We start from the raw sequence: 144,179 nt of genomic DNA on the forward strand, positions 1-144,179 counted from the left end.
TTCTCCCGAGGACATCATGTCAACATCTGAGGCAGACTCTACGGAGGATAGTGGCCCTGGAGAGATGGCGATTAGTGGAGGCTCTTCATCATAGTAGACAGCTCATTGGACCAGTTTTATATACTTTTTGAGGGTGGGTGTATCTAGGACTGACTGTTAGGTTTACTCTTTTGTTTTTGTATGGGTAGACCTATTGTATAGGAATTTGATGATTGTATACATGTGGCTGAAGCCACCACAGTGGACACCTTTGCTCTGGATGACACTATGTATTTTGCAAAACTCCCATATTTTGGACAGCTTTAAATGATGAATGCACTTATGTTTAATCTTGTTATTTGAAAAGAAAGCATTAGCAAACTTTATTTGCAAAGGAGTTTACCGACCGTATCTTATTTTATTGTTTTCACGTGACGACCTAAAGTAATGGCTGGCATACCTTTCCTTTGAAAAAGCAAAATATTTTAGATGTTATGTGTGATCAGAAATAAATGACTTAGAGTTGTGAACTGGCCATTCAGGACTCCATGGCGATGATTTTCCTTCTGAACTTAATTATTGGGAAATAGAGAAAGAAACGGAAAGGAAAAAAAAATTTCCCATGGTTTTTGTTATTTAAATCATTACTAATAAACCAGTCATTATTTTGGGGACGCCACACGTAGCCATAGGTTGTTTCCCCTTGTTGCTAGAATATGGCTTCATCCTCTTATTACTGTTTCCTCTAAAAGGATGGCTTCTCTATGGTCCTCCAAAGCCTCTAGCTTGCCTCTCCTTCATCTTGTCCTCAAATATTCTGCACTTTGTCACCAGTTGATTAAAATTCGTGATCTACATGTAGCTAACTGCCTGTTGAATCTCCAATCGAAGCCCATTCTCAAACTGAGCACATAAGTCTTCTTCGTTCCGAGCATCTTGGTATTGAGGCCAATACTGTAGAAGTTCATTAAATTTGGTCGTGTATTCCCCAATGGCTCTTGCTTTTACTCTGGTCACTCATATTCCTCATTTTCTCAACCCAAGCTTTCCCATAAGTCCTAAATGACATTTTAAACTAGGATTAACTCACTTTAGCCTCCAATTTACACTGAACCCAAATTTAGCTTTTCAAACCCTCAAAGCCTCACACTTTTCCACTCATATCACTACCATTCTCACATTTAACCCTAGGTTAACTCTACCCTTCATCTCTATCAGTTTTCTATCATCAATTTCAACACACAACCATCATAAAGCATCATCATAAAACCCTAAAACAGAATGGGTATATTTGACTCACATCAAACATGATAATTTTAGCATGCTTTCAACAAATTCCTTCACAAATAACTACCATAAGGCACAAACCTAGTAGAACTACCCATCATATCTCCCAAACACCCAATACCCACGAAATCATATGAGAAAGAAGTCTACCCAAACCTGAAATTTGACGTCCCACAATGTAGAGGTGCGCTTCACGACTCCGAAAATGACTTCCTTTTGCGATTTGGAGTAGAAATGGTGAGCAAAGTTTGGAGCTTTGATGCGCAACAATGGTGGATGAGAAGGGGAGAAGAAAAGCAACGTGAGAATGAGGGAAAAGCTTCTGAATTTTTGGCTGAGTGAGGTAGGAGAGAGAGAACGTGGCTTTGTGTTTTAAAAAAGGCTTCCTCTCTTTTTTTTTCTTTTCTAAAAGCTATGCCACATGTCTCCTTTTGTGTGGAGCAAAAAGGGGCCCACTTTTCTCTTGATGTGACCCATACTCAGCCACAAGAAGAGAAATATCTGATCTTTTGAAATGCTAAAATCCTGCCTCAGTTTGCGTGTCGTTTCTCTGGTTCCAAACCCTCGCGTTTCTCTTCACCCGTCGGGGCCCGTTTTCGAAAGTAAGCAATATATATATATCAAAACGCTCAGAATGAAACCCCGAGCATGGTTCAGAGGTTGGTTTTGTTAAATTTTAAGTTGCACGCTAAACGATAATTTTTAGACTAATTAATTGAGAATTAATCTATAACTGTCCAGTTATGGATTTCTCTTCGTTAATTAGCCTAACCCGCGTATCTTTCCCCCAATATACCTACTTCTACCAAGAGTATATATACTTATGCACTGAATAATACTTATATATAATTATTCAAAATGCATCGCTTACAAAATTCCGGGTAGAAATTTCCAGGATGTCACATAGCGCAAGTCTCGGTTAAGCATCTAAAGGCAAAGGACCTTATATTCTCTTAAGGTGTGGATATGGAGCACAGTGAAAATGAGGACGTGTAGCCCTCTAAAGGCGAGGGCGTGCAGCCCTCTGCAGGCGGGGATGTGCAGCCCTCTGATGGCGAGGACATATAGTCCTCTAAAGGTGATAGGTACTAGTACCCAAGGGTCCACCTTTATGACAAAGCAAGAGATCGACTCATCGAGAGGGCCAGTCATCCAAAAAGATTGGACACGAGATGTAGGAAATCTATGCAGTTAACATGATTTTTAGGGATGCAGACGCATGAAACCTTTGTCGTGAAATTTGGTAGTGCTGACCTCATATGAAACAATGCAATGCAATGGAAAGTTGTACAATGTTCATGACATTCTTTCCCTATTTTGTGATTTTGATTTTGATTTAATTTTTTTGGAAAACACAGATTGATTGTCCTTTTGAAAAAGGTGATAATTCATGCAACCTTATCCTATCCTTTGCAAATCTCTCTAGGAACTCCCTCAGAGTGTATGTTCTATTTGATTTAGTCACTTGACCATTTTGGAGTGACGGAAATGGAGCCGTTTGACGTTTAAACAATCTATTGAAATTCCAGGGTTTGTCTCCCCCCCTTTTTTTCCAATTTAAAAACATCGACAGGTGAGAACTTTTGATCTGCCCCTATGTTCACTTGAGACTCATGCACGATGCCCCTCATTGCCCCAGTGTAAGGCTTTGAGGTACCAATTGTTATCTTTCGTCATGACCTTGTAGCTGGGAACCTATTGGGTGAGAACTTCTAATCTGCCCCTAGGTTCGCTTGAGGTTTTTGCATGGTGCCTTTCATTGCCCCAATGTAGGGCTTAGAGGTACCAATTGTTGTCTTGTCTTCACAACCTCGTAGTGAGGAAGAATGAAAGATGCAGTTGATTCTTGCAAAAAGAATTTTCCAAGGATGAGAAATAGTTGAAGGATTTTTCAGTTGATGGATTAAGTCAAATGACTCCTATGTAGAAGCAAGATGTTTTGATGTCTTGATGATGCTAAAGGATCAAGTGCTTCTAAGTTTTATTCAAGACAAGAATCCAAGAAAATCAAGATATATGATCAAGTTGATCTCTAGAATCTTTAGGAAGAAGTTTCCAAATTGAAAAAACAAAAGGTTTGACCAAAGAATTCTATCATTTCAAATTGATATTTGCTCTCTGGTAATCGATTACCAGCAGCTGAAAATGTTTATAACAATCACTAGAAATTTGAATTCAAAATTTATAACGTGTAATTGATTACACATGGATGGTAATTGATTACCAGCAGTTTATTGAACGTTTTAATTCAAATTTTTAAAACCTGTAATCGATTACACAAGTCTTGTAATTGATTACCAGAGGGGATTTTCAGAATATAATTTCCAAGAGTCACATCTATTCAAATGGTTTATGAATGGCCATCAAAGGTCTATTTATATGTGACTTGTAAATACGAATTTAAAGAGAGTTTTCATTGCCCAAAAAGTTTTATCCTCTCAAAAGATTAAGGGTTTTTCGGAACTGAAATGTCTTATCCTCTCAAAAAGATTCCTTGGTCAACCACTTCATATTTAATAAGGAATTTTGATTGATCTTCATTGTACAATCTATCTCTTTTAAGAGAGGTCTCTTCTTCTCTTCTTCTTATTTCTGAAAAGGGATTAAGAGACCGTGGGTCTCTTGTTGTAGAGGATTCCTGAACACAAGGGAAGGGTTTTCCCTGTGTGGTTCAGAGTTTGTAAAAGGAGTTTTACAAAGAGAGTGGAAAATCTCAAGTGGGTTGCTTGAGGACTGGACGTAGGCACGGGAAGTGGCCGAACTAGTATAAATCAAGTTTGCATTCCTCTCTTCCCTTAAACTTCTTTTATTTATTGCTATTTATCTTTTGCTTTAAAGAAGTTTATTTTGAATTGTCTTTTGAGTAATTCATGTTAAGGGTGCATTGTTAATCCGAAAAGAGAGAGTGAAAGTTTAATTGGGGAATAGTCTTCGTATCTTAATTCAACCCCCCTTTTTCTTAAGGTAACTGAGGCCATTTGTCCAACATCCTATTCTTGATAACCCACTTCTCTCTAAAAAGACAAACTTTCCGGAATGATAAAACGAGGACACATGAACGTCTTGAAAACACAGTCAATCAAATGCTTTTTTTTTTAACTCTTTTTTTTTTTTAAACTTATTTTTTTTTAACTTTACTCGTTGTTTTACGGCATCCCCTCCAACGTGAAAGACGAGTAATCTCTGATTGAACGGTCTTGGAAGTCCAAACTCAGGAGCACAGGTCATTTGAGAAAATAGACCAATGGCTTGCACCCACATTCCGGTGAAAGTTGAATAAGCAAAGATGCGTTTGTGAGAGGATGAGGGACAAAGATATCAACTTTATCCATTTCATTTAACATTGTAATTGTGGTTTACAATAATGGTACAAACTCCAAAATCCTGATGAGTCATTAGAGACATCTCAAAATTGCCCCATGTGTGGCATCTCTTGTCAATGTCAGGATTTACACGCGATTCTCCTCAAATTTCAGCCAGCCCGCATCAATTAGACCTTGCACCTTACGCTTCAGAGCCCTACAATGCTCAATGGAATGCCTCGGGGCTTCTCCGTGACAAGCACACGTTGCGTTCGAGTTGTATTCTCGGAGAAATGGAGGTTGATGAACCTTGGCTAGGGTTATGGCTACCATTGAATTATCAAGTAGATATGGGAGAAAGTCAGCATAGGACACTGGAATTGGGGTGAATTCTACAGGCTTTCTCACTGCAAAATTCATTTCTTGGTTGGTGTTTTTGGTTTGTGCTAAAGGTGGTGTTCGTCATTGGAAGTGCGGTAGACAGACTTTGTGGTTGATTTAGGGATTGCCTTTGTGGATAACTGGGCAGTGGGTAAGGAGAAGGTTTGTTATTGGCTGAGTAATGACATTGTTGGGTTGGTAGGGGATTTTCTATTTAGGAACGACAGTCGCAGCATGGGTTTCTCCTTCATTCTCACCCTCTTCCTTTGCCCCGGTTTTCTCATTCGTCTAAGCAGGATGATTAAATTTGCCTCTTTTCAAACCCGCTTTGATCCTTTACCCGGCGAAGACCAAATCCGCAAAGCTTGAAGGTGTGTAGCCCACCATCTTTTCATAGTAGAATACTGGTAATGTGTCTACTATCATTGTCCTCATTTTTTTTTTTCCGTCATTGAGGGTGCCACTTGGGCTGCCAGGTCTCTCCACCTTTGGGCGTATTCTTTGAAAGATCCGTGCCCCTTTTTGCACATGTTCTGTAGTTGCATCCTATCCAGAACCATATCAAAATTGTACTGATACTGCCTAATGAAGGCAACCATTAGGTCCTTCCAAGAATGGACTCGGGAAGGCTCCAAGTTAGCGTACCAGGTAACAGCTACCCCAGTAAGACTTTCTTGGAAGAAATGTATCAGAAGTTCCTCATCTTTTGCGTATGCCCCCATCTTCCGACAATACTTCTTTAGATGGTTCTTGGGGCAAGTAGTCCCCTTGTACTTCTCAAAGTCCGGCACCTTGAACTTGGGAGGGGTGATGATAATGGGGACTAGGTACAACTCTTCTAGGTTAGCAAAGGCATAATCTTCACCTCTTCAATGGCCTTGAGCCTTTCCTCTAGATGATCCAACTTTCCCATTTTTGCCATAGCATGAGGGTTTTTACTTGTTGTGGAATGCAAGAGGTGTTGCTGGGGATGATACTGAGGGCCCTCTAAAGGGTTCTGTAGGGGTATACCACCAACTGCTTGCCCTTCAGTGGCATATCCGAGGCAAGGCTCGAAGTCGGCTAGATTGTGGTGGGGAATTTCATGTGTCTCCCCCACGGTTTAAGAGACATGTGCATGATCATTTTGGGGTTGTGGGCTCTCAATGGGTATAGGAGTGGAGTTATTGACATCCTCATTGGGAGTGTACGCCACATTGGGTGGTGTATAGTTGGGAGGCAGGCCATATGGCGGGAAGGCGTGCTTGTTTTGATTTTGCACATCATGGGGGCCGTCCCTACTTCCCAAATCTTTGCCTACCATATCTAAGGTTGGATGATTCATTTGGTTGAGGCCAGATGGGGGCATCGGGTTCACCTTAGCAGCAGTGCTGGTAGCGGCAATTGTAACTGCATTGGCTTCCATTATCTTCTTCATGCTCATCATGGCCTCCATCATTGTGGCCATTTTCTCTTTCATGGCCTCCATGTCGGCCTTCACCTTCTCTTGCACCTCCTCTGCTTTACCCATTACTCTAGCTCTAGCACAGGTTCGGTAAGGGCGCCGTAAAGCGGGTTCTTTTCTTTTTTATAACAATGATTAAGTTCTCTTCTTTTTTTTAAGGAAAGAATGCAATAAACAATGCAACCAATGAAAAGCATGGATGTATGCGAATGATGCACCGTTGAAGTATTATGAATTTTTACACAGGATATGGGGTTGAATCAATTTAGATTTTCAACATGGTCCATGACATCTTCGTCAAGGTGAAACTGGAAGTAACAAGGACATCGACAGCCCTAAATGTGTTTGGCAGTAGACGAAGTAGCGATGTAACACGATCCATCTTTTGCCCCAAATTTTTTGCAAGATGGTTACGTCCATACGTCAACTTGACTCGATGAACCTTTTCGTAAAAGCACGAGCTTGGTTCAACCCCATAACCCAGGGAATGACAATTTTGATCGCCAATACTTCATCAACATTTCATAGGGATGAAAGACTCGGGAATACGCATGCTATGCATGGAAAATGTAATTATGAGATTGAGATGCCGGAAGAAACATCCTTTCTTAGTTAACCATGCATTAGGTACCATGTTCAATCATTTTGTTTTTAAGTGAAATGGGTTTATGATCCCAACATGGTTGGCTCATGGTACCGAATATATGCAACTAAGAATGCAGCGTGAATTTTCGCGCTTTCTTTTTTGTTTTTGTCTTGCAGGGGAAAACGCAAGGGTCACGCATGAGCAAACATGTAGAACAAAAAGTATGTTGAACGCATATGCATGATGATGCAATGATTCATGCAAAATGTGAGGCTGGAATGTGATAACGGACAAATGCAGAAACGATATGTTCATTATGATGCTGAAGAAATGTTTAGGCGATGCATGATATGAATACATTTACGGACACGAGAGCCCGGAAAATCATCTCTCCTTACTTGCGCATTTGGGGGCGTAGTACCCCATGTGTGCAGTTAAGAAGATGATATGGATCTTCCGACTTCCCACGACAAAAGACGAGACCTACATACAACGCATGTGTGACGGCATGATGTAGATGTGCAACAGGGCGATTTACACAGCATGGCAATATCCTCAAATAATCATACAACAAAGGCGTACATGACATTTAGGTTATATGCATGACAGTGTTTAAAAGGCACGCAGCGTGTTCGCTTCGTGCCCCTATTTTAGGGACCTATAGGATAATATCTAGGGGTCTCTAATAACTACTCCCAATGATCCATATCTCACATGGCTGTTTTCTAGAGGTATCATCACTCAAGATAATAATATTGCGGCAGTATGGAATACCAGCGAAAACACATTATAAAGAGAGAAAGCTCTAGACGAGGTTTCACTATTATCAAGCAAGTCGGAGACCTAGCATGACCATAGATTCACCTCCACTCCTTAAATTCCCATGGACCCGGGTATAGGGCCCCTTTTTTTTTTTACTCAAACCCGTGGGTGCTTAGAATGCGGTGTAAAAATGTGGAAAAGACAGCATTTATTATATTTACACAGTTCAAAAATGCACACACAAAGTTTCACAATTCCACAATTTCCTAAAATAGGCCTAACTCACAAAAACAGTCCCTAGTGGAGTCGCCAACTGTCGCAACAGTGCCCTTTTGCGGGCGAGCGAGGCGAGGCTCACGGGTGCGCTTTCCAAAGGAGGAAAGATGCGCGGAGTCGCCACCAACGTTTATTTGTGGAAAAAATTGGAAAAACCGAAGGAAACCGGTCAAAAAGAATATTCCAAGTTTGGGAGTTGTATTTAAGTTTGAGGAAGGTATTAGCACCTCTCACGTTTGTCTTAAAGGACAACAGCCTATTTTTTAGAATTGTGTGAATTTGTGTTACCTTAACTTTTATTTACTTTTTTATTTTTGAGGTCGACAAAAGCGGGGCTCTTGCTCCTACGTACCCTTCATCGAAGAGGAAATCAGACCTACGTAGTTCTTTTTAAGGGTGAATCATGCGATTCTTTTTACTTGGAAGGTGATCATTTTAAGGCGTTGGACCTTAAAAATGATCCATTTACTTGGTAAGAAAAACTGAGATATTGAACTTTCAAATCCTTTTTAGCGATTTTTTGTGGACGAGCTTGACTTTGCGAATTGATTTTAGCCTTAGTTTCACTTTAGTTATTAGTCAATTCAATTAAGAAAGAGAAATCCCAAAGAGAAACGTCTGATTGATTTTTTCGCTTTATTTTACTAAAAGGTATTTTTTGATTATTATATTATTATTTTACCTCTTTTTTTATTTTCAATGTGGTTACGGCATGACCGAACGGTCGGATTTCATTTTAACAGAAATTAACGGATATTACAAATCAAATGATCAGTGGAAATTTATTTTATTTTTTGATTAGGCGAGAAATGGCTTAAATAAATGACTAAAGCACGTGAAAAGGGGGTACGGAAAGTAAATGAAACGAGAATAAAAAATACACAAAACAAATGGGGACCACCACGGGTACATAGAATGAATTGAAAAGCTCGATTAGGGGTACTTACCGGTTGAAGACCGAAGAAAAATGAAGAACGAACGATGAATGTCGAAGAACGGTTGAAAATCTTCACGTAATTACCCACGGAAACGTTACGGAAATGTTACGGAAGCGCCTCGGCTTGGATTTTCTTCACGGAAACAATTTTCCTTAGCAATCTTAAGTGAATACGAAGTGCCAAGAAGGTTGAACCCCTTTCCTCTTTACTCCTCCCCCTATTTATAGCAACATAGGGGAGGAGCATGCCACCCAGCTCGCTCAGGCGAGCCAAGTTGCTTCCTCCAGAAGCAACCGCCTTCTGGAGAAAGAATCTAGAAGGCCCAAGTGGGCCTGGTTACTATTTGCACCCCTTTTTTTACTAAATACACCCCCTTTACTTTTTTTGGTGATTCTTTTTCTATAACGTTACGAAACATTACGAATTTTGTAACAATACTTATTTTCTTTCCGTAAGGTTATGGAACCTTACGGATCATGTATTTATTCTTTTTTAGCTTTTGAAAAAGTTACGGAAACTCACGGATTGCGGAACAATACTTCCTTTTGGTTTCCGTCACATTACGGAATTTCACAGATTGCGTAACCACGCTTCCTTTTGATTTCCGGCACGTCTCGGGACTTCACATATTGTGCAAAAAAGGGTGCCAAGTACCTCGAAGCGGTCAATCAAAGGTTGTATGCCATCAAGCAATAGTCCCCGGACGAAATTAGGGTATGACACCATGTACAACTGTGTCTTTTTTGTGCAGGATTCCTGATGTAAGCTCCATTGGAGCTTGTAGGCCTAGGATCTTCTTCAGCAATGGATTCCTTTGCTTCTTGGAAGATGAACGGCAGTGGAATGGAGAAGGAAGAGAGACAGGAGACGCCACTTCAAGGAAAAGATGAGTCTAGAAGAAGCTCACCACCATAGGAGGCCATGGATAAGAGCTTGGAGGAATAAGAAGATGAATTGAGGGAGAGGAAGAGAAGAGCACGAAATTTTGTGCTCTAAAAGAGCTATGAAATCTGAAGTTTAATTTTCAAATGATCAAAGTTCAAAAAATGCACACAGATGGCCTCTATTTATAGCCTAAGGGTCACACAAAATTGGAGGAAAATTTGAATTTCTATTCAAATTTTACTTGAATTTGAAATTGAATTTGTGGAGCCAAATTTTGGAGCCAAAATTTCACTAATTGTGATTAGTGAATTTTAGCTATGGTTCAGCCCACTAATCCAAGATCAAGTCCAAGATTCTCCACTAAGTGTGCTTAGGTGTCATGAGACATGTAAAGCATGAAGGACATGCACAAAGTGTGACTATATGATGTGGCAATGGAGTGTAGCAAGCAAATACTCACCTCCCCCTCTAAAATTTAATTGTATTGGGCTTCTCCCAATTCAATTAAATTTATTTCCAACCACACATATCAAATATTCACTTAATGTATGTGAAATTACAAAACTACCCCTAATACAAAAAACTAGTCAAGGTGCCCTAAAATACAAGGGCTGAAAAATCTTACATTTCAAGGGTTCCTTACCTATATTATGGAACCCTAAATACAAGGCCCAAAAATAATGAAGCCTTAATCTAATATGTACAAAGATAAGCGGGCTCATACTTAGTCCATGGGCCCGAAATCTACCCTAAGGCTCTTGAGAACCCTAGGGCCTTCTCTTGCATCTCTGGCCCTATCTTCTTGGAGTCTTCTATCCAATGCCCTTGCGGGGTAGAATTGCATCATTCCCTCCCCCTTGAAAAGGATTTGACCTCAAATCCCGAGGTTCTTGAAACTCTGGGCTTTTTTCCTCAACACCTGTAAAAAGAACAAAAACATATGAATTAGTGGTGTTTGGTATGTTGAAGTAAGGTAAGGTCCGAAAACCCATTTCCTGGGCATCTTCCCATGAAGGAACATGGTTCCTCACCAACTCAATGAGTGGTGCTACAACTATAGAAAAATATGGGACAAACCTTTTGTAAAACTTTGCTAATTTATGGAAGCCCCAAATTTTTCTTCCACTTGGTAGAGTGGGCCACTCAGGAATGACCTTTATTCTCTTAGGGTTCATGGGAACCCCTTGATCACTATTTAAAAACTTAAGAAAAGTAATGCAATAAAACATACCTTTTTCTGTATTTTCATGTTGATTATTCCTACCAAAAACTATGACAAACCTAAGGTGTCTCATATGAGTACCTAAGTTTGTATTGAAACTAAAAATAAGAACAAACCTACCTAATGAGTCCCTATGTACACAAATCATTAAGATGTTGGGTGCACCAGTGATTTTACAAAAGATTTTTGCACCACTCAAAGCATTCATCATACCACCAATTTTAGGGAGTTGGTGCCTAATAATACCTATTTTGGGCCCCTCATAATCATGGTTTTCTTGGTGGGGCATTGAGAAGTAATGTGCCCTTTTCCAAGACATTTAAAGCACTTTATGGAGCTAGTCTTCTCTTGCATACTAGCCTTAAGGGGTTGCTTTTCTACTGTCTTCCCCTTATCATCTTTGGGCTTAGAAGGTGTCACCCCTAAGATGTCTTGACCTTGGTCTTTCTTTGGATAAGAGTGAGAGCCATAAGATTTTGAAGTAGACTTCCTTTTAAGTTGTTGCTCTACCGTTATTTCCCAATCTAAGTTAGCCTCTACATTGTCCTTCCCATGGAAGTATAGGAGGTTAATGTTAGCCTCTTGAGGCTTTTTTTCCTTTTCTCTCCAATGGGAGTGAGGTCTAGGATGTGCCCTATGCCTTCCTTTATAATAGTCACGAAGTTATTCACTTAGGCTCTTGCAAGAGTTATGACTACTATAGGAGGCATCTTTTTCTTTTCTTAACTCTTTTAGTATTTTCCTTCTTTCTTCTTCCCTTCTTTTTGTTGGACCTTGTGGCCTCAATAATCTTAAGAGGGATAGGCTTAGAATGCAGAAGAAGCAACAACAATCAATTTAATAATGTTCTATAAACATGCAAGGCAAAATTGATTGCAATAACATAAACAAGATAAGGGAAGAGAGAATGCAAACATGATTTATACTGGTTCGGCCACAACCCGTGCCTACGTCCAGTACTCAAGCAACCCACTTGAGATTTCCACTATCTTTGTAAAATCCATTACAAAGTCTGAACCACACAGGGACAACCCATCCCTTGTGTTCAGGAATCCTTTACAACAAGAGACTCACAGTCTCTTAACCAATCTCATTGAATAAGAAGAATGGAAGAAGAATTCTCTCTTCAAGAGAAGAATATTACAATGAAGATCATGTAAGAATCCTTATAGATTTTGCAAGTGTTTGATCAAGGATTTCTTGAGAGAGCATTTGACAATGAAGTTCTTTTGGAATCTCTCTCATTGTCTTTTGAGAGGATAAGACATTTTTTCCAAGCAAAACTCTCTCTCTAAAATTTGTGCCCAAGTCACCTATTTATAGGCCTTTGATGGCCATTCACAAATCTAATGAAAAGATGTGACTGTTGGCAGATTTTCTGAAAACTTTCCACTGGTAATCGATTACAATGTTTGTGTAATCGATTACACAGTTATAATTTGAAGGGTTATGACTTTTGAATTTGAATTTCCAAAGTTTCGTTGCTGGTAATCGATTACAGACATATGGTAATCGATTACATGTTGAAAATTCAAATTCAAAACATTTTTCAACAGCTATTTCTCAACCCTGTCTTCTGGTAATCGATTACACTTCCTGGTAATCGATTACCAGAGCCTTGCATGTCTTGAAAGCACTTTGTTTTAAGGCAAGGCTTGGTCTTTAGTGAATCTTGAAACAAGGCTTTGTTTGTTGAAGCAATCTTGAATTATTCTTGAAGCAAATGCTTATCATTTGAAGCAGCCTTGTTAGATTCTTCTTTGACATCATCAAAATCATGTATACATACATTCACACTTTTCTCTCTTGTTTTTCTTTCCACAACTTAAGGAATCTCAACTCATCCAATATCTTATACAAGGGGTCCTTAGGAGTAGAACCCTCACCATTAACACTAGATGAAGAATGAAGACTCATGTTGGTTCCTAAGTTATGGTTCTTTCTTGTTGGGGGTTTGAAAACAAAAGGTAAAAGAAACTATGGTTGAAAATAGCCAAAATAAACACTAAAAGAGGTGTGAAAGATAAGGTAAAAAATAATTGGTAAAAGGCAAGCTATCAAGGCGGATTGACAATGGAGGGTAAAGGAAATAAGCTATGAAAGTAAGCAAAAAATTAAAGTGCAAGAAATGCAAACTAGGCGGATCCTAAGAGTGTTTGGATGACCTCATTTAAGGTTCCTAACAAAATACTAACTATCCTAAGGGAAAATTGCCTAAAATTATTACACACAAATGGAAGTAGGGTGACCTATTTGGAGGCTCCCAACTTACTTCCAATGAAAGGCCTTTTTGTTACAAAATTTGAAAGCAAAGCAAATTGCCAATTACAAAATTACAAAAAAAAATTCCTCAATTGTGGTGGCTATTCTCTCTTTAGTGTTTCACTCAATTTGGAGTACTTCTTAGTCCAATAGCTCTTAAGGTGGTTGGCCCCATGCTTCTTGACTCAAATTCTTCAAGGTATGGCACCAATCCTCCTTTCCAATTCCCTATATGGCAACTCACAAGCAAGGAAACAAAGAGACAAGCAATAACCAAAGACCAAAAAAAATGAAATGAAAGCTAAACCAATAGAGTTTCAACAAGACAAATTTTCAAGGATTATTCAAAAATTAAAGCAATGAAAAGCACACAAAATCAAGCTAAGACTCAAAGAGAAACTTAGAATGGCTCTAGAGTAGAGTAAAAAAAACTAAAAAAAAAAGAATCAAGAAACCTCTAGTTTTGGCACTTGTTTTCACAATAATTTTCAATTGAAATTTCATAACTAGGATTGGTATAAAATAGGCACCAATTATAGAACAAATTTTGAGCCAAAACAACAAGCACACTTCCCTTTCACTTTTTTTTTCCTGGACACTGATTTTTCTGCCAAATTGTGTGATTTTTCTTATTTTATCCTTTAATCCAAATCGCTTGGTTCTTTTTTTATAATTTGGGTCCAGATGTCTAGAAAATTCAGTAAAAATTTCAGCTCAAAACACGTAGTGACCAATTCCCAGTAATTTATACAAGTTCGTATGTTAAAGCTGCCAGCACCAATGATTTCAACCTAGAAATCAAGAGTAGTGTTTATGTTGCTTAAGGTTTGGATAGTTACAATTTGTGTTTTCTTATGCTGAATTTTCTTGAATAACACAATTCAAGAGAGCTTAAGACTTATTTGATTCACAAATCCAGCCACAACTCAGCACCACAACTCAACTTCATCATAGGCATCATGTAGGAATCTTAGGAAACAAAAAATAGTTCAACAACAAGACTACTTCTAGGAATTGATTTAGAACATGTTATGAACTAAATAACATGCATTAATTAGACTCAAAATTCAAAAGATAGGCTAAGAATGACAATAATACATGAACAAATGTATCTAGAATTCAATAGACAAAATAAAAATTCAACACAAACTTAGAGCATAATGTGACAATTACTATGACTAAACATGACTCTAAGACAACACGGATTAAGTGATTTACACTTAGATTTTTGTGTTTTTTTTCTAATCAATATTTTGGAAGAAAATTTAGATCTAAAGGTTCAGCACAAGAATATTATGAATGAAAATTGATAGAACCTAAAATCAACACAAAAACAAGATTCAAGAGTAGATCTACAAAATTTGAGCCATAGAAATGCTAGAACAAGTGTAAATCTAAGATTTAATCGGTTAATTTTTTTTAATCTACTCTAAACAGCACCAAACGACAAGACAATGGAGGATATACATGGAGAATAAGATAAAGAACAAGGAATTAAAGAGAATTCACCGAACAAAAAGATAGAGGAAGCAAAAAAACATCACCTAGATGAAGATGTTTTCGATACCACATGATGTAAGCTCCATTGGAGCTTGTAGGCCTAGGATCTTCTTCATCAATGGATTCCTTTGCTTCTTGGAAGATGAATGGCAGTGGAATGGAGAAGGAAGAGAGATAGGAGACGCCACTTCAAGGAGAAGATGAGTCTAAAAGAAACTCACCACCATAGGAGGCCATGGATAAGAGCTTGGAGGAAGAAGGAGATGAATGAAGGGAGAGGAAGAGAAGAGCATGAAACTTTGTGCACTAAAAGAGCTCTGAAATCTGAAGTTTAATTTTCAAATGATCAAAGTTCAAAAAATGCACACACATGACCTCTATTTATAACCTAAGTGTCACACAAAATTGGAGGGAAATTTGAATTTCTATTCAAATTTTACTTGAATTTGAAATTGAATTTGTGGAGCCAAAATTTCACTAATTGTGATTAGTGAATTTTAGCTATGGTTCAGCCCACTAATCCAAGATCAAGTCCAAGATTCTCCACTAAGTGTGCTTAGGTGTCATGAGCCATGTAAAGCATGAAGGACATGCACAAAGTGTGACTATATGATGTGGCAATGGGGTGTAGCAAGCAAATACTCACCTCCCCCTCAAAAATTTAATTGGATTGGGCTTCTCCCAATTTAATTAAATTTATTTCCAACCACACACATCAAATATTCACTTAATGCATGTGAAATTACAAAACTACCCCTAATACAAAAAACTAGTCTAGGTGCCCTAAAATACAAGGGCTGAAAAATCTTACATTTCTAGGGTACCTTACCTATATTATGGAGCCCTAAATACAAGGCCCAAAAATAATGAAACCTTAATCTAATATGTACAAAGATAAGCGGGCTCATACTTAGCCCATGGGCCCGAAATCTATCCTAAGGCTCATGAGAATCCTAGGGCCTTCTCTTGCATCTCTGGCTCAATCTTCTAGGAGTCTTCTATCCAATGCCCTTGCAGGGTAGGATTGCATCAATTCCTTTGAGGAGCAGGTGACACAGGGATCCTTCGTCCCCCATGTACGTCAGGATGTTCTCACCGCTGCTATTGGACGTCCAGAGCACCCTGGACGTGTCCGTGCTACTGGAGCCGATTTCACCATCAAGCAATATTTTGGATCGGCTCCATGGACGTCCCGTAGCTCTTCCTCCCTGCCTCCTTAAGAATTGCAGCAGTTGACCGAGCAAATCAGGGACTAGCTAGAGGAGTCGATCACAGAAAAAGTGACTCGGCAGCTCATGGCATCGTTCACACCTTCCTTGCTTGGCCAACACATCTGGTCAAATCTTTATCACTGCAGGTACTTTACTCTTACTATATGTTTCTTTTTTTTAATTAATTCATTCATCGTTCCTCAAATTAGGCCATTTAACTTTGTTTCATGAACAGGCAGCTATGTCTACGGCAAAGCCACCTCAAAAGCCAGATCCGGAGGTCACTGATTCGCTTTATCTGATGACATTGACTATCCCAAAGCTTTTCTTAAGGCCTTACCAGGTTACATGGGATGCTACCAAGTTTTGGGTCTTTAATCCAGACTTCCTGCTCTACATAAAGCACAAAGACCTCTCCGAAATCGCACACGGTGCTCAATGTCTCAGCATATCAGTGTTACAGTTGTGGATTCTGTAAGTCATTTTAGATTACTTTTAATTACCTAAGTTATTGCTTTCAATTCATAAATATTTAACTTTGACTTAACATAAATAGGCATCTGACTGAAACAAGTATGCGATGTAGAAGCAAAGCTTCATGATGAATCAAGATTGATTCAAAGATGTTTTGATGATAACAAAGATGATGACAAAGGTGATGACAAAAAGCTCAAAGGTCAATCAAAGAATGAGTTCAAGATGTTCAAGATAGAATCAAGAACACTTCAAGATTCAAGAGGAAAGTTGATTTCAAGAATCAAGAATCAAGATTCAAGGATCAAGCTTTCAAGAATCAAGATCAAGATTCAAGACTCAAGATTCAAGAATCAAGAAATCAAGATAAGTATGAAAAGGTTTTTTTCAAAAACTGAGTAGCACATGGATTTTTCTCAAAACATGTTTACCAAAGAGTTTTTACTCTCTGGTAATCGATTACCAGATTATTGTAATCGATTACCAGTAGCAAAATGGATTTGAAAAAGTTTTCAAATGAATTTACAACGTTCCAATTGATTTCAAAAAGTTGTAATCTATTACAATGTTTTGGTAATCGATTACCAATGCCTTTGAACGTTGAAATTAAAATTCAAATGTGAAGAGTCACATCCTTTCACATAAAAGCTTTGTGTAATCGATTACACTGATTTGGTAATCGATTACCAGTGATTGTTTCTGAATAAATCAAAAAGATGTAACTCTTCAGATGGTTTTTGACTTTTTCAAATTGGTTTTAAGTTTTTCTAAAAGTCATAACTCCTCTAAATGGTTCTCTTGACCAGACATGAAGAGTCTATAAAAGCAAGGCTTTGTTTTGCATTTTCAATCAATCTTTCTATCAATCCAATCAATTTTATACAATCCTTTACAAGCCTTGAATCTCTTTGAACTTCTTCTTCTTCTTTGTGCCAAAAGCATTCCAAAGTTTTCTGGTTTTCTAAACCTTGAAAACTTATGCTATTCATTATTTTCCTCTCTTCTCCCTTTGCCAAAAAGAATTCGCCAAGGACTAACCGCCTAAATTATTTTTGTGTCTCTCTTCTCCCTTTTCCAAAAGAACAAATGACTAACCGCCTGAATTATTTTGTGTCTCCCTTCTCACTTGTCAAAGAATTCAAAACGACACAGTCTGAGAATTCTTTTGATTCTCCCCTTTCCCTTATACAAAAGTGTTCAAAGGACTAACCGCCTAAGAATTCTTTTGTATCCCCATTCACCAAGTATCAAAGGTTTAACTGCGTAAGATCTTTGTCTTAACACATTGGAGGGTACATCTTTTGTGGTACAAGTAGAGGGTACATCTACTTGGGTTGTTGACTGAGAACAAGAGAGGGTACATCTCTTGTGGATCAGTTCTAATGGAGGGTACATCCACTAGGTTCAAAGAGAACAAGGGAGGGTACATCCCTTGTGGATCTTTGCTTGTAAAAGGATTTTTACAAGGTTGAAAGAAATCTCAAGGACCACAGGTCGCTTGGGGACTGAATGTAGGCACGGGTTGTTGCCGAACCAGTATAAAAACTCTTGTGTGTTTGTCTCCTTCTTCCTACTCTTTTACTTTTCGCTGTGCACTTTAATTTCCACTTTTACCTTTGGTTAAGTTTCTCTTCTACTCCTTATTCTCTTAACAACATAGTAAAAGCCTTTGAAGAGTAAATTTTTAATTAGTAGAGGTTTAGGAATAATTAATTCAACCCCCCCCCTTCTTAATTATTCTGAGGCCACTTGATCCAACATGCGAGCGGGGAATTCGGATATCTATGGATTCCTCGAGCCACAGTCCATTCAGAGGTTTGGGCAATCGCAGCTTGAGACTGAAAGTTACATACACTACTAGAAAAATGGCTTTTTACGACAGTTATTAAGTGCATTTAACGACGGTTGTAAATCATCGTTGTATATAACGTCGTTGTAACGCAACTATTTTTTACGACGGTTATTACAATAACCGTCTTTGAAAGTTAAAACAATTCAAAGACGGTTATTATGTAATAACCGTCTTTGAATGCAGTGTCTGGTTCAACATTCAAAGACCGTCTTTGAATGCAGTGTCTCGTTTAACATTCAAAGACGGTTATTACGTAATAACCGTCTTTGAATGCAATGTCTGGTTCAACATTCAAAGACGGTTATTATGTAATAACCATCTTTGAATGTCGCGTCTGGTTCAAAATTCAAAGACGGTTATTACATAATAACTGTCTTTGAATGTTACATCTGGTTCCACATTCAAAGTCGGTTAGTACATAATAACCGTCTTTGATTGTTACATCTGGTTCAACATTCAAAGACGGTTATTATGTAATAACCGTCTTTGAATGCAGTGTCTGGTTTGACATTTAAATATGGTTTTTGGATAATTCTGAATTCCCCACATAATCACTAAAATAATCTTTCAATATGTGTTATGACCCATATTTAGAGAGATCCTCAAATCCCATGCCTTCAACGGGCTTCAAAAATTTCTGTTCCATGAAAAGAATATCCAGTAGCCATACTTAAATACTACCAATGAGGAAATAAGAATATATTTCTATTTTACTTTTATACAACAAGCAAAGGCAACAAGTCAAGCTCTTCATATTTCCACTATAAATTTTGAAGATACATATCCTTGAAATCCTTTATAGTAACAGGAAATGTTGTTGAAAACATCAAGGTTTGACAAGTTGTAGGAAGAAAATGAATCAGCTGCTCTATAGAAGATTGAAACTCTGGGGACAGAAGCTTATCGGCCTGACAAACCCAAAAAGCAATCAGAAGCCTCATATTGATAAGTAACTGTTACTACTAAAGACATAAATCTTAATGTTACTACTAAAGCCATAGATCATTGATGTCATTTCTTTTTATGATCAATAATAGTTCACTCAGATAAAAAATTTCAGAGGGCAATCCAACCAGACAAGGAGCCATGCAAAACAAGGTAAAAGTGTCGTGCATTTCAGTTCTGAAAAGAACAGAAGCAGCAGCACATAGAAAGAAGGCCAGCAACACCACAACAGGACCTCACAATCAGGCTAGACAGACAATGGGATCTCTTTGATCTAGAGATGCCAAAAGAAGACAGGTTCCAGCAATACAAGTGTTATCAATGGCATATCACGCAAAATGACAAACCAATAACCCAGTATATCATATAACAGATAGTGTTGCAGGCAAATAGCAGAAGTCTTATTCACATATCGTTTGAAATTCATGATATATCAATTATTATACATGTATTGAAATTTAAGTTGCATGAAAATAAAAATTGGAATAATATTAACTCAAAAAATAAATGAACCAAATTAATAAAGCATTTACTGAAACTTGGAAATTTAAAGTTTGAATCGATTCAAGTCAACACAGCTGGAAAAACACTCAATACTAGTAAAAAGCCAAATAAAAAATTTTAGAACATAAATTGATGAACATAAGCTTTGTAACTCAAGTTTTGAAGGGTGGAGGGGGGACTGAGTAGAAAGTTAAAGGGCTTAGAAAGAATTATTAATTCCCTACATTTAAATTTTGTTAGCAAATAAGTACCTCAAGATCTCCAAAACTTGTATTATTTAGTATCTTCAAGGAACATTCAATCTTTTTTGCACGTAGACACAGTTGTAACTCATGTGATTCAAAATAAAATTATAATACCATGTTCTCGTGAAGCTTTGTAAACATGGTCTGAAACTAGTAAATGGGGAAAAATTAGACAATACACAGACTGAAAATACAAATATCAAGCCAAGTCTAAAGAGTTGTGGTTACTTTTTCGAGAAGGGTGAGGAATAGGATCTGAAATAAAAATAGGTACTATTGGAAGTGCAAATATTCAAGATATATGATGAATAGAAGTCCTTAACACAAAACATCCTAAAACGATATTTTAGACATGATAGGATTTCATGACCCCACCAAAAAAAAAATACACAACAGGATTTGATCTAAGCTACTGGGATTTATTTGTAAAATTCTCTGAAAAGCACAAGAAGCATGGAGACAAATTCTCAATCATCAATAAACAAATTTATCCCAATATAAGAATAACATTATATTTAATACAGTTATTAACTACCAGAACCCAGGCCTTAGTTTTGAAGCTTTTATTTCAGATGCTGATGATGCTTGATGAAATGAATAAAATATACTTGTCAAGACTTGGATTGAACTATTTAAGTCTGCATTATAATAAGTATGTATTGGCAATATAAGATTTGGCAATGCATTTGATACCTCTCAACGAGTCTCTCATTTTTTATCACTTCTAGTGAGGCAATTGCAACTGCACTGGCCATTGGATTTCCACCGAAGGTACTGTGAACAATAACAGAGAAGAAGAAAGCTTCAACATTATTAGTCTTAGCTTTCATACTTTAATAACATTGAATTGTATTGTACTAAATGAAATTATTGGCTAATTACATAAACAAGAAATGAATGCAAAACAAAAAGCAAAATTTCCAGAGTACACAAAGGATGGAATTTTTTTATAAAAAAAAGAAAAGCAATTGAAAGTTCTTAAACGAAGAATTCAGTTTAATAAGAAAACTGAGGGCTCTTGAATAGGTTCGTCAGCCTGGAGACCTTCCATCAAATAGGAAATGATTTTACCATCCTTGAAGGATCAAATATTTTCTTTAAGTGCATTGAAATAAAAATAGCTAACTATTTAATGTGCTGATGATGCTACAGTTCCTGTCCTGAACGTAGGTGCTTACATCCATAATGACTTTGCAATGGAACATTTTTTTTTATCAGCAACAATGGAACATATAAGAATCCTACCACAATAATAATCCCAATATTCTAATAATATTTATCTTTATTTTCAGATACTTCCTACCATTAGAACTTATGAGCACACATAAGTACAATATGAATGACCAAGCCAATGTTTGTAAGTATCATCAGCTACAAACTCCAAAGAATCACTTATGGGAATTTACGGTGCAGTAAATATTCTCATCTCAGTCAATTGTTTCTCTTTTGGAAATATAAATGGTTCTGTTCACAGATAGCTTTTGCAAATGGAGTAGTCTAATTTTGTCCCATGATCCTATCAACTTGAACAGAAGTAACATCCCTAACCCAAAATAAAACAAAGGCTTAAATGCAGTTTTGGTCCCCCTATTTTGCTCAATACGCAATTTTGATCCTTCCATTTTAATAGAGACATTTGGTCCCCCTGTTTTAAAAAATCTGCAATTTTAGTCCCAATATTTCAAAATAAAGACATTTGGTCCTTTTATTTTAGGAAATTCACAATTTTGATCCTCATATTTTTTTTAAAAAAAAATTACCAATTTTGGTACAGTCTTCAATTTTATTTACGTTTTGTTTCATTTATTTCTTACATTATAATTAATTAAATAATTTTTTGATGATATCTTGAATGAATATGTTAGGTCTAGGATTCAATTGCATCAAAATAAAATAAAAACGTAGGCAAAATTGAGAATTTGACTAAAATTAAAAATTTTATAAAATAGGCCGGCCAAATGTTTTTATTTTGAAATAGGGGACTAAAGTTGTGAATTTTTTTATAACAGAGGGACTAAATATCTCTATTTTAAAATAGAGGGACCAAAATTGCATTTAAGCCTAAAACAAACTATATACAATAAGATTCCAGGTTCCAACAGAAAGGAGAGTTGTGTCTCTTCACATGATCTGACAAATAAAGGGCTTTAAGGATGAAAACAGATGCCCGTCATAATCCAGAAGTTTGACAACTACAGACAAGAAAATGCTAAACAAAAGGAGCAAACTAAAATAAATTATAAATTTATAATAAAATGAAACCTTCCATGTTGTCCCGGTTGTATACAAAGCATCACATCTTTGTCTGCAAGAACTGCACTAACTGGTATAACTCCTCCACCCGATGCTTTCCCTAGTATCTGAGTAAAAAGACAGTTAAAACAGTTATGCATGGTGGTATAGAAAGGAGATAGAACCTTAAAAAAGATGGGGGAAAAAATAGTTTGCACTTTGCAGCAGAGGCAGTAAATTTCTCATTTTCTTGAAAGAAAACACAAAATTGGGTGGCCAAGTCTTTCAAGTGGAAGGTAGTCAAATGCATCTAAATCCAACTGCATACTTGCTAAGTGCAATGGCAATTTCCATTGTCTATGATTCAAGCATGTTCATAAAATATATATTTATGGAGCTTCATCTGTCCATCGTGGCTAATGACTTCTTTTTGCTCCCAACTCCCTACAGTGAAACTGTTCTCCTCAAATTCAGGAACAAATGATGGACTAGTTGTGATATTTTCTATTTTATGCCACTGCAAGAACCATGTACACTTACTTAAATTGCTTTAAAGGTTGTTCTAAAATACAAAGACAGAAGTTAAAATGGAAGAAAAACTACAAGTTGAAGAGCTCAGCAGCCTGCGATCATAGTCAATATCATGTCCACCCTTTTCTCCGTGTTTTTTTTCAGAAGTAGCTCCCCTTTCACCTTGGAAGATCTAAAGTGAAGTTTCCTTTTCCTCCAAGAAAGGATTCGGTGTTTTGAATTCTGATGCTCAACCTGATCACATGTATTATAATTCTCAACATGTGCACCCCCATAATCAGACTTTTGGCTACTATAGTAGATCCAGCACTCATGTTTACCATTAATAGTTGAACCTGAATATGGTGATCCTCCTGCATAGTTTCCAAAGGCCAGAGTCTCATAACTCAATGAATGTCTCACACAAGAATCCTCCTCATTCACCTCTGACTTAATTGCAGCATCATTATCCAGTGAATCCACGTCCGATGTATACCTATTTTCAAAATCTTCACTTCTGTTGGAGCTCCTACCATCACTTCCTTCATCTTTGGAGCTTGCCTTCTTGGCTCTTCCAGTTGATACATAATCAGCAAAGAATTTTACTCTTCTCAGACATAGTTGATGAAGGAACAACAGAACAGGGTGATGAAGGAACACACATAGTTGATCTATGCACTGCATCCAAATATTCTTGAAGGGCCTCCAGTTTCAGTAAACTAAGAGACAACTGAAAAGAAACACAAATGAAGTTCCATATAATTTCCCTTTTTGGATCAGGGAAGTAGGTTGTGCATCTAATCCAGTTAGGCAAGAGAATCATTAAAAGTAATTATAATGAGTAAATAGTGCATACACTAATGGTGTAAAGGTTTTTACACTATCATTTAATCACAAAACATCATGTATGATAAGTTTGCTGATTTTTACATTAACTAAGTTATACCAGCGACGACTTCTTATTGGTTGACAGTGTACAATAACTTACATTGATAGTGCATAAAAATCGAACTCAATTATAATATTCTAATCAATTTCAAAGCATAAAAAGAAAAGGAAGGAGCAAAAAAGAACTTAAAAAAAGTGAGAGATTAGTAATATCATTGGTGCCAAGGACATTCAAATGAACTACAATTTCAGTCTCTTTATCTACAGTTGCAGGAACGTATTCAGCCAAGTTTATTGATGTAACACCAGCTACAGAAGCTCTGGTTTTTTGCCCTTGCTTAAATACCTAATTCAGTACAAAAGAAAGTAAAGAAAATTCAAACTATTATATAAAAGCAAGATGAGGAATTGGATCTTAGTTATTTACTCCAAAAATTAAATTAAATTAAATTTCAGCATAAATAAAATTCTTGGTTGAAATACTGTAAAATGCTAGTCAAACATACAAGAGTATGCAACTTCATTGGTAATAACACTGTAAAATAATTTTTTTTTTTAAAAGTGAAAGATAAGAATATTGAACTGAAGGACAAGAACTTTTTCTAAGAAAACAAAACCAAGAAAGATAATAGCTCATGAATGAATACAAGAATCAGATCCCAGAATAATTTTTTAAGAGAGAATTGTCATAACAAATTGTTTTATTAATCCTAAAAGATAAATATTTTTTCATAACAGAACCAAAAAATCAACTAATAAAAAATTGTCTTTCCAAACACAGTGACAATTGATAGCATTTGGTAAAATGGAATGGAACATTTAGGAGTAGGACATGAGGTTAAAAATGATATATATTTTAGTTCCACTAAAAGGGTGAAACCAAAACGGAATAGCACAAGATGCTCCATTTTGTTTCATCCATGTGTGAATAAAAACATTTCATGTGCTTCATGGCCCATCAAATTACTTCATGTTCTACAAGCTCATTTAAGTCATTTGGCCATAAATAGGTGATAGATAGATCAATAACTGATCAGAAAAAGTTCCTGCCAAGAAAATTCTATTAAATCACATTTCCATTCTAAAGGATGTCTTTCTCCTTTTTTGTTCTGCAAGATTTTCTAGTGACAGCTTGAGTCAAGACTAACCCCTCCTCTGCCAGCTATCTTAAGGGCATATTCTCATGTCCAGGTGCATTTATAAGGGAATTACTTCCCTTACGTGTTGGTAAGTTTCACACCCAAGAAATCAAAAGTAAAAGCTTGCCTAATAAACAAGGACACAACAAGAGACAGGAATCTTAAAAATATAAATATAGATACACATGCACGGTAAAAAATTTAAATTATAATAAGAGGTGACAAGATCATTATACAATATATAAAATTAACATAAAAACATAAATGTTTAATTAAAGAAAAAATTAATATTTAATAAATTACTATCATTATTAGTTATTGCTGTTTTCATTTGTGTTTAATTATTTGTATTACTTTTTTTCTATTCAAACTAAACCTGTTCATAAGGCAATAAAAATTCTAAAGGGTCAGTCACAGTTTTCTGCAATCTCTGTCTCTTACGTATTTGAAAGTGTGTGTATATATATATATATATATATATATATATATATATATATATATATATATGAGATAAACTTCCACCCGTTTTTCATGTCTTAAAAACTCGTGCCTTATTAAAAGAGAAGGGAAGTGCCATTTCAAACACTAAAACTCACGAGTGCTGTTATATCTTTGTATCATAAAGGGAAGAAGCTGACTTCGTATACTTTAAGGTGACCCTCTCTTTCCAGCACTTCTGATATATTTTCAGTTTTCAGTTGGAAAATGCCTTTAATGACTTTTATGAATCACATTGAGAAATAAATATATCATGTGTTTACAAGGTTATGTTATGTTATGTAATTAGTACATATTTACTCCTTTGAGTTATATTGTTACTTTTTTTAATTTAAGGATGGAGTAATTTATCGATGATTCATTTCAGAGGTAGGGATTGGTTTCAAGCAAAATCCTGAAATCATGCTTGACAAATGTGCAAGCAAGGAATGCCTAAAGGGGCATTTCACCATGGTTCCTTCATGTTCTAATTCTACCAGCTACCAAGCGTATCCTAGTCCCCAACCCAAATAAAGTTCAATTATAGCCAATGGCCATCAAAGAACCTTAATTTATGAAACACCTCCAGAACTAAGAAAGGCACTGTAGTCTTGTTACTGCTTAAAAGACCAATGATGACAACCCAAGATTTAATATATATATATATATATATATATATATATATATATATATATATATATATATATGAAGAAATTTCAATATATGCGTAATGCATGGCCAGTTGTGTAACAACCAAAAAAGGAACTAATATTATTATAATTGAAATAAATAAATAGTAGAAAATAAGAAACAAAGTGGATATTATAATTTTAACAAGGAACTCACACTGGAGACTGTTAGCATAAATTTAACAAAGTGGTTCCTTCCACTTAATTTCAACCACCTTGGACTTCACCTCCTCAGCTTTCTCCATACTTGTTGACCCTTCAAGCCTACGCACTATGAAAACTACTTCAAATTTCTTAGATGAGAGAGGTGGCCATGGAGGCCAACTCATCATTGTCACCACCATTATTGGTTCAAAATTGGAAACTTCCAAGTTCAAACCAAGACCAACAGAAGTGGTACTACTGTGGAGAGACCAATGGCAAGGAGATTGTGGGGTGGAAAGGAAAAGACTGTTTTAAAGGGTTACCTGAACCAAAAGTTTGTATCTTTTCAAATGGATTTGAAAAGTAAATATAATCCCAAGTTCATAATTGCAAATATGAAACCCATAATTCACAGAAGGATCCTCTTTTTTAGGTCCCTATTTAGTAATACAACAAAAGACCTGTTGAAACTTGACAATATGCTAAATCAATCAAGAAATTAATCATTCCAAATGTTTTCTTTACATGCTAAGTACTAACTACATGTGGCTGACTCGCTAACAACCCACATTTTTTTCCTGATAGTCTGATAAATCATTGACAACAATCATCCTTGCTGAATCCATCAAAGAAAAGACAGAGCAGGGTATGCTATGCCTAAATTTGAGTCTCAGCTCTCACATCTGAGCATTCTAAGTATATCAAGTTCAAACACATACAAGTAATATCTCAGTAGAAGAGCACAATCAACATCCAAGGACCAAATCCAATACCAAATTGCAAAACAATTGAAATCACAAACAAACAAAGAAAATTACTCCAATAATGTGACCAACTGAGACAAGTTTGCATACCTCAAATTGTTCTAAGGTAGTATAAGAAGATTCATTTCCCAACTTCTTCCTCACAGTGGCAAAGTCCATGGGATGCTTGATCACATCGTGATAATCAGGAAGCTACATGTCAAAAACAGAATTTAAACTTCCAACTCGGGTGTCTTCCAAAAGCAAGATTAACAACTCAAAGGAAAAATAATTTGACATACCTCTTTTGGATCAACAAGGTCTGCAAACACACCATAAGTGTCTTTCCTGCCATCATCGATACCCCCAGTAGTCCCAAGTCAGAAAACAAAACAGTACCCAAAAGGATGCACCGTAATGCAATTACTCATCGCCATAAACAGTTAAACACCAAAACCAAAGAAGAACTTTAAAACAGGAAACAAAACATACTTCTGAAGCTTGTCAAGTATCAATTCCAGAGTCCTCTTATCAGGCAATGGAATCCCAGATTGAAGAATCACCGGAGCTCCTACCAGTAGAAAAAAAAACAATAACAAAAAAACAAATTGATGAGAAAACACACAAAGGACGATGCAGAAACAAAACCACTAGTACCCTTTCAGCAGTCATCACTTCTTCTTTTCAAATTATCTATATATAATATAGAAAGAAAAAAATCACACCCACAACCACAAAACAAGTACCCCAATTAAAATCACACGAACCTGAAACAGGAACAGAGTGGAGCCCTTTCGATTCCACTTTTCTGCCCTTTACCTGTCATCATTAGAAACAAACAAACAAACGCACACACAATTAATAGCGTCCAAAGGCCAAACACTTCACTCATCACATATATTTATATAATAGAGATTGTGATAGAGACACAAACAATACAGAGACAGCTACAGAGAGAGAATATAAGCATAAATATACATACATATGCATAGAGAGAGAGCCTTGAAGCACGGACTCTAACACAACACAACGACATTCTAACTAAAGAAAATATGGATAAATATAACAATATTTAAATTGATAATATTTGTCATTGTTTTGCAAAACTCTTACATGCAGGTTGGCAGAGTACACAGTGGATGTGCGCAAGAAAGAAGTAACTATTAAGGGAGATTTCATAGCAAATTGCAATTTCCAGAATGAAACCATTAGCAGCAACACCCTGCAGAGTGCGAACGATCCACCCAAGTCCCTGTCTACTTTTTTAACTCACTCTGACCAACATTAATAAAAAAAAAGGTATATCCTAGTTACGAAGTTTAAATTATAAAGCTCACTCGTGCCGCAAAGAAACACAAGAGGCAACTTAAGCACTCAAATTTATGCTACTTGATACAAGATTAATTCATTTGTTTTATAGACCAGTTTAGCCATTTTTTGTGTAGGGAAACAAAATGCCTTAACTTATTTTCCCTTATATCATCACATGCTCCTAAACACAACCAATTAGAAACTTAAAATAACATTAAAACAACTTCTACAAGGATTTTGTAGGCTTTGGCAATTTATTTTATGTATCTTGAATATTTAATTGGTTGTGTCTAATAGGCACTAAAATTGCTCTCTTTTCCTATAGGTTTCTTAGAAGTGATAACAAATAGATAAGAGAGGAATTAGAGAGAATGCAGGCAATCAAATTGTAGATTTGCTTTGTTCGGAGATTGAAACTAGTTAATTAGACTTAAGGCAATATATTCTTAGCTTAGTTATTACATATTAGAAAGTAGAAAATAAGAACTGCTCACGGTATAGACTACCATAGAGAACCGATAGTAACCATGATAAAATTGACTAATTGAGATCGTAATCATACGTGAACTTTTTTTTGTTTCTCAAGCTTCAAGGAGTTGTTCAAATTCAAAGAAATCAATGTCAAATTAGACTCAGTAAAATAGATTCAAATTTACTAAAAAAAATTTATTGCATATATAACTAAAATTTGATACAATCAAATATTATGAGTTACGTAAAATTGAATTAAATTTTTCTGCTCATTCTGCTGTTAACAAACCAAGTTACATGTTGGCACTGCTTATTTTCTGCTCTAAGGATGAAGAAGCTTTCAAAGAGTGTTTAGTTGAGATAATTAATAAGGATGAAGAAGCTTTCAAAGAAGCCATATTTGCTGCACTACAAGAGCTCTTTGATCTCCCTCTACAAACAAAGATACTCAATGTGTCTAAGAAGCCTTATCATGGTTATGTTGGGCAATATCCTATGGTCCCACTTTTTGAAAGTATGGGCATTGATGATGCAAATGTCTATGAAAATGTAGAAAGCATGACAAACATCATGTGGCCTCATGGAAACCCAAGTTTTAGGCATGTACCTATTAAAATTTAAAACACAGTTTTTGTAAACTATTCCATTTTTTCTTTTGCCTCTTTCTTAACTTGTCTTTTAAATTTTGTAGCAAAACTATACAATCCTTCTCTGAGCAGCTATCAGAGTTGGATTAGATTATCAGGAAGATGATTTTGGAGAGTTTGGGTGTTGAAAAGTACTTGGATGAGCACATGAACTCAACCAATTATCTTCTCGAGGTTATGAAATACAAAGGCCCTCAAACTAGTGACACAAAGGTTGGCCTCACAACACACTCAGACAAGAACATAGTGACCATATTGTACCAAAATGAAGTGGAGGGTTTAGAGGTGCTACCTAACAATATAGGTGCAAAATTAAAATAAACACATACTGTAGAAATGGAGATGATAAAATGATCAAATTATTACAGAGTGACTTCTAAATCCTTAATTGCGTCATGATTCAACTAAAATTAGAATGTGTTTTTGTATACTAAAATTAAATAGATAATAATGAGAATGGTAAACAGGTAGATAAAAAAACTAAAGAATATATAGCTAGTTATATACTCTTGATGCAACTTACATGGTTTTCAAACTTTCTATTTCTCCAATGTAGTTTGGAATGGGACCAGTTATTAAGCAATTCCTCAATTCCCTGAGTAACAGAAATATGATAGAAGCCTAAATGAATTATATAGTTCTTCGCGAAAGAGCAGTTAAGGTTTCAACTCACAGTCTTAGCAAAAGTTTCAAATTCTTCAGATTAGGAAATGTCATAGTTGGTCCCTTCAAATCAGATATCCTTCTGATATATAAATGTTTCATCAATGAAAAGAAGATGTTCCACTATAAGAGATTGCATTCCATTACGATTGTAAAATGCACACAAAATGTAATAATTTTGGAATACTCTTAAAAGGACAAAGTGCTCACAATTCTGTCAAATTTGTCAAGTAAGATATGACAGAAGGAATTGGGCCGTCCAAGGATGTGCCCTGCAAATCCCTACAAAAAGTTTTCTTACATAATACAATGCAAGTTAATCATGATATAACTTTGTTTTATTGAACAGAGAAAAGGTCATGGAAGAACCAAAATTTAGACTCAATCTATCAAGTTTGGTCTAGTTCCCAATAAAATTGGGTATTTTCCCAGATAAAGTGTTCCCATTTATCCTACTGCATGCAGAAAATGTTGTGTTATTTCACAATTTAACAAACATAAAATAAAGACTAACGGAAAAAAATTGCATCACATTAAATCACTTACAACTGAGTGAGATTCTTTAGATTTCCATATGTTTCTGGTATTATCCCTGTGAAATTATTTGCACAAAGAAGTCTGTAGATTCATTTAGTTAAAGTGAAAAAAAAAAGGAGTTAGGGATGTGTGGAGAAAACAGTATGAAATTGTAGATAATATGGAGACAATTTAATGATTTAAATTGATTATGTAAATCAAATGAAATTAAAAAAATGAAACAAATAGTCTCACAATCTCAGCAAGTTGCTCATTTTTCCAAGGCTCGGGGGAAGAGGTCCCTCAAGTTGATTATCTTCCAAGATCCTGTAAACATGGATTACAAATATAATTATTCCACCTCCAGTTTTAATCAATTAGCATCATAGTTTTCTCAAACGCTTACAGAGGATGATATAACAAATTTGGTGATTCACTGATTTTGGAGTCGTTTGCCTAGGGACAGCTATTCTGCCTACAAAGCAAAAGCCTCAACAAGGAAAAATTAAACTCATTCACAAATAAATAAAAAATGTAAAATTACCATGCTGTGTCGGGATCCTTTGGCTCACAGAAGGGTCTATTCTTGGAAGAGTTGTGTACCTGTCCTCCCCATCATTCACTCTAAATCTGATAGAGGCAAAGAAATCTCATTGCCAATAAGAAGCATTGCTTCTTTACAGTTATAAAAGAATAAGTATGTACAGGAGTTAGAAATTTGTGAATTTTATGTCTGATGTCTTATTAAAAAAAAGAACAAGCGGTATAGCAAAAATGTAATTATTGAAAACCTAAGGGTCTTCCCTTGCTTGATATCGTTCCATCTGCCATTAATGACAAGAAATTAAAAGAAGAAGTTCCATTCTCTCAGTCCAACAATTTTGTAGAGACAACAAAACACAAAGTTTCATAAATATATTTCCAAATAAATACAAGCCAATATAGTGACATTTGTCTCAGTAATGTTCACAATAACCAAAAAATTTCCTATGTCAACTAAGACTTTGTACATTGATTGCTTTGAACTTTAAGAAAATATGCTGCCCATTTCTGGCGAATCGTTGTAATTGTTTCATTGTCTAACGTCGTTCCATCAAGAAACCACTACAAAATATGAAGAATACAAAGGGTGTATTTAATGAAGATGTAAAATGAATGAAAATACTACTAAAATAGTAATTTGAAGATGTTAAACCGAACATACCATGCTCCAATCATTCTTTAAACCCCCACCGACGATGTTCCACATCCAATGCATCACGTAGTAGCCACACTCATACCCTCCGCTTTGAACATGGCTCTACATTCAATATAAATAATAATTCGATCTAACAATTGTATTGAGGTTATCATTTGAAGATCAATACTGGAAAATAATGATTAATTGCATCACTAACCTTGACTTCAATCCACTTAGGAGTTGCTGGATTATTTGTACCATCCGCAGTTGTGTTTGCTAACTTCATTTCACTGCTTATAATAATAGCATGATCAACATCTATACGACGATAACAAATGGTTGACACAAAATATTACACTGCATGATATGAGGGACAATACAAAACTTTACTTGTTAATTGCAGTTTTGATATGAGTATCAGGCTTCTTACGTAACGAACAAAACCATGCAACAACATTGATCGCAGGACACAGTACTACCAGTTGCCAATGGCCCCTACAAGAAACAAGTATTAGGTACGTAGAACTTCAACATTATTTATAACCATTTGAATTAATAGTACTTACTGATTTAAGTAAGCTCCTAGGTACACCTCTCGTTGCGATTCCTTGAGCCATGCTTGTAAGTAATGCTCACATTCAACACGTCGATCCTTTGCATTGTGTATCGATTGTGGCTCAAGGAATCCATACACGGAAGCATGACCCAAAGTTGAGCTCCACTCATCCAAAAACCTGCTTTGATAAAATATACATAAAAATTGATACTGATGCATAGCATACAAAATACTACTTATCAATGAATCATATTAAATTTACTTACATCATCCATAACTGTAGTATAGATATGTTCAAACATTTGTATCCAGCTACTATTTCATTTACATCAGAGAATGTCAAGAAGAATGAAGCATCAACATTTGAAAGCCCAAATTTGCTGCCATCCCACTTCAACTCAACAGCTGTGTCGTACATGAAATATAGGCTCTTAATCAGTTGACGCAACGGATCATGGTCAAAATCATTCGTCCACCTTTCATTTGTTTCAGGAAGTTTCTTTGGACTAGTATCGGACTCCTAAATGTGTAATGAAAACAACAATTTACATAATGTCACAAACTAACATATATTCATGTAAACATGTGATGCAGCAAATATAATAACACCAAATTTACCTCATGTGACACTTTTTTCACAAGATTTGTTGGCCATGCAATGAATGTTTGAAGAGCATGCCTGACATATTGAATCTCTGATGTCGGGAAGGGCACTTCGGCGTCACCTTCTATAACTTTGTCAACACTCACCCTTACAACATCATCAGCATAAGTGACATTGTGAATGGCAGATCCCCCCTCACATATTTTCCCCAAGGCCACCAACACTGTAGTATGTTGTCGTTGCACGTATAACCCCATAGTGGGTTTTAAGCTCACATTTTTGTCGCCTGATGGGTCAACATCAGCAGTTTCTACATTACTTCCTTTAGTGCTTAGACGTGCAGCCAATGCCTGTAAATCCACCTCAATAAGGGAAGAGTATTGTGATCCCATCTGACTCAACTGAATGAAGATCTGACTGGACAACTCCTTCTTAAATTCCTCCAGACTCCTCTTGTGTTGTTCTTCATATTCATTCCTTACTTGTTCCTTTATGTTTCCAATAATGTCAACCCACTGTTGCTGCATTAGTGTTGCTGAGGAACTACTCGATGTACGTGTTGCCCTACCATAAAATTGAGTAAGGGTCATAACAGATCCCGCTGCACGAACTCGACCTGGATGTTCCGGTTTGCCAATGGTCGTATTCAAGATTTCATCCCGACCATGGGGAACAAAACTACCCTGTGTCGTCTGCTCTTCTAACGAGTCCTACAACAAGCACAACATATTGAAAGAGTTAATGAGGTAGTAATTATAAAGCAAACAAAAATTAGTTCCAAATTGATTATAATCATGCTGCAACTCACAATTCTATCCGAAATTTCTTTTGCTGCCTTTGATGTCATCTGGCCATATTGTTTGGTTCTAGCCATTTTCCACTTCACGTGCCTTTTAATGGGAGATGGGGGCTCCTCCAGATCAAACAATGGATTCTCAGTCAAAAGTGCCTACTGTTGTCTTTGCTTTGTTTTCTCATCTAACAATTTTTTCTCAAGCAAGTCATAACCCCCACGAGACAGTATGTGGAGGCAGTCATTGTAGTTTTTACTCTCCTTTGCCTTTTTCCGAATTTCCTGTCATTGACAATATATTATTTGCATTTATTTAATTATTAAAAATGTACATTTCTAAAGAAATTTAAACTAAATTGAACAAACATGTTACCTGCCAATCCGGGGTCTTGCGACTTGCAACAAAATCATCCCAAGTTTGTTTATCCATACCATATTTTACTAAAGGATTTTCTTCCTGTCCGGCTTGTGTGTCAGCATAGACAAATTTAGTGGTTAGCGAAGACTTAAATTGCCTCCATCTAGTGCCCACCGTGGACATTACTTTTTTCTTGGCCTTTTCAGCTTCTGGGATATCAAATTTAGCCTGCATTACATATTCATCATGTCAATTTTAGTGCATGTAAACATTTTTTTTGAAAATAAACTCAATGTCTCAATACATCAAACTGTTAACGTGACTTACCAAAATGTCCCCCCATACCATGTCCTTAAGAGTTTTTGGCACATTTTTCCAATTGCTGTGGACAATGGGGATCTTTTCTCGAGCTACAACCCCTAAAAAACTGTGGAACTTTTGCTTCTCTGGGCCTGATGCTCTTCCAGTTGCAGGATCCACATTAACTATTGGTCTAGGCTGATCTAAACTTCTTAAAGTCAGCCTTCTAAGATGTGTGCTTTGTCGTGTCTTCTTAGGTTGTGGCTCCGAATTACCATCTGACTGCGGAGGGGACCTTGGCAGTGTCACCATGACGCTGTCCAAATGAAACAAATTTAGATTAATTTGGTAGGATTAAAAATAGCATGTACGCAACACAAAATAAATATGAACATTACATATAACTCAATAACAAATAAAATAATATTGTAACATTACATTGATACAAGGCGGTTAAGGAGCAATGTTCTCCCATAAACCTTCAGCATGATCATGACGAATCGCATGTACGTCATACACCTCTGCTTGTTCACATATTGAAGGCATTTTTGTGCAAAAATGAGGAGTCTCACAAATGTCAAGGGATGCATCATGAATTTGTTCCCTAACACCAATTGGCCTTCCTTGTAGAACCACTGATAATCTACGATTATTTGGATCTTGGATGTAAAACACTTGTCTAGCTTGTTCTGCCATAATGAATGGTTCCTCCTTGTAACCTACCTTGTTAAGGTCTACTAAAGTGAATCCCATTTCATCTCTATGAACACCGGTATTTCCATTAACCCATTTACATTTAAATATTGGCACTCTAAATTGATTATAATCAAGCTCCCAGATTTCTTCAATAACACCGAAATAAGGCATTGAGGCTTCAATTGGGTTGTTATCAGATGCTCAAGAAAAGTGCTCAGAATGAGCCTCCACAATCACCCCACTATTCTGCACACTACTTTTATCATCTTGTGACTTTGTATAGAACGAATAATTGTTTATGTCATACCCTTGCCAAGTAGGGACATTTAGATTCGGACCAATAGCCAACAATCTTAATGTTTTGGAAGCATTGTCATCACTCATAATTTTTTCTTTAAACCAGTTCATGAAAGTTCTATTATGCTCTTGCAACAATTTCATCATGTTCAATTTTGGGTTAATAGATGTCAGATATTGTTTGTGAGTTTGTATGTATGGAACGACCTCCTGTGTGTTATTCAAGATATACAAATGCGCTTGTGACACATCTTGTCGACTCATGGTAACAACATTGAAGCCTCGTGTCCCTTGACCTCCTCGTGTTCGGTCATGACGAATTTTCGGTACCCCCACAGCTTCAACTGTTTCCATGTACTGTGAACAAAACTCAATAGCTTCTTCAGCAACATACCTTTCTACAATGGAAGCTTCTGGTCGGTATTGATTTTTGGTATATCCCTTCAACATTTTCATGTAACGTTCAATTGGATACATCCACTGCAAAAAAACCGGACCACATAACCGAATTTCCCTCACAAGATGAACAATTAGGTGAACCATGATGTCAAAAAATGATGGTGGGAAATACATCTCTAACTAACAAATGACAATGGCAGCCTCATTCTCCAAGTCATCCAATTGATGAGGATTAATGACTTTACTACATATGGCATTAAAAAGAAAGCACAAATGGGTTATGGCAACTCTAACTTTGTCAGGCAAGATGCCGCGAATCGCAACAGGCAATAATTGTTGCATTAAGACATGGCAATCATGAGACTTCAAGCCAACCAACTTAAGATGATTGAGGGCGACAAGGCTCTTGATATTTGAATAGTATCCTTATGAAACTTTGACATTCTGCAGACATTGACAAAAACTTTTCTTCTCTGCTGTTGACAGTGTGTGGCATGCTGGGGGTAAATATGTTCGCCGACCTTGTGATATGGGATGCAACTGCTCTCGTATTCCCATGTCAACCAAGTCTTGACAACATTTTAAACCATCCTTTGTCTTCCCTTTAATGTTAAGAAGAGTACCAATTAAACTATCACACACATTTTTCTCCACATGCATAACATCTAGACAGTGACGCACATATAGACCAGACCAGTATGGAAGATCAAAGAATATTGAGCGTTTCTTCCACATGTTATTGGGAGATGACGTCTTCTTCTGGGACTTGCCAAACACGGTTACAATGTCCTTTACGCGATCATGAACTTGGTTTCCAGTTAATGCTTCCGGGGGGCCTTCATTCTCCTGACTTCCATTAAAAGCTTTTTTCAATCGTCGATAAGGGTGAAAAGCTTTTAGAAATCTTCGGTGTCTGGTATATACTGTCTTCTTTCCATGCTTGAGTTGGATGAAGCTTGTGTTTTTCTCACAGATAGGACATGCATGATACCCTTTCACACTGTATCCACTTAAATTTCCATATGCTGGAAAATCATTAATAGTACAAAACACCATTGTGCGTAACCTGAATGTCTGCTGCACATTTGCATCCCACACATCTACCCATTTTTCCCACAATTGTTTCAAGTCCTCGATTAATGGCGTAAGATACACATCAATATCATTCCCTGGCTGCCTTGGACCCGCGATCATCATACACAGGATAATGTATTTACGCAAAATGCACAACCATGGGGGAAGGTTGTAAATCATCAGTAAAACAGGCCATGAACTGTGGTTGCTGCTTAAGCTACCATAAGGATTCATTCCATCAGAAGCAAGAGCAAGCCTTAGGTTCCTTGGCTCATCCCCAAACTCTGGATACAAACGATCAATTGTCTTCCACTGCGGCGAATCGGCAGGATGTCACAGTAATCCATCAGATTTTCGGTCATCCGAATGCCATGAAAGGTTTTTTGCATCATGTGTATTAGCAAACAATCGCTTAAACCTTGGTATTATTGGAAGATACCAACACACCTTGGCAGGACGACAATTTTTGGTTCCTGCATCATCAGTTAATTCATCATGTTGCACTTTGTATCATGATACCCCACACGTGGGGCATTGCCGTAGTTCTGCATACTCATTTCTATACAATATGCAATCATTAGGGCATGCATGGATCTTCTTGTACTCCATTCCCACTGGACACAAAATCTTTTTGGCCTCGTAGTGATTTTTCGGAAAAGTGTTTTGTTCAGGAAGCATGTTCTTCAATAAGACCAGCAATTCAGTGAAGCTTTTATCACTCCACCCAAATCTTGCCTTCAAGTTTACCAAAGCTAACACTGCTGACAACCGCGTGAAAGATGTGCACCCCTGATACAATGGTGTGTTGGAATCACGTTCTATTGTATCATACAAAGGTGCATGCACTTGCTCAAAAGTCTCTTGTCCAAGATCACGGATCATTTCCTCTATACGCTCTCTGTTGTCTTCGTGAACCGCCTGAGACTGAGAAACAGTTGGAATGTCGGTCGATTCCCCATGCCATATCCATTTTGTGTAATTCGGAATGATGTTGTAACATATCAGATGTGATCGGATTTCATCAACTGACTGTCGTCTACCATTAAGACATTTAACACATGGGAAAAAATAATTGTCCCTCAAACTTTCAGCATTAAGTTGCGTAAACTGTAGAAATTGTTCCACCTCGTTCTCATACTCATCACTGATGCGTTTTGCTTTCATCCAACTTCGATCCATGTTTCATCTTTGCTATTCATGACAATCAATAAGTTATCTGTGATGCATGCTAAACTCACTTTTTTGCATTGAAGGTGTGGCCCTATCCCATTCAGGAAGACATTTTTTATAGTTGAATCAAACGTACAAGTAAAATCTCTTTTGAGTGATTTGATGAAATTTTGGCAGCATTTCGCATTGGTCTTCAAGTACACAAGATGAAAGCGGTGAATGTGTGAACAATCACCGCGATCAAATATGCACCCGAAGAACAATGTCAAATGCAGTATACCGAAATTTCTTCAAATCATTCAAAAGATAATTTACCTCTACGTATGATTCAACTATAAAAATATGTCATCCCAAACTGTCCAAACGAACAATTCAAGAATCAATACATCGATTAATTCAAACTATCCGTATTAATCGATGTATCGAATCTCGAACGGGCAACTAAGGTTCACTCATAATGCAACTAACTAGTAACATGAAACAATACCGATATTTGAACAACGACATGTTACAATCATACCACTTTTTAAAAATAGAGACATACCTCGAAAGATGCTCAGTGTCAACGACAACGAGTGCAGGGATGCAGTTATAGGGAAAACACTAACACAAATGTTGTAATGACGACATATAATATGTACCATCAATGGGGGAAACTATCAGCTGGATCAATCATACTCAAATAACAATGCATCATGTTTGAGGTTTATAAAATAGTACAAGCAGTAAAGAGGTTTATTTTAAGTGAAATAAGGATAATTTAAATATTTTGTCAAATGGAAACAAATTAAGTTTTGGCTAACATCTTAACTTGACCAGAATAGGGAAAAGCATACTCGTGTAAGCTATGCTTCCCCCTTTAACAGCTTCAAAATTCTATAAGCAGCACACTACTGTAATTTCAGTTCACTCATGTTAGGTGACATCCCTAAATTGGGAATCTATAGCCTGGCCATGCTTAAATGCTTATAATTTTCTAGATGTTCCAGCTTAAATGTTTTGACTGTTCTCAGCATGAGAATTTACTTCTCACAGTGGTCAAACAAGTGTGCTGGGTACAACTATAAAGATCTGAGTCAATGAGGTTGTTAGGCAAGCTTGTCTCTGGACCCTCTCTTTAAATTTGACCGTTTCACTTTTTCAGATGCGCTGCTGAAACATTGAATACACTTAAATTTGCTCAGAGAGCAAAACTTATTCAAAATAATGTGAGTGCCATTCTATGATCAGTCTGAATTTCTTTCAAAGGAATGAATCTCATCAACCTATCACTATACATTCCATATATTGTTCTTGTAGGCTGTGGTGAACGAAGATTCTACTGGGGATGTAATTGCTTTACAACATCAAATTCGACTTTTGAAGGTGGTATCAGTTATTTCTTGTAGTATAAGTTTTATGTGAGTTGCTAATTTAACTAAAATGATAAATTTTTGGGCCAAGAAGAGCTTTCTATCCTCAAACGACGTCAGAATGTCTCTAGGTCTTTGTCATTTTCTTTGTCATTATTAGTGCAGATTAATTTAGGGGCATTTTTAAAAAATATGTGTACAATACTATAGCATAGCATGGGACCATTCATGTCATATAGTATGGTCCTCATCAATTTTTCTTCTCTCAAACGTTCTTTTGCTCTCTCTGTCTAACATTATCTTCCTGATTTCATGTTCATCATTCCCTATATTTTAAAAATTGTGCACATGCGAATTCAGTTTATTTACATAGTAAGAGGTATTGTTTCCTGTTGAGTGTTGACTAGTGTTTGTGCCCACCTCAGGTTAAGCTAGATTCTTTGTTTTTTGGATATCTGGAATTTTGGATGGGTATGTGTGTTAACCGATTTTGGTTGGTTTATCTGATAAACCCTATCAACTTAAACTGTACTGCACGTTGTTTGTCTGAGCTATTACAAAATTGTTTGAGAGTTTGAGGATAGCATAGCATAATTTTGATTCCTTCACATCCTAAGATTTTGATTCTCCTAGATAAATCTTCATTATTTCGGAGATTCTTGTTAATTTTTTTCTTTTGAATTACGTGGTTCATTTTAATATGGAAAAAAGATTTTTGGTTGAGAATATTCTGCAGACGCTGCAGCATAATTTTTCCTTAAGTTGAATACAGTTATAAGCTTAGGCTTTGACCGTTCTTAATTACTTCTTTGTGGATAACTAGCTGCTTTCCTGAATCATGAGTATGTAGATGTTGGAAAAGAAACACCATTATGTTGGTTACTGTTTCTACTCTTTTTTTTTTGTGTGATTGCTTCCTCTCCCTTTCTATTAGAAATAGCTGTTTCTAGCTGCTATTGATGTCATATATTGGATGGGGACTAACATGCTTGATATTGTGATTCTTGTAGGCAACATCAATTTGTTATTGAAAAAGTTAATTACCAATCAAACATAGTATTTGCCTATCTCTTTTTTGGCAAACATAGGCTTTGTTGCCACTTAAAACAAATCAACACCGTATTCATGCAGTGCCTAATTAATGGAAATTCACTTCTCATACTCCTGTTATACTACTACATAAAATCAAACGATGTTAATCAACCTCAACAGTGGCTTCTTATGGCAATGGTCCTTCCTACAGTTGTGAAGGTTAACAATTCTATTATTTTCCCTTTTCAATCGAATTTTATTGGATAGTAGAGATTAATAAGCCAGGGAGCCCATTTATTTCCTCAATTAGTGTTGTTAAGGTTTTCAAAACAAAATTTTAATGCAATTTTTTTAAAAAAAAATATCTTAGTTCTATATTTGTGGCATTATATGTTGGTTTGTATGGACTTTTGTAATTATTATAATTGTCAGAAGCCGTCATCTTTATAATGCCACAAAGATTTTGTAGTTTTTAGTTTCAAATAGGGATTCAAAGTTTCTAATTTCTATATGTTTATTTATTAGCCTTATAATTTATTTTTCTGGAGTTTTATCTGTAAAATTTGTACCACCTATCCTTTTTCACATTTATTTTTGGCTTTCTTTTGATGGAGACAATATATGCACCCCCATTGGCGAAAAGACAACTTAGAATTGGTGGATGTATTAGGAGTACGTGGCGGATATGCTTGCAATTTTATTATTTTTCCCTAGAATTCTTTAGCTTCAATTGTATTTATATTCTATGATCTGAAGAATATGTTCCATAATTTTCTATATATGACTAAAATGAGGACAAAATTTTAATGTTACCTTTGAATTTCTGTATTCGTCAGAAGTTTCATGTGGCTAACAGTTTAAGCCCACTGAACCATCAACAATAAAATATAGTTTTCTTTGTGTGTGTGTAATTACCTGATATGGTTTTCACATGTATAAATATGAATAAGATTTACTTTTCGGTTATATTAATTTGAAAACGATTTTTGGTTGTCAAATTGAATCAGAGATATTTATAAGTCCAGGTCTTTAAAATGCATCTACTTCACAATATTTTCAAGTCTGGTATCCACTGTACTTGTTTATAAATGTGTGGTCAATGGATTTCCTTTGACACTCTTACTTTTTGTCTTTCAATTTGGTTTGTGATTCTGAAAATAAAAAAGTAAAGCCTTTTGTGGAAAAAGAAATAATGAATATATGGTGATGGGTTATTGTAAGTATTTGTTATTATGCAATAATCAGAACCATAATCATATGCCGTATGGATTATTGATTTATAGTAGTTTGCTACATATTTCCCCCATGATTCATTAATTGAAAAACATTTCATTCATATATAGAAGATTCTATTGTTATTGTGGGTTACAGGTTGCTACTCAGCATCTAATGATTTTTGTCTTGGTATTACTGTACACACTGTAATTGTTCCCTACCTAGGTCAGAAAATCAAAGTTTTACTGCCACCCTAGCAGAGTCATAGCATCCTTTTAATTAGATTCGATTAATGATAAGTGTACACCCCATTTTTTGGGTGTATGAATGGAAAGAAGAGAAAAGGAAAATAATATATGTGAATTAGGAAAAGAGAGATGGGAAGAAAAATAAGGTGGAAATGAGATGGAAGACAAAGTGAGCAAATGTTAAGTATTTTTCCTTTAGATTCTATGACTTCTGTCCCTAGTGAAAATTGATTTAAACGGTTTGATTCCATGGCTTGCGTTTTGTATAAAAAAGCAGAAAATTTATACTGTAGAATTTAAGATTGCACATATATGGAACTGTGTAAATTCAACAAAGAATTAAGAGGCTATTTGTTTTGAGAAAACATTTTCTGTTTACACTTTTAATTACAAGCCTACATTTTAGTTAATAGGGTTCATTTTCATTTCAAATCGAGTTAAGTTATAACTTTGTATTGTGTTTTGATTTTTCAAAGAGTTTCACTTGAAATTGTGTTATTTTTTCTTTTCAATCCCTGTCCTGGCTTACAAAATGATTATTTTAATTATGTGTCCAGTTATATATGTTTTCTTTTGTACTTTATCATAATTGGAGACTATGTACCTGCTTTCTCTATATATGCTAAATCTTATCTAATCTTAGCAGGTCATATTGAATATTTCATCATTGTGAACCACTTCTTTTGATAAGACATTCAAATAATGATTGATATGGCTATATTTTTAAATTTGATTGTCCAATTGTTCTGTCTACAAATTTTTAGGCAAATGATTTAGCATCTTAACTTTTGTCTGCTAAAGAAATTTCTAGTGCACAAAAGTTACTTAACTTTACAGTGAAACTAATCAAACTAATTCAAGTTTTTTTAGGAAACATTACAATTTAGGATGTATTTGTATTTGTGGTGATTAACCATTTTCAAGTGACATTTTGGAGCTCAGTAATTAAGCATCAAACGGAAGTTGGGGACAATAGCTTAATTCATGGTGACATAACAAAATCTAACAAAGTGTGGTCAAAGGTTCCAGCAAAACCGGTAATTATGAATGTGTTATCTAATTGATACTCCCCCCCCCCCCCCCCCCCCCCCTCAAAAGTCAAGTATTATCGTTTCAGAATTGACAATCACTTCCATCAACACTTACAAGCACAATTTTTATTCTTTAATTTCTTGTTTGCTCTCATCATCTTCTTTGTTGTCCTCAGTAGGTATTTGCATTCAACTTACCAATTATTATTAATATTGATTCATGTATTATTAATATTTGATTTGTTCCAAGTTTTAGCTGTGGAAGAAAACCTCTCTTATAGCGATGCAATGTAAATTTGGCCCTCCCAATATCCCATGATGGTGAATTCTTGTGCACGGGTCTGCTTGTGGCTAAACTAACATAATCTACCACTAGTCTCCTAAAAGCAACTTATATAATTGTTAGCATCTACATGAAGTGACCATATAGTTTTTTTCCTTCAAATATTTATATATTCAAAATCATTTGTGTCTCAGTTGCATTCATTGGATACAACTCTTGCGGGTGCTTTGAGAAGGGAACAAATAAGTATGTCCACCATACCATACTATAGTACTATGTGAATTAATGTAAGGGTAGCTTATGAAGATAGGATGGTATTAACATCTCTACCAGAAAAAGCATGGCGACTAATTAACAGGTCACTATTTCAACCAAACCAGGACAGGATAAAGAGGGGGATTTTGACGAAAAGCTAATAATTTCATTTGAAATTTATTAAATGCAATTATTTTTGAATTAATTCCCAGAGTAGGAATTTTTATGACTTTTAGGTATGAAGTCATAAAAAAACTGATGTTTTTTTTATAGTAAAATGGTAAAAAATCCAATGATTTTAGTTTTTCTTTTAATATTTATATAAAGCTGTAAAATTTTCACCACTTCAAAGTCGTGATTAATTTTGAATGATTTTAAATTTATTTTAATTATAATTTTATGTTTTGATTCTACTACTCTATTTTTCTATCATGCATCGTGTATGTTAAATTTGTTGTATAAGTTTATTTTTCTCTCTCTTTTTTCTTTTAACATACATATTTTTAATATGTTAATCAATCAATATAAAAAAATGTATTTACATAAATAATGAACATTGTTTCTTTTCTTTTATATTTTTATATCTGATATTATTGTGTTTCTACTACTCTGTTTTTGAAGATAAGTATATGATACAACTGGTTTTATTTAATATTTTTTGTAAATTATTATTTGTTAAATTTAGAAACGAAAAGGAACCTAAATAATTAAAATTAATTCTTTGTCCATTTTATCTAATTATTATTGATTAAGAAAATATTAATTAAAAAATAATTAATGGTTAGGAATAAGAAATAAAAGTCGATGGATTATAAAAGAATTAATCATTTTAATTATAATTATTATTTCAACGAGTTTAAAGTCATAAATTATAAAAAAAATACTAATTATAATTACTTTTAATTTTAAAATAATTGAAAAAATAATCATTAAATATAAAATTATTTAAAATTGTTAAAAATTATTTTAAAAATAAAAATATTAATCACAACTTTAATAATTAAAAAAATAAAATTATTTATTTTTTTACGACTTTACTATTATAAAAAAATGAAATAGTAAATTTTTTTTATTATTTTATATTCAAAAGTTATAAAAATTATAAAAATTCCTACGACTTATACTTATTTAAAAATTAGTTAAAAAAATACTCTTATTTAACAAATTCGTACGACTTATATATTTTAACCTTTTTTTCCCCTCTCAAAATAGTGATGTGTGAGTGCTTCTGTTCATGGATTGCAACTAAGAAACACCCTTGATGAGTTACAGGAATGTAGGCGCAATTTAAATTATTGCTTAGAGGAGAATGCAAAACTCAATAGGTATTATTTTTGTACTCCTTTTGAAGTCCATTTGGTTGTATGCAAGCAGATTGGAGCTCCAAATTTTGGCTGTAAAAATTCTAATGTTTTTATCGCATATTTATACAGGGAAGTAGACTCTCTTCACTCAATGTTAAGCAGCACAAATAGTACAAAGGTAGTCTTGTTATTCTGGTTTAACATCTGTACATTTTGTCCTTTACTATATTGTACAAATAAATAGGAGGAGGAGCATGTGAATGTTTGTGTGGAAAGGCTTATGATGAACTCAATCATGTGAATTCTTTTGGAGTTGGACCTTATTTCATACACATTATGGTCTTTATCTTCAAATTTATTGTTTCTTTACCCCTTATTATGTATGATAATTCTGTGTCATGTGAAATAATATTTATTTTTTTCCGTTAATGTTTTCAGGTTTCTACCAAAGGACCATTTATTGAAGCTTGGGCAGTTCCAAGGATGGGGGTTAAGCATGAAACTCATCTGTCACAACACACAGATGATATTTTAAATCTGCAGTTGGATTTACATATAATAAATGTCATTCTGAAGGAAGAGAGGTCTTTCCGTGGCATATTGGAAGAGCAAAAAACATGCTTAAATCAGGATTTTATGATGGCAAAAGACAAGCTTGAGCAGAGAAGCAAACAATTAGAAGATGCAAAGGACGAGCTTGGAGAGGCAAAATCTGTCATTGCAGCAAATATTATCTATCAAAGAGATAGAAGAGATGAGGAACAATAACAGCCTTTTTATGGAGCTTATGGGGAAACAAGAGCATGAAATCATGACCTTGAAGAACCAACTTGCATCTAAAGAGTTCAGAGATAATTTGCTTTCAAATAATCCAGAGTTTGAAAACAAGTCCCCCTTACAGGTAAAACTCAGAAGGATGCATGATTGTCTTGAAAAAGCAAAGCAACTGAACATGTCGTACCAAAGTGATCATGCATTCCAGATATCCAATGAGGAAGAGAGGGATGAAATCCGTCGGCAGGCAGAGGCTGAAACTGTTGAGGTAATTGTCTGTATGCAAGAAGAACTTGCCCAGCTCCAGCATCAAGTAAATGATAGTCATTTGAAGGAAACAGAAATGAAAGAGAGTATGCTGCATCTGGAAACTAAATTGAAGGACTTGCAAAAAAAAATGCTTACTACTATTGATGATAATAGAAGTTTAAAGGAGGAGCTTGGCCAAAAAGATATAGAACTGACATCACTGGCAGAAGAATGGGAACTGTTAACCTCTGAGATTGAAGAGGTTCTTCTTGATGGATGTGAGGCAATAGTTGATGCCTCTGAAGAACTTGGGAATATAAGGAATTCATTTCCACATAAAAGGATTAGGATTTCTGAACAAGTTGGCATGATAGTTAGAAAAATTTCTGAGAATGAATTATTAATTGATGAACTTAGAAGATGTTTGGAAGATGCAAGAAATAAAAGAAGTGATATGGAGTGTATGCTGAAGTCCTTAAGAAGTGCAGCGTTAGTCATTACTAAATCTTGCAAGAAGGACTGTGCTGAAAATGAAAAAGAAATTCTCCTATTGACCTCACAATTGAGTGAAAAAACATCTACTGTGACACAACTGAAGGAGCAGTTGACTATTTTTATTCAAATCCGCTTTCTGTTGAAGAACATATAGTTGACCTGACTGACTTACAGTTGGTCAAAAGTGGAAATGATACGAAAGACCTAAAATCAAGAAAAGTTGGCAAGAATGTGCTTGAAAGAGATGCTACTATTAGGCTTTTGAGAAAAGAAATCGAATGTGCTCTTGAAAGCTTAAAAGAAGTGCAATATGAGATGGCCAGATTACATGAAGAAAAAAAAGAGATGTCAGTGTCTGAAAAGAAGAGTCGGCAAAGCATAGAGTGCCTCACAAATCACATACTTTTCCTACAAGAAGCTATGTATCACTTTGAGGAGAAATCTAAAGTCAAGATTGATGTACTCAGTCACAAACTTAGAGGCCTGGAGAAACCTCTGAAAGAAGCCAACTCCCATTGGTACCAAAGGAAAGAGGTACAGCGTTGAACCTCTGTTTTCATTTTTCCTCTATTCCATTCTCTAAAATAAGAAATTTGTGTTTGCTTTATGTCATTCTTAGTGTTGATTGTGCATTTACTTGTTTTTTTTATTGTCATTAACTTTCCCCATTCCCCATTGATGTTGATAGACACTTGTTGACTGAATAGTGTTAAGACAATGCTTCTAGGAATATGGCTAGAATACTTTTGGGGGTTGAATTAGGCCCGGTTCATTTATAACAATAGTGTTAAGACATGTTGATAGACACTTGCTGACTGAATAATGTTAAGACAATGCTTTTTTCTTTGCAGTCACTTGAACTTGAAGTTGGAGAGGCAAAGATCATTCAAGCTCAGAAAGCTCAAGAGGCATCTTTTATTCTTGCTAAATTTGAAGAAGCACAAGATACAATGAGAGAAGCAGATATTATGATCAATGGATTGGTGATAGCTAATGAGTCAATGAAGATAGATATAGAAAGACTGAAAGACAGAGAAATGACTTTACTCAATGAGAAGGGTACATAAGTCAGCAATATTGAAAGCTTACAAACTACTGAAACAGTTAATGAAAAAGAAAGTAGTGGCCATTGAATGTGAGGCCGAATTTTTTATGGTAGATTGGTATGCCAAAGACTTTGAATCAGTTACCATTTGATTCATGTAGCCAATCTCATTTAGTGGAAAAAGGCTTTGGTTTCTGTTGTTATTTATAATCTTTGATGCCATGAGCCACTCTTTGTCTTTCTTGGTGGCATAATAGTTGAAATTCTTTTTACCTTAACCATTATCACTATTTTTAAATAAGGAGTAAATCTATAAATGGCTATTAATTTATTATTTTTAATTTGAAAACATAAGCTTACTCTTATAGTATAAAAAAAGCTTCTATTTCATTTTGATTTGATATAGAATTCTAAACATATAAAGAACCCTTGTCACTTAATTCAATATATTTTTCCTTGGTAAAAGAAAGTGGCCTAGGCCCAACCAAAATTGAATTCTTCTACGGACTTAATTGGCTCAAATATCTCTGTAAATATAGAAGATGATTACAAAGTTAGGAGGATAAGAAATCCTCCTTTATAAGTAAAAAAAAATATGAAAACAGAGATCCAAGAATCAATGAAGCTAAGCTACCCAATATCCCAACATATCTGTAAGAAAAACCCTTGTAAAATGGATGTGTACTCCATGTAACTTACTCTTGTTTTTTTTTTTTTAAGTATGACATAGAAATCTTGAAGCTATGTAATAAAATAGACAAATTTGAAACAAGGAACAAATAAAATTCCAATAGAAACACAAAAACAAATAGAAGCTATGTAATAAAATTAGTTTCCAAGATTCATTAATGAAATTGCTACTATGACTACCAAGAATATAGACAGTAAACAGGAATATCTACATTTCCATCTATTAATTAACACTAACGAGCAAAGAAAGTTCTACATCCATATCTAGTAATACAGGAAATTCAAAAATCAAGCAAAGTAAGCCCACAGCAGTGGCAGTGGTTGAATAGAAGCTTGCTATACATACTAAGTTTTCAGATCTCCTATGTAAGTATTAGCCCCCCCCCCCCCCCCCCTTCATCCTATTTTCCTTATTTTCTTCAAATTCAGTTTACCAGCATATAAAATTCCAATACTAGATATAAGCTCCACATCAAGCAAGAGAAATTGATTAGAAGCAATCAACTTGGAATTATCAGTCTCAGAATCAAAGAACTGTGACAAGGGTATTTTCTGAACTGAAATGCACTTGTTCCAAACTTCCAGTTTCATTATTTATATTGGAGATGATTTGCCTGAACTATAAAATCAGGTACTTGAATTCTTTTCAGACCAATTCTTATTTTCACATTCAGTTCTTATTGCTGAATGTCACCTAGACCTTAATGCTACAACCACTTGTTATGATCACTATTATGTTTTCAACTAGGAGAGCTTCCACAGTCCACATTACTCATACAAATACAAGCCAACTATGCTATAGTAGCCCATATATTAATGTAGATAAACGTGAAAAATATTACAATAGCATCATTAACATGGGATTCCAATTCTTTCCCATTACACCTTCTATTAGACAACTTCCGAAGAATATGGTACAAAAGCTATATACCTAAAACCAGTTTCAGACAGAAAATAATGTGACACCCTCATAAATTAGTAGTGTGAAGAGCTTTGGCATATTTTTCCTGGATGAAATGAAATTTTATATTATTTGGATGGTTTTATACTGTACACTAGATGGAGTAAATGCTAATATGGCAAACCATGGTTTGTACTTTTAGTATTGTCAGTGAAATTAACTTACAGGGTACTATAGTCTAAGTTGAGGGCCTTAGTTATGATGTTGAGACTCTGTTTTTAAAATATGAAGATAATTGTTAATGAATGATGCTTGTTTTCTTAGTCTTTTGAAAATGATTTTAAAAATCATGGTTTGGTGACCAAAATTATCATGCAGGTATATTTATATCTTTCTGCTATTGGGATGCTTTTGTTGGGAGGAGCATTAGCATGCTATAGTGAGCAACAACTATTCTATTTTTCCATTCTAAGTTTCAGTAGATTTGAATTTAATTCATTTCTTTTGCTTAAATGGATGTACTGCTTTGTTTGTCTTGTGTGTGGAAATGCATCAGTGTTGAGCAATGCACGAACAAGGGAGCGAAATTGAACAAATGGAATGAAGTTGATGACTTCAATCAACCATTTTAATTTAAATTTCACTAAAATTAGGATTCTACACTAACTTCTGGAAGGGATTCAAGACCAACAAATTAAGATTCAACTGTATATGAACAAAGTTGAACATATCAACAAAATATCAAATTTAAAAAAACATAATCAATATATCAATATAAATATAGTTTACTAATAAAACACCATACGAACATCAACCACAGCTTCAATAAGAAATAGCCACTGACCCGTTTGCAGCCCACTCAAAAATGCATCAGCTTCTTCATCAACAAGTCATCAATGACATGCACGTGTCTTCCCTGCAACCACAATTACCAAACATCACCATTAAAAGAAATTACATGGAACCCGCGACCTTTCTTCAACAGTACACGAACCAGTTAACCTAAAACAAGGTTAAAATAAGCTTAACCTAACAAAGTTAGTAACTCACTAACCAATCTCTGTCTTCACAAAACTTCGAGCCGAGAAGTTGGAGCGATGAAGTCGAAGAGGTGAGGTCAATGTCAAAGAAAGGAGCAAGGTGAAAGGTCTAGGGTTGAAAGCAAGGAGAAACGAAGGAGCAAGGTGCAAGGTGAACAAACACGCCAGGGTTCAAACGAAGGAGAAAGCAGAAAGGTCTAGGCTAGGGTTCATAGCAAGGAGAAAGGTAGCAGAAAGGTACAGGTTCGAACGAAGAAGGAGCAATTGCAAGCAGTTTGGCTTTTTTATTTTAAGAATTACGACGATTTTTTTATAAAAACCGGCATAAATTTTTTAAAACATAACATTCTAAGGCGGTTTTCAATAACCGCCTTAGAAAGTGCGTCGTAAAATGCAATTTGTTACACAATAATTACAAAAATGCCACCGCCCACCTTTCTAAAGCGGTTCCTCAAATAACCGTCGTAAATCACGTGTCTTAAAAAGCCATTTTTCTAGTAGTGATAAAGAGTTGGATGCAGAGTTCAGAACGCGATGTCTATCTTGGAGCCTACCTGAATGGGTAAGTCACACAAAATAACTGAATTTAATTAATGTTTACTAATATACTAACCCATATTCATCCCCGTTGCAGCGGACACTGGCAGATGGTGGTCATTGTGCCCAAGGAACACCTAATTGTCTGGTGTCATACCCTAATTTCGTCCGGGGATTATTACTTGTTGACATGCAACCTTTGGTTAGCCGCTTTGAGATACTTGGCGTCCTTTGTTGCACAATAAATGAAGTCCTGAGACGTGTCAGAAATCAAAAGGAAGCAGGCTAGCGCAATCCGTGAAATTCTGTGATGTGGCGGAAATCGAAAAGAGGTGTTTTTGCGTAATCCGTGAGTTTCCGTAACTCCTTCGAAAGCTAAAAAAGAGTAAATATATATTCCGTAAGGATTCGTAACCTTGCGGAAGGAAAATAAGTATCGTTACGAAATTCATAAAGTTTCGTAACGTTACGAAAAAAGAATTACCAAAAAAATAGAAGGGGGGTGCATTTAGTAAAAAAGGGGGGACAAATAGCAATCTGGCCCACTTGGGCCTTCAGATCCTTCCTCCAGAAGGTTGTTGCTTCTGGAGGAAGCAACCTTGCTCGCCTGGGCGAGCTGGGCGGCAAGCTCCTCCCCTATTTTGCTATAAATAGGGGGAGGAGTGAAGAAGAAAAGGTTTTAGCCTTCTTGGCATTTCGTATTTTCTTAAATTTGCTGAGGAAAATTGTTTCCGTGAAGAAAATCCAAGCCGAGGCGCTTCCGTAACATTTCCGTAACGTTTCTGATGCAATCCTACTCCGCAAGGGCATTGGATAGAAAAACTCCAAGTAGATTGGGCCAGAGATGCAAGAGAAGGCCCTAGGGTTCTTATGAGCCTTAGGGTAGATTTCGGGCCCATGGGCTAAGTACGAGCCCGCTTATCTTTGTAAATATTAGATTAAGGTTTCATTATTTTTGGGCCTTGTATTTAGGGCTCCATAATGTAGGTAGGGTACCCTAGAAATATAGGATTTTTCAGCCCTTGTATTTTAGGGCACCTAGACTAGTTTTTGTATTAGGGGTAGTTTTGTAATTTCACATGCACTAAGTGGATATTTGATGTGTGTGGTTGGAAATAAATTTAATTGAATTGGTAGAAGCCCAATCCAATTAAATTTTAGAGGGGGAGGTGAGCATTTGCTTACTACACCCCATTGCCACATCATATAGTCACACTTTGTGCATGTCCTTCATGCTTTTCATGCCTCATGACACCTAAGCACACTTAGTGGAGAATCTTGGAATTGATCTTGGATTAGTGGGCTGAACCATAACTAAAATTCACTAATCATAATTAGTGAAATTTTGGCTCCAAAGTTTGGCTCCACAAATTCAATTTCAAATTCAAGTGAAATTTGAATTTCCCTCCAATTTTGTGTGACACTTAGGCTATAAATAGAGGTCATGTGTGTGCATTTTTTTCAACTTTGATGATTTGAATATTAAACTTCAGATTTCAAAGCTCATTTAGAGCACAAAATTTCGTGCTCTTCTCTCCCTCTCCCTTCATTCATCTCCTTCTTCCTCCAAGCTCTTATCCATGGCCTCCTATGGTGGTGAGCTTCTTCTAGACTCATCTTCTCCTTGAAGTGGCGTCTCCTCTCTCTTTCCCTTTCTCCATTCCGCTGCCATTCATCTTCCAAGAAGCAAAGGAATCCATTGATGAAGAAGATCCTAGGCCTACAAGCTCCAATGGAGCTTGCATCATGTGGTATCAAGAGCATCTTCATCTAGGTGATGTTCTTTTGCTTCCTCTATCTTTTTGTTCGGTGAATTCTCTTTAATTCCTTGTTCTTCATCTTATTCTCCATGTATATCCTCCATTGTCTTGTGGTTTGGTGCTGTTTATAGTAGATTAAAAAAAAAAAAAAAACCGATTAAATCTTAGATCTACACTTGTTCTTGCATTTCTATGGTTCAAAATTTGTAGATCTACTCTTGAATCTTGTTTTTGTGTTGATTTTAGGTTCTATCAATTTTCATTCATAATATTCTTGTGCTGAACCTTTAGATCTAAATTTTGTTCCAAAATATTGATTAGAAAAAAAAAACACAAAAATCTAAGTGTAAATCACTTAATCCATGTTGTCTTAGAGTCATGTTTAGTCATAGTAATTGTCACATTATGTTCTAAGTTTGTGTTGAATTTTATTTTGTTGATTGAATTCTAGATACATTTGTTCATGTATTCTTGTCATTCTTAGCCTATCTTTTGAATTTTGAGTCTAATTCATGCATGTTATTTAGTTCATAACATGTTCTAAATCAATTCCTAGAAGTAGTCTTGTTCTTGAACTTTTTTTTTTTTGCTTTCTAAGTTTCCTACATGATGCCTATGATGAAGTTGAGTTGTGGTGCTGAGTTGTGGCTGGATTTGTGAATCAAAATAAGTCTTAAGCTCTCTTTAATTGTGTTATTCAAGATAATTGAGCATAAGCAAACACAAATTGTAACTATCCAAGCCTTAAGCAACATAAACACTACTCTTGATTTCTAGGTTGAAATCGCTGGTGCTGGCAGCTTGAACATACGAACTTGTATAAATTACTGGGAATTGGTCACTACGTTTTTTCAGCTGAAACTTTTACTGAATTTTCTAGACATCTGGACCAAAATTGTGAAAAAAGAATCAAGCGATTTGGATTAAAGAAAAAAATAATAAAAATCTCACAAGTTGGCAGAAAAATCAGTGTCCAGGAAAAAAAAGAAAAGTGAAAGGAAAGTGTGCTTGTTGTTTTGGCTCAAAATTTGTTCTATAATTGGTGCATATTTTATACCAATCCTAGTTCTGAAATTTCAATTGAACATTATTGTGAAAACAAGTGCCAAAACTAGAGGTTTCTTGAGTCTTTTTTTTTAGAGTTTTTCTACTCTACTCTAGAGCCATTCTAGGTTTCTCTTTGAGTCCTAGCTTGCTTTTTGTGCTTTTCATTGCTTTAATTGTTGAATAATCCTTGGAAATTTGTCTTGTTAAAACTCTATTGGTTTAGCTTTCATTTCATTTTTTTTTTGTCTTTGGTTGTTGCTTGTCTCTTTGTTTCCTTGCTTGTGAGTTGCCATATAGGGAATTGGAAAGGAGGATTGGTGCCATATCTTGAAGAATTTGAGTCAAGAAGCAAGGGGCCAACCACCTTAAGAGCTATTGGACTAAGAAGCACTCCAAATTGAGTGAAACACTAAAGAGAGAATAGCCACCACAATTGAGGACTTTTTTCTTTGTAATTTTGTAATTGGCAATTTGCTTTGCTTTCAAATTTTGTAACAAAAAGGCCTTTCATTGGAAGTAAGTTGGGAGCCTCCGCTAGGTCACCCTACTTCCATTTGTGTGTAATAATTTTAGGCAATTTCCCCTTAGGATAGTGAGTGTTTTGTTGGGAACCTTAAATGAGGTCATCCAAACACTCTTAGGATCCGCCTAGTTTGCATTTCTTGCACTTTAATTTCTTGCTTATTTTCATAGCTTATTTCCTTTACCCTCCATTGTCAAACTGCCTAGATAGCTTGCCTTTTACTAATTAGTTTTTACCTTATCTTTCACACCTCTTTTAGTGTTTATTTTGGCTAGTTTCAACCATAGTTTATTTTACCTTTTGTTTTCAAACCCCCAACAAGAAAGAACCATAACTTAGGAACCAACATGAGTCTTTATTCTTCATCTAGTGTTAATGGTGAGGGTTCTACTCCTAAGGACCCCTTGTATAAGATATTAGATGAGTTGAGATCCCTTAAGTTGTGGAAAGAAAAACAAAAGAGAAAAGAAAAAGGTAAAAAAAGAGTGGAAGAAATAAGTCAAGATGAAAGAAAGAAAATAAGAGAGGAAGAAAGAAGAAAAATAATGAAAGAAATAAAAAGAGAAAAACATGTCTCCTATAGTAGTCATAACTCTTGCAAGAGCCTAAGTGAAGAACTTCGTGACTATTATGAAGGAAGGCATAGGTCACATCTTAGACCTCACTCCCATAGGAGAGAAAATGAAAGAAAGCCTCAAGAGGTTAACATTAAACTCCCATACTTCCATGGGAAGGACAATGTAGAGGCCAATTTAGATTGGGAAATAAGGGTAAAGCAACAACTTAAAAGGAAGTCTACTTCAAAATCTTATGGCTCTCACTCTTATCCAAAGAAAGACCAAGGTCAAGGAATCTTAGGGGTGAGACCTTCTAAGCCCAAAGATGATAAGGGGAAGACAATAGAAAAGCAACCCCTTAAGGCTAGTATGCAAGAGAAGACTAGCTCCATGAAGTGCTTTAAATGTCTTGGAAGAGGACACATTACTTCTCAATGCCCCACCAAGAAAACCATGATTATGAGGGGCCAAGACATTTATAGTAGCCAAGATGAGGCTACTACTTCACCTTCCTCTAGTAAAAGTGAAGAAGCAAAAGGGGAAGAATCTAGTGAAGAGATCTACCCCCAAGAAGAAGGACAACCTTTAATGGTTAAGGAGGAGTGTAAGGAGGTAAGTGTCTCCTCCAAGAGGTTAGCTAAGAAGGAAAGACATTTTGAAATAAAGACAAATATTAAAGAAATTTCCCTTCTTAGACAACCTCCACATTTTCTCCTTTGTAAAAAGACACTTGTTAGCATTGCCACATCTCTTAGGCTTGAGTTTATTCCTCAAGTAAAGGAGTTGTTGGATGAGGGTTTGGTTCGCAAGAGATTAAATCCTTGTGCTTTGTTGGTGCCCAAAATAGGTATTATTAGGCACCAAATCCCTAAAATAGGTGGTGTGATGAATGCTTTGGGTGGTGCAACACTCTTTTGTAAAATTACTCATGCACCCAACATCTTCATGATTTGTGTACATAGGGACTCATTAGGTAGGTTTGTTCTTATTTTTAGTTTCAATACAAACTTAGGCACTCATATGGGACACCTTAGGTTTGTCATACTTTTTGGTAGGAATAATCAACATGAAAATACAGAAAAAGGTATGTTCTATTGCTTTACTTTTCTTAATTTCTTAAATTGTGATCAAAGGGTTCCCATGAACCCTAAGAGAATAAAGGTCATTCCTGAGTGGCCCGCTCCACCAAGTGTAAGAAAAATTTGGGGCTTCCAAGACTTAACAAACTTTTACAAAAGGTTTGCCCCATATTTTTCTATACTTGTAGCACCACTCATTGAGTTGGTGAGGAACCATGTTCCTTCATGGGAAGATGCCCAGGAAATGAGTTTTCAGACCTTACCTTACTTCAACATACTAAACACCACTAATACATATGTTTTTGTTCTTTTTACAGGTGTTAAGGGAAGGAGCCCAGAGTATCAAGAATCTCAGGATTTGAGGTCAAATCCTTTTCAAGGGGGAGGGAATGATGCAATCCTACTCCGCAAGGGCATTGGATAGAAAAACTCCAAGTAGATTGGGCCAGAGATGCAAGAGAAGGCCCTAGGGTTCTTATGAGCCTTAGGGTAGATTTCGGGCCCATGGGCTAAGTACGAGCCCGCTTATCTTTGTAAATATTAGATTAAGGTTTCATTATTTTTGGGCCTTGTATTTAGGGCTCCATAATGTAGGTAGGGTACCCTAGAAATATAGGATTTTTCAGCCCTTGTATTTTAGGGCACCTAGACTAGTTTTTGTATTAGGGGTAGTTTTGTAATTTCACATGCACTAAGTGGATATTTGATGTGTGTGGTTGGAAATAAATTTAATTGAATTGGTAGAAGCCCAATCCAATTAAATTTTAGAGGGGGAGGTGAGCATTTGCTTACTACACCCCATTGCCACATCATATAGTCACACTTTGTGCATGTCCTTCATGCTTTTCATGCCTCATGACACCTAAGCACACTTAGTGGAGAATCTTGGAATTGATCTTGGATTAGTGGGCTGAACCATAACTAAAATTCACTAATCATAATTAGTGAAATTTTGGCTCCAAAGTTTGGCTCCACAAATTCAATTTCAAATTCAAGTGAAATTTGAATTTCCCTCCAATTTTGTGTGACACTTAGGCTATAAATAGAGGTCATGTGTGTGCATTTTTTTCAACTTTGATGATTTGAATATTAAACTTCAGATTTCAAAGCTCATTTAGAGCACAAAATTTCGTGCTCTTCTCTCCCTCTCCCTTCATTCATCTCCTTCTTCCTCCAAGCTCTTATCCATGGCCTCCTATGGTGGTGAGCTTCTTCTAGACTCATCTTCTCCTTGAAGTGGCGTCTCCTCTCTCTTTCCCTTTCTCCATTCCGCTGCCATTCATCTTCCAAGAAGCAAAGGAATCCATTGATGAAGAAGATCCTAGGCCTACAAGCTCCAATGGAGCTTGCATCAGTTTCCGTGAGTAATTACGCGAAGATTCTCGATCGTTCTTCAAATATTCATCGTTCGTTCTTCGTTTTCTTCAGTCTTCAACGGGTAAGTACTTCAAACCGAGTTTTTCAATTCATTCTATGTACCCGTGGTGGTCCACATTTTGTTTCATGTATTTTTATTCTTGTTTTCATTCGCTTTTTATACCCCCTTTTGACATGCTTAAGCCATTTATTTAAGTCATTTCTCGCCTAATCTAAAAATAAAATAAATTTCCACCGATCATTTGAATTGTAGTATTCGTTAATTTCTGTTAAAATGAATTCCGACCGTTCGGTCGTGCCATAACCACGTTGGAAATAAAAAAAAGAGGTAAAATAATAATATAATAATCAAAAAATACCTTTTAGTAAAATAAAGCGAAAAATCAATCGGACGTTTTCTCTTTGGGATTTCTCATTCTTAATTGAATTGACTAATAAACTAAAGTGAGACTAAGGCGAAAATTAACTCGCCTAGTCAAGCTCGTCCACAAAAAATAGGGTTTTGAAAATTTATCATTTCAGTTTCTTACCAAGTAAAATGGATCATTTTTAAGGTCCAAAGCCTTAAAATGATCACCTTTCAAGTAAAAAGAATCTCTTGATTCACACTTAAGAAAGAACTATGTAGGTCTGATTTCCTCTCCAAAGGAGGGTACGTAGGAGCAAAAGCCCCGCTTTTGTCGACCTCAAAAAATAAAAAGAAATAAAGTTAAGGTAACACAATTTCCACAATTCTAAAAAATAGGTTGTTGTCCTTCGAGACAAACGTAAGAGGTGCTAATACCTTCCTCAAGTGTAAATACAACTCCCAAACTTAGAATTTTCATTTTGACCGGTTTCCTTCGGTTTTCCCGACGTTTTCCACAAATAAACGTTGGTGGCGACTCAACGCATCTTTCCTCCTTTGGAAAGCGCACCCGTGAGCCTCGCCCTCACTCGCCCGCAAAAGGGCATGTTGCGACAGTTGGCGACTCCACTGGGGACTATTTTTGTGAGTTAGACCTATTTTAAGGAATTGTGGATTTGTGAAACCTTGTGTGTGATTTTGTTGAACTGTGTAAAATATAAATAACTGTTGTCTATTTCGCATTCTTTACACTGCATTCTAAGCACCCACGGGTTTGAGTAAAAAAGGGCTCTATACCCGGGTTCATGGGAATTTAAGGAGTGGAGGTGAATCTATCATCATGCTAGGTCTCCGACTTGCTTGATAATAGTGAAACCTCGTCTAGAGCTTTCTCTCTTTATAATGTGTTGTCGCTGGTATTCCATACCGCCACAATATTATTATCTTGAGTGATGATACCTCTAGATAATGGCCGTGTGAGTTATAAATTGTTGGGAAGTAGTTATTAGAGACCCCTAGATATTGTCCTATAGGTTCCCAAATTGGGGAAAAGAGCAAACACGCTCCTGTGCCATTCTTTCTCATGCATTTTTGGTTTATAGTTTTTGCTAGTGATGTTTGGTTTCTTTAAAGTAATACGTAACCTTTTTAATGCTACGTTGAGGCGCCATCATGTCCAAAACGTAGCATTAAAATTGGGTCTCTACAGTCTCGTATGTATGAATTACCCATTTTTCTTGTTTTCTTTCCGTTTCATGCATACGCATCGCATCATTCATGTCGGAGTCTTGATCCACCCCTTTTTTAGGTAAATGATGGGGACAAATCAAAACGGCAAAAGGTTTTATCAAGTCAAGGTTAAAAGTCTAGATGTCACTAGCCTCAAAGAATTAGGACGATTGATGGGACCTCTCCAAAGGCAAGCCTTCCGCAAAGTGTACGGGAAGATTCTAGATTTGGCCGCAGCGGAGGTATTTACGGAAGCTGTCATATCCCTCGCCCAATACTATGACCAGCCGTTGAGGTGTTTCACGTTTGGGGACTTCCAAATGGTACCAACTATTGAAGAGTTTGAGGAAATATTAGGATGCCCTCTTGGGGGGAGAAAACCGTATCTTTTCTCCGGCTTTCTTCCTTCCTTGAGCAAGATTGCAGCTGTGGTTGGTGATTCAGCAAAAGAGTTGGATCGCACGAAGCAAACTCGGAACGGCGTAGTGGGCCTGCCTCAGAAATACTTGGAAGGTAAGGCAAGGGATATGGCGAGCCAAGAGAAGTGGGGCCCGTTTGCAGATATTTTAGCTTTGCTGATTTTTGGGGTTGTCCTCTTCCCGAACGTCGACGGTTTGGTAGACTTAGCCGCCATTGATGCTTTCCTCGCATATCACCATAGCAAGGAAAGTCCAGTGGTGGCTATCTTGGCAGATTTGTTTGACACCTTTGACCGGAGGTGTGAGAAAAACAGTGCACGGATTGTCTGTTGTTTACCCGTTCTCTGTGTGTGGTTGATTTCACACCTATTCCAACAAGACACGAGACACCCGTGTCCGCTTCAAAGCTATCGCTCATGCGCCAAAAAAGGAAAAGTCGATTGGGACCAACATTTGGCTGGGATAGGGGGCAGCGCGATCAATTGGTTTCCTCGTTGGAAGGAAGGCAAGGAAGGAGTTCTTTTCTCGTGTGGGGACTACCCTAATATTCCATTGATAGGGACTAGGGGGTGTATTAATTATAATCCTGCACTCGCCATAAGACAACTAGGGTACCCCATGAGGGGAGCGCCAACCGAAGAAAGTCTCTCGCCTTTCCTTGTGAGGAATCTAGGCGCACAAAGTCTCAAGGCGATACAAAGAGTCCACAAGGCGTGGAGAAGTCCGTTGAGGAAAGACAAGGAGCTTAGGGGCATCCGTAATGGCGTCATCGGAGGTTATCATGGATGGCTAAGAATTCACACGCGGGGGTTAGATTGGCTCTCCAAGTTGAAAGTTACCGATGAGGAGGACTTCGAAGCTCCAGAGGAAGATGAAGAAGTCCGAGCTCTAAAATTAGAGTTAGGGAAGGCAAGACTCGTTAAGGAGAAGTTCAAGTTAGCTGCTACACACATCCGGAAGGAGTGCACCGAGTTACAAGAGGAGAACGCGGCCACTGCAAAAGCCCTTGAACAAGAAACCAAAAGGGCCCGCAAGGAGGAATATGGTCGAGAGAAATTCCAAGGAGCATTGTGGGGTAGCAACAATGAGCTCAAGCTTCGAAGAGAGGAGAGAGATTGGCCACGGGTGCATGGCATGATCTTAAAAGAAGAGTTAGTTGCTTGCGCGAGGTCCAAAAGAAGTTTGGCTCAACACTTGGAAGCCACGGAGCAAAGCATGCTAACTATCATAGGGCAATACAAGGAAGAGTTGAACCTGTCTGTGGCCCATGAACAAAAGCTAGTGGAGGATTTTGCACAAGTGTACGCCGAAAAAGAAGCAAGAGGGAGGGTGATTGATGCATTGCATCAAGAAGCGACTATGTGGATGGATAGGTTCGCCTTGACCTTGAATGGAAGTCAAGACCTCCCGCGTCTACTAGCCAAAGCGAAAGTCATGGCCGAAGTGTGTACGGCCCCCGAGGAGATTCATGGGCTAATCAATTACTGTCAACACATGATAGATTTGATGGTCCACATAATTAGAAATCGTTAGGTTCTCTTATAACACCTTTGTATAATCTTGGCTAGATGAAAGCTTTGTTCTTTTTATAAAATGAGAAGTTCTGGACTCATTACGTTACCTAAAAACCTTTGGGTGGATCCAAGTGCACCGATCATTCATTTGCATATTCATGTTTTGGTGGCATACTCACCTTTGTTTATTTCTTTAGGAAATTCATCATAACTAAGAAAACACCAAGGCACCCCTATAACACTTGATCCAGAAAAATGGATAATGAAGAGGGCGTGCAGGAACAGATGAAGGCCGATCTATCAGCCTTAAAAGATCAAATGGCTTCCATCTCGGAGGTCATGTTAAAACTCCAGAAAACCATAAAGGACAAAGCCACGGAAACCGCCTCCAGTACGGTTAGGGAAGCGGAGTCGGTGCTGCAACCCGCTTTAAATCTGGGCCGAGACAGAAACACGGCCGTGTTTGGTCGAAGGTATAGTCCGCAAGCTTATCCTTATGGCTTGCCTCCGGACTTCACTCCTCGTGCCACTCCGGAAGATTTAAGCCAAGCCCCTACTTTTGAGGGGCAACTCCCGCCTTATGACGACTATCCCGGGCAAGATGATGAGGAAGGAGATACCCATCTCGCCCCCCTGCTCCACCTCAAAGATCCGTCCCCACATGAACTACCCCAACCGAACATAGTCCGCCATATCCTGGTCTCACCCACACCCGTAAAAGAATCTGTTCCCTTCGCGGAAGATAAGGGAAAGATTGAGACGCTCGAAGAGAGGTTAAAAGCAGTCGAGGGCCTTGGCAATTACCCATTCTCGGATTTAGCGGATTTATGTATCGTGCCCAATATCGTCATTCCTCCCAAGTTCAAAGTACCGGACTTTGATAAGTACAAAGGGACGACATGTCCGAAGGGGCATCTTCGGATGTATTGCCGAAAGATGGGGGTGTATTCTGCGGACGAGAAATTGTTGGTCCATTTCTTTCAAGACAGCTTGGCCGGAGCAGCTGTAGCATGGTATACCAATCTGGAAGCTTCCCAGATCCAATCATGGAAGGACTTGGCAACTGCCTTCATTAGGCAGTACCAGTACAATACGGACATGGCTCCCAATCGGAACCAGCTTCAGAGTATGACTAAGCAAGAGCATGAGTCCATTAAGGAATATGCCCAAAGATGGAGAGATCTCGCAGCCCAAGTCGTACCGCCCATGGCGGAAAGGGAGATGATCACAATTATGGTATATACGTTACCCACGTTCTACTATGAAAAGCTGATAGGCTACATGCCAGCTAACTTTGCGGATCTCGTCTTCGCCGGAGAAAGGATTGAATCTGGATTACGGAAAGGCAAGTTCGAATATGCTTCCAACAACAACAGAAGATCCCCAGTAGTGAGCGCGAGGAAAAAAGAAGGAGACGCCCACGCAGTCACCACCGCCCCGACGTGGATGAAAGCACCCCAAAATATCCAAAGCTCATACCAGCCCAATCCCCCAAATTTTTTAATCCGAGCCGAGAATTCTCTCCCGACTCAAGTAAAAGGACCACCCGCAGCAGAAAGAGCATCGGCCCAACGCACAACTCCAGCCGCTCCCCGGCCAATTAATAATACAGCCCCTGGCGCAAGCTATAAATATGCACAACACCCGCCCCCGAAAGATAACTTCTCCCTTATTCCCATGGCATACTCCGAGTTATGGCTTTCATTATTGGAGAATCATTTGGTGGTGGTCATACCCGGGAAGGTCTTCCAGCCACTCTACCCCAAGTGGTACGACCCGGGTGCCAAGTGTGTGTACCATAGTGGAGCTCCCGGACACAATATTGACTCTTGCATCCCGTTCAAGTATAAAGTGCAGTACCTGATTAGTGCCGGCTGGCTAGCGTTTCAGGAGGAAGGCCCAAATGTTAAAACCAACCCGCTAGCTAGTCATGGAGGGGCTAGCGTGAACGCCGTCGAAGAGGACGGGCCATCGCGGGCAAAGAGGTTTGGAGAGGTGGTTACTTCTAGACGCTTCATCTATCAATCACTGCAAGCGGCGTGCATGGTCTCCCGAGGTGGAGACGAAAGGGATGAATGTTTGTTTCACCTTGGGGAGTCGCATGACATGGAAACCTGTCCCGTGGTGGAAGAATTGCTTCAGCGGCTCATGGATTGCGGGCAGCTTGAAGTGTCCATAGGAGGGAGGGAAGAACCACAAATTTGCATGCAGTCGAAAGAGAAGAAGGTTCCTCTAACCCCCAAGGCCCTAATGATATGTTTTACTAGGAAGGGGACCGGCTCCACACCCATATACCCCCGAACGGCACCCAAGTCAACACCATTTGCATATCAAAGTAATAAGGCCGTGGAAGTATACCCCTCCCGCATCCAGCGAAAGAGTTGCAACCGAAGTTGGCTCCCTATCAGCTAAGGTAACCAACATCACCGGCCTCAGTGGCGTAACCCGCAGTGGTTGGGTGTTCGCTTCCCCTCACCCGGAGGAATTGCCCTCTAAAGAGAAAGCGCTCATGGTCCAAGAGCCCATGGAATATATTAACATTAGTTTAACCGATGTTAATATATTCTATTAACATCGGTTTTACTAGAAAATCGATGTTAATATATTACATTAACATCGATTTTTATAGAAAATCGATGTCAACGTTCATCATGCATACACTTATTTTGTTGTAGTTATTTGTATATAACATCGGGTATTTAGAAAATCGATGTTATTGTTTTTATGTTAATATCAGTTTTTCAAAACTGATGTTAACAATAATACATTCAACATCGGTACTTTCAACATCAATTTTAAAACCAATGTAAAATTACGTAAATAACTGATGTTAAAAGTGTATTTTCTAATAATGATTTTTCATGTTAAAAATCTGTGTATCTTGTTGATATTGTAATTAATAATTTAATTGATCATAATTTTAAATTTATAATATACGATGTGTAAGAACTTAAAACTGAAATGATTGAGAGAAACGCAAAACTAAAAATATGTAAGATTATATATATTTAAAACCAGTTAATTAAGAAAAAAACCAATATAAAAGTGATAAAATTCTATATCAATTAAGAAAATAATTCAATGTAGAAAGTGGCCTATCACTCTATCTAGAAAAATCGATGTAACATGTGTCTCAAAACTGATGCAGAAGACCCTATAATTAAAAGGTGAAAATGAAATAAGTTTGAAAACTAACAAAATAGTTAACTTTATTAAAAATTAAATCTTATAATAAAAACGGCTAAAATCATTCATAACGTAACGATGACTGCCCTCAAAATCAACCTCCATCCATCAGCATCATGCACTTAAAGTAAGAATTGAAAATACGTTCCCTCCACAAGCGGGAATGACAGCTAGAATCACTCTGGCGCTGTGTCACAGCTCGCCATATCCTCCTCACTGATCTGCCACCTTTCGCCATATATATTGCTTCACATAGCCCAAACACCCACCACGTAACCTTCATGCATGCCCCACGCCACGCATTATTTTCTTTACTTTTTCACTCATCATTGATTCTTTCAACTTTGAAATCTACAAACTTAATCAAATTCTCTACCCCTGTCCTGGTCCCACCTTCCCCAACCCTCCCGCGGCATCACATTACTCAACTTGGCGCGAGTGTATTTTAATATATACGTTGCTTTTATAATCAAGGAATGAATGTTGTTACTGTCATAAAAGATAAGAAATACTATAAAAATATAAACCATTACATATTTAAATAATTAAAATTAAAAAATACATATGTTTATTAAAATATTAATGTGACAATTATTAACTAACTTTTATTCTTAATTATTTGTAAATAATTATATATTGAAAATTTATAGTTCTTAATTCAAAACGTAAATAATCCCTTGATAACATGTTTAAAATTTAATTATCTATTAATCATATAAAATTTATAGTTTCTTATAAAATTTGAAACAATAAAATATACCTGGAATTTTTACTTAAAATTAATATCTTATAAAAATTAAACACAGATTCCTTACTAACACGTGTTAGTATGAGTAGTATTAAATTTGAATTTCTTAACCAAATTTTCGATTTCAACATTTGTGAATAGAAAAAAATATATATAATTAAGAGAGAAGATCTCATCAAAAAATGATAAACAAAATTTTCTAGTAGAAATTAATTATTGATAAATTTAATAAATTCTTTTAAACCAATAAGAATAAGATGGTATAAAAACTGAATACCTTAAATTTTTGCTAGTAAATTTTAACGAAACTGCATATATTTGAAGTATTATATTTATATTTTAGTAAAAGTTATTACATTTAAAAATAAAATAATAATTTATTCAAAATACATTAATTGTATAATTTTTAAGCTATTCTTATATTAATATAATTCATTTTTATGATAATTAATTCAAAATTATATATATTAGATTTCAATAGACCGGCAATAATGCAATATAATCTTTTTTAACTATTAAATTAAGCGATTTTATCAACGTAAATCTTTAAAGTTATTTAACAATAGCTAGCAAAAAATAGTAATAAAATAAATATTTAAATTTAAAAATAAATATTTAAATTTAAACATATTTTAAAACTTATAAATAAATTCTATTGCTTTATAATCTTTTTTTAAAAAGAAAAAACACATCATCCCGATTCCCCCAACGATAGTCACGTGTCCCTTTCACCAAATAGATCAAATCCTACTTCTACTTTTCTCATCCTGTTTTTTTTAAACTATATCATTTTAAAGGACTAACACGGGAATAGCTTGAAAAGAACAACAAATTCCCTCTAAAAACGTCCACGAGTCCCTCTCCCAAACGAGTCCCACCGCAAGTACACACCAATCACCCTCCCAGAACCCTCGTAAAGTCACCATCACCATAAAAACGCCACCTTCCACGTGTCGCCTTCTCAAACCCCTCAAAAAGTCGCCACGTGTCCCTCCCTCGCAAAGCGGCACCACGCTCTCTCTCTTCTCCTGCGCCTCGAGATTCGCGGGACACCCAAACCACCACACTCGCCCTCACGCCACGTGTCCCCTCCCCTCCCCTAACAACCCGCCACGTGTTTCATCTCCCATCCCCTCATCGGGCGCCACGTGGCTCCCTCCGAACCTTCGATCAAACAGATTCTTCATTCTCCGCTCCTCGATGATAAGAAAGGATTTAGCGGTGCAACCTTCGTTAACGCTTCCCTTTTACGTGTCGCTAACCGCCATCCCCGCCTTCTCGGGTAGCGCCACGTGTCCCTCTGTGGGTTCTTTTTAGAGATCAGAAAAACAAATAAATCACGTTCCACTGTGATACGAAGCTACCTACGTTAACGTTAACATTAACATTAACAACAACGATGGTTGAAGTCGAAGAGATAGAGCTGGATTTGGCGTTGTCCATAGGGGGCAGTTTCGGGAAATACACGGTGGAGAAGCCCGCACCGGATTCCGAAGCGCGTGTTTCAAATTCGGATAGTCGCGATGGAATGCGCGTGGTGATGGAGCCGCGCGAGAAGCGCGAGATTCAGGCGTTTCGGAGAATGGAGGCGAGGAAGAAGAGGGAGCGCGTGAGGGAACCGTCCGAGCCCGAATCGCAATTACGGGATTTTAAGAGGGAGAAAACGGAATGCGGTAACGGCGTTAGTGGCTCGTGGACAGCGGCGACGACGACGCCGTATCGCATGCACCAGTTCGCGACGGTGCAGTACTTGCCGTTGAATAACGGCTTTCCGTTACCGTGCTGGGTCGGAGGGGAAAAGAATGTGGGTGGAGTAGACGGCGTTGACGGCATTAACGGTGGAGGAGATAGGAAAGCCAAGTCTAATGGGTCTTCCAGGTGTAGTTCTTCTGTGGTTTCGGATTATCAAAGCTCTTCTCGTGAAGGTAATTTTTTTTTTTTAATTTATGGTTACTATATATATAATTATATATATTCATATATATATATATATATATATATATATATATATATATATATATATTCATATCAGCTAATTTTACGATGTTTTTTTAGCTTTTCCGTTCTTCCGAATATTCATTGTTATTTATTTTACGGTATTTACTTTTTTTTTCAAGGTTTTAGCTCTTTTTGTTACCACTCCATTATTTGAATGCAAAATACTAGTGTACAAAATCTGAAATAAAAAAAAAATTGATTGGCTTATTCCAGTTTGAAAGTTCTATAAAGTATATCTATTTTGTTCATTTATTTGCATATATGGTTTCAAAGGTTGAACATAATCAAGAAAAGAAGAAATTTAATTTGATTATATCTCGCGTGATTTTGGAATTTGGAGTGACATTTTTTAGGATGTGGGTTCCCAGCACATTAAATCGAATAGTCGTTCAATTTTAAACAGTATATTGTCCTGGGTCATGAATTATGGTCTCATGCAGCTTTAAGTTAAATGTAGATCAAACTTATCTGAATTTTTTAATAGTATCAGCGTTTCATATATCGCCTAATAATGTTGCGTCTCTCTCTGCCATTCCTTGTTGAACTATTACTTTTTCATGAATTATGGTCTCATGCAGCTTTAAGTTAAATGTAGATCAACCTTATCTGAATTTTTTAATAGTATCAGCGTTTCATATATCGCCTAATAATGTTGCGTCTCTCTCTGCCATTCCTTGTTGAACTATTACTTTTTCAAATAATGGCTACTTGATTTTTTTTTTCCCAAAGATCTTCGGTGCATAAAAGTTACATTGAACTCCAATTAATTCAAGTTGAGTCAATCAATTCATTTAAATAAAGAGATAAAGTTGTTCATTTTTTTCATATTAATCCTAAAAGGCAAATGTCGTGAAGAAATAACTTTTAATGAATACATTATAACGTGCTCACCATTCCTGTGTCTTGGTTTGTTCTATAATGTTCTTAAATATTCGAATCCAAGCATATGAAAGTGGAGCAAGCATTATCACGTGCTATTTTATTCGTCGATTCTGCTTACCAATTACCATCATCATATTGTCCTACTTTCAAATCAGGCACATTTCGGTTTTCATATTTATCGAAGCCTTTTCTCTTATTTGCCATTTCTTAAAAAGGATTTTGTAATTTTGATTCAAGTAATGACACCTCTGTATACTCTATCGACACTTTGTATCACCTATTCACTTCACCTATTATACGTATACGTCATACTTTTTTTTTCTTCTCTTTTTGTCTCTAGGTGTTGAGTAGATCAGTTTGGTGTCCACCAAACATTTTTCATTAGATAATTTTTTTTACATTATTAATTAAAAGTCAAGATATGACTTTTTAAAGTAATTAATCAATGAGTAAATGATGTGTATGCTAATCAATGATAGGATAATAGGGTAAAAAACTTTAAATTGTGGGTGTATTTTAATCAAATTTTTATGTATATGTAATTCTCAACTTGAATCTTGATTATCACCTTCCTCGGGACATATTTTTTAACAAATATTCCAAATTTATCTTTTCTCAGAAGGAGGTAGCACAGACAGTCACAGCCATTCAGTTCATTCCTTGGCAGAACCGGCCCAATTGAACACTTCCAAGGAAATAAGCATCGAAACGTCCCAACCTGAAGAAAGTGCTTCCGCTTCATCTCACCCTATAAGACCCAAACAAGGCAACACCACCATCCAAGAGATAAAAAAGCACATTGCAAAGGAAACGCGACCAAAACCAAACCCCAATTCACCCGAGCCAATTGAAAACAAACCTTTGTCTAACGAAAACTTAACCAAAGTTGAAATAATGGGAAAGCCTCCAAAGCCTCTCTCTCACACCTCTTATTCGCTCCCTCCAATGCCCTATGTGTCTACAAAAGGGGACAATGGGAGAACGGTTAATGGGTTTCTCTACAGATACACAAAATCTGAGGTCAGCATTATTTGTGTTTGCCATGGAAGCACATTTTCACCTGCAGAGTTTGTGCAGCATGCAGGGGGCACAGACACCACGCACCCTCTAAGGCAAATCACAGTTATTCCTTCTGTCTTTGGGTGATCATCCCCTTTTTTGTGTTAATTAGGCCTTTTCTCACTTAGCGTGTTTGGAAATAGTTGAGACGTGAACACGTCTAGACGTAAGGACGTAAGAAATCACGCATGGGATGTGGAAATTATAATTATTAGCTGAAACCTAGCACTCTATCAGATAGAGAAGCAGAAGAATTTGATTCAAGTGTCTATGTTATGTTGTCTTTAGGCAGGGTATATATTTTGGTTACAGGAACAGGAGCTTTTTGTTGACTAAGCTAACTGCATTAACTAACAATTACTCTAATTGATGTTTTCTTGTTTTGGAGTATGGTTTGGCTTCTATTGTATATTATTATTATTATTATTATTATTATTATTATTATTATTATTATTATTATTATTATTTTGTTTTAATTGTCATAAAATTTCAATTTTATTTTCTTAGTTTCATTTATTTTCCGTCAAACTTTTCCCATGATTTTTTCTCTTATTTTTAGTTTCATTTTTTCATCATTAATATTAGCCTTGAGAGTTAAAACTTTATCTTTTATTTTTACATTTTTAGTCCTCTTGGGGAAATGATATTGATGGTAAAAAATAAGGAAAAAGTTGTTAGAGATAAAATAAAAAAATTATGAACTTTCATTAAAAAAGAAATATATTTAACTTTATTTTCATATCTTTATTCGTGTATTGGACGGCCTATATATTGTGCTGGGTTTGATAAACTTGAGAAACTGGCGCAGATGATTTACGTGTTTTGCTTTTATTTTCTGTTTCACATTTAATTTGCTAAAAAAAATTGCTAAAAAAAACTCAGGAAGTTAATGTGAGTTGAGTTACACGATTAAAACATGCACGCATCTGCATGATCTTGTTTGTACTGTCCATTCAAACATGTATCTATTCTTATACTATTGTGTCACTATGGGAAAATGGATTATAGAGTCAGCCTATTGTTTTGAGTCGGAATTTGAGGTTTTACTTTTATTAAATATAAATTTTCATTAAATTATAAAGGTTTAATTACTTTTTGGTTTCTGAATCTTCAACAAACTTTTAATTAGGCTCCCGATGTCAAGTGACTCAATTAAAAAATTGCAAAATAAATAGAAGTTTAGGAATTAAATTAAAATAACACTTTAAGATCTATTTAAAAATGGTAAATAGTTTATTGACTTAATTAAAAAATGGATAAATAGTCACTTTTGTCTTTAAATGTGTAATTTTGCTGACAAATACATCCCTGAAAGATAAAAATATAAAATTTAGTTTTTGAAAGTGTAAAAAATGAGACAAATATATTTTGTTGTTAACTTTCACCTGTCACCGTTAATAATATAGCATACGTGACACGGAGGGACTTTGCTGTTAACTTTCGTCCGTCATCGTTAATAATATAGCCTATATGACACGGAGGGACAAATTCATTATTGAAATGATTGCCAACGTGGATTGTCAGCATAGGGACATATTTGTCATAATATTTTTTTGACTTTTCACATTACTACATATATTGCAATTTACGACATAGTAACTACGACGGTTACTGAGAAACGTTGTTGAAGGATACACGGTGGCAGTGCTGTAATTTTAATGATTGCATACAACAACGATTATTAAATAACCGTTTTAAAAAACGAGTATGAATGCTTACAACGACGTGTTGAGAAAGATCGTCGTAGTTATATGAATTTACAAAGACGGGTTTATCCTTTTGACCGTCTTTTAATATTCTACTTTTTAATTTCTCACAAATATTAATTTTTAGCACATCATCCACCACATCCGCAAAAATCACACGCTTCCTTGGCCCCTCCTATCTCTCACATCACATCCAACGCCGCCAACAATCCTAGGGTTCCGGTGACAATGCTCCCCTACGCTTCCATCCCGGAGGTCGCAGCGGCGTTGGGCCGCAACCTTACCTTTGTGGAGACCCTCTAGTTCAACTACTCTGCCGCAAAGTCTGATGACTTCCTCTAGTGCCACAACATTCTGTTCCTCTTCCTTGTCAAGGCCGTGGAGGTAGGAAAGACCATGGGCCACGCCACGGATGATGTTGACGCGTGTGGGCCAGGGAAGTGGGGGGAGGGAGAGAGAGAGAGAGATCGGGCTCGTGGAGCCACTGGTCGAGGTTTCCCATTTCGATGAACTTGTAGACGAGGAGGTGTTTAGGGCCTGAGGCCTAGTAACTGAGGATTTTGACGATGTTTGGGTGGCGGAGGCGACTTAGGGTTTCCATCTTGACGGTGAACTCGCAGAAGCCTTGGAAGGCGTCAGGGGAGAGTTTTTTGACAGCGACGGTGGCGTCACTGGCGAGGTGGGCCTTGTAGACAAGGCCGAAGTTGCCATCACCGACGATGAGGTGAGGGGAGAAGTTGTCGGTGGTGCGGGCGAGCTCATCCCAGGAGATCTTGATGAGGTTGGGGTCGGAGGACCAACTGGCGTCCACGATGGAGAGGGATGAGGAGGCTTCACGGTGGGGGGCGGGGCGGGTTCGGATATGGGAGGAGCGGGTTTGGGTCTTGGTAGAGTTGCGATGGTGCTAGCAAAGGAGGATGGCAGTGGTGAGAAGGAGGGTGACCATGAAGAAGCTACCGATAGAGGTGATGACAGCTTGTAAGGCGTGTTCCATGGGGGGAGGGTTTAGAGAGATGATTGATTGATTGAATGAATTGAGAGAGAAAGTGGAATAGAAAAGAAAGAAAACGGAAGGGAAAATGTGATTGTGATTTCGTGGAAGGTGTTGTGGGAGACCAGTCAACGGATTTGTTTAACTCTCTAACTCTAAACCATTTTTCTTTGTTGTGATTGTGAATTTTTACTGTTTGTTGACTTGAAGGATTACATTATTAGTGGCTTCAGGCTTGTGACCCAGTGCGTTGGACTTGGAGTTGAACCCGTTCAGAACTTCCGATTCAAATGTGTAGCAATCCTTTCACACAAGGGTGATTGTTATTTCGTGGAAGGTGTTGTGGGAGACCAGGGTGATGTTCATCATGGCATCTTTAGATGGTCAAGCAAGTCTGTTAGAGGCTTCATGTAAGTAATTTGCATGTTTGTGGTTGCTCAACTTGTGAGAAGAGCTGAAAGGGCTAGATTCAAAGCCATTGCCCTTACTGTTGATACCCTAAGACTGGGACGCAAAGAAGCTGATATCAAGAACAGGCATAACTCTCCACTTAAACCTTGTTATACCACTTTCTTAATCGATATGATTAGCTTTTCTTTAAAGTTTCAGCCTTATCCTTGCAATTAAAATTAGTTGTAAAATGTCTATTACAAATTCACACTGCCACCATTTTTGACATTGAAGAACTTTGAAGGATTAGACCTTGGAAAGATGGACAAAGTAAGATGAGTCATCACATAATTATTTACGTAGGTTAATTTTCTTTTCTTTATCACTAATTGAATTCTTGTCATGATCTTTTCAGGCTGATGACTCTGGACTTGCTTCATATGTTGTCGGTCAAATTGATCGTACTCTTAGATGGAAGGTATGTTAGATAATCAAATAAGGAATTTTATTTTTCCTTTGTTGTTATTATCATGTTCCTATTGTAGGAAAGATTTTATTAAAGTGAAATCAATTTAACAAAGCATTGACAACACAAAGATTTTATACACTATCATATAATCATAGATTGCCGTGTGTGAAACTGAAAGGTTGTTAACTTGTATTATAATTACTTTAAAAGTCATACTCATGATGATTCCTAATTAGTTGACAACTTTTATTTTCCCAATTCATTGATTTGATTCATGATTTGCTTGCAAGCTAATATTCCTGCATCCTTCAGAGGAGTGTCGAGTAATAAGTTCAACTAAATCATAGTTTACATTTTGTTTCTTCATTTATTATGTATACATATTCCACTAAATAGAGTCCACCATCTAAATAATCCTTGTTCATTTTGTAGGATGTGAAGTGGCTTCAAACAATCACCAAACTGCCAATTCTGGTGAAGGGCGTGCTGACTGCTGAGGACAGTAAGAAAAACCAAAGCTGCTTTCAATTTCATCTGTTCTCTCCCTCTTTGAATATTTTACTAATGCCTTCATTCCAATATGGCAGCAAGGATAGCTGTACAAAGTGGTGCAACTGGAATTATAGTGTCCAATCACGGAGCTAGACATTTGTTTATGTGTTGGGTATTTCTGATGTTCTAGATTAGTTACAACTCTGTTGTTGAATGTTTTGTTTGCCTCAGGATAATAGTATTGCCTATTGGAGAAAATTTGTGGCTGAATATTACTCTCCTCGTGCAAAGAAACGATGGTACTTGTCATTATATAGTAATGATGGGCATCATGCACTTGGTGTTGTCCCCCAAGCAGCTATGGTAAGTTTTTGCACTTGTCATTTATCCTTGTTTTTCTTGCTTCATAAATAGGATGCCTTAATCTTTGCTAATAATTAAATATTTAATTATGCATTCAAAATGTTAGTTAATTTTATTAGCTTATCATTTAATTGTTGACAACTCTTAAAATTGCCTATATACTAGAGTTATGTCTAAAATTATTGCATTTATTTTCTTTGATATTTTAGGTCTACACCAGTTTGCTTTTTTAATCTCTTAGTGCTATTGAATCTTTGATGAGTACATACATTGGCATTGATATTTCTTTGTTCAGGATGCATGACAGTGTGACATATGTGGTTCTAAATCTGGAAGGGGATTTGGTAAGTATATTGGAAATTAAAATATTGAGTCCTATATGGTTTGAGAAAACCTTTTTTTTTTATCTTCATTTCCTGTTCTCATAAATAATTACAGAAATGTCACTTTGTTTCCTGTTTCCAAAGATTTGTGTAAGAAACTATAAATTGGAGATTTTTTGTTTCCACTATTTCCTTTTCAAATTTCTAAAGTGAAAACAAAATGACATTTTTTGAAATCAAGAAATGAAAACAGAAACTGCTTTATCAAACCAAACCAAAGTGGCCATTGTGTTGTTATTCTATAATATGTTATTATGGGAATTTAGTTTCATTGTAAAATTCCAATATGTATTTCATTTTGTTTAACTTTCTGGTTGCTAAGTACCCAATGAAGTCAGTGCTGACCAATGACCACATTCTTAATTTTAAACTTGAAAATTAGACAGAACAAATTCAACAAACTGAGCTTAGATGCGATCAATAATAAGCAAGTCAAATAATTGAGTGATTCTTGTCGTGCTATAGTGGAAGATGCACAATTTTTGCATTGGATGTACCTGTAAGCTAGATAATTAGCATGTTATTTCTTTAAATTTCCAATGTAAATCTTATAATCTAATATTATGTCCATTCTGCATTTTGTTTACAGAGGCAACTTATGAAGTGTTACCTAGGTTTAATGAAATAAAATTTGGCAGTGGAGTAATTGATGAACTTTTGTTTCTGGACTTGCCACGTGAAACAAGACTTGAAGAGAGTGTATATGAGCCGCTTCGTGTTGTTCGTGAAGGTCAACTTCACATCATATTCACTCAAGACTTGAAGGTTACAAAATTTTTATTATAGTTAAATATTTTTTCTATTTGAATCTTTTTTATATTCACTTCCTAAAATTCTTGTTATTATGCACAGATCTTATCATGGGAGTTCTGTGCAAGATGCCATGAAGAACTTCTTCCTCGAAGGTTGGTTGCACCACAAGTATGATTTTGCATTCTTTAGAATGCTTTTCACTTTTGCAGCCACTCTTTGTTTTGAATAGATGATGGTGCTATTTGGTAGAATATTTTTGTGAAGTAGATCTTCATTTATTGCCTGGTTTTAATTGAAGTTGGGATTACCCTGGAGTGGTCTACCTTGCATGTTCCAAATATTTCTGTAGAAATCTTTTTGCATATGTACATGATTGTATAATTAACTCCTTGTATTCTTCTATCATATTTCTTGTTACTGTATGCACAAATGAAAATTGGTGAAGGAAACAGTAGTAATATGGACATTTGGGTACATAAATTTGTAGGCACTAGTGAAACTTCCTTTCTTATTTTATAAAGTATAGAACTGTAGATCAAGGAAGTTAAAGGTGAATGGTACCAATTAGGCACTAGGGGGGTTTGAATGCGTCGGAGGCAAAGTACTCTACTGCAAAAGCTAACTATTGAAACTAAGTTTCACTAGTTTGAGCCCACTTTGAGCCCATGCAATGAAAAAAAAGACAAAAAAAATTATTCTATAAAAACCTTTTTTTATGTATAGCCTGTGAAACTTTTGGCTGAAAATATAATATACATAGTAAAAATCACCAAAAAAAGTGACAAAATAAAAAAACGTCAAACTGATATAATAATATAATCTTTAAATAGTATACGTATTTTAGAAACAAGGCCCAATGTTTTTTTTTATTTTTGTATATTTTACTTCTTAGTTGATGGACCCAGCTGGTTAAAGCAGCCCATTAATTGACTTCTTTTTATTTTTAACTTTTTCTTACTGTCAAATAGTTTGATAACTATTTTTATTTTTAACACATTAGTTGTAGCTTGGTCCCTTATGTACACATTTCAAAATCTTAAGGCTTCTCTTCTTTTTTTGAAAAATAAAATAAAATAAAAAAGAGATTTGACAAATGGTGATAAGTTAATTGTTTCTTAGCATACGCGTATACATTAATTGTTTCATAGATATTGCATTTGCAAGTGCCTTGGAAACTTTTGGTGGTGGGCATAATTAGTACGTACCGGTTTACATTAATTTTAGATTACTTTTTTTTTTCTATTTTCTTAATTAGTATGTACGGGTTTACATTATTTAAGTTAATTAGTTTTTATTTTTCTATTTTCTGACAACTTTTATCTTTCTATTATGAAACATGATTAACAAAAAAAATATGATTTATGGCGGTGCTTTAAGTGTTTATTGAGTTCAAGGAAAGCCCAAATCTGTATATAACTCAATTTGGGTTTTTATACTATTTTGAATGCCAGGAGAAATATTTTTATGCTCCTCAACTACCCATTTCTACAACTTTAGTCTGTCCAAGAATGTGGCCTTTTCTTGTGAAAATAATGTTTTTTTATTTTTTAGAAAATACATTCTAAGATGTCTCCCTTGATGTCTTCCTACCTGGACTACTTTTAGTAACTTTGTAATGCACTCTTATTAGACAACGATGTAGACATTCCTAATAACATCTCTGAAGCATGTGATGGTAAGAGTGATGATGCTGATTATGTGGAGCCATCATTTGCTGTTGGGAAATCTCCTAAAAATGTGAATGTTGCTTCTAATGACTTGTGGCTTTGGTCTAATGTATCTTCATCACCTTGTAGACAGGTCTACTTAGTGCTTACATTATTAAAAAGCTGTACATTGGCAGGTACCTTCTTGACATTTTTCCATTTCTATTGTTTGTTCAGTAGTAAATGTGATGATATTCCACTGTTTTGTTTTATATATGCAGTTTATTCATTATGAACTAAACTTGTGGACAATTCTATGATAATAAATAAAGTTCATGCTTCTGCCAATCTCAATTTTTTGTATTTGTTAACTAAACAAAAGTCTACAATTTAAGAAGACTATATTGTATATTGGACTTGCTTTGATTGTTTGAACTTTGAAGTAGCCCGTCTATGTTAACTAAACAAAAATATGGCATTTACAGGAAGGGCAGTGAGACTGAGAAGGAGCAAGGTTCTGTAAAAAAAAAAAAAAAAAGTAGCTCAAACTAAAAAAATAAAAAAGGTATTCTACATCAGTTCTAAGACGATCGATGTAGAATGATAACCGTCTTAGAATGGTTAGCATTCTACATCGGTCGTCTTAGAATCGATGTAGAATGTTCAGCATTGGTTCTGAAATGACTGATGTAGAATGTTCAACATTCTAAGACGATCGTTCTCGACCGTTGTAGAAAAGACTTCCCCTTTTTACGACGTCTCCTACAACGACGGTCGTAAACCGATGTAGAATCCCGCTTTTCTAGTAGTGTCGTCTTCCCACTCCATTGACAAATACGTTTTTAAAAGATGAAAATGCAAAATTTAGTCCCCGAAAGTATAAAAAGTGAGATAAATATATCTGGGCGTTAATAATGAATTGTATAGGAGAGAAGCTATAAAAAAGGGATTAAAAAAATAGTAAAATACAACTTAAGATTTGAACTTTTATACTTTGATTATCTATCTATTTATCCATCTATCAAATTGTTAATTAGTTTTTAATTAATTTATATAACTACTTATTTTCCAAAATAAAATAAAATTCTTTAGTTTTATGATATAAAAAAAATTGAGTTACCATTTAAAAAAATGAAAACCTTTTATTTCTTGAAAATTTTTATTTCTTCAACTAATTATTAATCTTTATTACGTATTCTGCCACAGTATGTCAAATGGAATGTAAGGTCGTTGCAGTCCCTAAATTAGCGAGAGATACAACTCTACGTCCCAAAGACAAAGAATAAACCTCTGTATTAGTTTGAACATTATTGTATTTTTTATTTAAATTTATTTGGGTTTTTTATTTGTTAGTAACTGTTTTCATTTCATTCATATTATTTATAAAAAGTGCGTCTCAAATGGAAGTGCATAAGGTTTATCCAATGGACTCTTTCATATTTGAGGTATATATATATATATATATATATATATATATATATATATATATATATATATATATATATATATATATTATTGATTAAGGAAAAAGACTTATAATTTCACTTTAGTTTTATCTAGTTTAAATTTTGTGAGATTTTTTTAAAAAAAATAGTTGATTAAATTCTTTTTTTAAAATAAATAAATAAATTTGGTCCCACGGATGATTGTGTTTTTTCTACTCAAAACTCTCAACATATTATTTTAAATTTAAATACGAGGGCACTTAAGTTGGAATTGTGATATGGAATAATTTTAAAGATTAAAAGTGAGAAATTTAGTAGAAATTTGATAAAATTATAAGATATAAGATAAATTATTTTTAACAGCAAAGATTAAGGTTTGATAAGGAAATCAAAATAATAAAAATATATATATTAAAAGAAAATTTAAAAAATATATTACATAAGTACTAAACGAATAGGAGCAATAAATTATAAACTAATAATAATAATAATAATAATAATAATAATAATAATAATAATAATAATAATAATAATTAGTCACAATCTATTATTAACGTCTGGATATATTTGTCGCACTTTTTATACTTTCAAGGATTAAATTTTGCATTTTCATCTTTCAGGGACGCATTTGTTAATCGAGTGGGAAGATAAAAAGTCAAAAAAATATTATGACAAATATGCCCCTATGCTGACAATCCATGTTGGCAATCATTTCAGTGATAAATTTGTCCCTCCGTGCCACGTAGACTATTTTATTAACAGTGACGAATGAAAGTTAACGGCAGGACATATCTTTCGCACTTTTTACACTTTTAGGGACTAAATTTTGTATTTTCATCTTTCAGGGACACATTTGTTAGCGAATTACACATTGAGGGGCAAAAATGACTATTTACCCTTAAAAAATTACTAATGACAAATAGTTTATGGACTTAATTAAAAAATTACTAATTACTGCGTGTCAGTATTTTTACTTCTACAAGTCAGTAACTTTTACTTTTGTAGGTTCTAAATACTTAAGTTCTTCAATCAGTTTAGAGAATTTAAAGAGATAAGAGTCTATAAAGATTTATATAGTTTTTTTAATTACATTGATTAACTTTTTTTAAACTTTTAAAGTTAAAATGTTTCTCAAATGTTTATTTTTAGTAAATATATACATATATTTGTCAATAATATTTGTCAAAATTTTTAAATGTGTAGATACTTGCAAATATTAATATCTTAATCTATTAATTATTTTGTAACTCACATCTTCAGTTCTCGGTAGTGGAATTCAAAGTTCATGTTTTTTTTATTATATAATTTAAAAAATCACTACTAGAAAATATAGATTTAACATCAACCCTTTAATGTCGATTTTAGGAGAATCGTTATTTCCCTGAACCTGTGTCATCATCGTCACCACTTGAGCTCCCTTGCACCGCCACTTCTTTCTTCTTCTTCGCATGTTTGGTCTCCTCGCATCTTCGTATGTTTTGCAAAAACAAGTTTACACTATCATGTTCTTATTACGGGATTGAGATTGGGAGGGCTAGGTTTTTGTTTTATTTGTGTATTTGTTTAGGTGTTTCAAGATTGGGAGGGTTTGGGTTCTTGAGATTAGGAGGGTTTTCATTTTTCTGTGTTTTGCAGAGTGGGGAGAACTCTTTGTACATCATGGTGGATCATACTTATGATGTTTTCATTGGTGCTAGTGGCATGGCACGAGATTGAGAGCTACTATTGAACTCTCACTACTACAAAATATAACTTTAACATCGCTAGTTTGACATCGGTTACAAGAAAAACTGATGTTAAGCTACTCGTCGTGACATTTCCGTAAATAAAGACATATTGTTAACATTGGTTTCTTGGAAAACTGATGTTAATATTTGAAATTCAACATCGGGTTATTAGAAGTCAAAATTACCTCAGAGAACCTATGAAAGAAAGGATTGAGGGATTATTCTCCATCGAATCCTTGAGGTGGATTCTAAGGATTCACTAATAGAAAATATAGATTTAACATCGTCAGGTTAACATCGGTTGGTAAAACTGATGTTAACATAAACGCGGTGGCATAATTGTAAATAATGTGCATTAGTTAACATTGGTTTTGAAGAAAATTGATGTTAACGTAAGCTCGTTAACATTGGTTTTCTTCAAAACCAATGTTAACATTTGATGAGTTAACATCGGTTTTTTTCCAAAAAAACCAATGTTAACGTTTACATCGCTTGGTTAACATTGGTTTTGTATTGAAAACTGATGTTGAATCTACATTTAAAAATATTAGAACGTGAGCCTTATTTTTCTCATGCTTTCTTCTTCTCCGTCTAAGGTTCGTGTTTGCGACTCTATCTCAACATCTGCCGCCTTTGTGACAGCGGGCGACTATGACACCTTGCCACCGTGACACCTTGGCACCGTACCCAAGTATTTTTCTCCAACCTTGTTTTTTGCGACTCTTTCAATACCATTGTTGCAAGCTTGTTTTAAATGCAGATTCCAAAGCCTTTTAGTTTCATTTTAACTTTGTTTTCCACTATTCTCTTTATTTTGTGACTGGCTCAATCACTTAGGGCAATTGTAGAAGAGTTTTTTATATTTTAAAGGTATGATTTTTGTTACACTACCTTTTTCATACGTGTGACGATTTATTTGATAGCACTGAAGTTGCAAATCTTGTTTCACTGGTCAACGTGGTAAAGGTTTCATTTGTTGTTGTTAAGGTATTATAATTATTAATAATAATGTCTTGGTTGTTTTCTTTGTTTTTTCAAAATTCAAATTTAGTATTTGTTAGCTCACAACAAAACTAATGATGCCATGTCCCACAAAGGGAAATGTAGAAGCATGTTTTTTTAAACTTAATCTGTGTTTGGGAATGAAGATGGATGATGGGGACTTTCCGGAACATGTTCATGCAAGACAAGATGGGAAGACAAAGGATTTGGCTAATGAAGTTGTCAATGGGACTGCTGCAATGGTCCAGAATGATAGCAACCCTTTCCATTATCACCAAAGTGGATGGTTAATAGGAACAAAAGAATGTTGGGCCAGATTTTGGGGATTATGATTATTATTATTCTTATTTTTCACATAAGTGGATGATCTAATGATTATGATTATTATTCTTATTTTTAACATTGGAATTCACATATTCTCCGATGCATTTTTTTCACCGGTCACAATATTCCTTAGGTGAATGCTTTACAATTGTAAGAGACTGTGAACTTGTTGTGACTAGGGGTGTATGATAACTAGCTGTATTGAGGGGTATATCATAATTTTCACTCATACAACTATGGTTTGGTTCCTTTTTTTCGCACATATGTATCTTGGGTCATAATAGTTTTATTGAGTATCCTGGATAAGTGCTTCACTTTTCTTTCAGGGTTAAGTTTCTGATGCTAGTTGTTTATTTTGTTTAGGTTTATTTGACACGAGGGTGTTTTGTGGTTTATCCTGTTCTTCAAGGCAATGGTGACTGATGAAGGAGAAAAAACTTGTCCTCTTTGTGTTGAAGAGATGAATTTGACAGATCAGCAGTTGAAGCTTTGCATATGCGATGAGGTTTGATTCTATGTTTATGTTGTTTGTTAAAATTTTAATTAATTTTCTTCAAGGCAATTATGAGGTTTGATTCTACTTGTTCTTTGGTTTGTATAAAATTTCCCTTTTTTTATCCTTTGAATGTTTATTCCCGTAACTCTGTAAAATAGCATTTGTCTTTTGGATTGAGCGTAACTATTTTCCTTAAAGAAATTTTTTTATTTTTAATCACCATTTATATAGCTCCTTAAGTGAAGAGAGTATTTTGCTCAGTATTGGAAGGTCTTAAAAAGTGTCAATGTCTCGAACAACATCTGGTGTCATTCAACACTTTTCCGAATGATACTTGCAGTGTGTAAGTATATTCTCTTCAACTTTATGGTTTCCGTGATGGTATTATGGGTTTCTGTTAATTATTTGGCCTAAAAGGAATTTATACTGTTTAATCTTGTTGTCATTGATTTGAATTGGATAGCTTTGGATTTTGGGACATTTCTCTTCACACTAGAAGGAAGGAAGCAAATAACTAACAAAAAATAATTTAACCCAATCTTTTCCTTTGATAAAAAAAGAAGGAAAACATGAAAAAGCCATTCTGTACATATTTTAAAAATCTGAGAATGAGTGTATCTTCCCCCTTTCTCCATTTATTTCCTGCTGCTACATTAGCACAAATGATTATCTTTATATGATACATTAATATTAATATATTAATATAAACACTACAGTTCCTAATCAAAGTTTTCCCCCCCAAATATATATAACTTATTCAAAGGAAGAGGAAGCTGTTTGTTGTATTCAAAATGTACATGGATTTGTTTTGGAGGGTAGACCTTTAAGGTAAAAATATTTATTGAAACTTGTCATACATGGTATATTTAGCATTGACTTTAGCATTAGGTATAATCATTTTTGTTGGACCTTTTGCTTCCATTTTGCATATGCATGATTGGGAAAAAGTAGATTAATCATGGCTGAGAAAATTATTTTAATGTTGGGAAAAAGAGAATAAATACAAGGATAAAATCACTTTTCAATCTCTGTTCGCATCTCATGTGTTGATGATTAGCTTGGTTTTTGAATTGCATTGTTTTCCTTGTTATGGATACATAATTATTGAAATATCATGCTACTTTCTAGTCATAGATTACAGAAGAAATAATTTTATTTCTTAGCCATTCTTTAGTTTCACTAAAATTCATTTCACAAATTTTGAGTCTACATTTCATCTAGCATAGGTATAAATTTTTAACTAATAAAATTATTTAGTATAATATAATAAATAAACTTTATCAATTATTTAGTACAATATAATAAAGGTGAACTTGAGGCAGAAAATAAAGCATATAAGGTTAGTTTTGAATTTTATCAATTTATTGTTTGTCATAGGATCTGATTTCATAGATAATTTAGTCATAAGAAGTTGATCAAGTTTAAATTTAGTGTTTACATTTATTTAGTTGGATATATGATTTATATTAGAATAAAATTAATATATTTTTTGTAAATTAGTTCTGGTTGGTTCATTGTAAAAACAAATAAATATTTTTTAAAAATTACAAAAAACAACATCGGTTATGGTGATAACCGATATCGTAAACACATTCAACATCGATTTTTTGAAAAAATCAATGTTGTGTATGACTTTCAACATCAGTTTTTTCATAACTGATGTAGAAAGTGTTTCAAAATACACAATCTAAAAATCGATGTTGTTTTTTGCACCACATCGGGTTTTTCTAAAAACCAATGATGTGAGTGCATTACAACATTGGTTTTTAGCTAAACTGATGTTGGTTTTTGCATATTTTACATTTTTTTGTTTATTTCTTATGATACAACAATGGTTTTCTTAAAAATTGATGTTGTATAGTGTATTTTAACATCGATTTTGATAATCGATGTTAACATTAATACTTTTAACGTCGGTAGTTTCAACATCGGTTTAAAACTTATGTTAAATGTCCAAAATAACTGATGTTAAATGCTCTTTTTCTAGTAGTGATTTCCCTCTGATTAAAATGTTCCTCTCGGTGTGGTGGTTCAGCAACAAGCAACTATGGCTCGTGGTGGTTGTGGGTGGTGGATGAAGAGGTGTTAGGGCTTAGGTGGACGTTTGGATAGAAAAAGAGTAAAAAATTGTGCTTTTCACACTGAAGAACGTATTTATAATTAGTAGATCTCACTAAGCGAGAATCCACTTTTAGCGCCAAGTACGACTTTTTGCATTGAGCGCAATTCCTCTCGGGTTGAGATTTTCACTGAGCATGACATTTCGTGTTGAGTACAACATTTTGCGTTGAGCGCAATTCCTCCTTGGGTTGAAATTAGGCTTAGTGCACTTCTTGCGCTAAGAAAGATGTCAAACAATGATAGTTTACAAATACCAATGGTCAAATTGTGGGGAAGTAGGTTAGGAATGTACAATGCAAATTTGAAAGCGATTCAACGGTTAAAACATCAAGAAAATCTCAATTTCAACCTAAGTCAATAAAACTCCACATAACTCAACATCCACATCAAGAAAGTAACACATGGCTAGTTCACACAACACCTCAACTCATCCAAATAAATGAAATAATCAAATAACATAGGAAATACATTAAACATTGATTTACAGTTAGTGAATTTTCAGGGCATTACATTGTCGCCCATGGAGGTAGGATGTACTGACTGCATCCATTGGGCGACAAGAGCACCTTGGTTGTGTCAGTGTTGCTGAACCAGTATGATGATCAAATAATACTTTGAACCAATTTGAAGAAGCTCCCGCACATCTAAGTCCATGGATCTTAAAGACCTAGAGCAACTAACACAAAAAATTAGGGACCAGCTAGAGCAGTCGATCACTGAAAAAGTGACTCAACAACTAATGTTGTCCTTTGGCCAGATACAGTCCCAAATGTAGTCCCATATGCAATTGTAGATGCAATCACAGGGACCCGTATTACCTCCTGAGCATGAGGTTGGTCCTTCTTCAGTCGATGTCAGCAAAAAGGAAAGTTGTGTCAATCCCTCGAAGCAGGACCCAAACACTGGTGCATCAGACACGAGTGAGTTGTATGTTGATGAGAACTCTCCCCGCATGGTTGCCCTTGGAAGAGTTTATGAGGGGTCGACGACCGTCCATAATTCCCCTTTGGGAAATGATCAAGTGAAGGTCGATGTTAAGGAAGTTTGAGATGTTGATGCTCGCATTCCCCTTTTACAAATAAAGTATTGACTTTCATTTACTTATGTTTATTAACTGTGTAGGATGAACAGGGACTTGAGGGACCTTCAAAACCTGTAGATAGGCCGGATCCTGATGTCGATCCCTTATACCTGATGATATTGACTATTGCGCAACTTTTCCTCAAGCCTTTGCAGGTGTCGTGGGATGCTACCGTGTTTGGGGTGTATAATGATAACTTTCCCTTATACATAAAGCATGAAGATCTTTCTGAAATAGCACATGGTGGTCAATGTCTCAGTATCTCTATTATACATATGTGGATTCTAAAAGTCATTTTACATTATTGTATATTAGCTAACTAATTGTTTGAAATTCATGCATAATTTACTTTATTTTAACAACAGTAGGCATATGACTGAGACAAGTATGCGAGCGGGGAATGCATCTGTGTATGAATTCCTTGAGCTACAGTCCATATAGAGATCAATAAAATTACAATTTGAATCAAAAGATTATATTAAGAAATTGATGCAGAATTCACAAACAAATGTCTACCAAGGAGCCTACTTGAATGGGTAAGTAAAACTGAACAAATCAATTTAAATAATGTATGCACTATAATAACTTAATGTTCTCCAATGCAGTGTACATTGACAAATGGTTATTATATGTCCTAAGGATAATGTTGTCATTTGGTTTTGTTCCTTGCACAATAGGCCCAACATCTACTTGAAAGGAATTATTAATAAGTTATATTTTGAAATACATTTACTTTATCATTTGTATTTGACATCAATATTTTTAATTGTAAAATACGCATGCATGTTTCTCTTAATCAGTGCTTTGAAGGGATTTAATGATAGTCAAGGAAATAAATCCAAGGCTGCTGCTAGATGGATTGAAGTTAAAGTAAGTCATTTAAACAATGTTTGATACCTTAAAAATTACATTTTATTACTATGCACACTAATTTTCAGTTAATTTTGAATATCCGATTCAATTTAGTGTAATAAGAAAAAAGGAAGCACTGAGTGCGGGTACTACGTAATGCATTGGATGTCAATGATAGTCCTAGGGGTTTTAAAGATAATTGGAAAATGATAATTGTGTACTTCAAAACTAATTCAATTTGTGATAATTGTTATTTATACTTATTAACTTATGTTTTCTTATATCATGTATTTTACTGATCCAAGACCATTGGATCTAGAGACAATGAAGGAAATTCGCATTCAGTGGACAAGATATTATCTAAAAGTTAAAAATGAAATACTAGGTGTTTAAGTAATTTTACAATTGTAGAGTTATGCTAATTTAGATTAGGTTACAAATGATTTTATGTATTGACATTATTGTTTTCATTACTTTAAATATTTCTTTTAATTGATAGTAATCATTCAATTATTATGAACAAAATTTGAACATCCTGATAAAAATTGTCTGAAAACTGTCTGGACTAGTTCTGTTTTTCAATTTGTAGGTTTGGGTAATTAAAAAACAAACAAACAGGATATTAAAAAAATAGCAAAAAACAAAATCAATTTTACAAAAAATCGATGTTGATTTTTGCTCAACAACATCAGTTTTTCGTAATACTGATGTTGCTCATTGGTGAGCAACATCCGTTTTACGAAAAACAAATGTTAGTGAACCACAACATCGGGTTTTCTTAGAATCGATGTTGGTTTTTACATATTTTACATTTTTTTATTTCTAATGATACGACATTAGTTTTTATGAAAACCGATGTTGTGTAGTTTAGTTTAACATTGGTTTTCATAACCGATGTTAACGTTGATACTTTTAATGTCGTTAGTTTCAACATCGGTTCATAATCGATGTTGAAAGTCCTTAATAACCAATGTCAAAAACCTATTTTCTAGTAGTATCTTTGTACAAATTATCAATAGTGCTTGTATTACCAAGCTTTTCCGAACTCGTTCACACACTGTTGTAACTCAAGTATGATATCAGGGCTTTACTAGCTCTGTTACATTGTTATTGTGGCTATTTGTTCTTCTTTATGTTATTCGCCATTAGGTTTTTTGGTTGTTATACTTTGATTAACTAGTGCCCAATGTGTTTGGTGTGACACCCTCAACCCTAACATACATATAAATAAGAAAAACATATAAAATATGGAATTTAATTAAATCATTTTTTTTTCAAATCACGTAAACATATCCACGTAAACAAATCCACGTGGATAAAAGGGTCACAATCGCTTCACTGTTACCAAATAAAACTTATTAAAAACATCTCCATCTCAAAACAAGGTTGTCCAAGTTTACAAAAGGAAATAAGTTAAGTAGCGGAAAAAAATAAAGTAAAAAAACATGTTCAGAACATCATGCAATTGAAACAGAAACTCATGCCCCAATGTCACATCCTATCAGAGCATTGTGTCCCAACGTCCTCTAGTACGAGGTTCTTTAAAGTCATCCACTTAGTCATCTGCTTAGGAGTACATATCAGTGAAAAACAACACTAGGATGCTTAGGAGTACATAATAAGACACGCCACACAATGGGTATGTCAAGTCACTCTCACTAAGTAAAATTATAAGGTGACCAGTCAGGATCACTTTGTTTTGCAAGAATGCTCCAACCATATGAGATCAACACGGGCTTAAAGGAACACTCAAACCGAGTGTATTTACCCCCAAGGCCTAAACTCCGAAGAATCCATTAGGACCTCATCTTCCTGATTCAAGTCCAACCCCTGAAACAACTTTTGCACACAGACACTGCTCATGAATTATACAATACCCACGACCACACACTTGTTTTCAAACACATTTAACACATTATGCTACAATTTAACACTTCAGGTTTCTAACTTGGAATCCTACACTTTCCTTACACACACACGAAACAACGCATAAGAGTAAACAATTCAATTATATAAAAGTAGAAAACAAATATTCAATTATATAAAAAGTAGAAAACAAATCTACTGAACTCAATTATATAATTTTTTTTTATCACAAGTAAGTATTTAAATAGTAACTAAAGGTGCCATTGAAAATACCTTTCCAAACTAACAAGTATAATATGATATTATTAACATAAGTTAATCTCAAATATTTTTAAAACACATATATATGTATATATAAATGTAAAAATAAGTATACATGAATTCATATATATTATCCACGAATACACCGCATAATCTATTAGGAATCTTTGGTCAATTTCAATTATAATATTAATTTTAAACTATAAAAAAAGTTTAAATGCAAGAAAAGGGGAAAATACAAAATCAATATCTCACTCCCTCTTACGGTAAATCCATCCTTACTTAATTTCATCACTTCAAGCTAATTAGAAAAAGCCCTAATTTCTAGGGTTCACACTCAATACAAGAACATATCAATTTCACAATAATTTTGTATCAGGATATCAATTGGTCCGTCAAACACAAAAATCTCGTAATTATAGTTATAAAGGAAAATTTACAATACAATAAACATTCCAAAATAAATCTCAATTTGATCCTCTAAGAATCCCTACACATGTTCATTCTAACCCTAATTGTGATAAACTCATCCCTTACCTCTAAGCGGGCTTATGTGTGTAGTCCAACATCAATATCAACATCTTTAGAGGTTCTCCAAGATTCCTCAAGCTTTTCTTTTGGTTGCTCTGTTAGGATTTTCAAGCGTTAAAGAGAAGGAAAAGTGATTGGAGTCTCAATTTCACTGTCTCTATGTGAGACACATTTCTCTCTCTACATATATTAGTACACAAATCCCAAAGGTGGTGTCCAAATTTCACGACAATCTAACGATTAACGAGTCTAGGATCATAATTTTACCGAGATAAGTTTGAGCGTTTGTGGGAAAAAAAGGATTTTAGGAGAGGAAGAAGGAAAAATGAATTTGAGAGGAAGAGAGAGTGTAGAGATATATCATAAATATAAAAATTGACCTAATATGTATCTATTTATAATTAGGGTACTCTCAACTTATTATTTACTCTATTTTCTTATTTTATAAAAAGGAATTCTATTTTACTCTTTATCAAATAAATAAATAAAATATTTTTTTTATATTCTAAAATACATTTATTTTATTTACCTTGAAAAATACTCTTTTAATTAATAAAATTATTTCTTCTTATTTATTTAATTACAAAAACCTCATTATTTTTCTAAAAATCTATTTATTTTTAAATAAAACTCTTTTTAATTTATTTAAAAAAAACGGGGTGTTACATTTGGAATAGGAAACGACACCAAAATCTTAAATTTAATTTTTTCTTGCTTGCTAGCTTTTGTATATGATAATTGGATCATCTCACTAAGTCATCTCATGTACCTTTCAAGTTTGATACTTGAGAGAATGTTTGATAAAAAATTGCCTTCATTCTTTCGAGTTTAGTGCTTTGGGGACTAAGAATCGTTGAACTAAGAACTGAAACTATATGCAGCCAATTGAGTAACATATTTTCTATTAGCTTAGTCATTTTACGGCTCCACTTAGATTTTCACTTAACCACTCTTTAGGGTCAACTTTCATCTACAAGTCTAAACACATTACTGAATTGACCTAATACCATGACTGATCTATCCTAGCACATATGGGAGAAGCTTAGGCCGCAAGGAGTTTGTGGGAGCCCTTCCTTGACTGTGAAAAGTTTGGGGAACACAATTTTTTAGTGTAATATAACGAATTTCAGATTCTTCTCACACATTTGAAGATATCATTGAAGCTGCTCTTAAAAAAAATGAATACAATTAAAAAAAGACACTTGTTAAATAGGTGCAATTATCCTTGATCACTCGTTATAGAACTTATTGATCAACTCTTGAATTCATGACTAACTTTTAGAAATCTTGGCGAATTTATGCTCTTGGCGTCAACAATAATTAGCTGCTTTAAATTTCACAACTATTAGCCCAATAACAGAGATGGAGATTTTGATTAATTAGTCTATTTGTGGGCTTCCTCAAATAATTCTGATTCTTGTAGGGACCGTGGACATCAAAAAACCTATTATTGCACCCCAATGCATGTAAAAGTAATCATAAAAAAGGACCAGGTTTCTAGCACGTATCTGCTTTTCACCTTTTTTCAGTGATTACAAAAAAAGTCCTGCTGTTAAAAATCTAAACTAATAATCGAGAAACCTATGGCCATGAACATGTACAACAGTCACCAGCTTCTAAAACATGGTACCACACTACATGAACCCCTCTCCAACCTTTTGACCTTTTATCTTATTGGTGGACAAATCCGAAGCATATTTTATTTTTTGGGTTTCTTGAATCATTATTCACTGAGCATTTGCCACTTCACCCCGACCTATTATATTTCAAATTAATGCTAATATATCCCTACCATGTGATTAAGTGGAGACATATGGTTAATGGTTAGGTGCATGATCGAGCTATATATTGGCCATGCAAATTGGTACAAGTGACTGCATGTTTATATAAATGCATAATGATCTTTATTTAACATATAGTTTGTTAGTTAGTTAGCTTATTCATCTAAAAGTTACATATGCACATGTAATTTTCCAAAGTTAGATATTCTTATATGATATTGATATACAGTTATACATTGTACAGGATTTATTTGTTTAATCATAAGTGCGAAAATTTTTGACTGCTTTACTTAATGGATGTGTTTAGTTCGCAGATGTTATTAACAACGGAGCCCATTATGATCTGACTCTTAAGCTTTAAGCCATTTTATCTTATTTGACCGACACAAAGCTAGGTTCTTAAATCCCCATTGACAGGACTAGGTACGTAATATGTTCAATTGTTGATGATATCATTTAATATTTCAACTATCATGACTATTCTAAGATTTCTAAACCAATATTTGTGGGGATCATGAACTATAATTTTCAATTGGTTTTTGTAAATTAAGTCGATCACGCATTATCTAGGAAAAGGAGCATAATTAACAAGAATTTATGATTAGGAACTGAGCTCTTTCCTCGTGCAGAACCAGTTTCACATATTTGGCTTGAAACCCTCGAAGTCTTGCTTTGAGTTTGAGGCATCTTGTGACTAGGCATGTTAATCTCTGCTGTTTTGGAAAGAACACATGCTGATTCTGAACTTGATTTATTTGTGAGAGACTCTTTATTGAGCAGCATGTTGGATAATTGCCTGACTTAGAATCACACATTTTCTTAGTAGGCGAAGTCCATTTCAATGTTTTTAGAATCTACATGTTGCACAAATTTTAAGCCATGATAGTATAATTTGATTTCACAGTGGACAAGCATTGGTAAAATACATCCTGCATAATTCGGTCCTATCACAAAAACTATTAGCTTCATCCTTTCCATGCATTTTTTTTTAATCCTATTTTTCCATCTTTTATTTTGAGTAATTTGTCTGCCTAATTGTATTATAAAGTAACGGAACACATGATACATCATCTCTTTCTTCTTTCTTGCATTACTAATTTTTTATCACCAATGTTTTATAATCCAAGAGGATATCGTTAATGTACCCAAAAAAGAGTTCTTAGACCGCTAGGTGAGTCCACCATTGTCAAATAGCCATAGCCTAACACTTGTCTATCCATGATTGATAAGTATATGCAAACAGAAGAGAAACTGGAGAAGATTACCATTACTTTAGGAATGCATACTCAAAGTTCAAATGACTTTCCGTGTGAGACTAAACAAATAAACATCTTAGTTTCTTACTTTGTCTAGAATTTCATGGAATAGTGAAATAAAATGTGATCAATCTGCCCTTCAGAATATCCTTGTTTCTTCGTAGATTGAGTACATTTATCAAATCATTTTGTAGATAATTAATTGATCCATGCAGCGATTTTTTCAGTTCTCATACCTTGTAACAATACTAATGCCTCTCATGATAGCTAGGTATTTTTTTAATATTTTTTTATTCTTCTTATATATGTTGCTTTTACAATCTGTTATAGGTTTATGTGATTCTAATCTGTTGCAAGTTTTACTTGGAAGGTTATTATAGTAGTTGGTTTACTCTATAGCTACTCGATGAGGACTCTCTTAACCATGAAAATTGTCTGTGGAAATCAATGATTGGTGTATCTCTGGCTTAATTAGATTGTTTGATATGATTTAATTTGTAGGCTCTTTTTCTTTTTTCTTGTTTGCAGCGTCATCACCATATTGATTAATATTGTTAGTGACCATCTTTTCATGTATGAATGTCTTTCATGCACTTTTTAGGTTCTTTTTGTTACGAATGCAACCAAATACTTGTTTATGTGATTAATGATTGTTGTTTTATATATAAGTTATGTTCATTATGAGCAAACCTTAGTTTCCTGTTGGAGATTCAATACAATGATTAATACGGACATTTTGAATTATTCATTGTATTGAATCTTGAATTGTTCGTTTGGATAATTTAGGAAGAGTCATTTTTTATACTAGATTCATACGTACAGGTTAAGTCTTTTTTCTTAAATTTGATGAAATTTCAGTATAGTACATTTCGCTTTGTTCTCCGAGTGCATAATTGATTGTGGTGGAATTGATGTCATCACTTTCATGTCGTGTACTTGGAGATCAAAGTGAAATGCTGTCAAAATTTCCTCAAATATAAGAAAAGATACTTAACATATGCGTATGAATTAAGTACCAAAACATGTCTTCCTGAATGGGATAGGGCCACACCTTTAATGAAAAAAGTGAGATCTTCATGCATCGAATAAACCTTGCATGAGACTCAAAAAAGAGGAAAGATGGATCGAAGTTGGATGAATGCCAGTCGCATGAGCCCTATGTATGAGAATGGAATTGAATAGTTCTTGAAATTTTCATTGGAAAGAACTTGACCAGATGAGAATGGGAAATAGTTTTGTCCTTGTATTAACTGTTTGAATGAGATTAAGAAGAATTATACAAGTAGTAGATGACATACAAGAACATCTTCTCTGTGATGGGATTAAGAAGAATTATACAACATGGATATGACATGGTGAATTGACAGACATGCAAAGAGGGTCCCAAATTAAACCGGTTGAATTAGAAATGGGAGATCGATAAAAGGATATGATTAGTGATCTTGGACAAGAGTGTTTTCATCAAGCAGATGCCCTTTTGTATGATACATTGGAAAGTGATTTGAAAAAACCTTTGTATCCGGGGTACAAGAAGTCATTGACATGGTTGTTAGTGGTATTAAGTTTGATTAATGTGAAGGCCAAATATGGGTGGAGTGACAAAAGCTTCACATCATTGCTTAAGGTAATACAGGGTATGTTTCCTGAAGAAAACATGTTGCCAAAAAGTTACTATAAGGCAAAGAAGATACTGTGTCCGACGGTGATGCAATCCTACCCCCCAAGGGCATTGGATAGAAGACTCCAAGAAGATTGAGTCAGAGATGCAAGAGAAGGCCCTAAGGTTCTCATGAGCCTTAGGGTAGATTTTGGGCCCATGGGCTAAGTATGAGCCCACTTATCTTTGTACATATTAGATTAGGATTTCATTATTTTTGGGCCTTGTATTTAGGGCTCCATAATGTAGGTAGGATACCCTAGAAATGTAGTATTTTTCAGCCCTTGTATTTTAGGACACCTAGACTAGTTTTTGTATTAGGGGTAGTTTTGTAATTTCACATGCATAAAGTGAATATTTGATGTGGGTGTTGAGAAATAAATTTGATTGAATCGGGAGAAGCCCAATCCAATTAAATTTTAGAGGGGGAGGTGAGCATTTGCTTGCTACACCCCATTGCCACATGATATAGTCACACTTTTTGCATGTCCTTCATGCTTTACATGTCTCATGACACCTAAGCACACTTAGTGGAGAATCTTGGACTTGATCTTGGATTAGTAGGCTGAACCATAGCTAAAATTCACTAATCATAATTAGTGAAATTTTGGCTCCAAAATTTGGCTCCACAAATTCAATTTCAAATTCAAGTGAAATTTGAATAGAAATTCAAATTTCCCTCCAATTTTGTGTGACGCTTAGGCTATAAATAGAGGTCATGTGTGTGCATTTTTTAAACTTTGATCATTTGAAAATTAAACTTCAGATTTCAGAGCTCTTTTAGAGCATGGAATTTTGTGCTCTTCTCTTCCTTTCCCTTTATTCATCTCCTTCTTCCTCCAAGTTCTTATCCATGGCCTCCTATGATGGTGAGCTTCTTCTAGACTCATCTTCTCCTTGAAGTGGCGTCTCCTCTCTCTCTTCCTTCTCCATTCTGCTGTCATTCATCTTCCAAGAAGCAAAGGAATCCATTGATGAAGAAGATCCTAGGCCTTCAAGCTCCAATGGAGCTTACATCATGTGGTATCAGAGCATCTTCATCTAGGTGATATTCTTTTGCTTCCTCTATCTTTTTGTTTGGTGAATTCTCTTTAATTCCTTGTTCTTCATCTTATTCTCCATGTATATCCTCCATTGTCTTGTGGTTTGGTGCTATTTAGGGTAGATTAAAAAAAAAGATTAAATCTTAGATCAAGACTTGTTCATGCATTTCTATGGTTCAAATTTTGTAGATCTAGTATTGAATCATGTTTTTGTGTTGATTTTAGGTTCTATCATTTTTCATTCATAATATTCTTGTGCTGAACCTTTAGATCTAAATTTTCTTCCAAAATATTGATTAGAAAAAAAAACACAAAAATCTAAGTGTAAATCACTTAATCCATGTTGTCTTAGAGTCATGTTTAGTCATAGTAATTGTCACATTATGTTCTATGTTTGTGTTGAATTTTTATTTTGTTTATTTAATTCTAGATACATTTGTTGATGTATTATTGTCATTCTTAGCGTATATTTTGAATTTTGAGTCTAATTCATGCATGTTATTTAGTTCATAACATGTTATAAATCAATTCCTAGACGTAGTCTTGTTGTTGAACTCTTTTTTTTTTTTTTTTTGTTTTCTAAGTTTCCTACATGATGCCTATGATGAAGTTGAGTTGTGGTGCTGAGTTGTGGCTGGATTTGTGAATCAAAATAAGTCTTAAGCTCTCTTGAATTGTTTTATTCAAGATAATTGAGCATAAGCAAAGATAAATTGTAACTACCCAAGCCTTAAGCAACATAAACACTACTCTTGATTTCTAGGTTGAAATCGCTAATGCTGACAGCTTGAACATACGAACTTGTATAAATTACTGGGAATTGGTAACTACGTGTTTTGAGCTGAAATGTTTACTGAATTTTCTAGACATCTGGACCAAAATTATGAAAAATGAACCAAGCGATTTGGATTAAAGGAAAAAATAGGAAAAATCACACAAGTTGGCTGAAAAATCAGTGTCCAAGAAACAAAATAGTGAAAGAGAAGTGTGCTTGTTGTTTTGGCTCAAAATTTGTTCTATAATTGGTGCCTATTTTATACCAATCCTAGTTCTAAAATTTCAATTGAAAATTATTGTGAAAACAAGTGCCAAAACTAGAGGTTTCTTGAGTCTTTTTTATTTATTGTTTTTCTACTCTACTCTAGAGCCATTCTAGGTTTCTCTTTGAGTCCTAGCTTGCTTTTGTGTGCTTTTTATTGCTTTAATTGTTGAATAATCCTTGAAAATTTGTCTTGTTAAAAATCTATTGGTTTAGCTTTCATTTCATTTCTTATGTTCTTTGGTTATTGCTTGTCTCTTTGTTTCCTTGCTTGTGAATTGCCATATAGGGAATTGGAAAGGAGGATTGGTGCCATACCTTGAAGAATTTGAGTCAAGAAGCAAGGGGCCAACCACCTTAAGAGATATTGGACTAAGAAGCACTCCAAATTGAGTGAAACACTAAAGAGAGAGTAGCCACCACAATTGAGGACTTTTTTTTTTGTAATTTTGTAATTGGCAATTTGCTTTGCTTTCAAATTTTGTAACAAAAAGGCCTTTCATTGGAAGTAAGTTGGGAGCCTCCAAATAGGTCACCCTACTTCCATTTGTGTGTAATAATTTTAGGCAATTTTCCCTTAGGATAGTGAGTGTTTTATTGGGAACCTTAAATGAGGTCATCCAAACACTCTTAGGATCCGCCTAGTTTGCATTTCTTGCACTTTAATTTCTTGCTTACTTTCATAGCTTATTCCCTTTACCCTTCATTGTCAAACCGCCTAGATAGCTTGCCTTTTACCAATTAGTTTTTACCTTATCTTTCACACCTCTTTTAGTGTTTATTTTGGATAGTTTCAACCATAGTTTCTTTTACCTTTTGTTTTCAAACCCCCAACAAGAAAGAACCATAACTTAGGAACCAACACGAGTCTTCATTCTTCATCTAGTGTTAATGGTGAGGGTTCTACTCCTAAGGACCCCTTGTATAAGATATTAGATGAGCTGAGATCCCTTAAGTTGTGGAAAGAAAAATAAGAGAGAAAAGAAAAAGGTAAAAAAGAGTGGAAGAAATAAGTCAAGATGAAAGAGAGAAGAAAAATAATGAAAGAAATGAAAAGAGAAAAACATGCCTCCTATAGTAGTCATGACTCTTACAAGAGTTTAAGTGAAAAACTTAGCGACTATTATAGAGGGCGCCATAGTTCACATACTAAACATCACTCCCAAAGAAGGGAAAAGGATAGAAGGCCTCAAGAGGTTAACATTAGCTTTCCATATTTCCATGGAAAAGATAATGTTGAGGCCTACTTAGATTGGGAAATGAAGGTTGAACAACTCTTTGCTTGCCATCATATTAGCGTAGAGAGAAAAGTTCCATTGGCTACCATTAGCTTTCAAGGGTATGCTCTCTATTGGTGGACTTCCCTTGTTAGGGAACGAAAGATTCATGGGGATCCTCCAGTAGAGTATTGGAATGATCTTAAGAGTGCCCTTAGGAAGAGGCACATTCCCTCCTACTATGAAAGGGAGCTTATGGACAAGCTCCAAAGGCTTAGAAAAGGGAGTATGAGTGTTGAAGAATATAGACAACAAATGGAACTACTCTTTTTAAGATTTGGACTTAGGGAGGAGGAAAGAACAAGCATAGCTAGGTTCCTTAGTGGGCTTAATATGGAAGTGAGGGACAAGGTTGAACTCCTTCCATATAGGGACCTAGATGAGCTAGTCCAACTTTTTAAAGATAAACTAACTATGAAAGATAAGAGGGATGAGGAAGAAAAACTAGAAAACCAAAAGAAAAAGAAGGATAGTAAGGCCTTGTCTTCAAAGGCCAAGGGGAAGGAAAAAGAGGAAAAGGATTCCTCCAAGAAGATTGTTAAGAAGGAAAATCATTTTGCAACAAAATGTGATATCAAAAGAGCACTCCTTCTTAAACAATCTTTCTACCTTCTCCTATCAAGGGCAACATCCCTTAGCACCGCCATAACTCTTGAGCTTGAGGTTATTCCTCAAGTAAAGGAGTTATTGGATGAAGGTTTGGTTCGTAAGAGCTTAAATCCTTGTGCTTTGTTGGTGCCTGATGTGCCATCATTTTCTTCTATTTTCTAAACCCTTTTTGCACCATTTTAATTATTGATTGGTCTTAATTGTCAATTAATTAGGCAGTTTTATTATTTGGGCCCATTCAGCTAATTTGATGTTTTTAATCTAATTTCAGGAATTAATGAAGCATTGGGCTTGAATCTAGCATTGGGCTTGAATCTAGCATTGGGCTTGAATCTAGAATTGGGCTTGGACTTGAAGAGGGCAGACTAATTTATTCTATAAAATTAGATCTTATCTTATCTAGATATTATTTAGATTTGATCTCATCTAGATATTATTTCATCTAGATCTTATCTTATCTTATCTTATCTAGATTTGATTTGATTTTACTTATGGGCTTGGATTTAAAACATATTTGTAAGCTTTGGGGCTGAAAAAAACTATATAACAGCACCAAGGTTCTAGTTTAGGGGCCCCCCCTCTCTCCCTCGCGGGAGACTCTCTCTCTCTCTCCTCTCTCTCTTCTATTTTTCGTTTTTAGTTTTAGTCTCTCTTCTCTTTCTCTTTTATTTTCGTTTTTTTTTCAATTCTAGTTCAGACTTTTAGTTTTATCAATAAAATTTCATTCTCTATTTGATTAATGGAAGGCTAAGTCCGCAGCGTTGTTTTCCCTTGAGGATCAAGCACAGTTCTCTTTGAGGTTCTATTATTACTGTTAAATTCTGTTTAGTTTTTCCTCTTCACTAATTACTTTGAATTTGTTGCTTTTAATTCACGCATGCTTAGTGCTTGATTAATTGTCTCTGCGCTTAATTTACGTTCATGCTTAATGATCGTTTATGAGTAATTGGTGTATGTGATGCTTAATCACATAATGAATGCCTTATGTTGAATTTCGCTTAGTAATTTAATTTAGGGTTGGATTAAGTGGTTAAACTGATAAAGGATAAACTCTCGTAACCTAGGATAAGAGACTTGCTTGTGAATCAAGGGGAAGCAACGTGTTTTAATTCTGATATTTTCTAATTCACATATATTCGCTGTTTAATTTACAAAAGCAAACAACCCCCCCCATCGTTACTGTTACTGTTACTGCAAGTATATTATGAACATTTGGCTTGTCACTGCTCGTTGGGAAACGACCTAGGATCACTTCCTAGTTACTACATTTTAATGTTTATTTGATTCGGGTACGGCCTCGATCAGTGCCCAAAATAAGTATTATGAGGCACCAAATCCCTATGATAGGTGGTATGATGAATGTGTTGAGTGGTGCAAGCGTCTTTTGTAAAATCACTCATGCACTCAACATCTTCATGATTTGTGTACATAGGGACTCATTAGGTAGGTTTGTTCTTATTTTTTGTTTCAATACAAACTTAGGTGCTCATATGGGACACCTTAGGTTTGTCATAATTTTTTGTAGGAATAATCAACATGAAAATAAAGAAAAAGGTATGTTTTATTCCATTACTTTCCTTGACTTTTTAAATAGTGATCAAGGGCTTCCCATGGACCCTAAGAGAATAAAGGTCATTCATGAGTGGTGTACTCCACCATGTATAAGTGAAATTTGGGGCTTCAATGACTTAACAAACTTTTACAAAAGGTTTGTCCCATATTTTTCTATATTTGTAGCACCACTCATTGAGTTGGTGAGGAACTATGTTCTATCATGGGAAGATGGTTAGGAAAGAGGTTTTCAGTCCTTACCTTACTCTAACATACCCGACATCACTAATACATATGCTTTTATTCTTTTTATAGTTGTTGAGGAAAGAATCCCTGAGTTTCAAGAAACTATGGATTTGAGGTCAAATCCTTTTTAAGGGGGAGGGAATGATGCAATCCTACCCCCCAAGGGCATTGGATAAAAGACTCGAAGAAGATTGGGCCAGAGATGCAAGAGAAGACCCTAAGGTTCTCATGAGACTTAGGGTAAATTTTGGTCCCATGGGCTAAGTATGAGCCCACTTATCTTTGTACATATTAGATTAGGATTTCATTATTTTTGGGCCTTGTATTTAGGGCTCCATAATGTAGGTAGGGTACCCTATAAATGTAGGATTTTTCAGCCCTTGTATTTTAGGGCACCTAGACTAGTTTCTGTATTAGGGGTAGTTTTGTAATTTCACATGCATTAAGTGAATATTTGATGTGGATGTTGAGAAATAAATTTAATTTAATCAGGAGAAGCCCAATCCAATTAAATTTTAGAGGGAGGTGAGCATTTGCTTGCTACACCCCATTGCCACATGATATAGTCACACTTTGTGCATGTCCTTCATGCTTTACATGCCTCATGACACCTAAGCACACTTAATGGAGAATCTTGGACTTGATCTTGGATTAGTGGGCTGAACCATAGCTAAAATTCACTAATCATAATTAGTGAAATTTTGGCTCCAAAATTTGGCTCCACAAATTCAATTTCAAATTCAAGTGAAATTTGAATAAAAATTCAAATTTCCCTCCAATTTTGTGTGACGCTTAGGCTATAAATAGAGGTCATGTGTGTGCATTTTTTAAACTTTGATCATTTGAAAATTAAACTTCAGATTTCAGAGCACTTTTAGAGCATGAAATTTTGTGCTCTTCTCTTCCTCTCCCTTTATTCATCTCCTGCTTCCTCCAAGCTCTTATCCATGGCCTCCTATGGTGGTGAGCTTCTTCTAGAGTCATCTTCTCCTTGAAGTGGCATCTCCTCTCTCTCTTCCTTCTCCATTCCGCTGACATTCATCTTCCAAGAAGCAAAGGAATCCATTGATGAAGAAGATCCTAGGCCTACAAGCTCCAATGGAGCTTAATCAGACGGGTGTGGAGTATAAAAAAATTCATGCATGCCCTAATGATTTATATTGTGCAGACATGATTTTGAAGAAATGCATAAAAGCCTCAGATGTGGGGTATCACGATACAAAGTGAAGGATGATGACGAGTTTAGTAGTGATGAAATCACAGAGAAAGGCCCCCCAACGATGATGTTATGGTATCTACCTATCATTCCAAGGTTTAAGCATTTGTTTACTGGTAGAGATGACATAAAAGACCTTACATGGCCCGCAAATGGGAGAAACTTTGATGGAATACTTTGCCATTCGGCTGATTCTCCCCAATAGAAGAAAATTAATCGTTTGTATCCAGATTTTGAGAAAGAGGCAAGAAATCATAGGCTTGGACTTGCCACTAATCGAATGAATCCCTTTGGCAATTTAAGCACCATACACAGTTCATGGCCTATTTTGTTAGTAATTTACAACCCGCCTCCTTGGTTGTGCATGAAGTGAAAATACATGATGTTGTCTATGATGATATCGAGGCCAAGACAACCAAGAAATGACATTGATGTTTATATTAGTCCCTTGATTGAAGAGTTGAGAAAGTTATGGGATGAAGGGGTTGATGTGTTTGATAGGAATCAAAATGAAACATTCAAGTTGTGTGCAATGGTATTTTGTACTATTAATGACTTTCCAACATATGGGAATTTGAGTGGATATAGTGTTAAGGGCCATCATGCGTGCCTTATCCGTGAAGAAGTCACAAGCTATGTACAAGTGAAACATCAAAGATAAATATTGTATACTTGACATTAACATTTTCTCAAACCTTATCACCCTTACCAATGATTGAAAAAAGCTTTTAATGGAAGTCAGGAACATGAAATTGGGCCTGATACCCTTAACTGGGCAATAGGTTTTTGAGCGGGTTGAGGACATCAATACTATATTTGGAAAGACCTAAAATAAGATGACAAACAAAACTTGCATATGGAAGAAGAGGTTGATATTCTTTGATCTTCCACACTGGTTGATGGAAGCTTGCTTGAGAAGCTTCTATGGAGGCTGGATCTTTGGGCTTCAATAAGGTCCTTCAATGGTGATTTTCAGCCATGGAGTTGCAGCGCAAGATAATGGAAAAGAGGTGAGAGGAGGCGCCATCCACTAGAGAATAAGCCATGAAAGGAGAAGCATCACCACCAAGAGAGTGCCTTGGATAAGAAGTTTAGAGAGGAAGCTTCAATGGAGGAAGAGAAAGAGAGGGGGGGGGGGGGGCACGGGAGTTGAAGGAGATTAGGGAGAGAAGTTGAACTTTGAAGTGAGTTGTTCGCTTGTGGCAAGTGCACCGGATCGCGCAAGTAGTATAAAACGGTAAGAACCGAGTATCGAACTCTCGGGGAACTTGTGTTACTTGGTAAAGCTATTTCAGTGAATAGATGTCAAGTGTGAAAAGAGATGTGTTTACTATGAACAGGTGTGTAAACAAACTATTAAAAGGGAAAATCACGTGAGAAAAGATGCGTAAAAACAAGTAGATGACACATTGGTCTTCCTAATAGGTACCTGATGTTAGAAGGATATTCTCTACTTAACAATGCTCATGCGTTCTATGGTGTCTCCTGAAATGCTAAACCCTGATTCCTCATGATAGCCTAGCCTAATCCTGATCAAGCCTCGTCTGCAGATTCCTCTTGTTGGACTAAACTTGGCCAGAATGACATTAAGACAAACATACAACAACTAGGTTATTGTACCCTGATTCCTTGTGAAAATACGACAAACTGGCCCTGTCTTATCAAGTTCTAAGAATCAGACCAGTTTCCACTGTTGAAAGATCCTAAAAACACATGCATCTACGTGATCAAGGCGAAAGCATGGTAGAATGAAGTTCTGATAGCACAGTGAACACACAAAACATCATTAAATAGATAAAAAGATATTTACATCAACTACTTACAAGGAAGATCCAACAAAGGATTTAGCTTTCCATAACTGGGAAGCTTCCTTTACATCAAAGAGAAGAGAATGACAGATTGCAGAAATACAAGTAGTGGGAATGTCTCCTCCACCTCTAGAACCTCACAATTGCTCATAAACTCATCTCAAGCTCTCAGGACAGCTTCTTCTTCCAGCTCTGGTCTCTGCAGATCTTCACACAACCAATTCTCTCAAACTTTCTGGAACTTGGACCTTTCTCTCTCTAGAACTCTCCAATTATGCAAAAGCTTCAAGAAAAGGCCAAACTCCCCTCAAAAATCTGATTTCAGGCTTAAATAGGTGGCTTTGTTTGGGCTCGTGCGCTTAGCGCAATTCTGAACCGCTTAGCGCGCATTAGTGAATTTCGGCTTAGCGCGGCTTTTCTCGCTCAGCGAATGGACTGAAGCGGTGCGCTTAGCGGGATGACCCTTTGCTCAGCAAACATGCATAACTCATCCTTCTTCCAGATTCATCCTCGCGCTTAGCCGAGGATTGTTGCGCTCAGCGGATGGCTCGCTAAGCCAACAGATTGGCTTAGCGAGGGTGAAAATCAGCACTTCAAAACTTGCCTAATTAACCTAAAATTGAGAGAAAAATGATTATTAAACACACAAAATGGAAGTACTAAGTATTTATTACCCATCTTTAACAAAAAGTAATTACAACACTACAAAATAACCATAAATTGGAGGAGTTTGATACAATTTACACAAGTTTAATACACAAAAGTTAGTCATATTCATCGACTAACAACTCCCCCAAATTTACAGTTTTGCTTGTCCTGAAGCAAATAAAGAACAGTTCACTGGTCCCCAAGTGACAATAACATGCAGTTACTATGTATAAAGGTGTATGCAACAAAAGTTACTGATTGCATGACAAAAGAATGAAGCAAAATGCCCTTATCACTTGTCTTTTACAAGGCATGCAGTTATCCAAAGAGAAGAATAAAATGTAACTTGAACAATTAGATGAAGTTAGGCATAGGAGAGATATCAAGGAAAGTAGCTTAAACCACACTCTCACAGCCACTGTTTCACTCACGCTTAAGTTTTTAAGCTATTCATTAATAACAACTAGCAAAAGCTCTAATCTTTGTACTTCATCTCATGCTATAAAGTCAAAAATGTATAAATAGAATCAGAAGGACTTTCCCAGGCTTGTAGTGAGGTTTGGCTACAAAAAATCATTGGTTTTTCTAGGATGCAAAGGATTAGATTCTAAGAGAGCACAAATCCTAGACTTATCTAAGTGATCTTTTTAATACAATTAGCTTGCTCACTAGCTTTTCACTTTCATTTGCTTTTGACCTTATTACACTAGCACACATTTTCTTTTATTGCTTTTTTTTTAACACTCAACTTATTTGTTGAGTGTGCTGATGCTTTATCTTTTTCTTTGCATCCCAATCAGTTCCACTCCCCCAAATTTGGGGTAAATTTTCCTTGAACCATATGCTCTCCTAGAATCTAAACAAGGTATCTGGAGATAATCATTCAGGTTCAGGGTTCAATTATTGACAAAATCATTCAGCTCAAAAAGGGTGCAAATGGTACAGTTATCATTCAAGGTAAGCTTTTTGGTCAAAAGGCTTGTGTATGCATAATCATGGCCTTCATCATGTCCTCATTTATGCATTTCATTCTAAAATTCAGAGATTGATGCAAAGATTAGTACTCACAGCTAGTCATTCACTCACAGTTTAAGTTCACACTCTCACCGGTTTTGGTTCAAGCTTTTCTTTCTCAATCAATCTGTCTACTGACTAACAATTCTAACTAGCAGTGTATATAAACATAAAAGAAATTAGTGAGAGCAACAACTTCTCCAGATGACGAATCAGAAAGATCAGCAATCAGGAATCAACAATGTCAACAGTGTCTAAACTAGGGAATCAGTGAGAGCAATAACTTCTCCAGATGACGAATCAGAAAGATCAGCAATTCCTCCAACTGGGGAAGCAGGGGGGTCAGATGCTTCTTTAGCTGGTGAATCAAGAGGGGCAACAGCTTCATTTGATGATGCATCATAGATGATAATCAGAGGTGGAGATGGGGGAACTACTTCAAGCTCAGGAGAAAGAGGTGGATTCACCACTGGAGTTCGTGGCTTGGCTGGTATTGGTTCAACCTGTCCCGGCGTGGGCTTCGAAGGAGTAGCCTCATTGGTTCTCACAAATGGAAGTTGAGCTTTAGGCAAGGCTACTTTCTCAAGAAAATACTCCAGAGGTACAATTGGCCTATTCTAAGCCAACTCTCGCAGGCTGTGCATGCTAATAAGCTATCCTCTGAATAGGCTCTGTAGCATAGGAACTAAGGTTTGCGGGTGTTGGACATTTGGTTCTATGGATGTTGACTGAGGAGCTGGGATGGATGATGAAGGGATGTTGTCGGTTCTAGCTCTCTTTCTTGATGCCATTTTCAAATAAAGGAACCAAACAGCTAAACAGGACATAAGTTGATCAAATTCAAAAACTGAAAAAGGCACTGGCGGCTTAGCGAGACATGGTCCGCTTAGCTGGCCTTCACAAAAAACATACTACCGCTTAGCGACACATGAAGCCGCTTAGTGGACGTTGCATAATTTTAGTTTCTACATAATTAGCTTACCTGGCAAGTACCCGCTAAGCCTAAGGTCTGCCGCAAGGATTTGCGCTAAGCTCCTCAGAGGTTGCGCTTAGCGACACCATACAGTTTAGAAAATAAACTAAGTATGGGTTTTGCCGCAATGAAATGCACTTAGCTCAGGGAAGCTTGGCTTAGTGCGCGGCTATCAACAAAAAAATTGACTAAGTTACCTGGGCTTAGCGATTCAGCCTCGCTTAGCCACAGGCTTCTTAGCAAGAGGATGAGTGTTCATCCTCAAAAGATGAACTCGCTTAGCACGGTAGGTGCACTTAGCGAGTTCTTCCGAGAATGTGTATTTTCAATGAATACTGATGAACTCGCTTAGCGCAGCATGCTTGCTTAGCGAGTTCATTGCATTTTCCAGAATAATGAATATAGTACAAACGTATATAAAGTCCTAACTAATGTAAGCTCCATTGGAGCTTGTAGGCCTAGGATCTTCTTCATCAATGGATTCCTTTGATTCTTGGAAGATGAATGGCAGCAGAATGGAGAAGGAAGAGATTGAGGAGACGCCACTTCAAGGAGAAGATGAGTCTAGAAGAAGCTCACCACCATAGGAGGCCATGGATAAGAGCTTAGAGGAAGAAGGAGATGAATGAAGGGAGAGGAAGAGAAGAGCATGAAATTTGGTGCTCTAAAAGAGCTCTGAAATCTGAAGTTTCATATTCAAATGATCAAAGTTCAAAAAAATGCACACACAAGGCCTCTATTTATAGCCTAAGTGTCACACAAAATTGGAGGGAAATTTGAATTTCTATTCAAATTTCACTTGAATTTGAAATTAAATTTGGGGAGCCAAACTTTGGAGCCAAAATTTCACTAATTATGATTAGTGAATTTTAGCTATGGTTCAGCCCACTAATTCAAGATCAAGTCCAAGATTCTCCACTAAGTATGCTTAGGTGGCATGAGGCATGTAAAACACGAAGCACATGCACAAAGTGTGACTATATGATGTGGCAATGGGGTGTAGCAAGCAAATGCTCACCTCTCCCTCTAAAATTTAACTGGATTGGGCTTCTCCCAATTCAATTAAATTTATTTTCCAACACACACATCAAATATTCACTTAATACATGTGAAATTACAAAACTACCCCTAATACAAAAACTAGTCTAGGTGCCCTAAAATACAAGGGCTGAAAAATCCTACATTTCTAGGGTACCTTACCTACATTATGGAGCCCTAAATACAAGGCCCAAAAATAATGAAACCTTAATCTAATATGTACTAAGATAAGTGGGCTCATACTTAGCCCATGGGACCAAAATCTACCCTAAGGCTCATGAGAACCCTAGGGCCTTCTCTTGCATCTCTGGCCCAATCTTCTTGGAGTCTTCTATCCAATGCCCTTACGGGGTAGGATTGCATCACTAACCTTAAACTATTTCTGAAAAAGCATTAAAACCCTAAAAATCTAAAGCTAAATGTAAGGTTTTCTACCCTAAAGTTCAGACAAGAAAAAGAGAAAAGGAAGTAAGGAACTTACTTGTATCGTTGATGCTTTGTGATTAGAAGTTGATAATGCACAAAGAAAGCATAGATGCTAAATGTGCAAAATTTTGGAGAAAGAGAATGCAGAGAAGAAGTTGGTGAAATATGGCAATTGTGAGTGTAACTTCCGTTACAATCACTTAAGCAATTTTCGACACTCTCGCTTAACGGACCTCCGCGCTAAGTAAGCCAGAGAGACGTTTGGTTTCTCAGAGAGGCTCACTTAGCGGATCCGTGTGCTTAGCCGACATTTCAAATTCAAAATCAGATTTTTTTAAAAAATTTTTTTTTTTGCACAAACAAAAGGCTTGGCTTAGTGCTCGGATAAAACCGCTTAGCGAGTTATGCAGATCAAAAAACCTGCAACTCTCGCTAAGCCGGGCTCTCTACCGGCTAAGCTAAAATGATGCATTTTAAGTACAGAGGAGAGACCGCTCAGCTGATAAGGGATCGCTTAGCGCTTACATTTTCGTAAGGAATTTAGCTTAGCTGCCATGATTGGCGCTTAGCTCTAGGAACCCTAGTTCTGCCTGCAAAGAAATGAGCTTGGCGAAAACTAGTCGCGCTTAGCCAAACATTGCACTATGCTTAGCGGTTAGACCTTCGCTTAGCCGAATTCTGATTGAACTGAAATTGGCTTAGCTCAGCCTTGGCTAGCTTAGCGGACCAAATCAGCCTCAGATGCCGGGGTTGATCGCTAAACGTGTGAGAATCTTGGCTTAGCGCATGAACAAAGATGTGCTTAGTGCGAGGCTTGCGCTTAACGAAAGGACTGTTTTTCAAAAAATATTTTCTAAGTCATTTTTCAGTCCCTTCCTCAACAACTTGAAACCCTTATATCTAACAATCAAGGATAAGCTGATATACTTCATTGTATAGATTATAAAGCAAGTTCCACATGATATAATGCATGAAAAACAAAGAAAACAGAAATTAAAACTGGGTTGCCTCCCAGGAAGCGCTTCTTTAACGTCATTAGCTTGACGCATTTACCTCAATGGGTGACATCATGTTTTGGTTCTCACCTCCAGAACCTCTTGACCCACTTCCATTACTTGTAAGCAAACATTTTGTTCTGGAGCAGGCTTGTCTTCAACAAACAAATCAAAATCAATTTTCTGATCTTCAAAACCCATCTCCAGCTTCTTTCTACCCATATCAACTATGCAGCTTGCAGTTAACATGAGTGGACTTCCCAATATTATAGGAATGTCAGTATCTTCATAGATATCCATTACTACAAAGTCTCTCGGGAAGATAAAATGTTTCACTCTAACCAACACATCTTCAATTACTCCATATGGTCTAGCAATAGAGCGGTCAACAAGTTGTAAAGTCATCCTAGTGGGCATGATCTCCAACTCTCCCAACCTTTTGCACATGGAGAGTGGCATTAAATTAATGCTGGCTCCCAGGTCAATAAGAGCCTTTCCCACGATGACTTCTCCAATTGAACAAGGAATAGTTACACTCCTAGGGTCTTTATGCTTGGGTGGAAGGATCTTTTGAATCACAACACTACAATTTCCTTCCACTACGATGTTTTCCTAGTGAATATACTTATGTTTCCTTGTTAACATATCCTTCAAGAATTTGGAGTAGAGTGGCATTTGCTGTAAAGCTTCTCCGAAGGGCATGGTTATTTCTAGTTTCCTAAAAATATCCAAAAATCTCGCCAAATGACGGTCCTTCTCTTTCTTGTAAGGTACCATAGGATATGGTACTTCCTTACCTTCGTTTACAGCTTTATCACTTCTGCTCTTCTCTTCATTTTCATTTTTTTCATCTTTTTTAATTTTTTATTTTCTTTTTCTTTTTCTTGGTCATTAAATTCTTTTTTCTTGACCATTATTTGTTTCTCTTTTTCTTGATTGCTTTCACCTCTCACATCCTTTCTCTTGCCCTCAGTACCTTTCTTTTCAGCAGCTTTCTTCTTATGCACAACACTCTCCTCATTCTAAGCTTCCACAAACCTTTTACTCTTTGTCATCACATCTTTGCATTCCTCCTTGGGATTCTGTTGGATGACTTGCCAGCTATCTACTTGGCCAGTTGTCCCACCTGGACCTCAAGGTTCCTCAGTGCTGACTCAGTGCTTTTATGATTTGACATTGTTACCTGCATAAACTGAGTCAAAGTCTCCTCTAGCTTAGTAGTCCTTTGAAAGATGTTAGGCCCTTGTTGGATTGGCATGTTTGAAGGTCCACCTTGGTCTTTGTTGAACTAATTACTAGGGTGTGACCTCCACTGTCCTTGTTGATTATAAGGACCCTGCTGGAAGCCTGAAAATCCTCCTTGATTATACCCTTGTCGCTGTTGATTTCCCATATAATGGATTTCTTGAGTGTTTTCTTCAACGGGAATACATTGGCCTATTTCATGAGCCTCACCACAGATGGTACAACTTGTAACTTGCAAAACAGAAGAATGTGAAGGTTGACCAATAGACAGTTTAGTTGGCAACTTACCAAGTGTTTCTGTTAAAATCTCAAGTTGCTTAGAAAGCAACTTATTCAGTGCCAATAAAGCATCATGTGATGATAGTTCTAACAAGCTTTTCTTTGTGGGTTGATGGGTTCTGTCGCGCAGAATGGCGTGATCACTGGCTGACATATTCTCAATTAGCTCAGTTGCTTCTTCCAGGGTCTTCAACTTTATTTTTCCCCCTGCAGAAGCATCTAGCAGTTGCTTGGTTTGTGGTCTCAGCCCATCTATGAACGTATTCAATTGGATTGGCTCTGAAAACCCATGGGTGGGAGTTCTTCTCAATAAACCTCTGAACCTCTCCAGTGCTTCACTCAGAGATTCATCAGGGAACTGGTGAAATGAAGAGATTGCAGCTTTCCCTTCCGTAGTCTTGGACTCTAGGAAGTATTTCTTTAGAAACTTTTCAACAACTTCTTCCCAGGTTTTTAGACTGTTACCCTTAAATGAGTGAAGCCACCTCTTGGCCTCTCATGCCAATGAGAATGAGAATAGGCTGAGTCTTATAGCTTCATCTGGCACACCAACAATCTTAACAGTGTTGCATATTTCAATGAACGCTGCCGAATGTGCATAGGGGTCTTCATTAGTGTCGCAACCTACCCTTCGACGGGTGCGTCTTCCAAGAAAGGAATACGCGCGGAGTCGCCACCAACATTTATTTGAGGAAAACTTCGAAAAAACCGGAAAAGACATGGTCTACGAACTTTAAGTGAAATGTTCGGGAGTTGTATTTACGCACGGGGAAGGTATTAGCACCCCACACGTCCATTGCAAGAGACGACAACCTTTAATCAAATGTGCAAATATGACTTCAATTTATGTTATTTTCCCTTTTTTACGTTCTTATGTCTTTTATGCCTTTTTATATTTTTATCTTTTTGTGGTCGACGAGGGTGTTTCCCTTGCTCCTACGTATTCCTCAATTGTGATAAGGAAATCAGACCTACATAGTTCTTTGAGAACTAAGCGTTGGTTAAGTTGTTTTTATCGTTTTCTGCAAAATATGTTTTTATTGAATGAAAAGGTCATTTAAGGCGTTGGACCATTAAATAATCTTTCGATTCTTTTGAAAGGAGAGAAAACATTAAGGCATTGGACCATTAATGATCTCTTATTATTTTTTGAAAAGAGGTAATAAAGCTACGTATTGATTTTAGGCCTTTTTAGAAATCTACGTTTAACCAATAAAAGCGGAAAAGACCATTTTAAGGTGTTGGACATTGAAAATGGTTTTTTTAGGTGATGACAAAAGCTTGATTTATGAATTGATTTTAGCCTTAGTTTCATTTTGGTTATTAGTCAATTCGATTAACAAAGGAAAATCCCAAAGAAAGGAAAGTCCGATTGATTTATTTTATTATTTTACTAAAATATATTTTTTGATTATTATATTATTATTTTGCCTCTTTTTGGTTTTAAACGTGGTTACGGCATGACCGAACGGTCGGATTTCATTTTAACAGAAATTAAGATATGTTACAATACGAGTGATCGGTGGAAATTTATTTTATTTTTGATTAGGCGAGAAAATGACTTAATTAAATGACTAAAGCATGTCAAAAGGGGGTACGGAAAGTAAATGAAATAAAAATAAAAGCACGCGAAACAAATGAGGACCACTAAGGGTACATTGAATGAATTGAAAAGTTCAATTTCGGGAACTTACCGGTTGAAGACCGAAGAGCGATGAAGAACGACGGAAAATCTTCGAGAAATCACCCACGAAAACGTCTTAGAAGCGTTACGGAAGCGTCTCGGCTTGGATTTTCTTCATGGAAACAATTTTTCTCACTAATTTTAAGTGATTCTCAGATACCAGGAGGGTTGAACATTTTTGTTTTTCCCTCCTCCCCCTATTTATAGGAAAATGAGGGAGGAGCTTGCCACCCAGCTCGCCCAGGCGAGCTAGGTTGCTTCTTCCAGAAGGCACCGCCTTTTGGAGAACTTCTTGGAAGGCCCAAGTGGGCCTAGTTGCTATTTGCACCCCCTGTTTACTAAATACACCACCATGCACAGTGCGCCTTATTGCCCCAGTGTAAGGCTTTGAGGTACCAATCGTTGTCTTTTGTCATGACCTTGTGGCAGGGAACCTATTGGGTGAGAACGTCTAATCTGCCCCTAGGTTCGCTGGAGGTTTATGCATGGTGCCTTTCATTGCCCCAGTGTAGGACTTTGAGGTACCAATCGTTGTTTTGTTTTCACAACCTTGTAGCAAGGAAGAAAGAAAGAAGCGATTGATTCTTGCAAAAAGAATTTTCTAAGGACGAGAAATAGTTGAAGGATTTTTCAATCGACGGATTAAGTCAAATGAATCCTATTCTTGATAACTCACTTCTCTCTAAAAAGACAAAATTTCTAGAATGATAAAATGAGGTCCCATGAATGTCTATATTTTTACTTGAAAACACAGTCAATCAAATGCATTTTTTTTAACTTTTATGCTTTACTCGTTGTTTACGGCACCCCACCAACGTGTAGGACAAGTAATCTCTGATTGAACGGTCTTGGAAGTCAACACTCAGGAGCGCAGGTCGCTTTGAGCAAACAAACCAATGGCTTACACTCATATTCCAGTGGAAGTTGAATAAGCAAAGTTGTGTTTGTGAGAGGATGAGAGAGACAAGGATGTCAAATTCATCCATTTTAGCATTGTAACTGTGGTTTATAATAATGTCATAAACTTGAAAATCCTGATGAGTCATTAGAGACATCTAACAACAGCTTTCAAAATTGCCTCATGTGTGGTGTCGTTTTGTCAATGTTAGGATTCACAAGCGGTTCTCCTCTAATTTTAGCCAGCCCGCATCAATTAGACTTTGCACCTTACGCTTCAGGGTCATACAATGCTCAATGGAATGCCCCAGGGCTCCTCCATGATAAGCACACATTGCGTCCAAGTCGTATCCTCGGAAAAATGGAGGTTGAGGAAACCTAGCAGGGGTTATGGCTACCATTGTAGTATCAAGTAGATAATGGAGCAAGTTAGCATAGGACACCAGAATTGGGGTGAATTCTACAGGCTTTTTGCTGCAAAATTCCTTCCTTGGTTGGTGTTTTGGTTCGTGCTAAAGGTGGTGTTTAGCATTGGTTGTGTGGAAGGTGGGTTTTGTGGTTGATTTAGGGATGGCCTTTGTGGATAACTAGGTGGTAGGTAAGGAGAAGGGTTGTTATTGGCTAAGTAAGGACATTGTTGGGTTGGTGGGAAACTTGGCCGTATAGGAATGGCAGTCACAACATGGGTTTCTCCCTCATCCTCACCCTCTTCATTTGCCCCAGTTTTCTCATTCTTCCAAGCATGATGATTAAATTTGCCTCTTTTTAGATCCGCTTCGACCCTTTCCCCGACGGAGACCAAATCCGCAATGCTTGAAGGTGCGTACCCCATCATTTTTCATAGTAAAACACTAGTAATGTGTCTACTATTATTGTGATCATCTCTTTCTCCGTCATTGTAGGTGCCACTTGAGTTGCCAAGTCTCTCCATCTTTGGGCGTATTCTTTGAAAGATCTCTGCCCCCTTTTTGCACATGTTCTGTAGTTGCATCCTATCCGGAGACATATCAGAATTGTACTAACACGGCTTAACGAAGGCAACCATTAGGTCCTTCCAAGAATGGACACAGGAAGGTTCCTAAGTTAGTATACCAGATGACAGTTGTCCCAGTAAGACTTTCTTGGGAAAAATGTATCAGCAGTTTCTCATCTTTTGCGTATGCCCCCATCTTTCGACAACACATCTTTAGATGGTTCTTAGGGCAAGTAGTCCCCTTGTACTTGTCAAAGTCCGACACCTTGAACTTGGGAGGGGTGATGATATTGGGTACTAGGAACAACTCTTCTAGGTTAGCAAAGGCATAATCTTCACCTCCTTCAATGGCCCTGAGCCTTTCCTTTAGATGATCCAACTTCTCCCGTTTCTACCATAGCATGAGGGTTTTTACCCCCTGTGGAATGCAAGGGGTGTGGTTGTGGGTGATACTGAGGGCCCTCCAAAGTGTTTTGCAGGGGTATACCACCAACTGCTTACCCTTCAGTGGCATATCCGAGGCAAGGCTCGAAGTCGGCTAGATTGTGGTAGGGCATTCCATGTGTCTCCCCCATGGGTTGAGAGACATGTGCATGATCAGATTGAGGTTGTTGGCTTTCAATGAGTATGGGAGCGAAGTTATTGACATCCTCCTTGGGAGGCGAGCCATATGGCGAGAAGGCGTGCTTGTTTTGAATTTGCACATCATGGGGCTGTCCGTACTTCCCTAATCTTTGCCCACCATATCTGAGGTTGGATGATTCATTTGGTTGAGATCAGATGGGGGCATCGGGTTCACCTTAGCAACAGCGCTGGTAGCGGCAACTGCAACCGTATTGGCTTCCATTATCTTCTTCATGCTCATCATGGCCTCCACCATTGTGGCCATTTTCTCTTTCATGGCCTCCATGTCAGCCTTCATCTGCTCTTGCACCTCCTCTACTTCACCCATTACTCTAGCTCTAGCACGAGTTCGGTAAGCCGCACTGACCTCCATTATCTCCTTTATGCTCATCATGACCTCCATCATTGTGGCCATTTTCTCTTTCAAGGCCTCCGTGTCGGCCTTCATTTGCTCTTGCACCTCCTCTACTTCACCCATTACTCTAGCTCTAGCACAGGTTCAGTAAGGGCGCCGTAAAGCATGTTTTTTTCTTTTTGATAATAATGATTAAGTTCATTTTTTTTCAAGGAAAGAATGCAATGAGCAATGCAACCAATGAAAAGGATGGATGTATGCGAATGATGCACAGTTGAAGTATTGCGAATTTTTACGCAGGACATGGGGTTGAATCAATTTAGATTTTCAACATGGTCCATGACATCTTTGTCAAGGTGAGACTGGAAGTAACAAGGACATCAACAGTCCTAAATGTGTTTGGCAGTAGACGAAGCAGCGATGTAACTCGATCCATCTTTTGCCCCAATTTTTGCAAGATGGTTACTTCCATGCTTCAACTTGACTTGATGAACTTTTTCGTAAAAGCATGAGCTTGGTTCAACCCTATAATCCAAGGAATGGCAATTCTGATCGCCAATACTTCAACAATATTTCATAGAGATGAAAGACTCGGGAATACGTATGCTATGCATGGAAAATGTAATTATGAAATTGAGATGCCCGAAGAAACATCTTTTCTTAGTTAACCATGCGTTAGGTACCATGTTCAATCATTTTGTTTTTAAGTGAAACGAGTTTATGATCCCAACATGGTTGGCTCATGGTACCTAACACATGCAACCAAGAATGTAGGGTGAATTTTCACGCTTTTTTTTTCCCAGAGGAAAACGCAAGGATCATGCATGAGCAAACATGAAAACAAAAGGTATGCAGTTTGTAGAACAAAAAGTATGTTGAACGCATATGCATGATGATGCAATGATTCATGCAAAATGTGATGCCGACATATGATAACGGACAAATGCAGGAACAATATGTTCATTATGATGCCATGAAGAAATGTTTATGCAATGCATGATATGAATGCATGCTAGAGATAAAATGCGGGAGTGATTTGATTCGCATTGACTTTGGAGTAAAAATATGGGATAAACTCATTTTATTCAGAAAGTTATAAATAGTCAAGATCTGAGTGACAATACAAGCTTCCTAGCAGTTTCTAATTATATGGGCCATTAAATCTATCATATGCTGACAATAGCCGAGAAGTCCGTGGATCTCCTCGGGGGTGGAGTAGGTGTCCGCCATCGCTTTGGCCTTGGCTAGCAATCGGGGAAGTTCTTGACTCCCGTTCAAGGTAAGAGAAAATCGGTCCATCCATATTGTTGCCTCTTGATGTAACGAGTCGATCACCCTTCCTCTAGCCTCCTTTTTTGCGTACACTCGGGCATACTCGTCCGCCACTTTATGCTCGTGGGCTGTGGCTAGATTTAGCTCTTCTTGATATTTGCTGACGATAGCTAACATGTTGGTCTCTGTCTCGCATACCATTGAGACAGGTTTCTTTTGGACCTTGAGCAAACCTTCAACTCATCTTTCAAGATCAAACTGTCTACTCGTGATTGGTCCCTTTTCTCTCACCAGAGCTTAAGCTTGCTGTTGCTGCCCCACAGAGCCCCTCGGAACTTGTTTCGGCCGTGCTCTTCCCTACGAGCCCTCTTGGTCTCTTGTTCCAAGGCTTTGGTGGTTGCTATATTTATATCTCTCAGTTCTGTATTCTCCTTTCGGATTTTCAGAGCTGCTAATTTGAACCTTTCTTTGACTGTTTGGGCTTGCTCGAGTTCTGCCCTAAGGGCCTGCACCTCTTCGTCTTCCTCCGGTGCCTCAACTTCCTCCCTTTTAGCGGTCCTCAAACTCGGGAACCAATCCAAACCTTGCACGTGGGCTTTCAACCACTTACGGTAGCCACCGATGGGCCCATTGTTATTGCCCTTAAGTTCTTTGTCCTTCTTTTGCACCACCTCCCATGCCTTGCGGACCTGCTGAAGTGTCTCCACGCAGGTCTTATTAAAACCTCGTGAAATGACAGGCGCGAGCTCTTCTTCTAGTGGTGCCACTCTCATAGGGTAGCCAAGTTGCCTTATAGCAAGAACGGGATTGTAACTGATGCAACCCCTTGTCCCCATCAAGGGAACATTAGGGAATCCTCCGCACGAAATAAGAACCCTGGTTCTTCCTTCTTTCCATCGAGGGAACCAGTTGACAGACGCTCCTTCTTTGTTTGCTAAGAGTCAGTCCCAATTTGCCCCTCCTTTCTCTGTGCATGAACGGTGGCTTTCTAGCGGGCAAGCATGCCTCAACTCTTGGCGAAAAAGGTGCGAAACCAACCATACATAAAGAGCTGGAGTACAGCAAACAATCCTCGTACTGCTCTTCTCACGTCTTCGATCGAAGGTGTCATATAGGTCGGCTAGCATAGCGACAACTGGGCTTTCCTTGTGGTCATGATAGGCGAGAAAAGCGTCGATCGCTGCTAGATCCACCAACCCATCAACATTTGGAAAGAGGACTCCTCCGAAGATCAACAGTGCGAGAATGTCTATGAACGGGTCCATTCGCCTCTACCTGCCAAGATTCTTGCTTTTGCCTCCAAACATTTTCTCGGTATTCCAACCACCCCATTTTTGACTTGTTTTCTGTGGTCTAATTCTTGCACCGAGATTTGGACTATCTTAAAAATTCTAGCTAATGAGGGATAGAACCCTGAGAAGAGGTATGGTCTCCTTCCCCCTAGAGGACATCCTAAGATCTCTTCAAATTCTTCCACCATGGGTGATAGTTGGAAGTCCCCAAAGGTGAAGCACCTCAACGGCTGATCATAATACCGGGCGAGGGAGGCAATGACCTATGTGGAGACTTCTACCATGGCTAGGTCCCAGATTTTACCGTAAGCTTTGCGAAAAGCTTGCTGCTGGAGCTGCCCCATCAATTGCCCTAACTCTTTTAGACTGGTGATTCCTAGGCTCTTGACCTTGACTTGATAGAACCTCTTTTTAAGTGAAGGCATTTGACTTGATCCCATGTTTTACTAAAGCGAAACAAAATCTAGTGCAAATCAAAACTCCGACATCTATCATGGGTGGAATGGATGAATGCATGAAGAAATGCATATGATACAGATGCAATTTATGAATACGGGAGCCCGGGAAATTGTCTCCTTCTTAGATACAACATCTTGGGGTAGCACAGTTCCTGACGTATGTATTTAAGAAGGTGACACGGACCCTCTGTTGGTTTGCCAAAGAGAGGGGATCAAGACAGAACTCGTGCATGATGCATATGCGAAAGCCACAACACGGGGATGTACATAGTACGACAATATTCACAAACAAATATAAGCAAAAGGGTACATGACACTTATGCATGGCAGTGTGAAAAATGGCACGCATCGTGTTTGCTCCGTGCCCCTATTTAAGGGACCTATATGGGAGGGAGCTAAAAGGGCTTTTAGTGATAATTCCCAAGGTGGTCATATCTCTCTTGATGGTCTCTAGAGGTATCATTCCCTTCGAAGAACATACTGTAGCAGTAGGGACTACTAGCAACAATATGTTATCAAAGAGAAAAACTCTAGATGAGGGTTCACTGTAATCAAGCAAGTCGGAGACCTAGCATGATCACAGATTTACCTCCACTCCTTATGTTCCCGCGAACCCGGGTAAAGGCCTAACTCTCATGATCACATTGCACAAGATTAAATGGCCTAACTCTCTAAAAATCATCCCTAGCGGAGTCGCCAACTGTCACAACCTACCCTTCGGCGGGAGGGCGACGCGTGACTCGCGGGTGCATCTTCCAAGAAAGGAATACGCGTGGAGTCACCACCAACGTTTATTTGAGGAAAACGTTGGAAAAACCGGAAAAGACGTGGTCTACGAACTTTAAGTGAAAGGTTCGGGAGTTGTATTTATGCACGGGGAAGGTATTAGCACCCCACACGTCCGTCACAAGAGATGGCAACCTTTAATCAAATGTGCAAATATGACTTCAATTTATGTTATTTTCCCTTTTTTACGTTCTTATGTCTTTTATGCCTTTTATATTTTTATCTTTTTGTGGTCGACTAGGGTGTTTCCCCTGCTCCTACGTATTCCTCAATTGTGATAAGGAAATCAGACCTACGTAGTTCTTTGAGAACTAAGCGTTGGTTAAGTTTTTTTTATCCTTTTTTGCAAAATATGTTTTTATTGAATGAAAAGGTCATTTAAGGCGTTGGACCATTAAACAATCTTTCGATTCTTTTGAAAGGAGAGAAAACATTAAGGCATTTGACCATTAATGATCTCTTATTATTTTTGGAAAAGAGGTAATAAAGCTACGTATTGATTTTAGGCCTTTTTAGAAATCTACATTTAACCAATAAAAGCGGAAAAGACCATTTTAAGGCGTTGGACCATGAAAATGGTTTTTTTTAGGTGATGAAAAAAGCTTGATTTATGAATTGATTTTAGCCTTAGTTTCATTTTGGTTATTAGTCAATTCGATTAAGAAAGGAAAACCCCAAAGAAAGGAAAGTCCGATTGATTTTTTTTTATTATTTTACTAAAAGATATTTTTTGATTATTATATTATTATTTTGCCTCTTTTTGGTTTTAAACGTGGTTACGGCATGACCGAACGGTTGGATTTCATTTTAACAGAAATTAAGATATGTTACAGTACGAATGATCGGTGGAAATTTATTTTATTTTTGATTAGGTGAGAAAGTGACTTAAATAAATGACTGAAGCACGTCAAAAGGGGGTACGGAAAGTAAATGAAATAAAAATAAAGCACGCGAAACAAATGAGGACCACTAAGGGTACATAGAATGAATTGAAAAGTTCGATTTCGGGAACTTACCGGTTGAAGACCGAAGAACGACGAAGAACGAACGAAGAACGACGAAGAACGGCGGAAAATCTTCGCGAAATCACCCACGAAACGTCTCAGAAACGTTACGGAAGCGCCTCGGCTTGGATTTTCTTCACAGAAACAATTTTTCTCACTAATTTTAAGTGATTCTCAGATACCAGGAGGGTTGGACATTTTTGTTCTTCCTTGCTCCCCCTATTTATAGGAAAATGAGGGAGGAGCTTGCCACCCAGCTCGCCCAGGCGAGCTAGGTTGCTTCCTCTAGAAGGCACCGCCTTCTGGAGAACTTCCTGGAAGGCCCAAGTGGGTCTGGTTGCTATTTGCACTCCCCTATTTACTAAATACACCCCTTGCCTTTTTTTCCTGATTCTTTTTCCGTAACATTACGGAACTTTACAAATTACGTAGCGATACTTGTTTTCTTTTCGTAATGTCATGAAACCTTACGGATTACGTAATCATCCCTTCTTTGGCTTCCGGAATGTTATGAAACTTTACGGATTGCGCATTAGCACTTCCTTTTGACTTCTGGCACGTCACGAAACTTCACGGATTATGCATCAATGTTTTCTTTTGACTTCCGGTATGTCACGGAACTTCACAGATTGCCTAACGATGGGTGCCAAATACCTCGAAGTGGTCAAACGAGGGTCGTATCCCAACAAACGGATGGTCCCCGGATGAAATTAGGGTATGACAATTAGGTAATCCTTGGAATAAATTCCCCTGTATTAAATGAATTAAAGAATGCGGGTAGTTGATGTTGTGAGCTTGCACTTCAGAACGTGCAATGGTAGTAAAGAATTGCGGCATTGAGCTGCTTGAATAATCCTCAAGGGTGATCCTCTGGTGTTGCTCGTCTGCCATGATAGTGGCTTCAGGCAATTGAGTAGCAGATTTCCTTGATGATGTTGAATTAAGGGGTAATGAATCAGAAAAATGAGTTTCTTCCTCAAGAATGGATGCGAATGTTCTATCTTGCAGAAGCTTCCTTCTCCTCTCGGCCCTGTTCCTTCTCAATGTAGCTTCAATTTCTAAGTCCAGAGGAACTAAATTGCCTGTGGGAGATCTATGCATACAAAATACTAATAGACACAACGGTTATCCAATTCAATAAGAGAAGATAAATATGAATTGTAAACAACTATTCACAAATAATAAAAGAATAAGGAATAAAGAATAGATACCTAAAAACGAACTAACTTTCCAAATAAAAAGAAGTTCCTCGACAATGGCGCCAAAAACTTGTTCGCTTCCAGTAAATGCACCAGATCGCGCAATTAGTATAAAATGGTAAGAATCGAGTATCGAACTCTCGGGGAACTTGTGCTACTTGGTAAAGCTATTTTAGTGAATAGGTGTCTAGTGTGAGAAGAGATGTGTTTACTATGAACAGGTGTGTAAACTACCTATTAAAAGGGAAAATCACGTGAGAAAAGATGCGTAAAAACAAGTAGACGACACGTTGGTCTTCCTAATAGGTACCTGATGTTAGAAGGATATTCTCTACTTAACAATGCTCATGCGTTCTATGGTGTCTTCTGAAATGCTAAACCCCGATTCCTCATGATAGTCTAGCCTAATCCTGATCAAGCCTCGTATGCAGATTCCTCTTGTTGGACTAAACTTAGCCAGGACCGCATTAAGACAAATATACAACAACTAGGTTACCGTACTCTGATTCCTCGTGAAAATACGACAAACTAGCCCTGTCCTATCAAGTTCTAAGAATCAGACCAGTTTCCACTATTGAATGATCCTATAAACACATGCATCTACGTGATCAAGGCAAAATCATGGTAGAATGAAGTTCTGATAGCACACTAAACACTCAAAAATTCATTAAATAGATAAAAAGATATTTACATCAAGTACTTACAAGGAAGATCCAAAAGAGGATTTAGCTATCCATAACTGGGAAGCTTCCTTTACAACAAAGAGAAGAGAATGACAGATTGCAGAAATACAAGTAGTGGGAATGTCTCCTCCACCTCTAGAACCTCACAATCTCTCACAAACTCATCTCAAGCTCTCAGGATAGCTTCCTCTTCCAGCTCTGGTCTCTGCAGATCTTCACACAACAAATTCTCTCAAACTCTCTGGAACTTGAACCTTTCTCTCTCTAGAACTCTCCAATTATCCAGAAGCTTCAAGAAAAGGCGAAACTCCCCTCAGAAATCTAATTTCAAGCTTAAATAGGTGGCTCTATTCGTTCTCATGCGCTTAGTGCAATTCTGAACCGCTTAGCGCGCATTAGTGAATTTTGGCTTAGCGCGGCTTTTCTCGCTAAGTGGATGGACTAAAGCAGTGCGCTTAGCGAGATTGTCCTTCACTCAGCGAACATGCACATCTTATCCTTCTTCCGGATTCATCCTCATGCTTAGCCGAGGATTATTGCACTTAGCTGATGGCTCGCTAAGCCAGCAGATTGGATTAGCAAGAGGGTGAAAATCATCACTTCAAAACTTGTCTAATTAACTTGAAATTGAGAAAAATGATTATTAAACACACAAAATGGAGGAACTAAGTATTTATTACCTATCTTTAACAAAAATTAATTACAACACTACAAAATAACCATAAATTGGAGGAGTTTGATACAATTTACACAAGTTTTATACACAAAAGTTAGTCGTATTCACTGACTAACATGAGTGTCAAAAGTTTCTCATTCATCAAAGTTATGATAAGTGTTAGACATGTTTCTATTTATAGCCTAATACATGGGAAACTTCCTTGAGAAGGAAGGAAGGTAGCTTCCTTGGGAAGCTAGAGGAAGAAAGCTTCCTTGAGAAGCTAGATGGGGGGCTACTCACACCTCTCCGATAGCTAAGCTCACCCCCATGCCAAAATACATGAAAATAAAAAAGTCCCTACTACAAAGACTACTCAAAATGCCCTAAAATACAAGGCTAAAACCCTATACTACTAGGGTACCCTTAACTTGTAGGGTAGGGTGCCCTTAATTTGTAGGGTACCCTACAAACCTAACATATTCTAATATTTACAAAGAAAAGTGGGCTCATACTTAGACCATGGGCACAAAATCTACCCTAAGGCTCATGAGAACCCTTAGGGCCTTCTCCTGCATCTCTGGCCCAATCTTCTTCGAGTCTATCCAATACCCTTGGGGGTAGGATTGCATCACTGGTTCAATCTAGATGTTAGACATTGTATTGATGTTATGCATGTGGAGAAAAATATGTGTGATAGTATCATTGACACACTTCTTAACATTAAAGGCAAGACAAAGGATGGTTTGAATACTCGTCAAGATCTAGCTGAGATGAGTATACGTGACCAGTTACATCCTAGGTCTGATGTAAAGAAAATATAGTTGCCTCCAACATGTCATACTTTGTCAAGCAATGAGAAGACAATATTTTGTTAGTGTCTGCAGTGTGTGAAAGTTCCATAGGGATACTCTTCAAATATTAAGAGCCTGGTGCAAGTGAAAGATTTGAAATCAGTTGCTTGAAAGACTCCTGATTGCCACATCTTGATGCAACAACTCTTGGCCGTGGCGATACGAGATATCTTGCCCAACAAAGTCAGGCATGCCATAACTCACATATTCTTATTATTTATTTCCATATGTAGTAACATCATTGATCCTCTAAAGTTAGATGGCTTGGAAAATGAGGCTATTATTATCTTATGTCAGTTGGAGATGTATTTTCTTCCTTCATTTTTTGATATCATGGTTCACTTAATTTTTCATCTAGGGAGATTAAACTGTGTAGCCGCATTTATTTATGGTGGATGTACCCAGTTGAACGATACATGAAGATCTTAGAAGGGTATACAAAGAATCTACACCATCTTGAAGCATCCATTGTTGAAAGGTACATTGTATAAAAAAATATTGAGTTTTGTTCAGAGTACATTGAAAAGGTGAAACTTGTTGGGCTTCCCAAATCTCATCATGACAAGAGAGTGAGAGGTAAGGGTTCACAAGGACTAAATATAATAACTCTAGATCTAGAGGAATTGAATCAAGTGCATTTTTATATATTGTTGGACAAGTAGCCTCAATAACTTAAGAGAGGGGCAAGGATTAAGTTTCGAAAATTTCCCACTAACAAACTTTAAACCCCTTTTAAATGATAGGCTCAGAATGCAGAAGAAGAAGAAGAAATTAATTTAATAATGTTCTTTTAACTGCGCAAGACAAAATAATATGCAATAAACTAACTAAGATAAGGGAAGAGAGAAATGCAAACTCAATTTATACTGGTTCGACCAGTTCCTGTGCCTACATCCAGTCCTCAAGCAACCCACTTAAGATTTTTCACTATCTCTGTAAATCCTTTACAGACTTTGAACACACCTTGGGATCCCTCACCCTTGTGTTCAATATTCTCACAATCCAAGAGACAACTAGTCTCTAGATTTCAACTGAGTTTATGAGATGAACAGAAAGATTCCTCTCCATTAGAGTAGATGATACAAATTGAAGATCCTAGAAGAATTCTCAATAGATTTGCAAATGTTTGGCCAATAGTTGTTGAGAGAGCATTTCACAATTAAGTTCTCTTTTTAAAATCTCTCTCACCTTTCTTTTTGAAGTCAGACACACATATATATAGGCCCATTGTGCCTTTTTAAAATGGTTTCAATGGATGTGTCTTTTCAAAAAGTTTTTCTGAAGTTTTCTCACTGGTAATTGATTATAGGATTTTGGTAATCGATTACATAGTTATATCTTGAAGGGTCATGACTTTTCAAAGTGTTTTCGGAAGCGTCGTTACTAGTAATCGATTACAAACATCTGGTAATCGATTACAAGATTCAAAATTCAAATTTCAAAACCCTTTTTGAAAAGCCCATTTGCAATCTATCTCTAGTAATCGATTACAATGTCTGGTAATCGATTACTAGTGCCTTGAGTTATTGAAAATAGTTTGTTTGAGGCCAAAACTGATCAACCAATGATATTCTTTTAACAAATAAACTAAGGCCATATCTTTTTCTTGATTTTGTTTGCTTGACCTTGAATTAATCTTGAAGCAATCTCTGTTGGCTTAACCATGAATGTTTCTTGAAGCAATCATGTTTGATTATACTTTGGCATCATCAAAACCTATATTCATACATTTACATTCTCCCCCTTTTTGATGATGACAACTTTTATCAAGTAAATTCTTTCTGGCATCATCAAAACCTGTATTCATACATTTACATTCTCCCCCTTTTTGATGATGACAACTTTTATCAAGTAAATTCTTTCTGGAATCATCAAAACCTGCATGATTCATATTCTCCCCCTTTTTGATTATGACAATCATTATCAAGTAAATTCTTTCTGGCATCATCAAAACCCACATGATTCACATTCTCCCCTTTTTTGATGATGACAACCATCTGTAGGTTAGGAGTAAAAAGAATATCTATTTGGGTCGTTTACTCCCCCTTGATTTTGCAATGATTTCTTATATGAAACAGTTGAAGATTTCATAGATTTCATATATAAAAAATTCTCAATAAAAATAGATAATTCCCATTACTATCTTATGTTTTTATCTATCTCTCACCCTTTGTCAACATCAAAAACAAATCATGAGTAGAGAGAACAAAAAGCATTCAACAATTTATAATGAATTAATAGAGTAGAGCATGCCATACCGTTCAAAGTACCATTTCTTGGCCTAATAGAGTTAGTCTTCATCAAAAGCAATTATGAAGATCAAATGATACCAAAAGGCCTTTGTCACATAATTAAGGAATACTTAATAAACTATGCTTAAGACCATCAATAAGTAAAACATTTTCTATGGAGGTAGAGGGATACATACCTATTTTTCTAACTCTAACAATTTTACCTTTGTTGTTGTCTCCATAGGTCACATGTTCACTATTTTTGGAGAAATATGAATAAACTTTGATGCATCTCCTGCCATGTGTTTGGAGCAACCTCTATCAATGTACCGATTTTGCTTCAAGGAGTCCATCATTCATATAATCATATTTTGATTTTGGTACCCAAATTTTCTTGGGTCCTTGAATGTTGGTTTTGACTAATGATCCTTTTGGAACCCATACCATTTTTCCAATGCTACTACCATTCTTTCTAATATAACATGTTGATGCACTATGACCTCTTCTCTGCTTTCATAGTCTTTGGCCTTGAGGCCCAGATTTATAATTTCATTTTCTGAATCACTTGATGAATCGATGTCATTATCTTTCCAAGTGATGCATGGCTTCTTTTCTTTCTTATCTTTGAAATTTTTCTTGTTGGATTTTCCATTCTTCTTTTAAAGACAGGACAATCAAAATCTAAAGTGCCTAGGTTGATCGAATTCATAGCATTTTGGAACTAAGGAGGAATCTTCTCCTTTCTTCTTTGGATTGAAGTTTGATCTCTTTTGATTTCCTTTGTTTCTCAGAAATTTATTGAATCTCTTCACTTAGAGACTGAAATCATTATCTTCTTCTAAGTTCTTTTCATTTGAGTCTTCTTTGTCATTTTCCTCATGAATAGAAGAAGATGAGGCTTTGAGTGCAATTCCTTTCTTCCTTTTGTCATGCTCTTCATGTTGATAGAGTCTCATAAGTTCCATTTCATGTTCTTGAAGTTTCCCAAAGAGAGTGGCTAGAGACATGTTGGTGAGATCTTTTGATTCTGCAATTGCTATTACTTTTGGTTGTCATTGCCCGCTTAAACATCTCAACACTTTGTTAATGAGATCATCATTAGGAAATATTTTTCCTAATGATGCAAGATGATTAATTATATGTGTAAATCTCTTTTGCATATCTTCTATGGTCTCATTTTGATTCATTGTAAATAGTTCATATTCATGTGTGGGAGTGTTTATTCTAGATCTCTTAACATCAGTTGTGCCTTCATGGGTTACTTGTAATGTATCCCACATTTTTTTTGCATTATTACAATTTGAGACTCTAAAATACTCATCAATGCCTAATGTAGAAATAATTATATTCTTTGCTTTAAAATTATTTTCTTCTTTCATCTTCATCTCATTCTTCTCTAGGTTTTTCTATATTTGCATTTCCTACTACCATTGTAGGAATGAAGGGACCAATTTCAATGGCTTCCCATATATTTAAATCTATGGCTGATTGGAGCCGTACCCGAATCAAATAAACATTAGAATGTAGTATTTAGGAAGCGATCCTAGGTTGTCTCCCAGTGAGCAATGATCAAACAAACGTTCATAACATATAATAATAAAACAGTAATGAAATGGGGGGGGCTTGTTTGTTTTTTTTTTTTGTAATTTAAACAGCAAGCAAACTTGAATAAAAAAAAATAATAGAACTAAAACATGTTGTTTTCCCTTGATTCAAAAGCAAGTCTCTTATCCTAGGTTACGAGAATTTATCCCTAATCAGTTGCACCACTTAATCCAACCCAAAATTAATTCACTAAGCAAAAATTAACACAAGGCTGTCATTATGTGATTAAGCAACACATACACCAATTAATTCCTCTCACATGTCCATTAAGCATGAACGTTAATTAAGCACATAGACAATTAATCAAGCATTAAGCATGCTTGGATTAATATCAGCAACAAATACAGAATAGTTGGTGAAGGGGAAAAACTGATCAGAATTTAATACTAATAACAAAACCTCAAAGAGAGCTATGCTTAATCCTCAAGAGAAAAGAACACTAGAGATTCAGCCTTCCATTAACAGCATAAATGAAAACAAAAACTGGAAACTAATTGCAACACAGAAACGAAAATGAATCTACAAACATAAACCAAAAATTAAATTGCAATTGGAACCGAAATGCAGAAACGAATAGGAAATCAAAGGCAGAAAACAAACTGAAATTAGAAGACAGGAATGAAAATGAAACTGAAATTAAAAGCAGAAAAAAAAACTGGAATTTGAAGCAAAAAATGAAAATGGAGTTGCTATGTGAACAATACCATGCGCGTGAAAAGTAACACGAAAAACTGAAAATGAAACCCTACAATCTCTCCTTCCACGTGAACAGTAACCGAACCACTCGTAAAACCCTAGCAGCCGGGCTCACTAAAGGTCACTAGGCCCCAAAGCTTACAAATCTAATTTTTGGGCCCAATAAGGTCTGGTGGCCCAATTACAAAAATACAGCCCAAAAACAAAATAAAATAAAACTGGACGAAAAATAAAATTGTCTGCTCTCTTCAAGTCCAAGCCGGTTCAGCCCAATTGCTTATAATTCTCCTGAAATTAAATTAAAACACAGAATTAGTCAAGTAGGCCCAAATGATAAAACTGCATAATTAATTTGACAATTAAGGCTAATCAGTAATTAAAATGGTGATAGAAAGGGGTAAGAAATAGGAGAAAATAATGACACATCAAATTCCCCCACACTTAGCCTTTTGCACTCCTGGGCAAAATCAAAAAGCAGAGCAAGGAACAAATCCAGAGACATTAAAGAGAGACAAACAAACACAAAAACATTTACATATTTCTCAATGAATCTCAAGGAATGGGCAACATCCAACACACAAAGAGTTAAAGAATCAAGTCAGTCATGAAAATCATCCAAGCACCGCAAACATGGTGTCGCTACCTACCCTTCGGCGGGAGGGCGACGCGGGGCTCACGGGCGTGTCTTCCATGGGAGGAAAATGTGCGGAGTCGCCACCAACGTTTATTAGAGGGAAACGTCGGAAAAACCGGAAAATGTGTGGTCTACGAACTTTAAGTGTGAAAGGTTCGGGAGTCGTATTTACGCACCGGGAAGGTATTAGCACCCCACACGTTCGTCACAAGGGACAACAGCCTTTAATCAAGTGTGCGAATATGAATTCAAGATGTTTCCCTTTTTTATGTCTTTTTTGTGTTTTTATGCTTTTTATACTTTTTATCTTTTTGTGGTCAACATGGGTGTTTCCCTCGCTCCTACGTATTCCTCAATTGTGATAAGGAAATCAGACCTACATAGTTATTTGAGAACTGAACGTTGGTTAAGTTGTTTTTTTATCTTTTTTGCAAGATATATTGTGATCGAACAAAAAGTCGTTTTAAGGCGCTGGACCATTTAAACGATCATTTGATTCTTTTGATAGGAGAGAAACATTAAGGCATTGGACCATTAATGATCTCTTGGTTTTTTGAAAGTAGTGACAAAGTTACATGTTGACTTTAGGCTTTCGAAAGTCCACGTTAACCAATAAAAGCAAAGAGGACCTTTTAAGGCGTTGGACCTTAAAACAATTTTTAGGTGATTTTTATGGACAAAGCTTGATTTGTGAGTTGATTTTAGCCTTAGTTTCACTTTGGTTATTAGTCAATTCAATTAAGAAAAATTTCAAAGAAAAGCGTTCGATTGATTTTTTTGATTCTTTTATTCAAAGATATTTTGATTCTTTTGGTTTTAAACGTGGTTACGGCGTGAAAGATCGGTTGGATTTTATTTTAACAGAGATTAAACGGTATTACAACTCAAATGATCGGTGGAAATTCATTTTATTATTGATTAGGCGAGAAAACGGCTTAAATAAAAGGCTAAAGCACGTCAAAAGGGGGTACAGAAAACAAACAAAATGAAAATAAAAGCTTGCAAAAAAAGTGGGGACCACTAAGGGTACATAGAATGAATTGAAAGATTCGATTTCGGGAACTTACCGGTTGAAGACTGAAGAATGACGAAGAACGGTGAAGAATCTTCATGAAATCGCTCACGGAAACGTCTCGAAAGCATTACGGAAGCGCCTCGGCATTGATTTTCTTCACGAAAACAATTTTTCTCACTAATTTCAAGAGAATCCTAAATACCATAAGGGCTGAACGAAATTACTCTGCCCTCTTTCCCCTATTTATAGGGGAAAAGAGGGAGGTGGTTGCCGCCCAGCTCGCCCAGGCGAGCTGGGTTGCTTCCACTAGAAGGCACTGCCTTCTGTTGGAACACCCTGGAAGTCCCAAGTGGGTCTGGTTGCTATTTGCACACCCCTTTTACTAAATACACCCCTTTTTTTTGGCTGATTCTTTTTTCGTAACGTTATGGAACTTTATGGATTACGTAGCAACACTTATTTTCTTTCCATAATGTCGCGAAACCTTACAGATTGCACAATAATCCCTTTTTTTGACCTCTGGAATGTTGCAGACTTTTACGGATTGCACGACAATGCTCCCTTTCGACTTCTGGCATGCCGCGGAACTTCACAGATTACCTAACAATGGATGTTAAGTACCTCAAAGCGGTCAAGCAAAGGTTGCAGGCCATGAAACAATGGTCCCCGAACGAAATTAGGGTATGATAGTTGCCCCTCTTTACTTATCTTTTATTGGAGATAAAAGCGAAGTAAAGATAAAATACTAATTTCGTTCGAGCCGAACATCATTCGGCCGGTCAATATCCCCACCAGCGGACCCTGTCATTTAGAAAGAAAAGAAAAGGCATCAGAAGTGTCAACAAACTTCAGTGTCTTGAAAGTGACAAAGTTGGACAACCACAACACTTCCCTACGCCATTGCACCCGATCGTCCCTGCCCAGCAGAGAAGAATCTCGCGCATGTTGGGCTTGAATGTTTCCGGACGACGAGAGTAAAACCTGCAAAATTTTTGAAAATAATCAGAACTGAACGACCAACATGTTCCTGATACCGTCGAATTTGTTCCCCTTGGTTGACGAAAGGTGCGGATGACCATAAGGTATCTACGCCTGCCACCTGACTCGCTGTCCCTAGATGGCAAAAGGTGCAGAAGACGATGTTAGTCTCTGCGCATCAACGGGTTCATTTGCCCCCTGGTTGACGAAAGGTGCGGGTAACCATACGGTAACCCCGCGTGTCACCTGACTTCACGGGTCAGGATGACAAAAGGTGCAGAAGACGATGCTAGTCTCTTCGCATCAACGGGCTTGTTTGCCCCTACTTGACGAAAGGGTGCGGGTCACCATAAGGTAACCCCGCATGTCACCTGACTTCATGGGTCAGGACGACAGAAGGTGTAGGAGACGATGTTAGTCTCTGTGCGTCGATGGGCTCATTTGCCCCTGGTTGACGAAAGGTGCGGGTAACCATATGGTAACCCTGTGTGTCACCTGACTTCACGGGTCAGGACGACAAAAGGTGAAGAAGACGATGTTAGTCTCTGCGTGCTATCGTGCTTTGAGTCTTATGGATAGTGAAAGAATGTTTATACGGATAACCACTTGGGTATTTTCGCCTGCCCCCTAACTTCACGGGTTAGTATTGACAGAAATTATCTGTGCGGAGAAATTACTTGTGTATCTCCGCACGTCACCTGACTTCACGGGTCAATATGACAAAAAATGTCTGTGTAGAGAAATTACTTGTGTATCTCCGCACGTCACCTGACTTCACGGGTCAGTATGACAAAAATTGTTTGTGCGGAGAAATTACTTGTGTATCTCCACACGTCACCTGACTTTAGGGTCAGTATGACAGACAGTGTGGAAGACGACGTAAATCTCCACGTGTCAACGGGCTCGTTGGCCGCGATTGACAAAGGGTGCAGAAGACGATGTTAGTTTCTGTATGCTATCGTGCTTTGAGTCTTATGGATAGCGAAAGAGTGTTTATACGGATAACCATCTGGGTATCTCCGCCTACCCCCTAACTTCACGGGTTAGTATTGGCAGAAATTGTCTATGCGAAAAAATTACTTATGTATCTCCGCCTGTCCCATAACTTCACGGGTTAGTATTGGCAGAAATTGTCTGTGCGGAGAAATTACTTGTGTATCTCTGCACGTCACCTGACTTCAGGGTCAATATGACAAACATTGTCTGTGCGGAGAAATTACTTGTGTATCTCTGCACGTCACCTGAATTCAGGGTAAGTATGACAGACAACATGGAAGATGACGTAAATCTCCGCGTGTCAACGGGCTCGTTGGCTGCGATTGACAAAGGGTGCAGAAGATGATGTTAGTCTCTGCATGCTATCGTGCTTTGAGTCTTACGGATAGCGAAAGAGTGTTTATACGGATAATCATCTGGGTATCTCCGCCTGCCCCCTAACTTCACGGGTTAGTATTGGCAGAAATTGTCTATGCGGAGAAATTACTTGTGTATCTCCGCACGTCACCTGACTTCACGGGTCAGGATAACAGAAAGTGTGGGGTGGTCGACAAAAGCGAGGCTCTTGCTCCTATGTATCCTCAATTTGTGATGAGGAAGTCAGACCTACGTAGTTCTTTCAAAAGCAGTGTGAGACTAAAAGAGTCTCTACCGAAAGATGTTGACATCTCCGGGAAGGGTGCAGATGACCACATTGGTCTCTGCGTGTCAATCGGGCTTGGGGTCCCTGAATGACGAGGTACGGATAACCGAAAGGTGTCTCCGCATGCTACCAGACTCTTGGGTCATGATAGCAAAAGGTGGGGAGGTCGACAAAAGTGAGGCTTTTGCTCCTACGTGTCCTCAATTTGTGATGAGGAACTCAGACCTACGTAGTTCTTTCTTTGTGAGACTAAAATAGTCTCAGTGTTTTTTTTTTCACTAAAATGCGAACATGCTTTAGTAAAGAAACAAAACCTCCAGCTGATCAGAGCAACATATGATTTTTTTGATGAAAAACAATGTGTCTATTGGGAAAGGAGAGTATGCTGATGAAATTTTCTCATAACCATAAATGAGATTTTGGATGTTAGCGTTTCATTTCTAAACGACCATTTAGAGGAAACACTGGGTCCAACAAAATAGAATAAAATCACTCGAAGTGTATAAACCTCACATAGGAAAGTGTTTTATCCTAATTCCGAACCATAGATATGTCATGACTTGATTCTGCAAATCATTTCCTATCAAATCAAAGGTTACATGCGTGATCATGGATCAATAGGACTTTTTCTTGGGAATGGTGTTTTTGGTGGGAAATTTGGCTTTGAGTGTTTTGGCCTTTTCCTTTTCTGTTTTTGTTTAGTGCGGGGCGAGAAAGTCCGTAGCGCACAGGATTTTTGGTTGGCAATCAAAGGGAGAGGACCACTTCAGGTCTTGGTTTCCTTTCTTTCCTTATTTGGTGGTGACAATTCTGTATTGTTCAGATATTGTCTGGTCCAAAGACTTTTCTGCATATTTCTTTTGTTTTCTTCCGATGTTTGATCGGGAATTTTCTTTCTTCTTTGCTTTCTCTCAATCTTTGATTGGGAATTTTCTTCTTTTGCTTTCTACTGATCTTTGATCGGGAACTTTCTTTTTTGTTTTGTTTTCTTCTGAAGGCGAGGATGGACATTCTCACCCTGGGTCAAGATTTATGGTGAGTTGGGATTTTGGCTTAAGGCTTGTAGAACGGCTGGACACGATATATGTCTGAGTGTTGGTTTGGCCAGCAGTTCAGGGATAAAGGGGATGCATCACATTATTTCCATGACATACATGCAACAATGATGATTAGGAGATTTTATGCAAAACTGGTCATGCATGCACCCATGTGGACACTCAAGCATCAAGTTTTTATGGTCATGTGACACTAGGGCTCAGGATTCATTTTCCCTATTTAAGTTAACCCAGTGCTTCCAAACACATGTTCTTTTTATCAATTCACGCATCCATCCGAGTCCATTTGGGGCGTTCAGGAAAATTTTCACAGCATTCACCCTTCAGGTGCATACACATTTTTATCAAAAACTGGTTATGATCAGTGAATCTTTTCAAAGAAAAGCTGGAAGTTATTTCTTTTCAAAAGCGTGTTGGCTTTTCAGTCGAAAGATATATTTTTTGTTCTTGTTTGTTTTTGTTTTTTGCTACCTAAACATATGTATATTTTTGTGAGGTATTTTTGCTATATACATGCGTATCCAAGTTATCTTGCTACCTAAACATACATATATATGTTTTGTGAGGTGTTTTTGCTATATACATATATATCCAAGGTATCTTGCTACCTAAACATACATATATATATATATTTTGTGAGGTATTTGTTTGCTACCTAAATTACATACATGCATATCTAAGGTATTTTCGCTACCTAAACAACATACATATATTTTGTGAGGTATGGCTACCTTTCGAGCTTGTGCTTGTTTTATTTAAATTCCTAGGATCATGAGCAACTAGGTGTGTCCTACTATGACTTGAGAAACAAAGGTGATCAAATAACAAGCAGAAATTTAAAAGGTACTAGGTTGCCTCCTAGTAGCGCTTCTTTAACGTCTTGAGCTGGATGCATGATGACTTGTCAGTCATGGACCTAGTACTTTTTCTTACCTTTGGCTTTGGACTTGGTTGCCTGCTGGTCGGCCACGGGTCGTAAACGCTCCAACTTTTGTAGATGAGCTGAGGGGCTTTGGAGGTGGCGGCGGTGCATCAGTTGCCTGCTGTCGGCCATCCCCATGCTGCTGTGGTGTCTTGCCCTGTGCCTGCCTGGGCGCGCCATAATTCTTGATGAAAGCTTGGTTAGTAGGGGGCCTGATGACCTTGCTGGGGGCGACAAGCACTCCATAGAACTGACAGAGGCCCGTAATCAGAGTTGGAAACCCCAATACCCTGTTGGACTTCTTCGGGTCCACTGGGTGTCTTGCGGGCACGATCCCTGCAAATAATAGATGACATCAGAAATAAGTTGAGAGAAGTGCATACTTACCTATGTCACGATGGCATGACCTTGCTGGGGGGGACGGACACCCTGTAGGACTGATAGAGGCCCGTAACCAGAGCTGGAAACCCAGGGCCCTGTTGGGCTCCTCCGGGTCCACTGAGTGTCTTGTTGGCGCGACCCCTACAAATAGTAGATGGCATCAGAAATCAGTTGAACCATATGCATCCTTACCTATGTCGGGACGGCACAGACCAACTGATACTTCCGAAGGGGAGATCGGCATTACGGTCGCTAGGCAAAATGTTGCTAAGTAGCAACGTCATCCATATCTGTGTAAGATTGGTCATGTTGGTGCGCTTGGTACGCACTCGTCTCTTTGCAGCGACATGGGTGAAATCTTGCCCCGGTATGCATAGTAGCTGCGAGATAGCCTCCCTCTCTAGTTGTGCTCGCACAGTTGGTCGCCCTCCAATATCACGAGGTGGCCCAGGAACTGATAAACGGAAACTACTGGCCCCTTAACCAGGAGCACAAGTCTCGGTTAAGCATTTAAGGGCAGAGGTACTTAAATTCTCTTAAGGTGTTGATATGGAGCCCACTGAAAGTGAGGACGCGTAGCCCTCTAAAGGCGAGGGGGCGTGCAGCCCTTTGAAGGTGAGGACATGTAGTCCTCTGAAGCCGAGGACGTGTAGTCCTCTAAAGGTGAGGACACGTAGTCCTCTGAATGGGAGGACATGTAGTCCTCTGAAGGTGAGGACGTGCAGCCCTCTGAAGGCGAGGGCATGCAACCGTCTGAAGGTGAGGACGTGCAGTCCTCTGAAGGCAAAGGCGTGCAGCCCTTTAAAGGTGAGGACATGTAGTCCTCTGAAGCCGAGGACGTGTAGTCCTTTGAAGGTGAGGACACGTAGTCCTCTGAAGGGGAGGACATGTAGTCCTCTAAAGGCGAGGACGTGTAGTCCTCTGAAGGCGAGGGCGTGCCGCCCTCTGAAGGCGAGGATGTGTAGTCCTCTGAAGGCAAGGGCGTGCAACCCTCTGAAGGTGAGGACGTGTAGTCCTCTAAAGGTGAGGGCGTGCAACCTTCGGAAGGTGAGGATGTGTAGTTCTCTGAAGGTGAGGGCGTGAAGCCCTCTGAAGGCAAGGACGTGTAGTCCTCTTAAGGTGAGGGTGTACAGCCTTTTGAAGGTGAGGGCGTGCAGCCCTCTGAAGGTGAGGACGCGTAGTCCTCTGAAGGTGAGGACATGTAGTCCTCTGAAGGTGAGGGTGTGTGGCCCTCTGCTGGCGAGGACATGTTGTCCTCTGAAGGCGAGGACATGTAGTCCTCTGAAGGCGAGGACGTGTTGTCCTCTAAAGGTGAGGGTACATGACCCTCTGATGGCGAGGACGTGTAGTCCTCTGAAGGTGAGGGCGTGTAGCCCTCTAAAGGCAAGGACATGTAGTCCTCTGAAGGTGAGGGTACTAGTACCCAAGGGTCCAACCTTATGAGAAAGCAAGAGATTGACTCATTGAGAGGGCCGATCATCCCAAATTCAAAAGATTGGACATTAGATGTTGGAAATCTATGCAGTTAACATGATTTTTAGGGATGCAGATGCATGCAAACTTTGTCGTGAAATTTGGTAAATGCGGACTTCATATGAAACAATGCAATGCAATGGAAAGTTGTACAATGTTCATGAAATTCTTTCCCTATTTTGTGATTTTGATTTTGATTTAATTTTTTTGGAAAACACAGATTGATTGTCCTTTGAAAGAGGTGATAATTCTCACAACCTTATCCTATCTTTTGCAAATCTCTCCGGGAACTCCCTCAGAGTATGTGTTCTGTTTGATTTAGTCACTTGACCATTTTGGAGTGACGGCAATGGAGTCGTTTGGTGTTTAATCAATCCATTGAAATTTCAGGGTTTGTCCGCCCCCCCTTTTTTTTTGTTTAAAAAACATAGATAGGTGAGAACTTTTGATCTGCCCCTATGTTCGCTTGAGGCTCATGCATGGTGCCCCTCATTGCCCTAGTGTAAGGCTTTGAGGTACCAATCGTTGTCTTTCGTCATGACCTTGTAGCAGGGAACCTATTGGGTGAGAACTTCTAATCTGCCCCTAGGTTCACTTAAGGTTTATGGATGGTGCCCCTCATTGCCACTGCGTAAGGCTTTGAGGTACCAATCGTTGTCCTTCGTCATGACCTTGTAGCAGGGTACCTATTGGGTGAGAACTTCTTTCTGCCCCTAGGTTCACTTAAGGTTTATGCATGGTGATTTTCATTGCCCTAGTGTTGGGCTTTGAGGTATCCATCGTTGTTTTTTTTTCACAACCTTGTAGCAAGGAAGAATGAAGGAGGCGGTTTGATTCTCGCAAAAAGAATTTTTAAAGGACGAGAAATAGTTGAAGGATTTTTTTTAGTTGACGGGTTAAGTCAAATGACTCCTATTCTTGATAACTCACTTCTCTCTAAAAAAAGACAAACTTTCTAGAATGATAAAATGAGGTCACATGAACGTCTATATTTTACTTGAAAACACAGTCAATCAAATGCTTTTTTCCTTTTTCTTTTTGAACATTTTTTTGCTTTACTCGTCGTTTACAGCTCCCTCACCGAATGTGTAGCATGAGTACTTTCTGATTGAACGGTCTTGGAAGTCCAAACTCAGAAGCGCAGGTCACTTGAGCAAACAAACCAACTGCTTGCACCCACATTCCAATGGAAGCAAAGATGTAATTACGAGAGGATGAGGGACAAAGATGTCAAATTTATCCGTTTTATTTAGCAATGTAACTGTGGTTTACAATAATGGCATAAACTTGAAAATCCTGATGAGTCATTAGAGACATCTAACAACAGCTTTCAAAATTGCCCCATGTGTGGTGTCGCTTGTAAGTGATTCTCCTCAAATTTCAGCCAGCCCACATCAATTAGACCTTGCACCTTATGCTTTAGGGCCCTACAATGCTCAATGGAATGCCCCGAGGCTCCTTCATGATAAGCACACGTTGCATTCGAGTCGTATCCTCAGAGAAATGGAGGTTGATGAACCTTGGCTGGGGTTATGGCTACCATTGAATTATAGAGTAGATATGGGAGCAAGTTAGCATATGACACCGGAATTTGGGGTGAATCCTACAGGCTTTTTGCTGCAAAATTCCTTTTTGGTTGGTGTTTTTGTTTGTGCTAAAGGTGGTGTTCATCATTGGTTGTGTGGTAGGTGGGTTTTGTGGTTGATTTAGGGATGACCTTTGTGGATAATTGGGTGGTGGGTAAAGAGAAGGGTTGTTATTGGCTGAGTAATGACAATGTTGGGTTGGTGGGAAACTTGGCCGTATAGGAATGGCAGTCACAACATAGGTTTCTCCCTTATTCTCACCCTCTTCATTTGCCCCAGTTTTTGCATTTATCAAAGCATGATGATCAAATTTACCTCTTTATAGGCCCACTTTGATCCTTTCGCCGGCGAAGACCAAATCCGCAAAGCTTGAAGGTGTCTAACCCACCAATTTTCATAGTAGAACATTGGTAATGTGTCTACTATCATTGTTATCATTTCTTTCTCCGTCATTGAGGGAACCACTTGGGCTTCCAGGTCTCTCCACCTTTGGGCATATTCTTTAAAAGATTCATGCCCCTTTTTGCACATGTTCTGTAGTTGCATCCTATCCGGAGCCATATCAGAATTGTACCCATACTGCCTAACGAAAGCAACCATTAGGTCCTCCCAAGAATGGAGTCGGGAAGGTTCCAAGTTAGTATACCAGGTGATAGCTGCCCCAGTAAGACTTTCTTGGAAAAATGTATCAGCAGTTTCTCATCTTTTGCGTATTCCCCCATCTTCTGACAATATATCATTAGATGGTTCTTGGGGCAAGTGGTCCCCTTGTACTTGTCAAAGTCCGGCACCTTGAACATGGGAGGGGTGATGATATTGGGTACTAGGAACAACTCTTCTAGGCTAGCATAGACATAATCTTCGCCTCCTTCAATGGCCCTGAGCCTTTCCTCTAGATGATCCAACTTTCCCATTTCTGCCATAGCATGAGGGTTTTTACCCGCTGTGGAATGCAAGAGGTGTGGTTTGGGTGATTCTAAGGGCCCTCCAAAGTGTTTTGCAAGGGTATATCACCAACTGCTTGCCCTTCAGCGACATATCCGAGGCAAGGCTCGAAGTTGGCTAGATTGTGGTGGGGCATTTCATGTGTCTCCCCCATGGGTTGAGAGACATGTGCATGATCAGATTGAGGTTCCTGGCTCTCAACGAGTATAGGAGTGGAGTTATTGACATTCCCATTGGGAGTGTACGCCACATTGGGTGGTGTATAGTAGGGAGGCAAGTCATATGGTGGGAAGGCATGCTTGTTTTTGCACTAAAAGAGGGCCCCCCGTACTTCCCAACTCTTTGCCTTCCAGACCTACCATATCTGAGGTTGAATGATTTATTTGGTTGAGGCCCTATGGGGGCGTTGGGTTCACCTTAGCAATAGTGCTGGTAGCGGCAACTGTAACCGCATTGGCTCCCATTATCTTCTTCATGCTCATCATGACCTCCATCGTTGTGGCCATTTTCTCTTTCATGGCCTCCATGTCGGCCTTCATTTGCTCTTGCACCTCCTCTACTTCACCCATTACTCTAGCTCTAGCACAGGTTTGGTAAGGGCATCGTAAAACGTGTTCTTTCCTTTTGATAACAATGACTAAGTTCATTTTTTTTCAAGGAAAGAATGCAATGAGCAATGCAACCAATGAAAAACATGGATGTATGCGAATGATGCACAGTTAAAGTATTGCGAATTTTTACGCAAGACATGAGGTTGAATCAATTTAGATTTTCAACATGGTCCATGACATCTTTGTCAAGGTGAAACTAGAAGTAACAAGGACATCAACAGTCCTAAATGTGTTTGGCAGTAGACGAAGCAGCGATGTAACCCGATCATCTTTTGCCCCAATTTTTCCAAGATGGTTACTTCCATACTTCAACTTGACTTGATGAACCTTTTTTGTAAAAGCATGAGCTTGGTTCAACCCCATAACCCAAGGAATGGCAATTTCAATTGCCAATAATTTGAAAACATTTCACAGAGATGAATGACTCGAGCATACTTAAGCTATGCATGGCAAATGTAATTATGAAATTGAGATGACAGAAGAGACATCTTTTCTTAGTTAACCATGCATTAGGTACCATGTTCAATCATTTTGTTTTTAAGTGAAACGGGTTTATGATCCCAACATGGTTGGCTCATGGTACCGAACATATGCAACTAAGAATGTATCGTGAATTTTCATGCTTCCTTTTTTTGTTTTTGTTTTATAGAGGAAAATGTAAGGATCATGCATGAGTAAACATGGAAACAAATGGTATGCAAAAAAAACATGTTAGATGCAGATGCATGGTGATGAAGTGACTTATGCAAAATGCAATGCATGAATATGGTAAGTGACAAATGCAGGAACGATATGTTCATTATGATGCCATGAAGAGATGCTTATGTGATGCATTTACGGACACGAGAGCCCAAAAAATTATCTCTTCTTACTTGCGCATTCGGGGACGCAGTGCCCCAAGTGTGCAGTTAAGAAGGTGATATGGACCATCCGGCTTCCCGTGACAAAAGACGAGATCAACATACAATGCATGCATGACGACATGATGCAGATGTGCAAAAGCGCAACAGGTGGATGTACACAGCATGGCAATATCCTCAAATAATCATACAGCAAAGGCGTACATGACATTTAGGTTATATGCATAGCAGTGTTTAAAAGGCACGTAGCTTGTTCACTTCGTGCCCCAATTTTAGGGACCTAAACGGGAGGAACTAAAAAGCTGTTAGTGATAATTCCTAAGGTTGTCATATCTCTCTTGATGGTTTCTAGAGGTATCATCCCCTTCGAAAAACATATTGCGGCAGTAGGGACTACCAGCAACAATATGTTATCAAAGAGAAAAAACTCTAGATGAGGTTCACTGTTATCAAGCATGTCGGAGACCCAGCATGACCACAGATTCACCTCTACTCCTTATGTTCTCATGGACCCGGGTATAAGGCCCCTTTTCAACTCACCGTGTGTACAAATAGTGTTGGTGTTTGTGTGCATCAAATGAATAAATATCTATCTCATGCATACATTTCAAAAACACACTAAAAGCATCAGAGAGTTATATATAAGAACGTAATAGAAATAAAAGGAAACCGACAAAAGAGGAAGTCATGATATTGCACGAGATTAGAAGGCCTAACTCTCTAAAAACAATCCCCAGTGGAGTCGCCAACTGTTGCAGCCTACCCTTCGGCGGGAGGGCGACGCGGGGCTCACGAGTGCCTCTTCCATGGGAGGAAAATGCGTGGAGTCGCCACCAACGTTTATTCGAGGAAAACGTCGGAAAAACTGGAAAAGGTGTGGTCTACAAACTTTAAGTCTAAAAGGTTCGGGAGTTGTATTTACGCACGGGGAAGGTATTAGCACCCCACACGTTCGTCACAAGGGACGACAGCCTTTAATCAAGTGTGCGAATATGACTTCAAGATGTTTTCCATTTTTATGTCTTTTTTGTGTTTTTATGCTTTTTATATTTTTTATCTTTTTGTGGTCAACAAGGGTGTTTCCCTCGCTCCTACGTATTCCTCAATTGTGATAAGGAAATCAGACCTACGTAGTTTTTTAGAACTGAACTTTTTTATCAATTTTGCAAGATATATTGTGGCCGAACAAAAAGTTGTTTTAAGGCGTTGGACCATTTAAACGATCTTTTGATTCTTTTGATAGGAGAGAAACATTAAGGCATTGGACCATTAATGATCTCTTGGTTTTTTGAAAGTAGTGACAAAGTTACATGTTGACTTTAGGCTTTCGAAAGTCCACGTTAACCTATAAAAGCAAAGAGGACCTTTTAAGGCGTTGGAACTTAAAACGGTTTTTTGGTGATTTTTATGGACAAAGCTTGATTTGTGAGTTGATTTTAGCCTTAGTTTCACTTTGATTATTAGTCAATTCAATTAAGAAAAATCCCAAAGAAAAGCGTCCGATTGATTTTTTTGGATTATTTTATTCAAAGATATTTTGATTATTTTGTTACTATTTTTCCTCTTTTGGTTTTAAACGTGGTTACGACATGAAAGATCGGTTGTATTTTATTTTAATAGAGATTAAACGATATTACAACTCAAATGATCGGTGGAAATTCATTTTATTATTGATTAGGCGAGAAAACAACTTAAATAAATGGTTAAACCACGTCAAAAGGGGGTATGGAAAACAAATGAAATGAAAATAAAAGCTCGCGAAACAAGTGGGGACCACTAAGGGTACATAGAACGAATCGAAAGATTCAATTTCGGGAACTTACCGGTTGAAGACTGAAGAACGGATGAAGAAGGGTGAAGAATATTCACGAAATAGCTCACGGAAACGTCTCGGAAGCGTTACGGAAGCGCCTCAGCGTGGATTTTCTGCACGGAAACAATTTTTCTCACTAATTTCAAGAGAATCCTAAATACCAGAAGGGCTGAACGAAATTACTCTGCCCTCTTTCCCCTTATTATAGGGGAAAAAAGGAAGGTGGTTGCCGCCCAGCTCGCCCAAGCGAGCTGGGTTGCTTCCACCAGTTGGCACCGCCTTCTGTTGAAACACCTTGGAAGGCCCAAGTGGGCCTGGTTTCTATTTGCACACCCCTTTTTACTAAATACACCCCCATTTTGCTTTTTTGCTGATTCTTTTTCCGTAACGTTACAGAACTTTACGGTTTACGTAACGACACTTATTTTCTTTCCGTAATGTCACGAAACCTTATGGATTGCGCAATAATCCCTTTTTTTGACCTCTGGAATGTTGCAGAACTTTACGGATTGCGCGACAATGCTCCCTTTCGACTTCCGGCATGCCGTGGAACTTCACGGATTACCTAACAATGGGTGTTAAGTACCTCGAAACGGTCAAGCAAAGGTTGTAGACCATCAAACAATGGTCCCCGGACAAAATTAAGGTATGACACATTGCAAGGTAGTCAATCAGCTCAAGAATTGAATGAAAAATGATAAAGCCTCACAAAATATGCACTCTATCTCTCAAGTGTCTAGGCTATTGTTTACTCTCAGAGCACCCATGAAGAACAAACACCACATAGACTTGGCAAGACTCTAAAATTGACAACCAAACACCATAAACACATGCACACGAGGATCAAAAGGTCTTTTAAGGTTGTAATGGGGCCAGGGACTAGGTAGAGGAAAGTATGGGATAAGTAGCTAAAACCCAAAGGAATAGAGGAGCAATGGGGAATAAGTGGAAATTAAGCAAAAATAGTAAACCCAAAACCAAAATTAAAAATTAAGCATAAAAAGTAAACCCAAAACCTCCAATATCAACAAAATCAACCAAGTCCTCAAACCAGTCCAAGTCCTCAAAACAATACCTCATTTATTCAACTTCATTCTTTTTCTATTTTTTTTTGTTTTTTTAATATTAGCATTTGAAATCATTTTGAATATTTGAACAATAAAGCAACAATTAGGCAATATATGTATATACATCAAGCATGGAAAAAATACATCATCAAGCATGGCCAAAAAAGCATATCATCCAATGAAACATACCCCCCACACTTATTCCCAAAACAATTCCAAAGCTCCAAAATTCCTTATGGGTAGGGTTAGATCATGGTTTTTCACTTAAGGCTTGTAATGAGCTTCAAAATAAAGAAAGGGGAACATAGGCTCAAAGGGGCTATCAAAGGAATTAATTCAAGGTAGGCTCATTTGGCTAGAGGCTTATAAGAACAAAATGCCTAAATCATCTCCCAACATGCATGTGAACCAAGAAGTATCAACAAGAGTCAAGCCAAGCCTATTGCGTAAGCAATCAATGGGGCAAAACACACTGAATAAAATAGATGATGATGGCTCAAAATCTCACCAAGGGTAAATCTATCACTTTCAATTCAATCTTTCAAAACTAACTTGACATGTAGAGAAAAACAAGGATTTCAATTCACAAAATGCCAAGAAACTCCTATTTCAAAAACAATTACCCATTACCTGTACATAACCTAGAATTCAAAGAGAAACATGCAATGCTGTACACAAAACATAAAATCAAAATAACAAAATTAATCTAGAAAACCCCAAACAAAGAACAATCTCTCCCCCCCCCCCCCACACTTAAACAACAGATTGTCCTTAATGTAGCACAATCATAAGATCAAGAGCAATTAGAACAATCAATAAATTTGGACAAGTGCAATAAAAGTAAAGAAGGAGACAGAAAAAGAAAACTCCCTAAGTTACGGCGGAAGAGAAGTAGGGTGAAGTAAGGAATGGTTTCAGCCGGTGTCCATTGACCTTGAAGCTCTTATCTGTGGATTCACTTTTGATCTCAACTGTAGCATAAGGAAAAACATTAGTCACCACAAAAGGACCAATCCACTTTGACCTCAACTTACCACTCATGAGTTCGAGCCGAGAGTTATACAATAAAACTTTTTGTCCAACAACGAAGTCCTTCTTAGCTATCAAGCTGTCATGGAACTTCTTGGTCTTCTCCTTGTAGAATTTGGAATTCTCATAGGCTTCTAAATGGATCTCATCTAGGCTCTATGCTCTATCTCTATAGGAAGATGACATGCCTTACCAATGACAACCCAATAGGGAGACATTCCTATGGGTGCTTTGGAGGCAGTCCTATGCGCCCAAAGAGCATCATCTAGCCTGGTGCTCCAATCCTTTCTGTTCGGCTGCACAATCTTCTCCAGGATCCTTTTTATCTCCCTATTTGAAATCTCAGCCTGCCCATTAGTTTGGGGGTGGTAAGGTGTGGAAATTCTATGCACGACCCCATACTTTTTGAGCAAGGCATACATGGATCTGTTACAAAAATGGGTGCCTTGATCGCTAATGATGACTCTAGGGACTCCAAACCTGCAAAACAGATTAGATCTAACAAAATCCACTACAACTTTAGCATCGTTAGTTTTGGTGGCTTTGGCTTCCACTTATTTTGAAACATAATCAACATCGAGGAGAATATAAACAAAACCAAAAGAGATAGGGAAAGGCCTCATAAAGTCTATACCCCAGACATCGAACACCTCACATAACAACATGGGTTGTTGAGGCATTTATTGTCTCCATGAAAGTGAGCCGCCTGCTCTATGACAAGGCTCACAAGTGCTACAGATTCTCCACGCATCCTTGAAGATGGTGGGCCAATAGAAACCGCAGTCAAGCACCTTGCGAGCTATCCTCTGTATGTCGATGGCCACATGGTGCGGAAGAATGACAGAAATGCAGGACCGAGTCAATCTCATGGTCTAGAATGCATCTCCTAATAACCTGGTCACTGCATAACTTCCACAAATAGTGGTCATCCCAAATATAATGCTTAGCATTGCTCTTAATTTTATCAGTTTGAGCTTTAGATGCTAAGGGAGGAAAAATAGAAGCAACCAAATAATTCACAATATTAGCAAACCAAGGAGTGGGGAAGGGATCAGAAATATTATATAGAATGTACAAATGGTCATTCGAAAAATCATCCCGAATGGGTATGTCCTCAAACGCACGCTCAATCCTACTCAGGTGGTCAGCCACGAGGTTCTGTGCACCGCTCCGATCACAGATCTCCAAATCAAACTCTTGGAGCCAAAGCATCCACATGATCAATCTAGGCTTTGATTCAGCCTTCTTCAACAGGTACTTCAGAACTGCATGGTTAGTATAAAAAATAACATGAGTACCAAGCAAATATGAACGAAATTTCTCAAGAGCAAAAACTATTGCTAATAGCTCCTTCTCTGTGGTAGTGTAATTTGCTTGGGCAGCATCCAAAGTTTTGGAAGCGTAGTAGATCACTCGAGGCAACTTGTCAATCTTTTGAGCAAGGACAGCCCCCAATGCATAATGGGATGCATCGCACATCAGTTCAAATGGGGCTGTCCAATCTAGTGCCTGAATGATAGGGGTGGTAGTCAACGCACGCTTGAGGTAATCAAAAGCCTCTTTGCACCGGTCATCAAAATCAAACTCCACCTCCTTTTGCAGTAGATTGGATAGTGGAAGGGCCACTTTGCTAAAGTCCTTGATAAAGCGCCTATAAAAACCTGCATGGCCAAGAAAAGAACGAACCTCTCGCACACAAGAGGGGTAAGGTAATTGTGAAATAAAAACTATCTTTGTAGGGTCTACCTCTATGCCCCTACTGGAAATGATATGCCCTAAAACTATACCTTGTTCTACCATGAAGTGACATTTTTCAAAATTCAGCACAAGGTTAGTTTGAATGCATCTATTAAGAACTCTATCTAGACTATCCAAACATGCATCAAAAGAGGATCCATAAATAGTAAAATTATCCATAAACACCTCTATGCAACTCTCTAAAAAGTCATTGAAAATGCTAAGCATACACCGCTGAAAGGTACCAGGGGCATTGCATAGGCCAAAAGGCATCCTCCTATAGGCAAAAGTGCCAAAGGGGCAGGTGAATGTGGTCTTTTCTTGATCCTTAGGAGCAATATGAATTTGTAAATAACCAGAAAAACCATCAAGAAAACAGTAATGAGACTTACCTGCCAAGCGCTCAAGCATTTGATCAATGAATGGCAGGGGAAAATGATCTTTTCTGGTTGCCAGGTTCAGCCTCCTATAATCAATGCAGACTCGCCAACTGTTATGCACTCTTGTGGGGATAAGCTCATCCCTCTCATTCTTGATCACTGTGAGGCCTATCTTCTTAGGAACCACTTCGACTGGACTCACCCACTGGCTGTCAGAAATGGGTAGATGATTCCAACTTGCAAGAGCTTGGTCACCTCCTTTTTCACCACATCTAGAATGATGGGGTTGAGTCGCCGCTGTGGCTGCCTCACTGGCTTAGCTCCATCCTCTAAAAGTATCCTATGCATGCAGGTAGATGGGCTAATACCAGGAATGTCTGCTAAATTCCATCCAATGGCTTTCTTGTGCTTCTTGAGCACTAGCAACAACTTCTCCTCTTGCTCAGCAGCAAGGGAGGCAGAGATGATCACAGGAAATTTTTCCTAGTCCTCCAAGTAAGCATACTTGAGGTTTGCTGGTAAGGGTTCAACTCTGATGTGGGTGGTGGCTGAACAGTGGGAGGAACCAATATAGGAGAAGAAGAGGAGGGTTCCTCAGCCTGTACCTCATAAAGCAAGTCAGAAGTATATGTACTTCCTGCAACATGGTTAGTGCATTCTGACTCTAAAAAATCAACATCATGAGGTACAACACCCAGAAAATCAGAACCAGACTCAAATTCAGATTTACTCTCAGCATAAAAATCAGATACAGGATCATATTCAAACTTAAATTCAGGTTCAATGCATAAGGAATGACAAGTATGCAGATCAGATAAAAATGGATGTTTCCTACCATGAAGAGAATCAAAATCAAACATATAATCATCAACAATCTGATCAAGTATCTCAGCACGAAAAATAGAATGATCCTCAGATGGATGTTTCATGGCATCAAGAATGTTAAAATGAACAACAATATCACCAAATTCCATAGACAATGTGCCAACATAAACATCTATCTTGGTTTGGGCTGTTTTCAAAAATGGTCTGCCTAAAATAATTCGAACTAAACCATGAGAAAATCCCTCTTCCATATCAAGAACATAAAAATCAGCAAGAAAAATAATTTCACCAACCTGAACCAACACATCCTCTATGAAACCTGTGGGGTGAACAACACTTCTATTTGCCAATTGAATCACCACACCCGTAGGTTGTGAAGGTCCAAGAGATAAAGAATTAAAAATGGACAGAGGCATGACATTAACTGATGCTCCTAGATCTAGTATGGCATTCTCAAATTTGTTGTTCCCAATAATGCAAGGTATACAGAAAGTACCTAGGTCCTTACATTTCTCAGGAATGTGAGGAACAGATTTACCTATCAATGCTGACACATTTCTGCCCATGCTAATCCTTTCATTGCCTTTGAGCTTCCTTTTGTGGGTGCACAACTCCTTTAGAAACTTGGCATATCTTGGAATCTGCTTGATGGCATCAAGCAGAGGTATGTTCACCTCTACTTTCCTGAAAGTCTCCAGGATCTCCTTTTCCACTTCTTCCATTTTTTTGTTTGGAATTGCTCTAGGTGGAAATGGAAGATGGATAGGAGGCTGCTGCAAGTCAGAACTACTAGAAGAAGGTCCACCTGCATGAAAATTTTTGTTAGCTCCCTCATGATCAGGAAGCTTTCTCTTTTGTGTAGCTAGCTCATCC

The 144,179-nt window shown here is 37.1% G+C and overlaps 2 protein-coding genes and 3 pseudogenes across 2 annotated transcripts; 3 read left to right on the forward strand and 2 right to left on the reverse strand.

The window, feature by feature from the left end:
* Positions 1-23,301: 23,301 nt before the first annotated feature.
* Positions 23,302-28,174, reverse strand: LOC114390364. Its single transcript, XM_028351084.1, has 6 exons — positions 27,991-28,174; positions 27,645-27,696; positions 27,370-27,448; positions 27,180-27,225; positions 26,989-27,090; positions 23,302-24,031 (listed from the first exon to the last, which is right to left on the reverse strand). The coding sequence occupies exons 1-6, from the start codon at positions 28,084-28,086 to the stop codon at positions 23,834-23,836; spliced, it is 573 nt and encodes a 190-aa protein (XP_028206885.1). The 5' UTR covers positions 28,087-28,174; the 3' UTR covers positions 23,302-23,833.
* A 782-nt stretch (positions 28,175-28,956) lies between these two features.
* On the forward strand, positions 28,957-29,627 carry LOC114389780 (annotated as a pseudogene).
* Positions 29,628-43,384: 13,757 nt separating this feature from the next.
* On the forward strand, positions 43,385-47,499 carry LOC114389781 (annotated as a pseudogene).
* A 17,921-nt stretch (positions 47,500-65,420) lies between these two features.
* Positions 65,421-68,478, forward strand: LOC114389713 (ninja-family protein 2-like). The gene is made up of 2 exons (XM_028350454.1): positions 65,421-66,074; positions 67,649-68,478. Exons 1-2 carry the CDS (start codon positions 65,549-65,551, stop codon positions 68,173-68,175), a joined length of 1,053 nt encoding a protein of 350 aa, XP_028206255.1. The 5' UTR covers positions 65,421-65,548; the 3' UTR covers positions 68,176-68,478.
* Positions 68,479-69,947: 1,469 nt separating this feature from the next.
* LOC114389782 lies at positions 69,948-70,858 on the reverse strand (annotated as a pseudogene).
* Positions 70,859-144,179: the final 73,321 nt, after the last annotated feature.

The sequence above is a fragment of the Glycine soja genome, chromosome 16, assembly GCF_004193775.1.
Source record: "Glycine soja cultivar W05 chromosome 16, ASM419377v2, whole genome shotgun sequence".
Lineage (NCBI taxonomy): Eukaryota > Viridiplantae > Streptophyta > Magnoliopsida > Fabales > Fabaceae > Glycine > Glycine soja.

What these genes read in the sequence shown, in the direction of transcription:
- LOC114390364 (XM_028351084.1), bottom strand. Translation starts at nt 28,086, where the DNA reads ATGGTTTCATTCTGGAAATTGCAATTTGCTATGAAATCTCCCTTAATA. An exon ending in ACCTTGTTGATCCAAAAGAG is followed by an intron (nt 27,091 to 27,179) that starts GTATGTCAAATT and finishes TTTGACATGTAG; the next exon opens with CTTCCTGATTATCACGATGT. An exon ending in CTACCTTAGAACAATTTGAG is followed by an intron (nt 24,032 to 26,988) that starts GTATGCAAACTT and finishes GTACTGAATTAG; the next exon opens with GTATTTAAGCAAGGGCAAAA.
- LOC114389713 (XM_028350454.1), top strand. Translation starts at nt 65,549, where the DNA reads ATGGTTGAAGTCGAAGAGATAGAGCTGGATTTGGCGTTGTCCATAGGG. An exon ending in TCAAAGCTCTTCTCGTGAAG is followed by an intron (nt 66,075 to 67,648) that starts GTAATTTTTTTT and finishes ATCTTTTCTCAG; the next exon opens with AAGGAGGTAGCACAGACAGT.